The 144,179-nt window shown below is 42.5% G+C and overlaps 2 protein-coding genes across 3 annotated transcripts in view; one reads left to right on the plus strand and one right to left on the minus strand.

Annotated features, from left to right (window-relative positions):
- Positions 1–29,866: 29,866 nt before the first annotated feature.
- Positions 29,867–76,136, minus strand: LOC145402215 (uncharacterized). Its single transcript, XM_080274332.1, has 18 exons — positions 75,910–76,136; positions 75,129–75,314; positions 74,417–74,567; positions 72,682–72,810; positions 67,010–67,133; positions 59,561–59,686; positions 58,305–58,436; positions 54,328–54,474; positions 53,131–53,306; positions 41,645–41,773; positions 38,079–38,323; positions 37,243–37,354; positions 36,526–36,656; positions 33,305–33,411; positions 32,668–32,770; positions 32,279–32,412; positions 31,407–31,584; positions 29,867–30,685 (listed from the first exon to the last, which is right to left on the minus strand). The coding sequence occupies exons 1-18, from the start codon at positions 76,114–76,116 to the stop codon at positions 30,560–30,562; spliced, it is 2,643 nt and encodes an 880-aa protein (XP_080130458.1). The 5' UTR covers positions 76,117–76,136; the 3' UTR covers positions 29,867–30,559.
- Positions 76,137–94,323: 18,187 nt separating this feature from the next.
- Positions 94,324–144,179, plus strand: part of sxc (O-linked N-acetylglucosamine (GlcNAc) transferase sxc) — a 97,460-nt gene continuing 47,604 nt past the window's right edge. The window contains exons 1-6 of one of the 2 annotated variants that reach the window (XM_080274170.1): positions 94,324–94,536; positions 113,950–114,100; positions 118,479–118,578; positions 121,200–121,343; positions 122,742–122,810; positions 125,690–125,886. In XM_080274170.1, the coding sequence (XP_080130296.1) occupies positions 94,434–94,536; positions 113,950–114,100; positions 118,479–118,578; positions 121,200–121,343; positions 122,742–122,810; positions 125,690–125,886 (764 nt within the window). In that variant the 5' untranslated portion in view covers positions 94,324–94,433. Of the gene's footprint in view, positions 94,537–95,036; positions 95,174–113,949; positions 114,101–118,478; positions 118,579–121,199; positions 121,344–122,741; positions 122,811–125,689; positions 125,887–144,179 lie in introns of those variants that run through there. The other variant, XM_080274171.1, reaches the window with a different exon arrangement.

The raw sequence follows: 144,179 nt of genomic DNA on the forward strand, positions 1-144,179 counted from the left end.
TTGGGGTTTATTGCCCACGTACTGCCACTCAGGGATGGATGAGGCTGGTCACTCTCATCTTAAATGTCAGGACCAACTTGCCTAGCCCTGGGCTTCTACACTCCCCATGGGGCACATAGGATTGGATGATGAATGAATGAATGAATGTAATTTTTCCACAACTACTGCAGGGGTGGGTGCAGCTATCAAATATGTTTGCCATGTCTGTTTGCATCTTGTGGAATGGCAGGTGCACAAAGTCAGCATGGCAAGGGTCTGTTTATCTGTTTATCTATAACCATCTCATTGGTGGGTTTAGTGCATAATGGAGGCCATTCCATGCCAGATCCAGGCATCCTCTTCCAAAAAATGAAAATAGTAAAGCTTGTATAAGGAATGCCGGAAGGTCAAGTCTTGTTAACATCATTGTTTTGTCACAGGCGTGTGGAAGAGCGAGAGTTCTTTGAGAGAGTGAACCGAGGACAGCTGCTGCCAGAGGAAGTCAGCAAGGACCTCTACTCCAAAGTCAAGTCACGCAGAGCTGTCAGTCAGGTGAGACTGGGGTTTAATACCACTCATTTTTCCAGCAAGTAAATGGTCGGCCTCACATGAAATATTTGGACTGAGTAGCCTATCCCCACTGCCCTATGCTGCTAAATGGGCAGTGAAGTAATCAATAGAGTTGGAAGAAATCTCCCAATAGCTCAAGAATGTATGTTATGATTCATTCTGGTTGACCACAGCTTTGGAAAGACTGCTTAAAGGGTTTAAAATAGTTCATTCACTGTGATTGTTTCTCATATTAAAATTGTCTAATGATAGCAAGAATAAAAGCTAAATGTCAGCTGATCCTTAGGTAAGGGGGGATTTTCACTCCTTCACAGTAATAGGTTTTTCCTATGCTGATTAAATTGTCTGGCACTTCATGTGAAAGATATTATTGAAGGGATTAACACTCATGCTCATTTAACTTATACAGTATACTCATTGCTGAATAAAGCTGATGTTGGCTGGAATAGAATGCTAGATTTGTTCTGACAATGAGAAAGTTAATAGTATCATTATCATCATCATCATCATCATCATCATCTAATCTTGTGTTACCTCATGAGGAGTGTAGGAGCTCAAGGCTAGGCAAGTTGGTCGTGACATTTAAGATGAGAATGACTAGCCTCACTCATTCCTGAGTGGCATTACGTGAGCAGTAAACCCCAACCACCCCTTGGATAGAAACTTGCACAGGCTCAGTCCAATTGGAGCACCTTAATTACCCACTAAACCACCAGACACCATAATTTGGTTATATGGTTACCATCCAGCATAGCAAATGGTTTCCTGGTGTACAGGAAACCATTTGGCTAGTCACTTAGTATAGAGTCACCCATAGGCAGAAGGAAGAAGAAAGAAATAAGGAAAGAAAGACAGAAGAGGGAGTGTAAAGTTAGCCGTAGGCAGAAGGAAGATGAAAGAAAGAAGGAAAGACAGAAGAGGGCGTGTAAAGTCACCCATAAGCAGAAGGAAGAGGAAACAATGAATAAAGACAGAAGAGGAAGGAAGAGAGGAAAGGACAGTCACCTGAGAGCAGCGCTACATTGAATGAGTGGATGGTGAGCGCCCCCTCCTACCACACAGTAGTATCAACACTTAGATCGCTAAGACTCATTCTTAACCAAAAGTTATCAGGCATTAGCTAAATTATAGTACTAGAATTATCCTGTTTTACATTGCATAATGGTATAAAAAGTAATGTACTGTGGCTCTATATCCTTTGTTTAACACATCTCAGTGACAAGCAGAATAATCTTAATCTGTTGCAGTACCATTCAAGATACAGAGGGAGCAATTTTAGACCAGGTTCAAGTAAAAAGAGTATGGTATCCACATACTTCTTCAGATTTCATACACAGTTTTTTCTTTTCTTAGGGTGGCAGTACAGGATCACCCTCATACTCCAGTACCTCATCATCACTTCATGAGGCTGCGTTTGGCGATGCTTCTTTCACGTAAGGTTTGATGTTTTGTGTGTGTGTGAGTGTGCGTGTGCGTACTTCATGAGGCTGTGTATGGCAATGCTTCTTTCACATAAGGTTTGATGTTTTGTGTGTTCTTACCTAATTGTTCTTACCTAATTGTATCTTTACAGGAATGAGTCAAGCTTGTACTGTCCTGTGTCTTAGACCATATTTATCGTACATATCCTTAAATTTGTGAATTGTTTTGGCACACACTATTTCATTCGGTAGTGCATTCCATTGATCAATTGCTCTGTTTGGGAAACTGAATTTCCTTACGTCTTTATCACCTCTCTTCTTATGCAGTTTTTTGCAGTGTCCTCTTGCTGATGCTTCTCCGTATGTTAAGTTTGTTGGTAGATTCAGTTTATTTAGTCTTTCTTCATAGCTTAGGTCCCTTAAGCTTGGTATCCATCTTGTAGCGGCCCTTTGAACTTTTTCAATCTTGTCTATATGCTTTTTGAGATGAGGACTCCAGACTATTGATGCATATTCCAGGGTTGGTCTAATGAATGATGTTATTATCCTTCTTAGAATGTCTTCATTTATGTATGTGAATGCTATTCTCATATTTGCAAGCAGTGTATACATGTTCCGTACCTTCTCGCTGATGTGGTCAGCCAGAGATAGTCTGTTATTGATAATCACACCTAGGTCTTTCTCTCTTTCTGATGTGTATAGGGTTTTATTTCCTAACTTATAATCCCAATCAGGTCTTTTTCCACTTTTACCAAACTTGATTACATGACACTTGTCCACATTGAATTCCATTTTCCATGTACTATTCCATTCATGAAGTTTATTTCTTCTTGTAGCTCCCTACAAGAGTCTATGCTAGTAATTCTCCTTTGTATTTTTGCATCATCTGCAAACATATTCAGATAGCTCTCTTTTCCAGTGTTACTGTTTATATCATTTATGTACACTAAAAACATGATTGATGCCAGCACCGAACCCTGTGGTACTCCACTAGTCACTTCTTTCCATGATGAGTAGTTTCCTCTTAGTACTGTCCTCATTTCTCTTTTTATGAGAAAGTCTTGCATCCAACAAAACAGTTTGCCTCGAATTCCTCCTTGATGGTACAGCTTCCATAAAAGTCTTTGGTGTGGTACTGTGTCAAAAGCTTTCTTGAAATCTAAATAGATACTGTCCACCCATCCTTCCCTTTCCTGTATTGTGTTTGTTACTCTGTCATAGTAGCTCAACAGATTAGTAACACCTGATTTTCCTTTTCTTAAACCAAACTGTCTTTCTGTTATCATACTGTGTTCTTCTAGATGATTTACCCAAGCTTTTCTTATAAGTTTTTCTAATACCTTGCTTACAACACTGGTCAGTGATACTGGTCAGTAGTTGAGAGGATTTTGTCTATTTCCTTTCTTGAATAAGGGGACTATATTTGCTTTTTTCCAAATATCAGGTAGTTTCCTTTGACTCAAGGATTTCTTGAAAATTAAAAATAATGGTTTACTTAACTCATTTGCACATTCTCGTAACACCCAACATGAAATTTCATCAGGACCACTTGCTTTTCCTCTGTCTAATCTACTTAACTCCTCCTGTATTACTTTTTCTGCTATTTGTATATCTGGTAGTATGTGTGGACATGCGTGTTCCACATAGTCCCTCTCAAAATTTTTTTCTTCTGTAAAAACTAATTGGAAATTCTTATTTAGTGCTTCACAAATGTCTTTCTCTTATGTATAAGTGGTTCCCTCGTCCGTAATGGATTGTATTATATCTTTTACTTTGGTTTTGCTTCTGATATAGCTGTAAAACAGCTTTGGTTGATCACTACTTTTATTTATTATATCCTCCTCAAACTGTTTTTGGGCTTCCCTCCTTATTCTTGTATAGTCGTTTCTTGCCTGTTTGTAATTATTATACGCCCTTTCACTATTGTGTCTTCTGTATCTATTCCACAACAAATCTCTTCTTTCTTTTGATTTTTTACATTTTGTATTGAACCATTTCTGTATTTTCTTATCTGCTTCTTTGTGCTGTGGGATGTACTCCTGGACTCCTATTTCATAAAATTCACAAAAATTTTTATATACAGCATTTAAATCTTGTCCTCTAAGCTCATTTTCCCAATCAACTTCTAAGAAATACTTCTTTAGGTCTTGATAATTTCCCTTTTTATAGTTTAGGATCTTTTTGTAACTGTCATTGCTGTTTACTATGTCATATGCTATCCTGAAGTTATAATTTAGTACTGCATGATCGCTTTTGCCGAGTGGAGGGTGATATATTAAACTGTCAATGTCATTTTCTTGCCTAGTAAATATTAGATCTAGCACTGAAGGTACATCAAGTCCTCTTTTTCTAGTGGTTTCCCTCACATGTTGCGTTAAGAAAAACTCTTGTATGAGATCCAGGAGCTTTTGGTCCCAGCAGCTTTCTTGGCTATTTATATCTAGAGTATTCCAATTTATATTTGTATTGAAATCCCCAGTTAGTATAATTCTTTCCGATTTCTCTTCCATTTATGTAGCAAGGATCTTATACTCTGAATTGTACTCTCTGCTAGGTCCTCATATTCGTCTCTTTCCCATGTGTTTGATTTGGGTGGCATGTACAAATTGGCTACAATTACTTTACCTTCAGATGTGTCGATCTCTACTGCAATCAGTTCTACTTGTGATGGTATTTCTAGGTTTATTTCCTTGACTTTTAGATTTTTCTTAGTTAATATTATAATTCCTCCTCCTTTTTTTAAATTTCTGTCTCTTCTCCATATATTGTATTCCTCTAAGTTTAGTATGTCATTGGATATCCTTGGTGTTAATTTTGTCTCAGTTAGGCATATTATTTGTGGTTCATTTTCTCTGATATAATCATTCATCTCTAGTAATTTAGATACCATTCCATCCACATTTGAGTACATCAACTTTATCATTTTGTTTATATACTTGTCATGACATGGTTCTACTAACTTCCTCCTTTTTCTTCCATCCTGTTTGTGTACCACTTTCGTACCTGCAATCCTATTACTTTGTAAAAAAATTTCTTCTTGTCCTCTTCTGATCTTCCCTCATTTTTTGTTTTTGCTTCCTCCCTTTTCTCTTTCAGTAATTCCAGTTCCTCTTGTGTTAGACATCTTTTTATCCATACATTTTTGAACTCCTCTTTTTCCATAAGATTCTTTGCATTTTTTAGTATCTCTTCCACAGTGTTTACACTCTGGAAAGTCACCTTTAGAGGTCTTGTCTTGCTTTTCTTGTATTTCCCTAACCTTTTGTGTTCCTCTATGTCTTTACTACAGATTTCCTCTGATACTTCTTTCAGTAAGTTCATTACATTTGACATCTCCTTTTTGTCTCTAGTGATTTTGTTTTTAATTTCTTCCTCTTCTATACCAGTGATTACTATTGATTTATTTATTTCTACTGAATCTCTGACTAACTTTGGATTGTTTTGGATTATTCTTTTCACTTCCTTTTTAATGCTTTTTTCCTCCACCCTTGTTTCCAAGTCTTTCTTTACTTTCACCATTTCAGCATACGTGATTTCTACGTCATTTTTGTAGCTTTGCACAGCTTCATTCACCTGTGTTATCTTCTCCTCAATATCACTGCTCTGGTCCATTAAGACTGCTTGCTTGTCTAATTGTCTCTGTGTCATTTTTTAACTCTTCCATAACACTCTCGTGATTGACTATTGTACTTCCCATTTCACTCACTTTCTTCCTAAGCGTATTCAATTCCACTGTTAGTTCACTGATGGTTGTGTGTGTGTATGTGTGTGTGTATGTGTGTGTGTGTGTGTGTGTTCTTACCTTACCTAATTGTTCTTACCTAATTGTATCTTTACAGGAATGAGTCAAGCTCGTATTGTCCCGTGTCTTAGACCATATTTTTCGTACATATCCTTAAATTTGTGAATTGTTTTGGCACACACTATTTCATTCGGTAGTGCATTCCATTGATCAATTGCTCTGTTTGGGAAACTGAATTTCCTTACGTCTTTATCACCTCTCTTCTTATGCAGTTTTTTGCAGTGTCCTCTTGCTGATGCTTCTCCATATGTTAAGTAATCATTTATGTCTATTTTCTCCTTTCCTGATATGCACTTATATAGCATTATCATGTCACCTCTTTTCCTTCTCTCCTGTAGTGTTGGTAGATTCAGTTTATTTAGTCTTTCTTCATAGCTTAGGTCCCTTAAGCTTGGTATCCATCTTGTAGCAGCCCTTTGAACTTTTTCAATCTTGTCTATATGCTTTTTGAGATGAGGACTCCAGACTACTGATGCATATTCCAGGGTTGGTCTGATGAATGATGTTATTATCCTTTTTAGCATGTCTTCATTTATGTATGTGAATGCTATTCTCATATTTGCAAGCAGTGTATACATGTTCCGTACCTTCTCGCTGATGTGGTCAGCCGGAGATAGTCTGTTATTGATAATCACACCTAGGTCTTTCTCTCTTTCTGATGTGTATAGGGTTTTATTTCCTAACTTATAATCCCAATCAGGTCTTTTTCCACTTTTACCAAACTTGATTACATGACACTTGTCCACATTGAATTCCATTTGCCATGTACTACTCCATTCATGAAGTTTATTTAATTCTTCTTGTAGCTCCCTACAAGAGTCTGTGCTAGTAATTCTCCTTTGTATTTTTGCATCATCTGCAAACATATTCAGATAGCTCTCATTTCCAGTGTTACTGTTTATATCATTTATGTACACTAAAAACATGATTGATGCCAGCACCGAACCCTGTGGTACTCCACTAGTCACTTCTTTCCATGATGAGTAGTTTCCTCTTAGTACTGTCCTCATTTCTCTTTTTATGAGAAAGTCTTGCATCCAACAGAACAGTTTGCCTCGAATTCCTCCTTGATGGTACAGCTTCCATAAAAGTCTTTGGTGTGGTACTGTGTCAAAAGCTTTCTTGAAATCTAAATAGATACTGTCCACCCATCCTTCCCTTTCCTGTATTGTGTTTGTTACTCTGTCATAGTAACTCAACAGATTAGTAACACATGATTTTCCTTTTCTTAAACCAAACTGTCTTTCTGTTATCATACTGTGTTTTTCTAGATGATTTACCCAAGCTTTTCTTATAAGTTTTTCTAATACCTTGCTTACAACACTAGTCAGTGATACTGGTCGGTAGTTGAGAGGATTTTGTCTATTTCCTTTCTTGAATAAGGGGACTATATTTGCTTTTTTCCAAATATCAGGTAGTTTCCCTTGACTCAAAGATTTCTTGAAAATTAAAAATAATGGTTTACTTAACTCATTTGCACATTCTCGTAACACCCAACATGAAATTTCATCAGGACCACTTGCTTTTCCTCTGTCTAATCTACTTAACTCCTCTTGTATTACTTTTTCTGCTATTTGTATATCTGGTAGTATGTGTGGACATGCGTGTTCCACATAGTCTCTCTCAAAATTTTTTTCTTCTGTAAAAACTAATTGGAAATTCTTATTTAGTGCTTCACAAATATCTTTCTCTTGTGTATAAGTGATTCCCTCGTCCATGATGGATTGTATTATATCTTTTACTTTGGTTTTTCTTCTGATATAGCTGTAAAACAGCTTTGGTTGATCACTACTTTTATTTATTATATCCTCCTCAAACTGTTTTTGGGCTTCCCTCCTTATTCTTGTATAGTCGTTTCTTGCCTGTTTGTATTTATTATATGCCCTTTCACTATTGTGTCTTCTGTATCTATTCCACAACAAATCTCTTCTTTCTTTAGATTTTTTACATTCTGTATTGAACCATTTCTGTATTTTCTTATCTGCTTCTTTGTGCTGTGGGATGTAATTCTGGACTCCTATTTCATAAAATTCACAAAATTTTTTATATACAGCATTTAAATCTTGTCCTCTAAGCTCATTTTCCCAATCAACTTCTAAGAAATACTTCTTTAGGTCTTGATAATTTCCCTTTTTATAGTTTAGGATCTTTTTGTAACTGTCATTGCTGTTTACTATGTCATATGCTATCCTGAAGTTATAATTTAGTACTGCATGATCGCTTTTGCCGAGTGGAGGGTGATATATTAAACTGTCAATGTCATTTTCTTGCCTAGTAAATATTAGATCTAGCACTGAAGGTACATCAAGTCCTCTTTTTCTAGTGGTTTCCCTCACATGTTGCGTTAAGAAAAACTCTTGTATGAGATCCAGGAGCTTTTGGTCCCAGCAGCTTTCTTGGCTATTTATATCTAGAGTATTCCAATTTATATTTGTATTGAAATCCCCAGTTAGTATAATTCTTTCCGATTTCTCTTCCATTTATGTAGCAAGGATCTTATACTCTGAATTGTACTCTCTGCTAGGTCCTCATATTCGTCTCTTTCCCATGTGTTTGATTTGGGTGGCATGTACAAATTGGCTACAATTACTTTACCTTCAGATGTGTCGATCTCTACTGCAATCAGTTCTACTTGTGATGGTATTTCTAGGTTTATTTCCTTGACTTTTAGATTTTTCTTAGTTAATATTATAATTCCTCCTCCTTTTTTTAAATTTCTGTCTCTTCTCCATATATTGTATTCCTCTAAGTTTAGTATGTCATTGGATATCCTTGGTGTTAATTTTGTCTCAGTTAGGCATATTATTTGTGGTTCATTTTCTCTGATATAATCATTCATCTCTAGTAATTTAGATACCATTCCATCCACATTTGAGTACATCAACTTTATCATTTTGTTTATATGCTTGTCATGACATGGTTCTACTAACTTCCTCCTTTTTCTTCCATCCTGTTTGTGTACCACTTTCGTACCTGCAATCCTATTACTTTGTAAAAAAATTTCTTCTTGTCCTCTTCTGATCTTCCCTCATTTTTTGTTTTTGCTTCCTCCCTTTTCTCTTTCAGTAATTCCAGTTCCTCTTGTGTTAGACATCTTTTTATCCATACATTTTTGAACTCCTCTTTTTCCATAAGATTCTTTGCATTTTTTAGTATCTCTTCCACAGTGTTTACACTCTGGAAAGTCACCTTTAGAGGTCTTGTCTTGCTTTTCTTGTATTTCCCTAACCTTTTGTGTTCCTCTATGTCTTTACTACAGATTTCCTCTGATACTTCTTTCAGTAAGTTCATTACATTTGACATCTCCTTTTTGTCTCTAGTGATTTTGTTTTTAATTTCTTCCTGTTCTATACCAGTGATTACTATTGATTTATTTATTTCTACTGAATCTCTGACTAACTTTGGATTGTTTTGGATTATTCTTTTCACTTCCTTTTTAATGCTTTTTTCCTCCACCCTTGTTTCCAAGTCTTTCTTTACTTTCACCATTTCAGCATACGTGATTTCTACATCATTTTTGTAGCTTTGCACAGCTTCATTCACCTGTGTTATCTTCTCCTCAATATCACTGCTCTGGTCCATAAGACTGCTTGCTTGTCTAATTGTCTCTGTGTCATTTTTTAACTCTTCCATAACACTCTCGTGATTAAATACTGTACTTCCCATTTCACTCACTTTCTTCCTAAGGGTATTCAATTCCACTGTTAGTTCACTGATGGTTGTGTCTTTCTTATTGGCCTCCTTTCCCAGTTTATCTATCTCTTCCTTTTGCAAGTGCATTTGCTTCTTTATTTCATCAATTTCATTATTGAAAGCCATTTCTAGATTGTGTACACGTTCAACCAGTCTTTTGTGAGTCTCCACTTCAACTAGTTCTTGGTAGAAATCGTCATTTTGCTTTTTACTTTTATCCCTTTTCTTTTCCAAATTTGTTTTACTGAAGTATGTATCCATTTTGTAATACTAAATGAACAGAGTATGTACTTACAGTGTGCACGCTTTCCCGGTCTTTCTGTAGTATAAACAAACCCAGCTGACTCAACGCATTGTGGTTCTTTGTTGTTTCAACCAGTCTTATTTAAACTTATTATTTCTTTTCCTTTTAATAATGAAAAATCATTTAGTCTAACCTGGTACAGAGCTTGACTCATTCAAAGATACTTATTTAGGTAATGCCTCTGGCCGTGTGTGTGTGTGTGTGTGTGTGTCTGTGTGTGTGTGTCTGTGTGTGTGTGTGTGTGTGTGTGTGTGTGTGAGAGAGAGAGAGAGTGATTGAATGATTAGTCAGTGAATAAGTAAATATCATTGTAAAAAAGTCAGAGAGATGAAAGAGAGAAAAAGTAAGGGAGAATGAACGAATAATTACAGTATATGACCCTAAAGGATGTAAGGCTTGTAAAGTTATGTTCATAATGTGATGAAATGCAAGAATCTCTCCTGCTTATTGTCTCACACATGGCTATAAAGGGGACAAAGAATAGTTGAGATATAGTACTTACAGTTTTAATTCCTTCTTGTTCAGAAATATTTTTTGTTGATTTGATTGTATTCTTGCTGCTGTTGAGAGGTGCCAAGATGAGCATTGCACTATGGAAGTAATGTTAGTTGTTTGTTCTTTGATTTATCAATGCCCCTTGTGTATAAGCTATGCCTGAGGTTGTTTCTCATATCATTACATTCCACAAATGTATCCTCATTCTCAGGGGCACACCCAGGAATTTTCTAAGGGGGGGCCCCATTTGCCAGTTTTTCATGTTTTGCTGTTATTGAATTAAATATATATATACATTTTTAAAGAACCCTGTGAGCTAAGAGGGGGGGCCCAGGCCTGGTGGCCTCCTCCCTGGGTGCACCCCTGCTCATTCTGATGTGAGCTATACAAGAAGATATTTTAGAGAGTTGTATATTACCCTTTCTGTGTATCATATTATTTCTGAAGTACTGATGAGTTTACCAGTGCAGAGAACTTTGTCATTTGTTAATAGTTTCAGTCATCTGTATTTCATAATTTATATAACTTAAGTGGACTTCCATCTTGATGAATAATGTTTCCATGAATATTCCATCTGTCCCTGGACAGACTGGTTAATTGAGGTAAATATAAGGATTGGGAGAGGGACATGTTGCTGCCTACTTCTTCCTTAGCCATTGTCATTCTTTTTCTGTGTCTGCCCTCCTGTCTTCCTATTTCTCCCATCTTTCCTGTTATTTCTTATTGCTTTTCCTTCCTTTACAGGTGGCTTTACATTGAGTGACAAGCCAAATGGTTTCCTGTAAGCCAAGAAACCATTTACAACGCTGGGTGGTAACCATATAACCAAATCATAAGTGCTCCCTACGTGTCAACAAGTGGGTTGGTGGAGGGTTAGTTCCCCTCCCCATAAAACAAATAGCTCAAAGTCAAATGGCCACCTCTTATGGGATTATGGCATCTGGCAATAGATAGATAGATAGATAGACATGTTAATAGATGCAGAGAGAGGGAGTGACAGGAAAATAAACTAGTTGTTTGCTGATGATACAACATTGATCACAAACATGGGGTTCAAGGGTGAAACTGAGAATGGATGTAAGAAAAAGCAAGGTGATGAGATATTAAGGAAGGCTTGCTGTAGGGTAGTTCCTGTTTGGGACAGATTTGGTGGAAGTGGACTGTTTTAGATACTTGGAGGTGAACGTGGCAGAAGGTAGAATTCAAGGACCTGAAACAAACTGTGATAGGAAAGAGGGGGGAAGTATCAGGGGTCCTGAAATACTTGTGTAAGGAGAGACCTGTATCTGTTCAAGGAAAGATGAATTTGTAAGAAGGTAGAGTGGTACTGATTGCTGTATGGTTGTGAGGATTTTTCCTAAGTACTGTACTAGGAACCAGAAGAGGGTTGACATATTGAAAACAACGTACCATGGGTGTGTACAGGTATAATACAGGTATGTGGATTGGAGTGGGATGGTTTGACAAAGTGAGATGAAATAATGAGTTCATCATTCACTGATCATCTAATCCAGTGTTGCCTCATGAGGAGTGTAGGAGCCCGGGGCTAGGCAAGTTGGTCCTGACATTTAAGATGAGAGTAACCAGGCTCACTCATCCTTGAGTTACATTACATGAGCAGTATACCCCAACCACCTCTTGGATATAAACCTGCACTGGCTTAGTTCGTTTGGAGTGCCTTAAGTACCTACTAAACCACCAGGTGCCATAATTTGGTTATATGGTTACCACCCAGTGTAATAAATGGTGTCCTGGTGTACAGGAAACCATTTGGTTTGTCACTCAGTGCAGAGTCACCTGTAGACAGAAGGAAGGGAAAAGAATGAAGGAAAGAAAGACAGAAGAGGAAGGAAGGAAGGAAGAGAGGAAAGGGCAGGCACCCAAGAGCAGCACTACATCGAGTGGATGGTGAGCCCCTCCACCTACCACTTTGATACTTGTGGAAATTGGTGCGTGATGGAAAGAACTTACCAGAACATGTTCAAGTGGTATGGCAGTATGAAGAGTGGGTGATGAAAAATTGATTAGTACTAGTTTATACATATTGGAAGTGGAAGGAGGGGGAGGTTATGGAGGAGATGGAAAGATTATGTGAAATAGATTTTGAATTATAGAGGTATAAGTCTCCAAGAGGATTAGAAGTATGAATGGACCAGAGAAAATTTGAATGAAGTAGTTCATGGGGAGTTGAATTACTGTTGGTGATCTGGTCAAAAAGTGATGCAGTTAGGGTACACTGTAGTTTTCAGTGGAAGTTTCAGATTTGCCTTGGTGAACTGTAGACCATTGTATATGAATATATAGAAACTGTATGACATTTTTTCCTACTGCATTTGAGTATCATCTCTTGGAATGAGCAACAGACTTATGAACAGAAAATACTCAGTATGGGTTAGGTGTCATATAGTACAGATTTAGGAGCTGGGACTTTGGGTATTTGATGATTATATAAAGTATCGCATATTCCAGAGATGATGACTCGGACCCAAATCTACCAAAGAGGATCAAGCGAAGCAGAGGCAGAGTAAGTATTGTATTGGTTAAGTACTGTACTGCCATATACAGAGTGGAGATCAGATTGGTCAGGAATAAAACAGGCCCCTTAAATTAGAACACTAAGAGACTTCCATGAAACTCTCACTTTAGTTGGCGAGTTTCTACTTATGGAACTGGACCTCTCCCATAACTCAAATACGTTACATTGCAGCACATTTAAAGACCATGGACCATGCTGCATGTGAAGGTATTTTCACTTGATAGGATCTCCATGAGCTTGCTATTTCCTCATTCAGTCCCATGTCCCAGAGATCTCCGTGCAAGACCTCATCCGGCTTGTTTCCAATCCTGTCTCTAAGCTTACTTTCTTCTACATTTGTCTCCATCCCTCCTCAACCAGTCACCCTCACCCTTCCTCCCATTATATGCAGACCATCATAATTGTTTGCATCACTTCCTCAGTGCCTAATGCCAAATCACTCTTAATATGTGATCGTTATTTTCAGTTCTGTTATTCAGGGATCATTCTCATCCATCTCAACAAACTCATTTCTGTATGTTCAAACCAGCTTATATCCTCTTGTTGTACTGGCCAAGTCATTGTGCCTAAATATCAGCATTTTTAAAAAATACTATGTGCCCCACATTTCATTTCTGTTAATTAGAATTACTTATGATGGATAAGAAAAGATGTACTGTATAGTTTGCTCTTGAAATATGGTTGCTATGTTTTATATACTGTACCTGTCTATCTATTTACCTATTGCCAGACGCCTAAATCCCGCACGGGGTGGCCACAAACAAATCACCTCCACGTTGCCCTGTCCCCTGCCATTTCACTGCCCTGCTCCCAACTCACACCCCCCTCTCTCATATACCTCTCCACTCCATCCCTCCATCTCATCCTTGGCCTTCCCCTCCCTCTCCTCCCCTCTACCTCACTCCCATACACTCTCTTTGTCAGTCTTTCAACCTTCCAAAATCTCAACATGGCCAAACCACAGTGTATTCATCCTAAAGCTTTCTATCACATCCACATCCACACCACAATGCTCCTTTATATCCTCATTTGTCAGCCTGTCTCTCCATATGACTCCACAGGCTCCTCGTAAATAACTCATTTCTCTCACTCTTGACTTGTGTCCTTCCAACAACGTCCAAGCTTCACATCCATACGTTAGAGTTGGTGTCACAATACAGTCATGTAGTAACTTTTTGACTTCCATGCTCACTTTCTTGTTTCTTATCACTGCTTTCAAGGAACCAGCAACCTTTCTTCCTTGTTGTGCCCTTTCAAGCACATCACCCTCCAAACTTCCATCCTTACTCATCACTCCCCAAGTACTTAAATGTACTCACATTTTCCATTTCCTAACCATCCAACCTCGCTGTACATTCACTGACTTCACCTCTCTCAAAGACCATCACTTTACTCTTCCCTACATTCATCTTTAGATTCCATTTCTTACACACTCTCCCAAACTCTTCCACCAAGCCTTGCAGCTACCCTTCGTCTTCATTTAACAACACAGTATCATCTGCAAACAACAGTAGAGGGAGTTTCCAAACACTACCCTCTCTTACCAGGGCCACTCCAACATCTACTGCCCTACCTTGTATTTCATTTATTACCCCATCCATGTACAGATTGAACAGCCATGGAGACATAATACACCACTGATTCAACCCAGCCTTCAAAGAGAAAAACTCACTCAGTTCACCATCCACACGCACTGCAGCCTTAGCACCATCATACATACTCTTCCCAGCATTCAACAACTTCCCATCTACTCCATATATTCTTAATACTTTCCACAATCCTTGTCTATCCACCCTGTCATATACTTTCTCCAAGTCCATGAAAGCCGCATACAACTTCTTTCTCTTCTCTAGAAACTTTTCCACTAAAGATCTAAGAATGAATATCTGGTCTACACAATCTCTTCCCTTCCTAAAGCCTCCCTGTTCTTCTCCAACTAATTCCTCTGTTCTTTCTCTAACTCTGTCAATAAGTATCCTACCATACACTTTTCCTATTATACTAAGAAGACAAATGCCCCTATGATTACCACACACTTCTTGTCAATAAGTATCCTACCATACACTTTTCCTATTATACTAAGAAGACAAATGCCCCTATGATTACCACACACTTCTTTTTCCCTTTTCCTTTGTACAAGGGAATAATTATACCTGACTTCCAATCCTCTGGGACTCTACCTTCCTCCCAGGCCAGTCTGCACATTTTCCACATCCATTCTACTAATATCTCTCCCCCATGCTTCAGCATTTTACCACACACTCCATCAATTCCTGGGGCTTTCCCCAATTTAACTTTCTTCGTTGCTTCCACAACTTCTATCCTACTGATTTCTTCCTGTCTTCTCACCTCCCTCCTTCTCCCAGCCATTTCCCAGCCACTTATTCTCGCATTACTTCCAATCTCTGTGTTCAACAATTCCTTAAAGTGTTCTCTCCATCTGCTCACTTTTTCTCCCTTCTCCACTAGCAATCTACCATTTTTATCTTTCACTCCTCTACTGACTTCACTGTCCCCCTGTCTTAGTCTCTTCACCTCTTTCCAGAACATTTTCTTACAGTCCCTCCACTTTACACTCAAATACCTTTCAAATTCCTCATCCACTTTATTCTTACTCTCTCTTACTAATCTCACTTCTCTCTTCCTTTCTACATATAACTCTCTCTTCTGCCTCTCAACTGTATACTGTACCTTCTGTAGATATTTAGTCCTGCCTTCAACTTATACTGACATGTTTATTTTTAGAGTTGTAGCATTTGAAATGTGGACCCAATAATCATTTGTGTAGAAGATAGACTAATCACACTGCATGAACTTAACATCTTGTGGATCTAGTTCCTATGATCCACGTTATAAAGTATGGTACCCTATATAAGAGAACCCTCACAATCACTGTGCTATTCCTGCAGCGCCACAGTACAAGGGACAGCATTGGCAGTGGCACACCAGTCTCAGCGCATGATGAGAACAAACCTACCCCCCAAGATCTACCCATTCTGGCTGACTTTCCCAGATATGATAAACAGAAAGTACATAGTGAGCTATGCAAAATGGAGAAGGAGATCATCACATTAACACCAGCACAGTTTAGTCATGCTGTTATGCACAGTAAGCACCAGATTTATTTATTTATTTTTTTTTTTATTTTTTTTTTTAGACTAATGAAACTCCATGCTTATTTGAGTAAGTTAGCTATCTCAGAATATTAATATTTTAAATAAAATATGAGAGTACTGCTAAAAAAAAAATCCATTTCCATTTCTCTTATTCTTCAATACTATTATGGGTAAACAAATCTATAGAACAAGTGGGAGCATAGCATGATAAATGGTTTTGAAGTAGCCGAGTGGAATAATGGGAGGGAATAGTAAAGGGGCTTTATTGTATTAATTTGAATGACAAGCAAAGTGTTAGTTGCCAAGAGAGAGTGTAGCTCCCAGTGTATTGGGATGGTGAATGGTGAGACTTGAATTGGTGACGGACGGAAGTAGCCGAGTGCAGTGATAGAGAATAGAGAATAGGTTAATGTGCTAAGAATGTAGAAATTAGAGTTGCAAGGGGAAGGAAGGTGGCTGATCCCATGAATGCCTTGTGGCAGCTGTGAGAGGCTAGCCTGAAGTGTAGTGCCCACAATAACATATGGGTGTGACGGGGCTGTTCGGCCAGACTGCCTAGGGAACAACTACTACATATAGGTGTGAGACTTTGGCATCACATGGAAAGTCAAAAATAAGAGCAGTGGAAATGGGGTCATTGAGGGATTATATTTGAAGGATGAGGAGCGGATAGGATAAGGATTGATATGATATGTGAAAGATGTGGAGTAGGAAGTCTGGATATGTTAGTTAAAAAGTGTGTGCCTTGGCAGTATGGTCATGATGTTGGTTACTACTTTAATATGTATGTTTTGTATTTTGAACAGATGACTACTATACAGTGTTCACCAGCATGAAGAGTGAGGCAAAAGCTGGGGATGGACATCTGTCAAGTGTAGACTTCCCCCAGCTTTTCCTGAAAGCAACGCGGCGAGGGTGGCGGGACATGGCAGTGCTCCTGGCTGCCAGGGTCACTGACTTTTCAGTCAAAGACGAGTGGGGTGAAACTGCTCTTACCATGGCTGCTAAGAGGGTATGCAATCAGTAACTTTTCTATACTGTCTCAAAACCATGGTAAATCCCGATGAGATTTTGCTAAACCAGGGAGTAGTAATCAAATAAGTTTCAAATAAAGAGTCATGTTTCATTAGTTTGTAACCCAGATGTGTAGACTGACTCTTGACTTTGTACAATATTCAGAGCTGCAGTAGTGAAATATGTCAGACAGATATTAATTCCATCACTATCTCTTACCGTTTTCGTACTTCCGGATGTTTTTAGCTCTTAGTATGTTTGGTAAAATGATGCAAGATTGTATGCTGCAATAGTGAATTTTGTCAAACAGCACCATGAAATTAACCCCTCCGTGGCCGCTGGCGTCAAATGACATTTTACTGTAGTGTGGCTGCCGGTGTCATTTTGAGCACTGCTTATAAAAAATGGCAAAAATTTTTAGGAAGTGAACAATCATTTTGAACGTTTTGAGACTGACTGACACTACCCTCCCATACACCCCATCAGTCAGTTCAGAGCCTGCTGCCGTGGATGAGTTGATTTTCAATTTTTTTGCTCGTGGCCATGCCTAAACATGCACAACTACACCCATTATCTCAATGCAGATGAAAATATCATCCTTCTCCTCCCATGCGAAACACACACAACCACCCTGTTTACGATTCATTTTGTTTCGTTTTTAAAGGCTCCAACATGCTTGCATGTGTCAGCCTTGGTCACCTAATGGTGGCCCTCCACATTGCATGATCCATTGCAGCCTCCCTGTTCAGTCCCTTAACCCTGAGGTCACACTTAATGACCTCGTCCCATGTCTTTCTCGGTCTACTCCTCATAACCTCACCCCCAGTATTAACACTTCTCACCTTCCTCATCCAATTATCATCCCCCATCCTCTCCACATGTCCAAACCATCTCAATCTACCTCTCCTCATCACAACACCAATTATGAATAAATATAGGCATAAACAAAAAAGACATGATAATAAGAGAAAATCACATTTTTAATTTGGTATCTTTACCTGTTAGCTCAGGATTGTTGTACTGGTTTGGATCATTCGATGCAGTGCGACTTGTAGAAAACTTTGAAAACTTTTGGGAAGTGAATGAACATCTTGAACTTGAGACTGACCTTCACTTCACGTTCTCATACCTCATTTGTCAGTTCACCAGCTGCTGCCTTGATGAGTGGATGTATGATTTTTATGCTTGTGGCCATCCCTAAACACACAGACACCCATTGTCTCGACCCAGAAAGAAAATATCATCTTTCTCCTCCCGTGTGAAACTCACAACCACCCTGTTTACAATTATAAATAAATACAGGCATAAACAACAAAGACATGAAAGTAAAAGAGAAATACATTTTTGTTTGGTATCTTCACCTATTTTCTCAGGATTGTTGACTGTTTTGGATCATTTTACGTATTCTTTGCCTTTCACATTTCAACCCTCACTCTCCAGCTTATACACTCAAGGGATGATGTTTATCTTGTTTTGGCCTGAAAATAGAAACTCGCCCCCTTTTTCCAGCAAACTTCACTACCCAGACTATAAAATAAGTCCATGCTACCATAAACACAATAAACACCGAAGAATGCAAAATAAATTCATAATATATTTTTCTCAGTTCAACCCCACATATTATGTACTGAAAAACTTCAAAATAATCATATCTCGTTATTTCACACCATTTCAGCACCATTGACAATGTTTTGTGGTAAAAAAATAAAAAAATAAATGTTGCATCACTACAATGTGACCAGGTGTGACCACTATCAGTTGCCTAAATTTATGCAACTTCACGTTTGATTGCACACCACGGGATGGGTCTAGGAAGCTGAAATTTGCACTGGCCTGTGCATCTGAACTTCCTCTTCAATATGGCAAGAAAAAAAATTTATTTTTGGAACTTTGAAAAATGGCTGCAGGGTTGGCCTGTGGGGCCCGACAAATTCCACATGGTTGGCCACAGAGGGGTTAAGACACAAATGCAAAATGCTGGTTGCTTAAAGATACATAACTCTGATATCGTGTTAAGCAGAAATTTGGTAGAGGTACTGTATTGTGGTGCTGTGACATAAGACTGAGATCTTAGTTCTAACTGAGCATATCTCATTACAAGCATAGGGACCTTTGACTGGGCTCCCTCATAAAAACATTTAAGGCAAGAGTGGCCAACCATTCACTTGTCCCAGGATGGCATTATGTTAGCAGTAAACCCCAACCATCTCTTGGATGTACATCTTCATGGGTTCATCCAGATGGAGCATCCAAATCCACTCACCAGATGGAGAGAACACTTTAAGGAATTGTTGAACATAGAGGATGGAAGTAATGCGAGTATAAGTGGCTGGGAAATGGCTGGGAGAAGGAGGGAGGTGAGAAGACGGGAAGAAATCAGTAGGATAGAAGTTGTGGAAGCAACGAAGAAAGTTAAATTGGAGAAGGCCCCAGGAATTGATGGAGTGTGTGGTGAAATGCTGAAGCATGGGGGAAAGATAGTAGTAGAATGAATGTGGAAAATGTGCAGATTGGCCTGGGAGGTAGGTAGAGTCCCGGAGGAGTGAAAGTTAGGTATAATTATTCCCTTGTACAAAGGAAAAGGGGAAAAAGAAGTGTGTGATCCACAGGTATACATGGCGAGTGATGAGAAGGGTGGGTGGTGCACTGAATGAAAGGAAGGCAATGATTGATTATGTGTGTGTGGATGAAAGGATGCCAAGATGTGTAATGGATGCAAGAGCTTATAGAGGCTGGGGGAGTGGACTTTCTGACCACCACTTGGTGGTGGCCAGAGTCAAGATCCAATTAGGATGGAGAAATAGAAGAAGGGAAGGACGGGAAGAAGGAGTATTTGTAAGGAGAGTGGAAAGGTTACAAGAGGATGAGAAAAAGGCTGAGTATAAGAGAGAAGTGGAGGAACGATTGAGCAAATATGAATTGGAGCAGATGAGGGACGTGGAAGGTGTGTGCAGGATATTTACAGAAGAAATATGTACAGCATGTGATGTGGTGTGTGGGATGAAGAGAAGACGGAGGGGTGTGCAATGAACAGCATGTGGAATGAAGAGGTGAGACAGGCTGTGGCACAAAAGAAGAAAGCATACAATGAATGGATGAGAAATAAGGCGTGGAAGAAGTTGAGAGGCGGAAGAGAGAGTTATATGTAGAAAGAAAGAGAGGTAAAAAGATTAGTAAGAGAGAGTAAGATGGGAGCGGATGAGGAATTTGGAAGGAACTTGGGTGTAAAGTGGAGGGACTGCAAGAAAATGTTCTGGAAAGAGGTGAAAAGAGTAAGACAGGGTGGAAGTGAAGTTAGCAGGGGCGTGAAAGATAAAAATGGTGGATTACTAGTGGAGAAGGGAGAAAATGTGAGCAGATGGAGAGAACACTTTAAGGAATTGTTGACCATAGAGGATGGAAGTAATGCGAGTATAAGTGGCTGGGAAATGGCTGGGAGAAGGAGGGAGGTGAGAAGACTGGAAGAAATCAGTAGGACAGAAGTTGTGGAAGCAATGAAGAAAGTTAAATTGGGGAAAGCCCCAGGAATTGATGGAGTGTGTGGTGAAATGCTGAAGTATGGGGGAGAGATAATGGTAGAATGGATGTGGAAAATGTGCAGATTGGCCTGGGAGGAAGGTAGAGTCCCTGAGGATTGGAAGTCAAGTATAATTATTCCCTTGTACAAAGGAAAAGGGAAAAAAGAAGTTTGTGGTAATCATAGGGGCATTTGTCTTAGTATAATAGGAAAAGTGTATGGTAGGATACTTATTGACAGAGGTAGAGAAAGAACAGAGGAATTAGTTGGAGAAGAACAGGGAGGCTTTAGGAAGGGAAGAGGTTGTGTAGATCAGATATTCATTCTTAGATCTTTAGTGGAAAAGTTTCTAGAGAAAGGAAAGTTGTATGCGGCTTTCATGGATTTGGAGAAAGCATATGACAGGGTGGATAGACAAGGATTGTGGAAAGTATTAAGAATATATGGAGTAGATGGGAAGTTGTTGAGTGCTGTGAAGAGCATGTATGATGATGCTAAGGCTGCAGTGTGTGTGGATGGCGAACAGAGTGAATTTTTCTCTTTGAAGGTTGGGTTGAAACAAGGATGTGTCATGTCTCCATGGTTGTTCAATCTGTACGTGGATGGGGTAATAAAAGAGGTGCGCAAGGTAGGGTAGTGGATGTTGGAGTGGCCCTGGTGAGAGAGGGTAGTGTTTGGAAACTCCCTGTTCTGTTGTTTGCGGATGATACTGTGTTGTTGAGTGAAGACGAAGGAGGCCTGCAAGGCTTGGTGGATGAGTTTGGGAGTGTGTGTAAGAAACGGAATCTAAAGGTGAATGTAGGGAAGAGTAAAGTGATGGTCTTTGAGAGAGGTGAAGTCAGTGAATGTACAGCGAGGTTGGATGGTGATGAATTGGAAAATGTGAGTACGTTTAAGTACTTGGGTAGTGTGATGAGTAAGGATGGAGGTTTGGAGGGTGAAGTGCTTGAAAGGGTACAGCACGGAAGAAAGGTTGCTGGTTCCTTGAAAGCAGTGATAAGAAGCAGGGAAGTGAGAATGGAAGTGAAAAAGTTACTACATGACAGTATTGTGATACCAACTGTAACGTATGGAAGTGAAGCATGGACGTTGCTGGAAGGACACAAGTCAAGAGTGAGAGCAGTGGAAATGAGTTATTTAAGAGGAGCCTGTGGAGTCACATGGAGAGACAGGCTGACAAATGAGGATATAAAGGATCGTTGTGGTGTGGATGTGGATGTGATAGGAAGCTTTAGGAGGAATACACTGAGGTGGTTTGGCCATGTTGAGATTTTGGAAGGTTGAAAGACTGACAAAGAGAGTGTATGTGAGTGAGGTGGAGGGGGGAAGAGGGAGGGGGAGGCCGAGGATGAGATGGAGGGACGGGGTGGAGAGGTATATGAGAGAGGGGGGTGTGAGTTGGGAGCAGGGCAGTGAAATGGCGAGGGACAGGTCGACGTGGAGGCGATTTGTTTGTGGCCACTCTGAACAGGATTGAGGCGTCTGGCAGTAGATAGATAGATAGATTACCACCCAGCATAGTAAATGGCTTCTTAACCCCTACACGCCAGGGTTTTCCGATGTTGCACGCTCCTCCCTACGGGGGATATTCGTGACGGAAAAATATACCCTTACTTTAAACAGTAATATTTGCCAAACTGTAGCAGCTAGAGAAAGAATTAAAAATACATAAGAATCAACAACTCTTCCTCTTTCAAATGAAAGTATCCCCATGTCCCCAGGTGGTTCCATCGATGAGTAAGGATAAGTTAAAGTTCAAAGGGTGGCAGGAAGATGCTTGCGGCTATACACGTCAACCAGTGTTGCTCCGCGTCCAAAATCACGAATGCTGTACATGTCAGCCAGCAGTTAGGTGTTAACCCCTTATGGGCGAGCGACACGACTGTGTGGGACAGCATATTTTTAGAAAAATAAAGCATCAAGGAATAAGCTTAAACATGAATAAATTGATGAAAATGGATGAAAAACAGAGGTAAGAGGTGTTACGTGGTAATACATTTCTGCTGGCTGTAGGAGGAGCGCAAGCAGGCAGCTTATCACCAGGCGCAAGGCTAGTGGACTCTTCACTCATTTTCTTTTTCTTCTTCACTGAACACTAAATTTATCATTTACTGTATGCATTCTCTACATTGTTCAGTATGTTCAAAATCTTATGTAAGTGTTTTCTGTTTTACTTGAACACTTATAACAGTAAAACTTACATACTTATACAGTATTCTATATTACTTGAACAGTTAGAACACTATAACTTATATATGAATATTCTGTTTTACTTGTTTCAAGGCTTAGGTGAATAGAGGGCAGGACAGTAGGTGACTATCTATCTATCTATCTATTGCCAGACACCTCAATCCTGTTTGGGGTGGCCACAAACAAATCGCCTCCAAGTCGCCCTGTCCCCCGCCATTTCACTGCCCTGCTCCCAACTCACACCCCCCTCTCTCATATACCTCTCCACCCCATCCCTCCATCTCATCCTCGGCCTCCCCCTCCCTCTTCCCCCCTCCACCTCACTCACATACACTCTCTTCGTCAGTCTTTCACCCTCCATCCTCTCCACATGGCCAAACCACCTCAGTGTGTTCCTCATAACGCTTCCTATCACATCCACATCCACACCACAACGCTCCTTTATATCCTCATTCGTCAGCCTGTCTCTCCATGTGACTCCACAGGCTCCTCTTAAATAACTCATTTCCACTGCTCTCACTCTTGACTTGTGTCCTTCCAACAATGTCCAAGCTTCACTACCGTACGTTAGAGTTGGTATCACAATACTGTCATGTAGTAACTTTTTCACTTCCATGCTCACTTCCCTGTTTCTTATCACTGCTTTCAAAGAAACAAGGATGCTATATTGCCCAATTTCACCAATAAATTAGGACAGAAAATGGCCGGAGTTTATGTAACAATGTCCACCTATAAGTTACGGACGTTATGTAATGTTGCCTGCATGTTAGGGGGTGCGAGTTGGGAGCAGGGGAATGAAATGGCGGGGGACAGGGTGACATGGAGGCGATTTGTTTATGGCCACCCCTTACGTGATTAAGGCGTCTGGCAATAGATAGATAGACACCCCCCTGCTCCCCGTGCCGACCAATTTTTAAATTTTTTGTTTATAGCCTAGATAGGTTAGGTTTGATATAAAACTCATAAAAACATCCAAATTGGTACTCATAGAAGCCAGGAAGGCCATTTTGGGGCCCCAATTGAGTGAAATACGCAAGTAAACCACGTAGACTTCTTTCACTCCATAGGGGACCAGGTGGATTTCTTTGGTGTTTGGCCATGATATACTGAAGTAAATGCCGTGGTGAAGCCCCCAATGTGTCCTAGGAGCATGTGGGCACTGTTCTTGGGCATAATGATATGCAAGGGTCGCAAGTGACACACAGACACGTGAGTGAGAGGCACATTCTTTGCGTCTGTTATCGCACAGAAGCACACTTATATGCTAACACTGTCATTGAATTATGACCATGTACAGTCACCCCAAGAAGTGATAGCAGAGTTTCAGATTGGTTCAATCACTCTGCACTGCCACACGTTCAGTGAAAACTTAGTGAATATAAGCTAAAAATTCTGTGCTTTCATCACGTCATATCAAATAAAATATATACTATATCGCATTGACAGTTATGTAAAATGAATAACATGAAGCACTGATATATTAGAAGTTAACACTTAGATACGTTTCCCGATTTGAATGCATGCATAATGTATTACTCCGCACACGGCATGTAGTATGACCCTGTGTTCCTGATGTATTTGTTCCCCAGGATTTCAAATACAAATGCTCTAGTTTCAGAGACCAGTTAAGGAAAATTCTTGTGACTGCAATTCACTATCCTATTTTCAATTGCTATGGTGATGATATAGTAAAAATAAGGATGCCACAACAATGAAATCATTCGTAGTAATACCAGTAATAACTTACCTGCGGTAGCAGCAAGACCATTCTGCCTTTACTCCTTGTCTTCTCGCTTTATAATAATTACAATTAGCTACTTTATTCCCCGTGATGCAAACTTATTTTCAGTTGTAAGGAGATATGGCAGATTTTACCCTTTTCTCTTACATTAGGCAATAAAGATGACGAAAACATGAGCTTACGAATATAAACTCTTACATTGCTAAAGCACATACTTACTACTCTATCTTTTAATCTGTAACATCTTTCATTTTAAAGAAACCGCTATATCCTGGTTAACTGCAAATGCTGATTCTGAAGTTTTGACCTCAGTGAATTTGTTTATGAACCTCTTCATTTGATTACTCTTGCACTGAAGATTCTCCAAGGAGCTCTGACTCTTGGCAAATTTCCGAGGTTCTTTATATCTCATTTGCTGGCATATATTAATTCTTCCAGAAATTTTTCTTAATGGAAAACTGGCCAAATACAGTATAACTGCATGTCTTTGAGTAAAAGCTTTCTCCTTTCATGTTTATTGATCGAATCATTTAAAACAGACGTTCTGTAGCTGCTGTTGTGGACGGCCACCATACTTCTCGTAGATCTATCAACAGTGGTGTTCCTCAGGGCTCTGTCCTATCACCAACTCTCTTCCTTTTATTCATCAATGACCTTCTAAGCTGTACATCTAACCCTATCCACTCATACGCTGGTGACTCCACCCTTCACCTTTCCATTTGGTTCCCGCAGCGCCCATCTCAGCAGTTACTTCAACAAACAAGGGATGAGGCTATGGCACACCTAATGTCTGACTTGGCTCGTATCTCTGACTGGGGTAAAAATAATCTTGTTGTTTTTAATGCATCTAAGACTCAGTTCTTACACCTGTCAACCCAACAAAATCTTCCACAGGTATACCCACTAATGTTTAATAATATTCAGCTTAATCCTGCATCATCCTTGAACATGCTTGGGGTTTCATTTACTCGGGACTTATCTTGGAAAGATCATGTTACATCTCTTGTAAAATCTGCTTCCAAGAGATTAGGTGTGCTAAGCCGACTCCGTTCTTTCTTTACCTCTGCACAATTGTTGACTCTATACAGGAGTTTTATCTGCCCCTGTGTGGAGTACAACTCTCATGTGTGGGGAGGCTCCCCACATACAGCTCTTCTCATTAGGGTGGAGTCAAAGGCTTTTTGTCTCATTATCTCTCCTCTTACTGACTCTCTTCAACCTCTCTCTCTCTTCGCCACACTGTTGCATCTTTATCTCTTTTCTATCGCTACTTTAATGGTCACTGCTTCTCTGAACTGTCTGCATGCATTCCTCCACCTTTGCAACAGGCGCGTAGCACTTGTCTAGCAGCAAACTCTCATTCCTTTTCTGTCCAACTCTCTAATGCAAGAGTTAACCATTACTCCCAGTTCTTCATTTATGCAACAGGTCAACTCTGGAACTGTCTCCCTCTGTCTGTATTTCCTGCTGCCTATGATCTCCAGTCTTTCAAACACAGTGTGTCCAGGCATCTCGAAATGAATGGATCTTGAATTTGGCTATTGTATTTTGTTTTTTTCTTGGAGGGAACTGTTATTGCGGGCTCATGGCCTTTGGTTCCTTCTTCATCCATCCATCCATCCATCATCCAATCCTACATTGCCCCACGAGGAGCCCAGAAGCCCGGGGCCTGGCAGTTGGTCCCGACATTTAAGATGAGAGTGACCAGCCTCATTCATCCCTGAGTGGCATTACACAAGCAATCAACCCCAACCACCCTTTGGATATAAACCTTCACTGGCTCAATCTGATTGGAGTGCAAAAATTACCCACTAAACCACCAGGCGCCAAAATTTGGTTATATGGTTACCACCCAGCGTAGTAAATAGTTTCCTGGTGCACAGGAAACCATTTGGCTTGTCACTCAGTGTAGAGTCACCCACAGGCTGAAGGAAGGGGAAAGAATGAAGGAAAGAAAGACAGAAGAGGGAGTGTAAAGTCACTTGTAGGCAGAAGGACAAGGAAAGAATAAAGGAAAGAAAGACAGAAAAGAATGGAAGGAAAAAAGGATGGAGAGGAAAGGGCAGACACCCAAGAGCAGCACTACATCGAGTGAGTGGATGGTGAGCGCATAAAAAAAAATAATAATAACATAGGCTGCTTTCCCGTTTTCTGTTGTCGACCATGGAGAAAACAGAAATGGAAATAAAATACTTTGAATTATTCCAAAGTATTGTAAGCCAAATTGTTTTATAAATAATAATGGCTGATTTTATATCTTTGTTGAATCTCTTTTTTTCAGTTTTATGCTAAAAATTATTGCGTGTTACCATACTTGGTATGAACCCCGCAAATTATTCCTGACTGTCCTTGAGCGATAGTTCTGAAATTTCAGTTCGTTTTGTTTAGAATTTCCTATTACCATAACAAATGCACTACTTCCTAAAATTTTGAAATATACTGGTATTTTGACATTTACTTATTTTCTGTAAAAATTTTACACAATAGGTTTCACCTCGTAAAGATGTGAGCAGGAGTATGTGCATCATCACTCACTGATAACTTCTGGATACTCTGCTGTCACTTCTTAGGGCAACTGTACACACACAGGCATTTATTTTCTCACTTGCCACATATGTATAGCGTCACTTTGCACCCATTGTAATTTATGAGGCATCTTTTTTTGCTACATCACTGACTTATATACTAACATTGTCTTTGAATTATGACTATGTACACACATTTTGGTCAAGTTGATCTGATGCAAGGGCAGGGAGCACGTGCAGCATGCACTATGGGTGACTCATAGGGGTCTCCCATGATGCGGCACTTTCAAAACTGAATGTCTGGTAAATATTTCCCGCCTATCTAAGTATTACGATTTTTGCCAATTTTTAAAATCCTAGGCCGTTTAGGAACGGCTCTGGCACTGCCAGCGGGCACGTGCACAGACGTTTATGAACAGCTCTGGCAGAGGGGGGGGTTAAGCTGCAAGAATTCATTTGGCATCTCATTCAGTGGAGTCACCTGAATATAGTACTACATCCAGTTAGTGGATGATGGGTGCTCCCATCTACTGTACTGCCTAATAGAAGTAAACTGCTGAAAGTGTTCTTTGCTTTACATCCAAAGATGTTCTTCACCATACTGTACTTATAGTGTACTGTTGGCTAACTTCTAGTCCTATATTTCAGGGTGATGTGTGCTTTTGTCAAGATTTGCTGGATCTAGGGGTTCCAGTCGAAGAACAAAATGATGTTGGTCAGACACCAGTGGACATAGCTTGTCAGTTTGGCCAAAAGCATGCATTTGCATTCCTGTGGAAGTACAAGAAAACTGTTTGTGCCCGCTGACTTTCAGAATAACAGGCAGCTTTAATATTTTCACAGAGTGAGGTACAAGTTGGAGCTGAAGTTTTCTTAATTCTTACTGTGCAGTATTGGTGGACACCAATGCAGAAAAATACTGATTTCAGTGGAATCAGTGCATATTTTATTTTGGCAGCAGAATTTATTTTACTTGTCAAAGAGTTGTAGTAGTTTAAGTTGTTTGCTATTTACCTCCCAGTTAATAGGAGGAAGACTCAGCTGTTTTTTAGCCTGGTAGGATAAGTAAAGTAAGGTGCTCTAGAGGGGAGCCCATTTTGCTCAATCAAGTTCAGCACTTGTATAAGAATGGTTGAGATTTTAATCATATTAAATATTTGTTATTTAGTTATGCTGTAATATTGTATGGCAGTTAGAGCCACAAATAGTACAGTGCATGGTCAGTTGCTGCAAGATAGGTTATTAAAAGCTTGCTATTGGCAAGAAAACTCCTTGTAGAAAAATAAGTATTTGTATTTTTTCAACAATTATAAATTATAAATCTTTTAAATGTACTTAACACAGTACTGAGTGTAAAGTATGTATTTACATAATACTGTATTCCTTGACAGTCTGCATTTGTCAGGCTGTGAAAAACAAGGTCAGCTGTGATATTGAGAAATTCATGATTATGTTACTATGAGACTGATAACTGTCAATACGTAAGGAAATGCTGTTAATGAATACAGCATCATATACAAAGTGCAATTGTCTTTTCAGTAGTCCAGTCTTCTAAAATGTGTCTCTGAATTAAAAATATTGTATTAGAATTTCTGTAAGTAATCATCATCATCATCCAGAACTCCTTTCCCACTCTAGGGCAGGGTTGGGGGTAGCAGTGTCCAGACAGCCCAAGTTTGCCCAGTCCAATGGGCCATGCTTCCATTCACTCATCATTCAAGCCCCTGGAATCCTAGCTTTATCAGATACACCAAAAACTTTCACCACATTCAGTAGCTTCACATAAACATATTCAATAGAGTCAGTCCAAATGCTGTCATGTAAAAAACGGGTACCAAATCCCTGATCATGCATTTCTTCTCACAACATTCACCCAGCCAGCTCGATATCTTGTCAGTCCCTTAGCTTCATGGACTTCCATATGTCTTCCTTACACTCATCCACCATATCCTTCCACCTTCTTGTCCTATCTTGCCTCCTCCCTCCTTCAAATTCACTCAGATATACCTTTTTCACCACACTGTTTCCATCCATTTTCCTCACATGACCATACCATTTCAGTACACTGTCTTCGATTCTGGTGTCCACAGACTTCCTCACTCCGTATCTCTCATGAATCACATTTTGTATTTTGTATCCTATCCACTCTCTTTACTCCACATACATTCCTCAGCAGTCCCATCTCCACTGCTCTCACTCTCGACTATTCATTTTCATGCTACACTATTCTCACATCCATATGTTAAAGTTGGCACTAACACTTCTCCATGTAGCCTAAGCCTCATGCAGCTGCAACACTTAAGCCTGTGTTTCTTATCAAGGCCAAGCACCAGCTACTTTCCTTCCTTGTGTCACTCTATCCACTTCTTTTGCACATTTTCCTCTCTTTCTGTCACTGTGCCCAGGTATTTGAACTTTCTCACCAATTCCAGTCTCTCTCCATTCATTGTAACATCACACTGGGAGTCATCTTCTCTCTTGATTACCATCACTTGACTCTTTTCTAGATATACTCTTAAGGCATGATGCTCACAGACTTCAGCAAAACTCTGCATTAGTCTAACATGTTCTTGTCCGGTATTTGCAAGCAGCACTGCATCAGTAATCTATCTATATACCTAGGCTGCTTCCCCCATGGAAAGGGAGGTAGCCAAGACAGGACGACACACTCCCCATTTACTCGTCCATTCAAACACACTCATTCGCATCTTAGCCCCAAAGGGGAGAAGGGACAGATCCTCACCGCACCACACCACACATGGGTCAACTGCGCAGTGCAATCAGTGACATCCGCAGCAGGGCCCGACAGCAGAGCTGGTTTACCCCTGCAACATCATAATAGACCCATCCCCTTACTCGCACCTGACCTGACTAGCTAATTAGACCAAATGCGGGAGAATATCCCCTCAGGGCTGCATCATCATTTATTCATTCACAATTTCTCTCAGTAATAATGTCTTCTATTTAAAGTTTACAAGTACAGCAACTCTAAGCAGATCTGCTCAGGTTTCAAACGTGTATGAATGGAAATTCTTTGAGAAAACTTCAGCATTTTGTGAATTTGAACAGTATTTAACAAAATTAAAGCATCACATTAAGTAATGCTTTGATTTTTGGTGTTTGAAAAGTTGAAACTCAAGTTTAATTCTTGCTATAAAGTAAAAACTAAGTCCATCAGAAGTAAAATTATAAAGATATTTGGCACCTTGCATAGTGAACATGGGAAATATATACAATAAGTGCATGCTATAAAAACTAAAATGCAGACAGATAAATACAGCAGACTAGATAGTACATCAGAGAATATGAGGTATGGGCATAATTCAATAACAAGGTAAGAGAAAATGTCCTTAATCTCACAAAGTTCAAGACTAATATTTGAGTAAGCATTTTTGTAATTATAGGCTACAGCTTGCAAGTACTGTGTTTGTATTACAGTTAGGTATAAATGATGACTACTTATTTCAATTAAAATAAATCCTGATTATCAAGGACATTGCTGATGTGTGTAAACAATACTGAACTATACCAAACCAGCAAGACTAAGTTATGGTGTGATAATGTGTTGTAAAAACAGGAATTTGTATGCAAATGGCCGAATCAGAAATATTCCACTTTATGTTGATGCACAGAATTATGCTAAAGTAATGCAGTGTTTAAGAAGTGTCAATCCTGATGACCCGTATCTGGTAGTTATGGAGAAGAATACATGCAGCCTCATTACTCCCACCACAGTAGTGTGAAGATGAGAACACTGTCATCAGTTGCCCTCCTTGTTGGATCTGGGGGGGGGGGATGAGTATGAGTAAAACAAAAACCAACCATAATTTAGTTTTATGAACTAAAAACCACAACTGTGAGATTTTATGGTTTCCTCCTACATTTTGGAGGACTGTACCTAACAAGTAGCAAATATAAGAAGATAATGGCCAAGCAGACCCATCAACATGTATGCAACTACTGCTGTGGGAACATCCTACACCATGTGGGGATACAGCTCTCCCTTGTGGTATACCACATCACCAGGGTTGAACCAGGGTCCCCCCCATGGCAGAAGCAGGCAATATACTGCATCACCAGGGTTGAACCAGGGTCCCCCACATGGCAGGAGCAGGCAAATATAGGAAGGTTTGGCTCCCAGGTGAATGGTACAGCTGAAGCTGATTCACCTAGAGTGAACAGCACCATATGTATGCTCCTCAGCCTATTGACGAGTAAGAAATTGGTACACTACTGCTAATTCTCTAATCACTGGGGCTCTTTAACCACGTAACCATCGGGCACCTCTGCAGCAGCAAATATTTATACTCCTGTGCAGTGATCAGGATTGATATATTGTTCAGATTAAATTTTAAAGGAGCCAAAAGTTGCCTGTATGTACAGTACTAAAACAAATGTGTTCTACCTCAAACCCTCCCAGTTTGACTTCATGTTAATCAAGGATTGAATTTTAAGGAAACTGAAATTTGCCATTATGTCCATGAATATATCAGTGAGTCATACCTCAAACCCTGCCTGTTTGACCTCATGTGCTCGAACAACATGAGTGAGTCCAAACTGCTTGAGGAAGTTGTCAAATGCTGCTCGGTTGAAAAGAAGAGCTGTTTGTCTCTTGTAGTTGTAAGCAAATCCTTTGTTTTCCTCCAGCTCCTTTTCAGTTCCATCATGAAAGTCCTCGGCCCTGGTAAATAATGATATGGTAATGGTACATAAATCTATCCATCCATAATCTCACAACCTACAGTAGTGCCCAAGTTACTGTGATTAGCTTACCATTTAAATCGCCAACAAATTTGTGTTTTTTCCCGTTATATTTATGAATAATCATATATTATTGGTTTTTCTTTTAGTTATTGCATGGATAATAATATCTTAAATGTCACGGCCAACTTGCCTAGCCCCGGCCTCCTACACTTCTCATGGGGCAACGTAGGATTGGATGATGGATGGATAGATGGAAAAAAAAACATTAATTCAGAATGTTTTTTAGGTAATTGTTATATTAATCAAAATAACTTAAAAATCAGAATAACTGAAGATTTACCTAATGATTACTGCCCTGGATTAAAAATGGGAACTGCAGTTAGGATGGAGATAATCTTGATATTTAACTCAGAGCAAATGGTTGCCAGTTAGAGCTATCTTAAATAATACTGTGCCTCAAACCATCATTTCAGACATAGTACTTCTTTACCTGAAAAACATACCTCTGGCTTATAACTGAAAGGATATAGTTCCCAAAACATTATTCGGTATTCAAAACAACTTTATTGAATCACAGACTTTCAACAGATATGGGCAGAACAACTTAAAGAAAAGCCTGTACCACAAGTTCTGGAATTAAACAATATAACATGGTGATCTGCAGAACATACGCAATAGGGTCATTCCACATCATCTGCCACGCAGTATAACTCTCAGACTCGGGGTGGACCAGAGGGCAGGGGATTTTCTCTAACTCACTAAGACTACCTTCTAACTTTGGGATGCCACCATGGATGCAAAATATCTGAGGACAAGAATCAGTTACAAACACCATTCGTTATAGCACTGTAAAGTAGTCAGAGCACAAATAACTTCTAGCCTTTGATTTGCAACATAACAGCAACTACTGCTTCTTATCTCATTTATATTGATGCAGACTACCTTTTCTATAAACTACTGGATAAATTAAATTGTTAAATTCAGCTAATATGTACAGCTGATTGGGTTACATAAACATCAGTACCAGAATCTACAGAGAAGACTTTACAACAGACTCTACCCTCTTGTCCACAATGGCTGCTAGTGGCATACAGTCGAATGCACTGTTGACTGCTTCCCAAACACTCTGCCCTAGACGTTCACCAAATTTTTGCAGACACTCGCTGTGAAAACAAAACTCTTCTTCATTACTGTAAAAGAAAATTAAAATTGTACAGTACATTATACTTACCATTAACCTGCATCTTAGCTGAACATAGTTCACTTGCATCTTGTTAAACATAGTTCTTGTTACATTCTGAGATCATGAGGATATGGTTAATTAAGGTACTAATAGTGAAGGTTCAGTCACATGTTTCACAAACTGCACAGGTCCAATTAATATAGTGTGTACTGTACATTTAGCTCCCATTTCATCATTATCGTAATGACTTTTTTTCCCACCTAATGATAGGATGAGGTAGGATTAAGAACCAAATCTTTCTTGATGTTTGCCATGTAAAGAGTACAATGGGGGATCCTATATTTACACCACCCTCTTCCTTTTCACATCATTATTACAGGGGCAATAATCTTTCTCACTGACCTCATGAATTATGCTGGGTGGCAACCCAGCATAACAAATGGTTTCTTGCATTGCAGGAAATCATCTGATTTGTATATCATCAGACTTGCTCTGTATGTACCTTAACACCTACCTGTGGAAAGTGAATGCCTGCTGAATCTCCCTGACTTCATGGTTGCCACGGAGGAGGAAAAATTTGTTGGAGGCTTGAAGCTTAAGGGCAAACAGATAGGCCACCACCTGTGAAAATGATGATCTCTTGTCACGTGTCTGACTATCTACAGTAAAGCCTTACTATAACAGACTAATTGGGTCCCAAGCCACTCCAAAAAATGCAAAATTCAAATAAACGTGACACCTGGATTTCCCCTGCTAAGCTAGACTTTTTCCGATATACAGTATTAGACATTGGTCTGGATCGCACCAACTGTTTTTAAACTGTTTTCACTACCATTGCAGTACTGTACTGTACTATATATTCACTACAATAATCAAATGGTATAATAGTGCATATATATAATAATACTGTACTGTACTCTGATAAACATGTCTTTTATTTACCTTATTGTGGTAAACATAGCTGAAGTTGTCAGGAAGCCCAGCCTGTTTCTGGCTTTATCAGACTTTTTCCGATATACAGTAGTCCCTCATTTATCTGGATGTGTTCGTTATCCAGATGCTGGACCTTGGGTCTATCAAACCATTATCTGAATTTACTTGCTATTATCTGGACATAAAAGTCCCCGAGAACTTCGGCTGGCCAGTTGACATTCGAACATTTGGTATCGTGGCCTCTGGGCTCATGCCGTGTATGGGAAGCAGGCCGTAACCCAAAACCAGGGTACTGAATGGTCAAAGCTGCGTACTCATCTGATCACTCCCAACAAACCTCCAGCACCTGAGTAACATGACTGTAACCAGCAAGCAGTGTCAAAACGTCCATACGCATCCACACCCAATGTCCGAAGTCGCAAGGCCACCGGACTAAGTCTTTCCTAACTGCCACTGAGATTGTAACAGACCACAAACCACGAGTACATGTTCGGTGACAGTGGCAGTCTGCCTCTCTTCCAAATGTTGGAAGTCCCCCAGTCTTGGTAAGTTGTGTTTCTGCATGGCCACTCGGCATCTAACAGACCGCAAACCACGAGTAAATGTACGGTAAAAGCGCCTGTCCACTATGTGACAGAAGAGGGAGAATCCTGCCCTCACCTCACTTCTCCCCTCCCTCCTCCATACCCTCCCAGCTCCCCCCTCAACCCCTACCCTCCTCTGTGGTGATAACAATGACTCGTGAGTTTTTAAATTTTTTTTGCAATTTATTCGACAACTATTGGTCATATTGAAATTCCACAAAATCGACGAGAAGGCTCATGAAATTCTTCATCTAGACATATGCTTAACTCTTGGAAGATGCTGGCAAAATTTTGCATTAGGATGGTGCGAAGTTATATGAAGGTAAGTTTTACTCCTGAACACTTTATTCTCACTGCATTGCTCTACTTTTACTTATCAGTTTTATGTGTTTTTATTAGCTTATCTTATAGTATAAACACCACTGAAGATGATGGTCTAACATTTATACCAATATAATCAATTTCCGGCGGCATATTGGCCGTGGAATTTTTTATGAGCCCCGGGTGCAATCACTCGTCACAGATAAGTGATTTTCAAACCGTTTTCAGGTTTTCTGTGGATTTTTGTGGTTTATGCATTGTTTTCTTGAAGTTTAGCATTAATATTGATAATCCTATGTGTGTTTTGATTTAGCATTAATATAGATAATCCTATGTGTGTTTTGATGTCTAAATATGGTAGACTGACCTGAAAACAGTGCTGTAAAGGTTTTCAGTTTTTTTTTTTTTTTTTTTTTTTTCATGGTTTTCTTGGTGTTGAAAATTATTATGGATAATCCTATGTATGTTTTGATGTCAAAATATGCCAGAATGACCAGAAAACACTACCAAAATAAGGTGGGGTACTGTACATGTTGCAGTGTATACGTAGGGTGTTTTTTTGGTTTTCAGTGGTTTTTCTGCATGGTTTTCTTGGTGTTTAGCATTACTAGGGATATTCTTATGAGTGTTTTGATGTCTAAATATGCCTGAATGACCAGAAAACACTGCCAAATTAAGCACAGGTACTGTACAAATAGGTATAGGCTGGGTCTAGGTATGGTAGGGGAATAGTGTTCATTATCTGTATGTTGCCATTACCTGGACATGCCTCTGGCTCTATTATGTCCAGATAAATGAGGGATTACTGTACTGTATAACAATTTTGTGCGGTAGCTCCTCGATTCTGATTAAAGCAAATTCTGGTCTGCTGAAGTCCGTTACATCAAGGTTTTACTGTATATCCATATCTGTGTATCCCAGAGGGGATGAGTGCTTCAGATTACCTATCAGCTGGGATCAATCTCACATCACCAGGTAAAAACAGGGGTGCTAAACCCTTATCATGCACTTCTCCACACATAGTTCTTTCAACCAGCTCAGTTCCATAACCTCATCATCTCTACACCTCACTTCCTCACATGCTCATTTAGTGTACGGTATTTATCCATCTTCTTACCCAACCATACCTAGTCTCACTTTCACTCAAGCACTCTTTTCACCACCATATCTACATCCATTCCCTCCATGTTGCAGTACTATCTAATCACTTTCTTCAGCCCTAGTATCCACATACTGTACTTCCTTACCCCACATATTTCATGAATCTTATCCTTTCTGTGCACTGACACACTCATTCATCAGTAATCCTGTTTCTGCTGCTCATCCTCCTCCTGACTTTTCTTTTTTGTGCCACACAAAAGTCCCATACTCACACATTAAATGAGGGCAGTGAAACTCTCACTTGCAGAGAAAAAAAAAATGAATTAAAAAATAAAAATAAATAAAATGAGGCTATTTCACTCCTTCATCGGGAAGGTCTTTCTGAAGTCCAGTAAAATACACTAATGAAAGTGCCACATCTAAAACTTTGCCCCTTCTTCATCTGCCTTCCTCCATTTCCCCAGCTTCCCTCCTTTCCCATTTTCCCTCCTTCCCATCATTCCTCTCTTCCTGCCCCTCTGCATCTTCCCTCCTATCCTTTCCCATGTTTCCTCCTTAGTTCTCTCTTACCCATTCCCATCCATTCCATCTTACCCTTCCCCATCTTCCCTCTTACCCATTCCCATCTTTCTCCCTTATCTCCCTCCTACCCCTTCTGCCTCCCCTCCCCATATTTTTACACATTTTCCTCCAACCCCACCATCTTCTTTCCTGTTTCCCTCCTACCCCTCCCAGTCTTCCCCCATCTCTCCTATCCTTCCCACCTCCTCAACTCCCTGCCACCATCCTGCCCCACCTCAATGCCATAGGCGCCTCTGTCAACGTAGTCTCCGAGGAAAAGGAAGTTCGCCGGTGTAAGTTGGGGTCCCACTCGCCACAAACCCTTCTCAAAACACACCAGGTCACGAAAGTTTCCATGGAGGTCACCTAGAGCAGAGTTAGATCATTATTTATTGTTTTCATCATCATTTCATATTTTGTCTTTTCCATGTACAGTAACTGCAGTGTAGGTCAGACAGGTTCACCTGACAGTACTCCACGTTGCTCTGTTCTGCAAAACTTTTACAAGAACAGGGGGCATAACATTATATATTCAGGAAACTTCACTGCTCAGTTATATAAATGTCCCTCAGCTCCCTCCTTATCCCCTGAAGGGAGCATGGTAAACTGTAGGTGATGGGCAACTTCAGCCTGCAGTCCACCAGACTTCTATAAACATGAACCTGGGGCCATTACGACAACAGCAATAGGTATACCTCGTTATGATTCAAAGATGTGTTCCAAAATACAGTTATCATAATTGTCCTTACAGCCCATACTGTAAACTGGGAGAAACTAGTAAATTAATTTCAAAGTTAGAAATTAAAAGGAATTTTTCTATAACTTACTGTGCACTAAGTAGCAAAAAAGAATATCAGTAAAGAAGATGTACAGCGAGTACCACTATACTGCACTGCCCATGAATAATACATCTGGACAATCTTGGTAAAATAAAACAAGGAAGAAGACTAACCAAGGATATAGCAGGGTGTGGAGAGCCGCAGCAGCCGTGGCTCATTCTCAAACTTCTCCCTCACTGCATTGCACAAGCTGATTATGTATTGACCCAGCTTCACCATATCCACCTAAGGAGAAGATCACATGCCTCATCCATACTCTCACTTGTGTATTTTAACTCTGCTCTACTTGAATTCATTTGCTGCACATTTTCCCTAATCATTTTCATCACCATCACTGTCGTCAACTTGTCCCTATTTTCCACTACATGATTTGCTTCACAATTTTCCAAGTACTGCATTATCATTACTGACCTATCCATCCATCCATCCATTGCCAGACGCCATAATCCCAACCAGGGTGGCCAAGGGCTTAGAATTATTTGTTTTACAGGGAGGGGCACTAATCCTCCACCAACCCACGTGATACGTAGGGAGAGCCATTACCTGTATTATTATATATTTCTACTTTTATTGTATTATCATCCTAACCCCATTTCCCATAAAATATGAAGTGGAGAAATTTCCTTCTTATGTGGCAACATTTGTTCTTTTCATTCATCATCATTCATTGCCAGACACCATGTATCCCACACGGGGTGGCCAAGGGCTTAGAGTTAATTGTTTTACAGGGAGGGGCACTAATCCTCCACCAACCCCACTTGACACGTAGGGATGCCAACAGCATCTAGTTGTTCTTTTCACTTATTACAAATTAAATTTCTACACTAAAAGCATATGGTATGAAAAGGATGAAACCCAGATCAATACTTGTGGACCCAGCATTCTATAGCACAAAAGTTCTCTCTCCTTGTCTCCTGCACACACACATAGCCTACATACATACACACACCTCTCCCCAGTGCAGAGCTGGCTTGTTTTTCTTCTGATGCTCAAAGAACCTCAGTGCAGCCACCATCTCATTGGACAAGGACTTTGTGTCAAACGCTTCATACGACTGAAACCGGTTGATGAGTCTGTGTCTGGCTGTCGGGATTTTCATGCACTGCTGGACGAGCTCTTTGGGACTTTTGGGATCAGGTGAGTGGTCACTGGCTTCGTCCGTATCAAGGCCTGTGTCGCTCACCTCTCCAGCACCTGAGGCAGAGTTAGCTACAGACAACTTTACAATTAATAAGGGTGTCTCTGGGTTGCCTAGCCTGTGGTTTTACTGCTAGACATACACTCTGCTCACTTTAACTTGGCTTAAAATTGCTATCTTTCTATCATGAATGCCATGCTGTATTGAGATTAAAATATGGTGTTAGTCATGAAGATGTGTTCTGGAAAAGTTGCTGAACCATGATACGGTCTTGTTTTGACACTGACTTGAGGGAAATAAGCTACAAACGGATGAAAATCACCACCAGGTTTAGTGAATGAATAAAAAGTCATATATTCAATAAGCAAAAGCTATTTATGGATCACAGCCATGTGTTAGCAGTTTTAGCTTATTTCTAAGCATTTTTTTTTTTTTTTTTTTTTTTTTTTTTAAACAACTGACCTCTTTGGCTCTGATTTAGCAACTATGGTCTTGGCCTTCATGCTGTCCTCATTTAAAGTTGCCTCACTTAAAAATATTTCATTACTAAGGTGCAGCAACAAACAAGAAAGGTACGGCATGATGGGATGAAGAGGTTAAGGGAGCAGTGGCGGAAAGGAGGAAGTGGCTAGAGTGTATACAGGACAGGGGTTCAGTTGAAATAAGAAATGAATATATTGAGAGCAAGAAGCATGTAAAGAGCAGGGTTGGGTCCAAGTACAGTACTTGTACTTAGTACTTGGACTTAAGTACAGTTTTTCATGTACTTGTACTTGGAGTTTAAAATTTTGGTTGTACTTGTACTTAGACCTTATGTACTTGGTTGAAAAAATACCAAGTACTTTCAAGTACAATCAAGAACATTATATTTAACAAAAATTTATATATTCTATTGGACTTTATAATGGTATTATTAAGTAGACTTAATATTCTGTCATGGAAGAAATGGTCTGATTAATAAAGTATACTTATATTCTAATATGCTACTTTCTACCTTTATAATTTAACCTTTAGAATACGACGATCGCTTAATTTTCTTCTTCGAAACAGGAGAACTTTTGTATGGTATAAAGTACTAGTACATGTACTTAAGTACAATGACATGTACTTGGACTTCGACTTAAGTAAACTGGAAAAAGGCTGTACTTGTACCTGAAAAATTTCTGGGTACAGTAGCCTGTACTTGGACACAACCCTGGTAAAGAGACGAGTGAAAAGGAAATGAAGGAGGTAAATGATGATCTACAAAGAAAAATGAATCCAAATTACTCTGAAAACAGGAAGTTATACTCGAAAGAGGTGCAGAAGTGTGGAGGTGAAAGTGGAAAGAAATGTGAGTGTGAAGGATGTAAGTGGTAGACTATTAACCCATGGGGATGAACTAAAGACCAGGTGGAAAGAATATTTTGAAAGTCTGATGAATGAGAATGGAGAGAATAAAGTGACTGCTAACAAGATTGGTTTTGGAGGTGTACAGAGAAGGAATGCTGTGCCAGGTAACATGATACTTGGGGAGGTATAAAATGCTGTGAAGCGGCTGAAAAATGGGAAAGCAGCTGGGGTTGGTGAGGTGTATGTAGAGATGATTAACTGTAGTGGAGAGAGCAGAATGAAGTGCTTGTTTGAGATATGTAAGAAGGCATGGATGAGTGAAACTGTGCCAGCAGAATGGAAAAGGGCAGTGATTGTACCCCTGTACAAAAATAAAGGTGAGCAAAGTGAGTGCAAGAATTATTGTGGCATAAGTCTACTGAGTGTTGTAGGGAAGGTATATGGAAGAATTATTATAGAGAAAGTAAGACAGATATCATAAGTCCCAGTGAGTGACAAACAGGGTGGCTTTAGGAGTGGCAGAGGATGTGTGACCAAATATTTGCAGTGAGACAGATAATGGAGAAGGCCTGTGAGAAGGACTATAAGGTGTTTATGGCATTTATGGATCTGGAAAAACCATGTGATAAAACAGTGAAGGATTGTATAAGGTTTTGTGCATGTATGGTGTGGAGGGTAAGCTGCTAGATGCCATCAAGAGTTTTTATGATGGTAGTGACACATGTGCAAGGGTGAATGGGCATCTAAGTGAATGGTTCACGATCAAAGTGGGCGTGCAACAAGGTTGTGCAATATATATATGCTCAATATATGTATGGATGGGGTGATGAGAGAAGTAAAAACACGAGTTATGAAGAGAGGGATGGTGTTAGTAGTGAATGGAGGTGGATGGAACATCTCAAATTTATTGTATGCCTATGATGCAGTGCTACCTGCAAATATCAAACAAGAGCTTGGTAAACTAGTGCAGAGTTTTGTAGATGTCTGTGAGCATTGTGCCTTGAGAGTAAATGTAGAAAAGAGCAAAGTGATGGTTACTGAGAGAAGGTGACTCCCAGTGTAATGTTACAGTGAATGGAGTGAGACTGAATTGTTGAGAGAGTTCAAATACCTGGGTGCAGTGACAGAAAAGAGAGGAAAATGCGCAAAGAACTGGAAAGTAGAGTGGCACAAGGAAGGAAAGTAGCTCGTGCTATGAAGGCCTTGATAAGAAACAGAGGCTTGAGTGCTGCAGCTACACAAGGTTTACATGAAGGAGTGTTAGTGCCACCTTTAACATGGATGTGAGAATATGGTAGGGCATGAAAATGAAAAGCCAAGAGTAAGAGCAGAGGAGGTTGGACTGCTAAGAAATGTATGTGGAGTACAGAGAGTGGACAGGATACAGAATAATGTGATTCATGAAAGATGTGGTGTGAGGAAGGACACCAGAATCGAAAGGAGTGTACTGAGATGGTATGGTCATGTGGGGAGAATGGATGGAAACAGAGTGGTGAAAAAGGTATATCTGAGTGAATCTGATAGAGGGAGGAGGTAAGGTAGGCCAAGAAGGTGGAGGGATATGGTGGATGAGTGTGTGGGGAAGAGATATGGAAGTTGGTAAGGCTAAGGAACTGACAAGAGATCAAGCTGGCTGGATGAATTTTGTGCAGAGAAGTGCATGACCAAGGATTTTGCACCCCTTTTAACATGACGGCATTCAGATTGGCTCCATCAGATAGGTATATGTGAAGCTACAGAATGTGGTGAAATTTGTTCGGCCTATACAATGGAGCCAGGATTTTGAGGGCTTGAATGATGAGAGAATGGAAGCATGGTCCACTGAATTTGACAAACCTTGACTGTCTGGTGGGAAAGGAAGTCAGGTTGATGATGACAAGTAAGCTGCTGATGAATTTACACTTTGTTTTCACTTAAAGTTGCTCTCTATTGTCCATAACACTGTACTGATTAAAAAAAAAAAAAAAAGTCAAAATCATGCCTCACAAAAACTGGGATGAGTAGCTAGCACTGGTAAACACTACAGGTGCTCCCTGCCAACTTACGCTCCATATCCAGAAGGCGATGAATATCAGTTATCTGTCCTGATCGCCTGACTTTGACAGTGTGTTGCGCCAGACTGTATTTTTGCCCATCCTGGCTCTGGAATGCTCCCTCACTCAGGGGGATGGAGGCTGGAAAAAAAAAAAAAAAAAGTACAGCACATTGAATCTCATTTTTATTTTGTTGTTTCATTACTAAGCTACTGAAGGATTAATCATCTGCACATATTTTAGGACTGTGAGATTAAACCTGGACTCCATGGGTTTGAATAGTGAGTGAAATAGTGTCTGGGTCATTTAACTGGGCATGCTATTATACCGTAGTTCTCCCTTAAGTATGCTTTCTCTTTCATTACGGTCTGGAACTTCTCTTTCCTCATGCTTTGGTGTGAAAAGAGGTCAGGACAATGATGAATTAACACTTTTTAACTTAATATATCTAGTAATTAATTTTAACATTGTTTTACAATCATATGTTAACTCGTCAATCATGAAACATGAGTACAACATGTCTCACTTGAAATAACATTTTGCCTAGATGCATCCTTGACTTTTATATGAGAAATGGCTACATGTAAAGTTGGAAGAAATTATCCTTCACTGAATTTTATGCAACCCTGACATAGTAATCAAGTTGTGTGTATGAACAAGTTCCAGTGGATGAAAACAAACCTACTACCATACACTGGGGCAACTGAGAACACCAAGGGGTAATTGAGAGCAGACTACAATGCAATACTATTACTAAGACTAAGATATAATGTTCAGTGTGAGCACCAATGGCGTGTATACTTGCAATAACACCTAAACTTGATTTCGTTAAATGTCTATCAATCTATGTATCTATTACCAGATGCCTTAATCCCACAAGGGGTGGCCACAAACAAATTGCCTCCATGTTGCCCTGTCCCCTGCCATTTCACTGCCTTGCTCCCAGCTCACACTCGTCTCTCTCATATACCTCTCCATTCCATCCCTCTATCTCCTCCTTGGCCTCCCCCTCCCTCTCCCCCTCTCCACCTCACACATACATTCCCTCACTCTCTCACTCTCCATCCTCTTCACATGGCCAAACAACCTCAGTATGTTTCTCCTAATGCTTCCTATCACATCCACACCACAATGCTTCTTCACTTCCTCATTTGTTAGTCTGTCTCTCCATGTGACTCCACATGCTCCTCTCAAATAACTCATCTCCACCACTCTCACTCTTGACTGGTGTCCCTCCAACAGGGCCCAAGCTTCATTCCACACATTAGAGTTGGTATCACAATACTGTCATGCAGTAATTTTTTCATTTCCATGGTCACTTCCCTGTTTCTTATCACTGCTTTCAAAGAACCAGCAACACTTCTTCCATGTGGTACCCTTTCAGGAACTTCATCCTCTAAACTACCATCCTTACACATCACACTACCCAAATACTTAAATGCACTCACATTTTCTATTTCCTCCTCATCCAACCTCACTACACATTCAGTGACTTCATATCTCTCAAAGACAACAACGTAACTCTTCCCTACATTCACCTTTAGATTCCGTTTCTTACACACTCTCCCAAACTCATTCACCAAGCCTTGCAGCTCCCCTCTGTCCTCACTTAACAACTTGGTATCATCTGTAAACAACAGTACAGGGAGTTTCCACACACTGCCCTCTCTCGTTAGGGCTGCTCCAACATCCACCGCCCTACCTTGTATCTCTAACCTCATCTATATACAGATTGAACAACCATGGAGACATGACACATCCCTGTTTCAATCCACCTTCAAACAGAAAAATCTTTTAGTTTACTGTCCACACCCACTGCAGCCTTAGCACCCTCATACATACTCTTCACAGCATTCAACAACTTCCCATTTACTCCATATATTTTTAATACTTTCCACAATCCATATCTGTCCAGCCTGTCATATGCTTTCTCCAAATCCCTGAAGGTCGCATACAGCTCCTTTCCCTTCTCTAGAAACTTCTCCACTAACGACCTAAGAAAGAATACCTGATCTACACAACCTCTTCCCTTCCCTAAAACTCCCTGTTCTTCTCCAACTAATTCATCTATTACTTCCCTAACTCTGCCAAAAAGTATCCTATCATATACTTTTCCTTTTACACTAAGAAGACAAATGCCCCTATGATTACCATACACTTCTTTTTCCCCTTTTCCTTTGTACATGGGAATAATTATACCCGATTTTCAATCCTCTGGGATTTTACCTTCCTCCCAGGCCAATCAGCATATCTTCCACATCCATTCTATTACTACCTCTTCCCCATGCTTCAGCATTTCACCACACACTCCATCAATTCCTAGGGTTTCCCCATTTTGACCTTCGTCATTAATTCCACAACTTCCACCCTACTGATTTCCTCCTCTCTTCTCACATCCCTCCATCTCCTGGCCATTCCCCAGCCACTTATACTCGCATTATTTTCATTCTCTATGTTCAACAATTCCTGAAAGTGTTCTCTCCATGTACTAAATTTTTCTCCCTTCTCCACTAGTATTCTACCCTTTTTATCTTTCACTCTTCGACTAACTCCTTCAACACCCTGTCTAACTCTCTTTACCTCTTTCCAGAGCATTTTCTTACATTCCCTCCACTTTACACTCAAATTCCTTCCCAATTCCTCATCCACTCTCTTCTTAATCACTCTTACTAAACTTTTCACCTCTCTCATCCTCTCTACATATAACTCTCTCTTCTGTCCTTCAAATTTCTCCACATCCCTGTTTCTCATCCACTCACTATATGCTTTCTTCTTTTGTGCCATTGCCTGTCTCACCTCTTCATTCCACCATGCTGTTCCTTGCACCCTCTTTCATCTTCTCTTCATCCCACACACCAGCTCACGTGCTGCACAGATTTCTTCTGTGAACATATTGCACACACCTTCCACGTCCCCCCCCATCTGCTCCAAATCATATTTACCCAATCGCTCCTTCACTTCTCTCTTTTATTCTGCTGTTTTTCAATCCTCTTGTGACCTTTCCACCCTCCTTGTAAGAACTACTTCCTTCTGTCCTTCCCTTCTTTTATTCCTCCATTTCATTTCAACCTTGTCTTTTCACCACCAGCAAGTGGTGGTCAGACAGTCCACTCCCCAAACCTCTATATGCTCTTTCATCCATTACACACCTTCTCATTCTATCATCCACACACACATAACCAATCATTGCCTTCCATTCATTCAGTTCACCACCCACCCTTCTCATCACTTGCCACGTATACCTGTGGATCATTTTGTGTCTGAAGAGGGTATTGGCTATCACCAACCCCCTCCCAGTACAAATGTCCACTAGAGCACTGTCATTCTCATCTACTTCTGCAGGCACACCCCACTCGCCAACTACTCCATCCACCTTCACATTCCACACTTTTCCATTTATTTCTCCAATCAAAAACACTCTCTCACTCCTTCCAGACTTTTCCATGCACACTTCCACATTTGTCCAGAACTCTTCTTTCACTCTGCTTGCACAATCTTGCATTGGTGCACACACACACACACAATCCTCAACATATGTAGTCCAACTTTCAATCTTACCCACGCAATTCTTGAGCAAATTGATCCATCTCTCATATTCTCCTTCCATCTCTTGCACACAACAATACACACTTCTTTTGCCCTCTCATTCTCACCCACTCCCGCACATATACCCCATCCATACTCCCATTCTCTCACACTCTCACATCTCCATTTAGTTTCAGTTAATCCAAATACATCCACTTTTGCATGGACAATCTCTCTCTCTCTTGCATCTCATCATTTGCACTCCTTATATTCCATGTTGCAATCCATACCATGTCCTGTGTTCGGTCCTTAGTTGTCACCTGTTGGCCAGTCCTATTCCAAGGCTTGTTCGTGTTTTTAGTTAGTTGTTTTCCGGGAAGGAGCACTAACCCTCTGCTAACCCACTTCTTGTCACGTCAACCCATTTCTTGTCACGTAAGAAACATGTGTTGATTAGTTATAAGGTTACCACTAGCATTGTAAATTATTTTCTGGTTTACAGGAAATCATTCAGCTTGCCACTCAATGTTCAGATACCCTAAAAACAGAGTACCACTACACTAAGTGTATGGATGATGGGTGCCCCTACCTACCAAAAATGAAATGTAGGTACATCATCATCATCCAGACCTCCTTTCCCACCTAGGGCAAGGTAAAAAGTAGCAATGTCCAGACAGTCCAAATTTGCCCACTCCAATGGGCCATGCTTCCAGTCACTCATCCAAGCCCAAGGAATCCTGGTTCTATCTGATGCACCAAAAACATTCACCACATTCTGTAGCTTCACATAAACGTAACTGATAGTCAATCCAGAAATTGTTGCATTAAAAGGGGTGCCAAATCCCTGATCATGTGCTTCTTCTCGCAATATTCATCCAGCCAGCTCGATCTCTTGTCAGTCCCCTAGCCTCACCGACTTCCAAACCTCACTTCCTCACACACTCATCCACCATATCCCTCCACCTTCTCCTTGGCCTACCTTGCCTCCTCCCTCCTTCAAAATCGTTCAGATATACCTTTTTCACCATTCTATTGTTATCCATTCTCTTCACATGGCCATACCATCTCAGTACACTCTCTTCGATTCTGGTGTCCACATACTTCCCCACTCCACATCTTTCACGAATCACATTATTTCGTATCCTATCCACTTTCTGTACACCACATACATTCCTCAGCAGTCCTATCTCCACTGCTCTCACTCTTGACTTTTCATCTGCATGCTCCATATGTTAAAACTGGCATTATCATTTCTTCATGTAAGTCTCGTGCAGCTGCAACACTCAAGCCTCTGTTTCTTATCAAGGCCTTCATTGCATCAGCTACTTTTCTTTCTTGTGTCACTCTACCTTCCACTTCTTTTGCACATTTCCTCTCTTTTCTGTCACTGTACCCAGGTATTTGAACTCTCTCACCAATTCTAGTCTCTCTCCATTCACTGTATCATCACACTGAGAGTCACCTTCTCTCTCAATAACCATCACTTTACTCTTTTCTACATTTACTCTCAAGGCACAACACTCACAGACATCAGCAATACATCTGCACTAGTCTACCAAGTTCTTGTCCAGTATTAGCAAGTAGTACTGAATCACCAGCATACAACAAATTTGAGATATTCCATCCATCACCATTCATTACCAACGCCATCCCCCTCTCCATTACTCGTGTTTTTACTCCTCTCATCACCCCATCCATACATATTGTGAACAACCATGGTGACACCATACAACCTTGTCGCACGCCCATACTGATCGTGAACCATTCACTTAGATGCCCATTAACCCTTACACATGCTTCACTACCATCCTAAAAACTCTTGACAGCACCTAGCAGCTTACTATTTACACTGTACATGCACAAAACCTTCCACAATCCTTCTCCGTCTACTTTGTTGTATACTTTTTCCAGATCCATGAATGGCATAAACACCTTATAGTCCTTCTCACAAGCCTTCTCCACTATCTGTCTCACTGCAAATATTTGATCCACACATCCTCTGACACTCCTAAAGCCACCCTGTTCATCACTCACTACGACTTCTGATATCTCTCTTAATTTCTTTATAATTATTCTTCCATATACTTTCCCTACCACACTCAATAAACTTATGCCACGATAATTCTTGCACTCACATCGTTTCGTTTCGTTTTTAAAGGCTCCAACATGCTTCCATGTGTCAGCCTTGGTTACCTAATGACGGCTCTCCACGACGATCTATTGCAGCCTCCCTGTTCAGACCCTTAACCCTAAGGTCACACTTAATAACCTCATCCCATGTCTTTCTCGGTCTACCCCTCATAACCCCACCCCCGATTTAACACTTCTCACCTTCCTCACCCAATTATCATCCCCCATCCTCTCCACATGTCCAAACCACCTCAATCTACCTCTCCCCATCACACCACCAATACACTCCAGTCCCATCCTACCTCTCAACTCTTCCATTGTAAACCCAGCCCCTCCAGGCCTTGGACGCAGGGACGCACCGCACATCCACCTAATCATTGTCATTTCTGTACGTCTGAGCCGGCGAATATTTTCCTCCTTCACTGCCCAGGTCTCACTACCATACAGCATTACACTTCTAACACATGCTGCATACAAAGACCCCTTAGCACGTAGGGAGAGCCCTCTCAATGTCAGGAGAGGCAAGAGCTCCCTCAACTTCTTCCAACCACTTCTCACCCTAACCACAGAGCTAGCTCCAGCCCCACCTCCAGCACACAACATGTCTCCCAAATAACAAAACTCCTCCACACACTCAAGAGATTCACCAGGAAGTACAATCCTTTCACGTCTGACAATCTCCACCTGTTCACCCCGGCATGCCGTACACATAAAATCAGCATTATCTCGCAGTCTACCTCTGATACCACTACATCTCTTATGCACCCATTTATCACACACACCACACAAGATGGAATTACTTCCAACGCTCTTGTGGCAAACTGCACATGGCCACTCTCCTTCGTCTTTGACGGTACTGCCACCAACCCTAGATATCATCACTTTTGTTTTATCTGCATTTACCCTTAAACCCTTTTGCCCCATACCATCTCTCCACTTCCTAAACCTTTCCTCCGCCTCCCTTTCATTCTCTGCAATCAACACCAAATCATCAGCATACAACAACTCCCACGGGAGTCTGTTTCTAAAGTCACGTGAAAGGGCTTCAAGTACCATGATAAACAACATGGGACTCAAGACTGACCCCTGATGCACACCAACATTCACGGAAAACTCATCACTCAAATCTCCATTCACTCTCACATGGGTGTGAGCACCCACATACATGGCCATAACCACCCTAACCAGCTACTCCTCCAAGCCAAGCTTTCTCATTGCCCACTTCACCACCTCTCTAGGGACTCTGTCAAAGGCCTTTTCCAAATCAACAAAAACAAAATAAAGATCCCTTCTCCTACCAATATATTTTTCCTGAAGCTGTTGAACAACGAATATGGCATCCGTGGTCCCCCTACCTGGCATAAACCCAAACTGCATCTCATCAATATTCACTCTTTCTCTAATCATACCTTCTAAAACTCTCTCCATTACCTTCATTATCTGATCTAAAAGCTTTATACCTCTATAATTTCCTCTTTCCAGGGCATCAACCTTCCCTTTATACACATTTACAATTACACTCTTCAGCCAATCATCTGGGACAACACACTCATAAATAATCCTATTTATCAGGTCAGTGACTAAACTCACCCCTATATCGCCTGAGGCCTTCAACATTTCGGCAGTCAACCCAGACACACCTGCTGCCTTCCCCACCCTCATCCTGCCTATTGCCTCACTCACAGTTTCAGTATCAATCAAAGGCCAAGGGCCAGACACTGGATCTGCTGGCTCCAAACCTTCCCTGTTCCAGTCAAACTCCTCATTCAACAACCAGTTATAATGCTCTCTCCATGCATCTTTAATATCCTCACTGTTCACCACTACCCTTCCTTCATCATTCTTCACACATTGCTCACCTATAATATCCCAATTATCCCTCTTCATCTGACCTGCCACCCTAAATATATTTTTCCTTTCCCCATGATTTAGGTTATCAAGTAATTGTCTCTGTGACTCAGACTTTGCCCTGTATACCTCTCTTCTAGCCCTACACTTGGCAGCCAAATATTCCTCTTTGCTACCACCCTTCTGCCATTCCCGCAAAAGCCTTCTTTTCTCCTTAACTGCAGCTTCTACACCCTCATCCCACCACCAAGTTACTTTGTGTCTTGGTGGTCCTCTTGTCCAACCACATGTTACATCAGTAACTCTCAAGAAATTGATCTTGAGGGCTCTGTACTGTTCATTAACGCCTCTGTCTACAGCTCCCTGTTCAGCCACCACTCTCCTCAACTTGCTATAGAAGGCATCCCTTACTACTTGGTTTTTCAGCTTCCATATTTTCCTCCTAGGTACATAAATCCTCTTTTTCATCACTTGTTCTTTAAGCACCATATCACAAATCAATAGTTTGTGCTGCTGCACACACTCCTCACTTCCTATAACTTTAACATCCCTCACTAACCTCCTATCGGCCCTCCTAGCCAGAAAATAATCTATCTGACTGATATTTCCCCCAGACTCATATGTAATTAACCTACTGTCTCTTTTCCTAAAATATGTGTTGCACACAATCATGTCCGTTGCCTCCCCAAACTCGAGTATCCTTTCCCCTTCTGCATTCCTTAGACCATATGCACATCCCCCATGCACTCCTTCATAACCTTGTGCTGCTTCACCTACACGACCATTTAAGTCCCCTCCCAAAATCACTATCTCATCATCCCGCATACCACCCACTACACGTATTAAATCATCCCAAAATCTATCTTTCTCTGATTCATCCAATCCTGCCTGTGGAGCATATGCCGATATAATCGCAGCTATCTTTCTTCTCAACAGAATTTTCACTACCAATATCCTATCGCTTACTCTCAAAACATTCATAACATATTCCACACCCATTTCTCCACAACCATCACACCAACACCTCCATATCCGTCTGTCCCCCCCTGCCAAAACAACTTATAACAACAGTCCTTCCCAACAATCTTTCTGGCTGATCCACCCCTGTAACGGACTTCCTGCAAACACGCCACATCCACCCACCTCCTACTGAATGCCTCAACGACTTCCCCCCGCTCTTCCCCTCAAACTTCCCACATTCCATGAACCCACCCTCATCCCCATGGGTGATTTACTGTCCTCAGGCTTGCTTTGAAACTTATTTTGTTTTGTCATCTTCAGTATTAATAAAGGGGGACAGACACAGCACAGGTCCCACTCACTGCACAGTCCCAGGTCCAGGCAATGGATCTGGGACCCCTAGCCCACCAGCTTACCAGTGGCTGTGGTAGTGGCCTCGGGGCACCCTGCCAGGACAGCTGCAAGGACACCCTCCAAGTGCGTCTTGGCACTGCAACTATCCCGCCATTATACACCCACTGATAGGGCAGCCTCCTGGGGCGCTACTCCCAGGTTCGGGCCCCTCTCTATTGGGCAGAAGTGGCAGCCTGGGAACCGCAATGCCCTGTACCCTCTAGCACAGGCCCGAGCCCCATCTTGCCCTGGACCCACGATCTATGCCGGCGGAACCCCAGCCACGCCTCCCCCCAGAAGTCCGCCACTAGGTAGCAGGGGCAAAGTTTTCTGGCCGCATGCCCTTGCTGGCGCCAACCCTTGTAACGTAGTGGGATACGCTGTGTGAAATGTAAAGTGCATGTGGTGTAGTGCATAGATGGTTAGAGGAAATGTTTGGGAGAGTATACTGGTCTACTCTCCATGTTACTGTCACACTGAAAAGGTCAGCAAAGGGGGATGGTTAGATAGCTAGTGAAACAGGAGCTCCAGCTCTCCCTATCACCAGCATTCCCATTCCCCTCGGGAGTACTACCCAGTTCGGCCCGTGCTACGGCCTCCTCCTAACATCACTCACTTTTATTTTTGTACAGGGATAGTGTCACAGCCTTTTTCCACTCTGCTGGCACAGTTTCACTCATCCATCCCATCTTGCATATCTCCAACAAGCACTTCATTCTGCTTTCTCCACTATACTTAATCATCTCTGCATACACCTCATCAACCCCAGCTGCTTTCCCATTTTTCAGCCGCTTCACAGTGTTCTTCACCTGTGTGACTGTCATGTTTCCTGGGATTGCATTCCTTCTCTGCACACCCCCAAAACCAATCATGTTTACAGTGGCTCTGCTCTCTCTATTCCCATTCATCAGGCTTTCAAAGTACTCTTTCCATCTTGTCCTTACTTCAACCCCATTGGTTAATAATTTATCACTTACATCCATCACACCTTCACATTTCTTTCTTTCCACTTTCACTTCTACATTTCTGCACCACTTTCCAGAATTACTTCCTATTTTCAGAGCAGTTTTCATTCATTTTTCTTCCTAGACCATCATTTACCTCCTCCTTTTTTCCTCTTCACTAGTCTCTTTATGTGCTTCTTGCTCTCAATATATTCAGTTCCTATTTCAACTGAATCCCTGTCCCGTAACCACTCGGCCATTTCTTCCTCTTTTTCTCCACTACTCTCTTAACCTCATCATCCCACCATGCCATACCTTTCTTCTTTGTTGTTACTCTTGCCACACCACACACCACTTTAGCTTTTCTAACTAAACAATCCTTATATGCACTCCACAGGCTGTCCAAATCCGTTTCATTCCAATTCACTGATTCTAACTCCTCCCATACTTTGGTCCAGTATTCATCTGCCATTTCTTTGATCCTCAGCTTCTTGACTGTAATGTAAGTGCATTATATTAAATTACGTGTTTTGTTTTTTGCTGGTACTCTGCAGTACTAATTGTTAAGGTTTATTGTTATGTAACTACTTACAAGACCAAACTGTGCATCTGATACTGGGTTCCAAACTTCTTCTGCAAACCTGAGTAACTTTCACGCAGCATGTAAGTTTATTTGTTTTCAAATGGTTAACAAATTACCAGAGGGGGGCAATTGAGAACACCAGGTGGGGCAACTGAGAACATCCATTATTTGTGCTATGTGATTAGAACATCTTTTGCCACTTCAAGATCTGGAAGAAAGTGGACCATTAGGCACTTGTACCACTAGCACAGAGTGAAGTGACCACTCCGGTTGCTGGCTCATCTTCTTCAGATGAGAGTGACAATGAACAGAGTCACTCCTGATTGAAACCCAGTGTTGTCTAAGCCAGTATCCATGGAGGATGAAGCCACATTTGCAAAGGGTCTGTAAGTCGGTGACTATGTCCTTGCTAAGTTTGTGTCACTGAAACATTTTTGTTTTCATTTTTATAGGCTCCATGCTTGCATGCGTCAACCTTGGTCACTGATACCGATACATTATGTTGGAGGAGTCTTGTCAAAGGAAGGCACCAGGTGGAAGGTATCCTATTACAGGAAGGCTGATGTTTCACATGACCAAGACTCTACTAGAGTAGTAGCATTTAAAGAACCTTCTAATTCAGATGTGCTGGCCACCAGTGAAGTGGACACTGTGATGCAGCTGAGGCCAAAGGAGAAATGCAAAACAGTCATTCTGCTCAGCAATGTCTTTGCAGGAAAGCTCATTAGGTAGGGCATCATTGTAACTAGAAGGAGTATGCTTCACAGCTAATTTTATGTTCAATGATATCTCTGGAAGGAAACTCATTCAGTAAGATACCATTATTTAAAGCATCAAGTTACATGTTCTCAAATGCCCCAAGGTAGATGTCAGTGAACACTTTTTTTTTTAAAGAGACTAAAATTCATTTTCTGTATGCACTGTGATAAATTTGAATTGGTTGATATGTGCATTAATAACTAGTATGTAATGCCTTCTCAAATACATATTCATACAAATAAAAGTTTGTTTGCCATTTACCTTTGCATCTCAATAATTGCTTATATTTGTTCTCTATTGCCCCAATGTACAGTATAAATATAAAAGCTTGTGTGGGAATCAAAACACTACCAAACCTTCTGAGTTACTGCTCAGGACCATGGGCAGTTCCTGGTCCACCAAGTCCCTTCCCACCAGCATCTTCACTGCCTCAAGTTCATTGTCAGTTGTCCCATCAAGACCAGTGTCAGAACCTACTTTTTGAATTTTCAGGTCATTTTCAGAACAATCAGAGGATACTGACCGTTTCCTGCTGTGTGGGAAAACAAATGGGTATGAAAATTAAAGATAATTTGAGTGAAGAAGGGCAGAACAAAGTGGAAGAAGAGATAACAGAAAAGAGGCGCAAATATATGGATACAACGATGTAACGAAGCAAACAGGAATGTCCCCAAAATTTTCACTGGAGACTTGTACAGACATGTATGAAGAGGACCAATACTGTAAAATGGCTAATAAAAATCACATTTTCTACAGACATGTAAGATTACCAGCATTGTAATATGGCTAATTAACAGTTATGGACAATGACAATGTTCCACTTTATAGTTGAACAATAATAAGACTATCATAATATTCTGAAAAGTCTGCTAAGCTCCAAAAATTGCCCTCCTGGGTGCTGACACTCACTCCTGTCTCATTACTTAATAAAATGTAGTGAATCAGTATCTATGCCTGCAACTGCACATTAAATAAGGTGCTACTTAATACACTACTAAATCACCATCACTTTTAAACAATGATAAAAATAGGCTTAGAAATCTTCAGCACAGATAACAGGAAAATGGAAAGATATAAGGACAACTTTACTGTCTGCTAAGGAGAGACAATTGATCTCTTGACGGAAAGGAGCATGGAAAGTTTAAAGTTATGAAAAAGATATTCAAAGGTAACTCATTTTTTCTATCTGTCTAAGTAGCTAGACATCTAAATCCCAAAAGGGGTGGTCACAAACGAATCACCTCTAAGCAGACAGGAGCAGAGAGATGAGCAAAGAGAGAGAGAAACTGGGAAACAGTACAGTTACAGTACATAAAACAAGGAGGAAACAGTGTCAGAATAAAAGGCAAGCAAATTATGAAAATATGAGTAGGCAGCTAATGAAAAAATGAAAACATTAAAATAAAGCAGTTGTTTACATTAAAATAGAGAGTATTATGTATAAAACAAAATACCTGAACAAACATAATGATACTGTACTCTGATGATAATTATGACGATGACTATGATGATGATGAGGATGACGATGATGATGATGATGACACTGAGCTCACCTAGGATGTCTATGAGTAGAGGTGAGGTGCATTATGGGGGAAACAAGGGCTCGCAGCAAAACTGATGTCCCTCTAAACTTTAAATTTCCCACAGCTGACAAAAAGCTGCTTAGAGAGAGAGGCACCTGATCCACTACACCAAAGATCCTGAAAAATTGATACAAAGAAAAGTGAAGAATGGAAACAAAGGAGGTGAAGGAATTAGAGCCACTTTGTAAGTGACTTTGGGGACTAACACCTTTTTCTTAGTGACTTAGTATTTTGCTCATTTTCATACATCTCCATAATGTGTTGTATGCTACTGATGCAAATATGTCACAACTGATATGGCATAAATAACGTGGAAAAGAGTGTCAATATGTAGTATACAAAACAAATCACATGGGAAGTGGTGTTAAGAAGCCTCTTATGACACCACAATCACAATAACAGAAGAAACTCTGGCAGTAAACTAAATTAACAACACTATTTTAAATAACATTAATTTTGTATTAATAAAAGGGCAAAAAGAAGCCAGAAAAAGAAAAAGAAAACACAAAAGTATGAAAATCTATTAACCAAGTTCATGGTGAAATATGTTATACATCCATTCAACTGGAGGACCTCTCAGAATGAAAAGATTAAAGATAACAAAACATTCAAATAAATATAAGATTCAAGTAAAAACTGTACACTCGTCTCGTATTGTTTTGTTTTTGAAGGCTCCAATATGCTTGCATGTGTCAGCCTTGGTCACCTGATAGTGGTTCTCCATGCTGCTCGATCTCTGGCAGCTTCCTTATTCAGTCCCTTATCCCTGAGGTCACACTCAATGACCTCGTCCCAAGTCTTTTTCGGTCTACCTCTCGCAGCCCTACTACCCCTAACATTAACACTTCTCCCTTCCTGCACCCAATTATTATCCCCAATCCTCTCCACATGCCCGAACCACCTCAATCTACCTCTCCTCATCACAACACCAATACAATCCAGTCCCATCCTACTCCTCAACTCTTCCATCATACACCTAGCCCCCTAAGGCCTTGCACTCAGGGACACATTGCAAACCCACGTAATCATTGTCATTTCTGTGCATCTGAGCCTGCAAATATCCTCTTCCTTTACTGCCCAAGTCTCACTACCATACAGCATTACATTCCTAACACATGCAGCATACAAAGATTCCTTAGCATGGAAGGAGAGCCCTCTCAATGTCAGGAGAAGCAACAGCTCCCTGAACTTCTTCCAACCAATCCTCACTCTAGCCACAGAGCTAGCTCCAGCCCCACATCCAGCAAATAACATGTCTCCCAAATAACAAAGCTCTTCCACATGCTTAAGCGACCCACCAGCAAGTACAATCCTTTAATGCCTGGCAGTCTCCATCTGCTCTCCCCGACACACTGCACACATGAAATCGGCATTATCTTGCAGTCTACATTTAATACCACTACATCTCCTATGCACCCACTTATCACAAACACTGCACGAGATGGAATTACTGTACATCCCATACACTTGTGGCAAATTGCACATGGCACTCTTCCTCTTCTCTGACAGTACTGCCACCACTCCTAGATACCATTACAGGTATTTTTGTTTTATCTGCAAATCCATCCTAGACAATTTACCTACCAACAAAGCTCCAGGCCCAGATGGAATTCCACCAATTGTTTTGAAAAAGTGTTCCCCTGAACTTGCCTCTGTCCTAGCTAAATTATTCAGACTATGCATATGTACTACTTTATTCCCAAATTCATGGAAAGAAGCCAATATCCACCCAGTTCCGAAGAAAGGAAGTTCGTCTGACCCCTCCAATTACAGACCAATAGCTGTCACATCTTCTCTTGGTAAGGTATTTGAAACTTTAATTAATAAGCATATTGTTAAACATCTTGAATCCAACAACTTAATTAGTGATAGACAATATGGTTTTCGCCACAAAAGATCCGCCATTGACATACTCAATCTCTTAACTCATACCATCCATCAATCAATTGATCTTTTCGGAGAAACTCATGCAGTAGCTCTTGATATCTCTAAAGCTTTCGACAGAGTATGGCACCGTTCCCTGCTGTCCAAACTCCCTTGCTATGGACTAACGTCTTTTGTTCCTTTGATTTCTTCTTATCTTAGTGACAGGAAAATAAGAGTAAAAGTAGATGATGTATATTCGAATTTCCATTCAATTAACGCCGGCGTGCCGCAGGGATCAGTTCTGGCGCCAACCCTATTTCTGGTTCATATTAATGATCTCTTATCTGTCACTCACAATCCCATTCACTCATATGCAGATGACTCAACACTACATAGTTCATTCACACTCAGACATCCATTTACAAAGTCTAATATCTCTACCTCTCAACTCAGTACAGCCATCTCCATAAATCAAGATCTATCTACAATCAGTGAATGGGGACAAAACAACCTTTCTCTTTTAATGCTAGTAAAACTAGATATATACAGTTTACTAATAGACAGATATTGCCAGATTCGTACATTACCTTCAGTGCTACTAATATTCCCATCTCTAAAAGTATTGAAATTCTTGGTGTCTCACTTAACAGTGCCCTCAGCTGGACCTCTCATGTAAGATCACTTGCTAAAACCGCCTCAAAGAAACTTGGATTATTGTACAGAGTCCGTAACTTCTTCGCCGATGAGCAGTTAGCTATAATTTATAAGAGTCATGTGCGCTCTCAGCTTGAATATTGCTCACCCTTGTGGAATGGTTGTGGAGAGGTTGCATTAAGACAACTAGACAAAATTCAGAATAAAGCTGTTAGAATCATTAACAACCCTGCCATTACATATAAACTACCTCCCCTGCAAGTAAGAAGGAATGTTGCCTCCCTTGCATTATTTTACAGATATTTTTTGCCAAATGCTCAGACAAAGTTGCGTCCATGGTGCCACCTCTCCATGCCTTCCCTCATGCTACACGGGCATCTGGTAGCGATCATGACTGGAATGTCACTCAACCATATTGCAGAACTTCTGCCTACCAGAATTCTTTCATTCCCCGAACTGCATCTCTCTGGAACACGCTTCCCCAGAGTTGTTTTCCTCCAAATTTCAACCCACAACTGTTCAAGTCTAACTGTTACAGATATTTTATGAACAGAGGACACCAGTAATCTGGTGTATGGATTATTTTTTTTTTACCCATTTGTTTTTCCTTCCTCCGTTCTGTTATTTATTAAAAAAAAAAAAAAAAATTACTCATAAGCCCTTGTGCCCCACACCATCTCTCCACTTCTTAAATCTTTCCTCCGCCTCCTTTTCATTCTCTGCAGTCAACACCGAATCATCCTCATACAACATTTCCCACGGGAGTCCATTTCTGAAGTCAGGTGAGAGGGCTTCAAGCACCATGATAAAGAAAATGAGGCTCAAAACTGACCCATGGTCCACACCAACATTCACGGAAAACTTATCACTCAAATCTCCACCCTTACCTGGGTGTAAGTACCCACATACATGGCCATAACCACCTTACCCAGCCACTCCTCAATCCCAAGCTTTCTCATTGCCCACTTCACCATCTCTCAAGGGACTCTGTCAAAGGCCTTCTCCAAATCAACAAAAACAATGTACAGTTCCCTGTACTTTCCTATATATTTTTCCGGAAGCTGTCGAACAATGAATATGGTATCAGTGGTCCCTTTGCCTGGCATAAACCCAAACTGCATCTCATCAATATTCACTCTTTCTCTCATCATACCTTCTAGAACTCTCTCCAGTACCTTCATTATCTGGTCTAAAAGCTTTATGCCTCTATAATTTCCTCCTTTCAGGGCACCACCCTTCCCCTTGTACACATTTACAATTACACCCTTCAGCCAATCATCTGAAACAACACACTCATATATAATCGTATTTATCAAGTTAGTGACTAACTCCATTCCTATATCTCCTGAGGCTTTCAAGATTTCAGCACTACATTATATTATTCAGCACTCGAGACAGGATAAAAAAAAAAGTACAATTAATCTTACTGTAGTGCCTCCTTGGTCTTGGCAGTGATGGTCTGTTGTGATGTGTCGCGGCCGTGCAGCGCCTCAATATCTCGCACCATGGCCTCCACCTCGCTTATCTCAAGGCGGTCGTCCTCGTTAGTGTCGTAGTATCTGGACGCACAAGCCTCATTACCAGCTAGACCAGCAACTTTAACAGCACTCTAAGGCCTTACTTAAAAGTCTAGCATGTACACTGCCAAGTCCCATTTTGACCCTTTCAGAGTACAGGTATAGGGGCCCATGGCTAGGCTACCACTGTCCAGAACATTTTAAGTTAGACCACTCAATGCTCCTGGTATAATTTACATAATAGAAAACCCTCTGGTCATCTCTTGGATGTGAACCACAGCATGTTCTGACTGAGCACTCCCAATTGCACCATCTGGCATCCAGGATGTACTGTATGGTGTATAATGTCATTTATGGGGACTCCAACATGCTTGCATGCGTCGACCTTGGTCACATAATGGCAGGTCCCCATGCTGCTCGATCTCTGGCGACTCCCTATTCAGTGCTGGCAAAATGCTACTTTACCCACTTCGCTCAGATGGCATCTTTCTTTCCATATTCCTGCTACTTCCCGATGTCTTTGCTCACTGTAGGGGACTTTTCAAACTAGGGGTCTTAGATATAGCCTTCATTAACTCATTAACTCCTACATTCAGCAAAATGGTCTACAAGTAGCAAGAATAGGATAAAACAGTATGTCCTTAGGCTGAAAGTGTTTTTGTTGTTGTTACCTAAGGCTCATCTGGACAAGAATGGGTTAATTAGGTCTGATGAGTCTTCAAGATAACAGGGCCTCAACTTGATCCCCACTCCACTGCCAAAACAAAACAACTCACACACAGTCCATTATGCCCTCACTCTCATGCAGTTCCCAACAGAACACAGCCTCATGCACCTAATTTTATAGAACAAACAAACCTTCCCCAAAACCTCCACACAAAATCTCTGGAAGCACCTGTTTAAAGTGGTTTGTTTTCCTGTAGTCCACCAGCTTCACATCCACATATGCCTGGGAACACAACAAACACTACTGTATTCCTGTACTTTCATCTTTATAGCACTAACCTAAATATACAGCAGCATATATGGTACTGTATTCCTGTATTTCCACCCTCCAACACTGATCTAAGTATACATCAGCATCTGTTTTTCCACCCTTCCAGCACTGACCTAAATATACAGCAGCATCTCCTGTATTCCTGTATATCCACCCTTCCATCACTGACCTAAATATACAGCGGCATCTCACTTCCGCTGGTCCCTGCCCGTGGTTTGTTTTGGTATCGATGGCGGCCATTCCATAGAAAAACTCTTCCAGGCTAAGCTCCCCAGTCTTCTCCTTGTCAAATGCTCTGTAAGTGAATTATAAGGTACCGCAGTTATCAAACCATGCAGTAATAGTAGCCTCTTCTATTCTATGACTTCTTTTTTTCTTTGCTCCCTTCATGTGATTTTATTTAGCATATGAGACATCTAGCAGCGCAGAGCTTAATATATGACTCTATTCAAACCTTCTATCCATCCACCCATCATCCAGTCCTATGCTGCCCCATGAAGAGCATAGGAGCCTGGGGCTAGGCAAGTTGGTCCTGACATTAAAGATGAGAGTGACCAGTCTCATTCATCTCCTGAGTGGTATTATGTGAGCTGTAAACCCCAACCACCATTTGGATATAAACCTGTGCCGGCTCAATCTGACTGAAACGGCTTAATTACTCACTAAACCACTAAATGCCATAATATGGTAATAAAAGAAATCTATAACCTGAATCACATAGCCTGGAGATAGTGTGATTAGTCTACAAAAGACTGTACTGTAGAGCAGATCACAGGACTGAAGGGGTTAAGTCCATACTGTACATGAATTCATCTATAGATAATGACATACTGTAACATTTATTGAGCATGTATAAACCCCCAAACAATAACATACATTAACTCTCATCTTAAATGTCGGGACCAACTGCCTAGCCCCGGGCTCCTACACCCCTCATGGGGCAATGTAGGATTGGATGATGGATGGATGGATGGATGGACCATTTACTAAAATGGAATATACTATGATAATGCAGGAAACACTTATTTACAATACAGTAAGACCTCACTATAACGGACTAATTGGAGCCCAAAGCAAAATTAGGAAAAAAACGATATCCAGACTTCTCCCTGCTAACCCGGACTTCTTCCAATACATCAGACATTAGTCCGGATTGCACCAACGGTTTTTAAACTGTTTTCACTACCAGTGCAATATTGTACTGTATTACACCTTTACTACAATAACCAAATGGTATAATATATGTAATAATACTGTACTATACACTGATAAACATGTCTTTTATATACTTAGTTGTGGTGAACATAGCTGCAGTGGTCAGGCAGTCTGGACTGCTTCTGGCTTTACTGGACTTTTCCCGATATATAAGAATTTAGTCCGGTAGGCTCCTTGAGTCCGATAAAAGCGAATTCCGGTATACTGAAGCCTGTTATATTGAGGTTTTACTGTATACTGAAATTATTACTAATATAATGACAATATTTATTAGTTACAACTGTTTCCTGGATGTTCTGATTTCTTAGTTTCTGCTTACAACTCAACAAAATAATTATTATATTTTCTCTAAGTTAAACTGTAACATGGGTAGAGTACAAAAGACAAATAATAATACTGTATATGTTAGTGAGGCATTTCAAAATACAGTGTCAAAATTTAGTCGTATGAGGCGACTAAAAGGGTTGGCGGAGGGTTAGTGCCCCTCACCGAAAAAAAGCTAACTAAAATGACGAACAAGAAGCCTCGGACAAGGACTGACCAAAAGATGACGACCAAGGACCGGACAAAGGACATCGTACGGATCGCGATGTGGAATGTAAGGGGTGCGAATGATGTGGTGAAAGAGAGAGAGATTGTCCAGGTGCTTGTGGGTGCGAAAGTGGATGTATGTGGAGTAACTGAAACTAAATGGAGAGGAGAGAGTGTGAGAGAATGGGAGCATGGATGGGGTATATGTGCAGGACTAGGTGAAAATGAGAGAGCAGAAGAAGGAGTGTGTATTGTTGTGAGTAAAAGCTGGAAGAAGAATATAAGACAGAATGGATCAGCTGGCTCAAGGATTGTGTGAATAAGATTGAAAATTAGAATACAAATGTGGGCAATTGTGTGCGTGTATGCGCCAATGCAAGATCATGCAAGCAAAGTGAGAGAAGAGTTCTGGACAAATGTGGAAGTGTGCATAGAAAAGTTTGGAAGGAATGAGAGAATGTTTTTGATTGGTGATGTGAATGGTAAAATAGGGAATGTGAAGGTAGATGGAATACTTGGTGAGTGGGATGTGTCTGCTGAGATAGATGAGAATGGCGGTGCGTTAGTGGACATTTGTGCTGGGAGGGGGTTGGTGATAGCCAATACCCTCTTCAGGCACAAAATGATCCACAGGTATATGCGGCGAGTGATGACAAGGGTGGGTGGTGAACTGAATGAAAGAAAGGCAATAACTGACTATGTGTGTGTGGATGAAAGGATGCGAAGATGTGTAATGGATACAAGAGCTTACAGAGGTTGGGGGAGTGGACTTTCTGACCACTACTTGGTGGTGGCCAGAAGCAAGATCCAAGTAAGATGGAGAAATAGAAGATGGGAAGGACTAGAGGAAGGAGTAGTTGTGAGAGGAGTGGAAAGGTTACAAGAGGATGAGAAAAAGGCAGAATATTAGAGAGAAGCGGAGGAACGATTGGGTAAATATGAATTGGAGCAGATGGGGGACGTGGAAGGTGTGTGCAAGATATTCACAGAAGAAAAATGTGCAGCATGTGATGTAATGTGTGGGGTGAAAAGAAGATGGAAGGGAGTGCAAGGAACAGCATGGTGGAATGAAGAGGTGAGACAGGCTGTGGCACAAAAGAAGAAAGCATACAATGAATGGATGAGAAATAGGGGCATGGAAGAAGTTGAGACGTGGAAGAGAAAGTTATACGTGGAAAGGAAGAGAGAGGTGAGAAGATTAGTAAGAGAGAGTAAGAAGAGAGTGGATGAGGAATTTGGAAGGAATTTGAGTGTAAAGTGGAGGGACTGTAAGAATATGTTTTGGGAAGAGGTGAAGAGAGTTAAGACAGGGTGGAAGTGAAGTTAGTAGGGGAGTGAAAGATAAAAATGGTAGATTACTAGTGGAGAAGGGAGAAAAAGTGAGCAGATGGAGAGAACACTTTAAGGAATTGCTGAACATAGAGACTGGAAGTAATGCGAGTATAAGTGGCTGGGGAATGGCTGGAAGAAAGAGGGAGGTCAGAAGACAGGAAAAAATCAGTAGGATAGAAGTTGTGGAAGCAATGAAGAAAGTCAAATTGGGAAATGCCCCAGGAACTGATGAAGTGTGTGGTGAAATGCTGAAGCATGGGGGAGAGATAGTAGTAGAATGGATGTGGAAGATGTGCAGATTGGCCTGGGAGGAAGGTAGAGTCCCGGAGGATTGGAAGTCAGGTACCGTATAATTATTCCCTTGTACAGTACAAAGGAAAAGGGGAAAAAGAAGTATGTGGTAATCACAGGGGCATTTGTCTTCTTAGTGTAATAGGAAAAGTGTCTGGTAGGATACTTATTGACAGAGTTAGGGAAATAACAATGGAATTGGTTGGAGAAGAACAGGGAGGCTTTAGGAAGGGAAGAGGCTGTGTAGATCAGATATTCATTCTTAGATCTTTAGTGGAAAAGTTTCTTGAGAAGGGAAAGAAGTTGTATGCAGCCTTCATGGATTTGGAGAAAGCATATGACAGGGTGGATAGACAAGGACTGTGGAAAGTATTAAGAATATATGGAATAGATGGGAAGTTGTTGAATGCTGTGAAGAGTATGCATGATGGTGCTAAGGCTGCAGTGCATGGGGATGGTGAACTGAGTGAATTTTTCTCTTTGAAGTTTGGGTTGAAATAGGGATGTGTCATGTATCCATGGTTGTTCAATCTGTATACAGATTGGGTAATAAACGAGATACAAGGTAGGGCACTGGATGTTGGAGTGGCCCTAGTGAGAGAGGGTAGTGTTTGGAAACTCCCTGTACTGTTGTTTGCAGATGATACTGTGTTGTTGAGTGAAGACGAAGGGGAGCTGCAAGGCTTGGTGGATGAGTTTGAGAGAGTGTGTAAGAAACAGAATCTAAAGGTGAATGTAGGGAAAAGTAAAATGATGATCTTTGAGAGAGGTGAAGTCAGTGAATGTACAGTAAGGTTGGATGGTGAGGAAATGGAAAATGTGAGTATGTTTAAGTACTTTTTTTTTTTTTATGCAAGGAAGAAGGAACCAAAGGCCATGAGCCCGCAATAAGAGTTCCCTCCGAGAGACAAACAAAATACAAGAGAGAGCCAAATTCAAGATCCATTCATTTCGAGATGCCTGGACACACTGCGTTTGAAAGACTGGAGATCATAGGCAGCAGGAAATACAGACAGAGGGAGACAGTTCCAGAGATGACCTGTTGCATAAATGAAGGACTGGGAGTAATGGTTAACTCTTGCATTAGAGAGTTGGACAGAAAAGGGATGAGAGTTTGCTGCTAGACAGGTGTTACGCGCCCGTCATAGAGGTGGAGGAATGCATGCAGACTTGGGGAGTGTGATGAGTAAGGATGGAAGTTTGGAGGGTGAAGTGCTTGAAAGGGTACAGCAAGGAAGAAAGGTTGCTGGTTCCTTAAAAGCAGTGATAAGAAACAGGGAAGTGAGCATGGAAGTGAAAAAGTTACTACATGACAGTATTGTGATACTAACTCTAACGTATAGAAGTGAAGCTTGGGCGTTGTTGGAAGGGCACAAGTCGAGAGTGAGAGCAGTGGAAACGAGTTATTTAAGAGGAGCCTGTGGAGTCACCTGGAGAGACAGGCTGACAAATGAGGATATAAAGGAGCGTTGTGGTGTGGATGTGGATGTGATAGGAAGTGTTATGAGGAACATACTGAGGTGGTTTGGCCATGTGGAGAGGATGAAGGGTGAGAGACTGATGAGCAAAGCGTATGTGAATGAGGTAGAGTGAGGGAGAGGGAGGGGGAGGCCAAGGATGAGATGGAGGGGTGAAGTGGAGAGGTATATGAGAGAGGGGTGTGTGAGTTGGGAGCAGGGCAGTGAAATGGAGGGGGACAGGGCAACGTGGAGGTGATTTGTTTGTGGGCACCCCATGTGGGATTAAGGTGTCTGGCAACAGATAGATAGATAGACAATTTTTCTCATACAACTGTACTGCATATTAGGGGAAACTGGACTCTCAGCTTGAGCATTAACACTGGAACTTTAACTTCTCTGTAAAGTACTTGGGACATTGTACCAAAAAAGAATGTCGAAATAAGGCCACAGATGATAAATAAGGATTTTATGTGCCTAAAAAGATGTATAAATATACTAAAACCTACATATGAGTCAGAAACAATTAAACTGGGTATATCCAGTATCCCCAGTCTTATAAGTAAACCTATCTATCTATCTATTGCCAGACGCCTCAATCCCGCTCGGGGTGGCCACAAACAAATCACCTTCACGTCGCCTTGTTCCCCGCCATTTCACTGCCCTGCTCCCAACTCACACACCCCCTCTCGCATATACTTCTCCACCCCATCCATCCATCTCATCCTCGGCCTCCCCCTCCCTCCCCCCCCCCTCCACCTCACTCACATACACTCTCTTCGTCAGTCTTTCACCCTCCATCCTCTCCACATGGCCAAACCACCTCAGTGTATTCCTCCTAACGCTTCCTATCACATCCACATCCACACCACAATGCTCCTTTATATCCTCATTTGTCAGCCTCTCTCTCCATGTGACTCCACAGGCTCCTTTTAAATAACTCATTTCCACTGCTCTCACTCTTGACTTGTGCCCTTCCAACAACGTCCAAGCTTCACTTCCATATGTTAGAGTTGGTATCACAATACTGTCATGTAGTACCTTTTTCACTTCCATGCTCACTTCCCTGTTTTTTATCACTGCTTTCAAGGAACCAGCAACCTTTCTTCCCTGCTGTACCCTTTCAAGCACTTCACCCTCCAAACCTCCATCCTTACTCATCACACTCTCCAAGTACTTAAATGTACTCACATTTTCCAATTCCTCACCATCCAACCTCGCTGTACATTCACTGACTTCACCTCTCTCAAACACCATCACTTTACTCTTCCCTACATTCACCTTTAGATTCCATTTCTTATACACTCTCCCAAACTCATCCACCAAGCCTTGCAGCTCCCCTTCGTCTTCACTCAACAACACAGTATCATCTGCACACAACAGTACAGGGAGTTTCCAAACACTACCCTCTCTCACCAGGGCCACTCCAACATCCACTACCCTACCTTGTACCTTTTTTATTACCCCATCCATGCACAGATTGAACAATCATGGAGACATGACACATCCCTGTTTCAACCCAACCTTCAAAGAGAAAAATTCACTCAGTTCACCATCCACACGCACTGCAGCCTTAGCACCATCATACATACTCTTCATAGCATTCAACAACTTCCCATCTACTCCATATACCGGTATTCTTAATATTTTCCACAATCCTTGTCTATCCACCCTGTCATATGCTTTCTCCAAATCCATGAAAGCCGCATGCAACTTCTTTCCCTTCTCTAGAAACTTTTCCACTAAAGCTCTAAGAATGAATATCTGATCTACACAACCTCTTCCCTTCCTAAAGCCTCCCTGTTCTTCTCCAACTAATTCCTCTGTTATTTCCCTAACTCTGTCAATAAGTATTCTACCATACACTTTTCCTATTATACTAAGAAGACAAATGCCCCTATGATTACCACACACTTCTTTTTCCCCTTTTCCTTTCTACAAGGGAATAATTATACCTGACTTCCAATCCTCCGGAACTCTACCTTCCTCCCAGGCTGATCTGCACATCTTCCACATCCATTCTACTACTATCTCTCCCCCATGCATCAACAGTTCACCACACACTCCATCAATTCCTAGGGCAATCCCCAATTTAACTTTCTTCATTGCTTCCACAACTTCTATCCTACTGATTTCTTCCTGTCTTCTCACCTCCCTCCTTCTCCCAGCCATTCCCCAGCCACTTATACTCGCATCACTTTCATCCTCTATGTTCAACAATTCCTTAAAGTGTTCTCTCCATCTGCTCACTTTTTTTCCCTTCTCCACTAGTAATCCACCATTTTTATCTTTCACTCCCCTGCTAACTTCACTTCCACTCTGTCTTACTCTCTTCACTTCTTTCCAGAACATTTTCTTACAGTTCCTCCACTTTACACTCAAATTCCTTCCAAATTCCTCATCCACTCTCTTCTTACTCTCTCTTGCTAATCTTTTTACCTCTCTCTTTCTTTCTACATAAAACTCTCTCTTCCGCCTCTCAACTTCTTCCACGCCCCTATTTCTCATCCATTCATTGTATGCTTTCTTCTTTTGTGCCACAGCCTGTCTCACCTCTTCATTTCACCATGCTGTTCCTTGCACCCCCCTCCGTCTTCTCTTCATCCTACATACCACATCACATGCTTCACATATTTCTTCTATGAATATCCTGAACACACCTTCCACGTCCCCTATCTGCTTCAATTCATGTTTACCCAATCGTTCCTCCACTTCTCTCTTATATTCTGCCTTTTTCTCATAAGTAAACCACTACAAATATATCAACACCAAGAACTAGAAATTCTACTTACCGGAAGACACTTTCCTCCTTGTCTTTCCATCCGAGGTGTGACAGGAGTTCTTTGATGTCATTCAGGCAGACTGTGGTGTGCGGGTAACTGCTGCGAATGAACTCCTCATACAGGACACTCACACCTGGTTAAAAATATCATGCATGTGCAGTAAGGATAATCAGGATATCTGTGGAAGAAAATAAGACTTAGAAAAATTATCATCATGACTACCATCTTTAACTTCCAATTAAGAAAAGAGCTGTGGCAAAATTCCCACACAAAGACAAAGCACAAGGAGCAGTGGTGGATCTAGGATGCTTTAAGGGCTGGGAAGGAGAAGAAGCATGAACAAAATGGCAAGTCTGAGAAAGGGATGATGCAAATTGGACTGTCTCCCCCCCCACCCCTTCCTTACTTTTTTTAAACAGTCAAAACCCAGTATGTATTCTTTCACCTGTTAAATACAGAGTCCATAACTAGTGAGGTAATTATATAAGTACTCATTTCAAACATTTTCCTCATCTTGGATTAGGGTCAATTTGCCACTATGGAAGAGTTATTTGTCACAAAATCTGATCATACCACTGAGGATATTCCTTCATTTGTTTGTTCATCTTTAAAGGCTCCAACATGCTTGAATGCATCAGCCTTGGTCACCTGATGGCAGCTCTCCATGCCGCTCGATCTCTGGCAGCTTCCCTATTTAGTCCCTTATCCCTGAGGTCACACTCAATGACCTCATCCCAAGTCTTTTTCGGTCTACCTCTCGCAACCCTAATCCTAACATTGACACTTCTCATTTTCTGCACCCAATTATCATCCCCCATTCTCTCCACATGCCCAAACCACCTCAAGCTACCTCTCCTCAACACAACACCAATAACTCTAGTCCCATCCTACCCTTCACCTCTTCCGTCATAAACCTAGCCCCCCCAGGCCTCACACTCAGGGACACTCCGAACATCCACGTAATGATTGTCATTTCCGTAAGTTTGAGCCTGAGAATATCCTCTTCCTTTACTGCCCAAGTCTCACTGCCATACAGCATTACACTCCTAACACATCTATCTATCTATCTATTGCCAGACGCCTCAATCCCGTTTGGGGTGGCCACAAACAAATCGCCTCCAAGTCGCCCTGTCCCCCGCCATTTCACTCCCCTGCTCCCAACTCACACCCCCCTCTCTCATATACCTCTCCACCCCATCTCTCCATCTCATCCTCGGCCTCCCCCTCCCTCTTTCCCCCTCCACCTCACTCACATACACTCTCTTCGTCAGTCTTTCACCCTCCATCCTCTCCACATGGCCAAACCACCTCAGTGTGTTCCTCATAACGCTTCCTATCACATCCACATGCTGAATACAAAGATCCCTTAGCACAGAGGAAGAGCCCTCTCAATGTCAGGAGAGGCAAGAGCTCCCTGAACTTCTTCCAACCAATCCTCACTCTAGCCACAAAGCTAGCTCCAGCCCTATTTCCAGCACATAACATGTCTCCCAAATAACAAAACTCTTCCACACACTCAAGAGTCTCACCAGCACATTCAATCCTTTCATGCCTGACAATCTCCACCTGCTCTCTCTGACACACCGCACAAATGAAATCAGCATTATCTCGCAATCTACCTCTAATACCACTACATTTCTTATGCACCCACTTATCACAGACACTGCACAAGATGGAATTACTTCCCACGCCCTTGTGGCAAATCGCATATTACCACTCCCCCTCTTCTTTGACAGTATTGCCACCACTCCTAGACACCATCACTTTCATCTGTATTTACTCTTAAGCCTTTGTGTTCCATACCATCTCTCCACTTCCTAAATCTTTCCCCCACCTTCTTTTTATTCTCTGCAATCAACACCAAATCATCAGCATACAATATCTCCCACCCAAGTCCATTTCTGAAGTCACGTGAGAGGACTTCAAGTACCATTATAAACAACAAAGGGCTTAAAACTGACCCATGGTGCACATCAACACTCAAGGAAAACTCTTTGCTCAAATCTCCATTCACCTTTACCTGGGTGCGAGCACCCACATACACGGCCATAACCACCCTAACCAGCCACTCCTTGTCCACTTCGCCACCTCTCTAGGGACTCTGTCAAAGGCCTTCTCCAAATCAACAAAAACAAACTACAAACTATTGAGGCTTTATGCCTCTATAATTTCCTCTTTCCAGGGCATCACCCTTCCCCTTGAACACATTTACAATAACACTCTTCAGCCAATCATTAGGAACAACACACTCATATATCATCATCATCATCTAATCCTGTGTTGCCCTATGAGTAGTAGAAGAGCCCGGAGCTAGGCAAGTTGGTCCTGACATTTAAGATGAGTGTGACCAGCCTCACTCATCCCTGAGTGGCATTATGTGAGCATTTAACCCCAACTACCCCTTTGATATAAAGCTGCACAGGCTCAATCCGACTGGAGCACCTTAATTATTCACTAAATCACCAAGTGCCATAATTTGGTTATATGGTTGCCACCCAGCATAGTAAATGGTTTCCTGGTGTACAGGAAACCATTTGGCTTGTCACTCAATGTAGAGTCACCCATAGGCAGAAGGAAGAGGAAAGAATGAAGGAAAGAAGAGGATGGATATATAATCATGTTTATCAGGTCAGTAACTAATCTCATTCCTATATCTCCTGAGGTTTTCAACATCTCAGAAGTCAACCCAGACACACCTCCTGCCTTCCCCATCTGCATCCTGCATATTGCCCCACTCACAGGAGCAGCATCAATCAAAGGCCAAGGCCAAACATTGGATCTGCAGGCTCCAAGCCTTCTCTCTCCTAATCAAACTCCTCATTCAACAACTGGCTGTAATGCTCTCTCCATACATCTTTAATATCCTCACTGTCCACCACTACCCTTCTTTCATCATTCTTCAGTTCACACACTGCTCACTTATGATATCCCTGTTCTCCCTCTTCATCTGATTTGCCACTTTAAATATCATACTTTTCCTTTCCACACAATTTAGGTTATCAAGTAAAAGTCTCTGTGACTCAGACTTTGCCCTGTAAACCTCTTTTCTAGCCCTACGCTTGGCAGCCAAGTATTCCTCTCTGTTACCACCCTTCTTCTATTCCAGGAAAAGTTTTCTTTTCTCCTTGACTGGAGCTTCTACACCCTCATCCCACCACCATAAGTAACTTTATGTCCTGGTGGCCTCTTGCCCATCCACATACTGAATCAGAAACTCTCAAGAGGTTGTTCTTGAGGGCTCTGTACTGTTAATTAACACTTCTGTCAACATCTCCCTGTTCAGCCATCACTCTGCTCGTCTCCCTGTAGAAGGTATCCCTTACTGCTTGGTTTTTCAGATTCCATATTTTCCTCCTAGGTGCATAGGTCCTCTTTTTCATCACCCACTCCTTAAGCACCATGTCACATATCAATAACTTCTGTTGCTGCACACACTCCTCGGTCCATATAACTTTAACATCTCTCACTAACCTCCTACCAGCCCTCCAGACCAGGAAATAGTCTATCTGGTTGCTATTTCCCCCAGACTCGTATGTAATTAACCTACTCTCTCCCTTCCTAAAATGTGTGTTGCACACACCCATGTTCACTGCCTCTCCAAACTGAAGTATCCTTTCCCCTTCCTCATTTCCTGTACCATACTCACATCCCCCAAGTATTCCTTCATATCCTTAAGCCGCTTCACCTACACGACCAATTAAGTCCCCTCCCAAAACTACAATCTTATCATCCCCCATACCACTTACTACACATATTATGTCATCCCAAAATCTATCCTTCTCTAGCTCATCCAAGCCTGCCTGTGGAGCATACCCCAATATAAATGTAACCATTTTCCCACCAAACAAAATTTTCATTACTATTATCCTATCACTTACTCTCATAACATTCATGACATATTCCACCCATTTCTCCCCAACCAACACAACCACACCACCATACCCATCTGGCCTACCCTGCCAAAAACAACTTATAATAACAATCCCTCCCAGCACTCTTTCTGGCTGATCCACCCCTATACTGGACTTCTTGCACACATCCCATATCCACTCGCTTCCTACTCAGTGTCTCAGCCACTTTCCCTGCTCTACTCCTCAAGCTTTCCACATTCCATGATGCCACTGGGTGATTAGTGACCTCCAGCTTGCTTTGAATTTCATTCTTAAACTTGGTCATAATGTGGTCGGTGGGGGCGCTCACCATTCACTCACTCGATGTAGTGCTGCTTTTGGGTGTCTGACCTTTCCTCTACTCCATCCTTCTTTCCTTCCATCCTCTTCTGTCTTTCTTGCCTTCAGTCTTTCATCTCTCTGCCTACGGGTGACTTTTACACTCCCTCTTCTGTCTTTCTTTCCTCCTCCTTCTGCCTGTGGGTGACTCTACACTGAGTGACAAGCCAAATGGTTTCCTGTGCACCAGGAAACCATTTACTATGCTGGGTGGTAATCATATACCCAAATTTTGGCACCTGGTGGTTTAGTGGGTAATTATTACGCTCCAATCAGATTGAGCTGGTGAAGGTTTATATCCAAGGGGTGGTTGGGGTTTATTGCTCACGTAATGCCACTCAGGGATGAGTGAGGCTGGTCACTCTCATCTTAAATGTCAGGACCAACTGCCTAGCTCCGGGCTCCTACGTTCCTCATGGGGCAATGTAGGATTGGATGATGGATGGAACTTGGTCATAATCAGTAAGGATAATAACGGGGAGAGACACGCCATAGGCCTCATCCACTGCAAAGCCCCAGGTCCAGGCAATGGATCTGAGACCCTTAGCCCACCAGTCTTGACTAGTGACTGTGGTAGTGGCTTCAGGGAACCCTGCCAGCACAGCTACAGTGACACCCTCCATGCATTTCTTGGCACTGTAACTGTCCCACCATTATACAACACTGATGGGACAGCCTCCTGGGGTGCTACTCCCAGGGTCGGGCCCCTCTCTATTGGGCGGACGCAGCAGCCTGGGAACTGCAATGCCCTGTACCCTCTAGCACAGGTTCGAGCCTAATCTCACTCCATCCGTATGATCTATGCAGATGAGCCCTCGTCACGCCTCCCTTCAAAAGGTCCGCCACTGGGTAGCGGAGGCAAAGGTTTCTGGCAGTATGCCCTTGTTGGTGTCAACCCCTGCAATGTAGTGGGGTACGTTGTGTGACATATAATGCGCATGTGGTGTAGCGTATGAGACAGTTAGATGAAGTGTTTGGGAAAGCATGCTGGTCTACTCTCCATGTTAGTGTCACACTGAAAAGTTCAGCAAAGGGGGATGGTTAGGTAGCTAGTGAAACAGGAGCTCCAGCTCACTATCACCAGCATTCCCATTCCCCTCAGAAGTACCACCCTGACTGGCTGGTGCTACAGCCTCTTCAATGTAGGAAGAGATGTAACAAATCCCCAAAGCAAATGAAGATATGGTTCAGAGAGTTAATCCACTCAATCTAATGATAAATCTTTCTAGTTTATAAATGCTATCTCCAAATTGGTTAATTTCAACTTTGGAAAGACATATATAGTATAGTACAAGCTGGATAATTTAGATACAATACAGTCATCATTACCCCCTTCATTACCAGAGCTCTCATGCTGAATAAAACCATAGGGAAAAAAAAAAAAAAAAAAAAAAAATGTTGGACTGAACAGGTTAAGTACATGTCAACCCATCAAGACCACAGCCAACTCACTGTCATGGTTGTAACCGGGAGCCCTGAGCAGCGCCTGGTATGATGACATCTGCCCATCCTCCTGACCCTCCCACAGCCACCCCACACCAACCTCCCTTACCAACGCTCCAAAGGTGTCACTCTTCCCTGCTGAGGAATGGTTCACGAATTAGACCAATATACAGGTATACCTCAACATGCAATACTCCTAGATGCAATACCTCAGCTGAAAGATGGTGGTAGAAATACCACCATACCCTGCCTAACGATGACCAAACCCTGGTTTAACGACGGGTTTTGATTTTTTTGTACTGATTTTGATGATGTTTTAGACCAAAACTGTGTGTTTAGATTGATTTATAAACTGTTTTTAGACTTAGATTAATGTGTTTTAGCCATAGGTAGGGCGAACATTGTCATTTTGGGGTACAGTTTACTAAGCTTGGTTTTTTCCAGATATATTTGACGATTTTCAGATTTTATTTGTTGGTTTTAGTGAGTTATTTACAGGTGTTACGCGTAGGTTAGCTTCTTTTACAGCTGTTAGGCCATTTAGATTGACTTTAAACTTGTTTTTGGCCTCATTTGGGTGGGTTTAGGACTTGGCTGAGGGGAAACCCAAGGCTCAAAAATGCATCCCTATGCTTTACATGTTAAATCTACCCCGAGATACGATGTCCCACCTAATGATGGGTTTTTACTTAACCAACTGCATCATTAAACTGGGGTATACCTGCTTTATGCCATGGAAGCATTAAAAAAATATTTTTTTTCACACAACTGGTACTGCAAATTGGCAGATACTGGTAAATTAGCTTTATACACAGCAGTGGAACTTTAACAGACAATCATTTCACAGTTTATTATGAACTTAATTACAAAACAGAACAAAAAAAGGGCAACACTATTATGAGAACTTACTATACCTATACTGTTACAGTGTTTACAGACATCATAATGGGTAAACTAGCAACAGTCATTCCCTTATTATCCCTGTGGAGTGCATGTGCCCAAGGCTAGAATGCTAGGAGACTCACTTATGCCCTATGCAGCATCTTACATGACTGGCAAACTTCCAGAATATCAAAACCACACTACGTAAGGCAAGGCTACAACTCCTACTGGTGTATTCTACTGCTAGACCACTGAACATCTTAACCTACAATCTACTGTTAGTATTCCCTGCTCTAACCCACAGAGTGTTTCTGGCTCATGCTAATTAGACCTGCATGATCTATCCTATTCTAATCTTACACAATCTACCCAATAAAACTCTTCATCCTACCAAACCTACTTATGATATAATAAAGTTTATTATGAAAACACATTATGAGGGCAAGCCCCTCTGAATTCCTTGCAGAATCAGTATGATGTAACCAATTCAAACTCTAAAATCAACCAATCCAAACTCTGCTCAGTTTAACCTACTTCAGCCAAATATATACAAACTATCCCAATTCAGTTCAGCCTAACCAAACCTAACCCATCTCCAACTGGACCTGAACCTATCTAAGATAATGCAACCAAGCTAGCCCTAGCTCTGACCTGTTCTACTCCAACACATCTGACACAATATGATCTGACCAAATCCAATCAAGCTCAACACAACCCAACACTCTGAATGCAACCTAACTGAACCAGATCCAACCCAGCCTTGACTAACCAAACCAAACCTTACCTAAACTAATTTAACTTGACCAATTCAGTCAAACAAACCCAATCAAATCGAAGCATACCCATTCAAGCTTAGTCTAACCTGACTTGCTCTGCATCAACCTACAGAGAGCATGACTGACGTGCTCTGCAAGGGTAATAATATCCCGTCGTTCCAGCTGCCCACGCTTCAAGTTATATAGCTCAGCCAGGGTCAATGCTCGTCTGTGGTCACTTGGGGGTTTGGCAAGCAGCTGAGAATCAAAGAGTATTTTTTTAGTTAACCCTTAAATATCATGCATGGCCACATTCTTACAGGCTTTTTTCCACATGAATATTTGAACAAGGATGTATGCAAGCAAAATGCTACTACAAGTAAAGCAAAGTTCAAGTAATGTCCATACAGCTGCTGACAAAAATATCAATCCACTCATTACAGTAGTCAAATAATTATGAACCTCTTATATACTACTACAATATTCTAAAATGTCTGCTAGACTCCTATGATTACAGCATTGGATTTAAAATGTCACTCCTCAGTGTTTTTTGTCAATGGAAAGTGGATCGATATTAATTACCCCAACTGAATATGCTTAAGAGTAGTGTGAAAAAAACAAAAAACAAAAAAAACAACCACTTCAATGATAAAATAGGTTTATTCACTGAGCAGTTCAAATAAAAAAAAATTTAAACAAGGAGAGTCTCTATGAATTCTACTTGAGCAATAAACTACTTTTCACTGCTTAAAAACAAAAAACTCATGAACTCTGGAAATACTGTGCTATTACAGTATTCCCTCTCTCTCTCTGCCTCACCTGTGTTGAAAATTTCTCCTCAGCCTGGACACAGAAAACCAAATGCTGATAGTGTCCCTCAAGGTCCGATATAAAGACTCGGGTCAACTGGACCAGCTGTGGGGCAGTGGAGAATTGTCCGGACATCCCCTCCATTGTCCGGACTGCAATGTCTCGTGCAATCTTGTCATAGGATACATCTCGGCGCTTGACGGAGACAAAATTATAGCATAGTGACACCAAGACTGAAAGAGTATGTATGTGACTGTGTGTGGTCATGAATTACTGAACCTTTGCATTTTGTTTCTGACTGGGTCAGTATTCAACAAAACAGTGATAACTGCACAAAATAATAATAAATATACTGTATAAATAAATATAATTCTTTGTTGAATAAAACTTTCATATGGTGGCTAAAATAAAATCTAAGCACGTCTATGCCTTTTGGGGAGATTACCCTGTAAGTAGCATATTTTTACTGGCCAAAGACTAATCAAGCTGAATTTTTCTGTTTACCTTCCTCTTTCCCTCAATGTAATTAGAACTACTGGATCAGACTACCTACGGTAGACAAAAACAGAACCTGTGGTCAAAACAGAAGTGTTAAGTTTATACCACACTAATACATAATCATTCAAATCATGACAATGAAAAATTGTTCTAAAAATCTAATGTGTGAGTGACTGAGAAAAATTCAACTATTAACTGAAATAAAGTGGCTGTGCTAATCACTGCCTTAAGAATCTCAAGTCCTCTTCACGACATTAAGACACGCAACGTAAAAATTAGAAATTCAACTAACCCAGTGCTCAGGTGAGGGTGTGGTGTCTCCTACCCGTCTGCACCTCTCTTTCATTTTCACCTCCTCCCACGGTAGATATAAGCTCCCGCCCAACTCACAAAACAGAAACCTCAATTCATGCTTTCCCTTGGTCTTAAAGTACACCAGCACCGAGACAACATCGTGTAATTTGCCGTTTCCCTGCATTTGTGACATTTTGGCACTCATCTCCGCCGCTCTGTTGTTGTCGCCTGAGTCCGAAGGCTGTGATGGCTGTCTTCGTCAAACAAATTTAACGACTTTATTATTTGGAAAAAAAAAATCCACTTGTATGGTTATATATATTGTTTCACTGATAAAATTGAAGATAAGACTGTATGCGTGATTTCATGTGATTTATAAAGAGTTGTAACAATTAACTTGGTTTTTATCTTTTAGCCAGGCTAATGAACAGCTGGTCTTGGTGTCCGATTTTGCTTTAAAAGGTATTAAGCTGTGAAAGTTACACGGAATACACTGAGGTATATTGATTCTCTTTTATTCTTCATACTTTGTAGATAACAATATAAAGGTATATCATTTCCTTAGCGAGATCTTTTGAAAATTTGTAGGAAAAAATATCCTTTTAATTTCCTCCTGTGCCTTACATCATCCGAACACTTTGTGTACAGGATGACAGTTTGTTATCATGGAATGACCGACAATGATATTGTCACAAAGATTCACAATACTAAACACAATACAATGTACAGATTAAATACACTCTCTGGGACACAGAGGACCCGGACTGGGCTACCGGTGACTGTGCAGCCACAGGTGTTGTCCAGGTGTGGGAGGGGTCCCATTAGTTGCGCTCTCCCGCAGGAGACACGGGACCACCGTTAGGGGCCGGGTTGTCCGATGTGGGCTGCTGGGCTGTGTAGAGGGAGGCCTTTCCCTGGTGGGGCCTCGGTAGGTAGGTCGACCCTCATGACGGGCCGAACAGGGCGAGCAGGCGAGCTTCCTTGCGCCTGTTCCTGGGGGAGGACTGCCCGGTGGTGGGGCTGGGAAGGTCTCGGCCGGGAATCCTGGGCATGCCCCTGTGTGCCTGGGGCTGCAGCCTCACTTGGGTCGAGAGGCTATCAGGGGCTTCCTGCAGCTTCTCTTCCTCCGTGAGCATGACAGCGAGGGGCGACATAGGGGCGCTGGCTGCAGAGAGCGTATCCCCAGATTCACTATGGGGCAGCTTCAGATCCTCTCCAGCTGCAACTCCACTAGGGGGCTAGCTCTGTGGGGAGAGTGAAAGGGATGTCGCACTCAGCCTCTAGAGGGGTGAGGCGAGCGAGGGACGTTACTCTCGAGAGACGTCACATGGGTGACAGACGGTGGCCGTTCCCTCCCTGACAGGCACAGGGGGCACCGCCGCGGTTCTGCTTGACCCTGGGTCAACACGGGGGAGAAGGATGGTGGCCTTTCTCTCCTCGGTGTGGGCAGTGGCCATCACAGCGGTCCTGCTCCCTGCGGAGGCGGACGATGAGGGACAGACGGTGGCCATTCCCTCCCCGGTGCAGACGGTGGCCATCGCCGCAGTTCTGCCTTGTCCTGGGACAGCAGATGAGACAAGGACAGTGGCCGTTCTCTCACCGGCGTGGATGGTGGCCGTCACCACGGTTCTGCAGGCGAGGGAAGGACGGTAGCCATTACCTCCCTGGTGCGGATGGTGGCCGTCACCGCGGTCCTGCAAGGGGTGGTAGACGAGAAGTGTATGGTGGGCATCTTCTCCCTGACGCGGATGGTTGCCGTCATCGCGGTCCTACTTGGGACTATCAAGGAGCAAGTCCCTCCCCCTGATCCTGGTAAGTGCTGGTCTGGCCTGAGAGTAGTGCAGTGGGATGTCATACTTCCCACGGGCTCCGTTGAGGGGAAGAGGGGCGTCTGGTGGTAGAGGACGTATGCCTGTTTGGCAAGGGCCCTTTCTGCGCCTCCCTGTGGGTTTCTCTTTGTGCTGGTCATCCTGGTGCTGGAATTTCACCACCGTCATGGTCAGAAAAGTCACGTCCCCGTGGCTGGAGGTGGTAGGTGTCAGAGGTTTGGTGGGTCGGTATGAGGTGGTGTAGGAGGGCAGTCCAGTGGTGGGTAGGTAGGTTTAGTTCTTGGTGTGGGTCATAGGCTATGTGGAGAGTGCTGGAGGTCTGCAGGGTCCTTTACAGGAGGCGGAGGAGGTGAGGTGTCCCCTGGAGATGGTGGTGCTTCCCCTGGGCAGGGGTCCAGGTCACCCGTCAGATCTTCATCTCTGGAGGTGGTGAGTGGACGGTGATTCCCGGCTGATGCTGGAGACAGGTGAGGCGACCTTAGTTTTATGAGGTCACTGGAGACGGGTGCTAATCCTCGCCCTGGTGGGCCTGGCCACTGGAATTTTCCACTGCGCCTGATGTATCCTTAGGGTTATGCGGGATGTGTTGAGAGTAGAGGAGGTGGAGGTGGGTGGTTCAGGGGGTGTTGGGGATGTTGGGGGTGTGGGTGAGGGTGTGGATGCTTATCTAGCTGGTGGGCAAGAGAGCCGGCCGGATCTGGTCGTGGTGGTGGTGAGGACACGTGTGGTTGGTGAGGAGCTGGGACCACGTGGTGAGGTGGCTGGGTGGAGGTGGGTGTTTTTTTTGTTTGGGTGGTGGAGTTCTGGTGTTAGGAGGTGGGGTCGTGGTGGTGGTAGAGGATGAGGAGCTGGTGTAGGACGTGGGTGTGGAACGAGGAGTGTTTGAGGGAGGGGAATGTGTGGGTGTCATGGTGGCAGGGGTCAGGGTAGGTGTAGGTGGCGTGGAACATCGGTCATGCGGCGGGGAGGCCAGGGGTGGGTGGGGGGTCTCCCTGTTGGGTGGCGTGGCCTTTATGTCATGTGGTGGTGGTGTGATGGCGGGTGGTGAGGTGGGAGGTAAGGTTGCCAGGGGTGTGGCAGGGGTCTGTGGGGAGGGTGTGGAATGGGTGGAGGGTGAGGTGGACATGATTGTGGAAGGGGGAGTGTATGAGGGCGAGGAGTGAGAGGGCATGATGTAGTAGATGTATGAGTCAGATGTGCGGTCAGGGGTAGCAGGTGGTGGTGTGGCATGCTGGGTGGGGGAGTGAATGCAGCATGGTTGGGAGGTGGCTGGTGGGGGGGCGGAAAAGCCACACGTGGCGGTTGCAGTAGGTATGCGGGGTGTCATGATAGTGGATGGTATACTTGGTGGGGGTTGGGGACATTGATAATGGTAGATGGTCCTACGAACCGTGGTGAGAGCTTGCTCGGGACCAGTAGTTTGGCTTCCACAACTGAGTCCCCTGGCTTGTAGGGACTGGAGTGGGTGATGTCGGGTTGAAGGTCTCGGTGTTTTTGTAGGTGATACGGTCGGCTCTTCAGGTGGTAAAGGGGGTCAGACGTGGGGGACATGGAGGGGGGGGTTGTAGGTTTGCCGGAGGGGTAGGAGGAGGAGGGTTTCTCCGAACACTCGTTTGTGGGGAGTAACGCCGTCTTCACGCGGGCAGGTGATCATTCCCCCATTTTTTACGTGTGCTGGGCAGTCCCCATTTCTTGTTTCTTCTATCCTGGCTCACACCTGGTTGAGGAGGGTGCTATGGCTTCTCTTGCATATCCTGTTCCCTTGGGGCCAGTAGGGAGAGGAGTGGGAGAGCTGGTATCCAAAGATGGTGGCAAGTTCCTTCCATATTTTGCTGGTAAATTCTGGGGCATTGTCTGAGTGAAGGGCTTGGGGAATGCCGAAGTAGGGGAAGATGTAGCGGATGAGGGCTTTGGCCACGGCCATGGAGTGGTGTTCTTTGGCCAGGCAGGTGATGAGGAATTCTGAATATGTGTCCATGAAGGCAATGATGTAGCCAGCTTTAAGTAGTAATGGGCCGACACTGTCTACAGACAACAATCATCATGGTTTGTGGGAGGTAATGTTTCCAGAGGGGCCAGGCATTTGTGTGATATCCTTGCCTAGCGTGCAGGCCCGGCAGCCCTGAATGACTTGTTTGGCCATGTTGGAGGGGCCGGGTGTCCAGTAAATGTCATTAAACACCTGTAGTAGTTTTTTGGTGCCGAGATGAATGTCATTATCCGAGTGTAAGTGGGTTATTGTGTCAAGGGCAGTGTCAGGGTCGAGAATTGTGTGTCCGGACTGGGTGAACAGGTGGTCGCCATGCTGGTGGAACTTAGAAAATACCTGGGGCAGTATCCAGCTGGGGTGATCCTTGTTTCACCACTGGTGTAGGAGGCTGGTGGCGGCACTGATGGAGTTGATGGGCAGTCAGGACAAGGTGTCGGCATTTGTGTATAATTTGCCGGGCCAGTATGCATTCTCAAAGTTGAACTCTTCAAGAGTTTCTCTCCACCTGATAAGCTGGGTGTTGTGGGTCTAGGACTGGCATAGCCACTGCAGGGACTTGTGGTCAGTTATGAAGGTGACATGAATGCCCAAGAAGTAGGCTTGGAAGTACTCTAATGCCCATATAGGCATTCTCGTTTGGTGGTGGCATAGTTTTTCTCTGCCTGGTTGAGGGTATGACTGGCGCAGGCAATTATGTGCTCTCACCGCTCTTGGACCTGGGTAAGGACAGCGCCGATTGCCACCAGGGATACGTCAGTGTATAGGCGAAAGGGCAGGGTGTAGTTGGGGAATGTGATGATCGGAGCGGTGATGAGCTTGGTCTTGAGGGTGTGAAACACTTTAATGCGGTCGTCTGTCCAGGTGAAAGGTTCGCCCTTTTTCGTCATGTTGTGGAGGGGCTTCATGGTGTTTACGAACCCTTTCATGAAGCATTGGTAGTAGGACATGAGCCCGATAAAGGTGTGGACTTTGTGGACATCTCGTGGCAGGGGGAGGTCTGCGATAGCATGCAGTTTGCGATAGTCAGGGTCGGGTGCTATACCTTCCTTAGAGATGACATGTCCTAGGAAGGAGATGGACTGTTCAGCCAGGATGCATTTTGACGGCCTGAGCTTCAGTCCAGCCTGTCGAATGTGAAGGAAGACTTGCTTGAGGTGCTGGAGGTGGTCGGCCCATGTCCGGCTGAAAATGATGACGTTGTCCAGGTACGCCAGGCAGATTTCCCAGGCAAGACCACTGAGAACAGACTCCATGAGCCGGGAATGTAGCGGGGACATTGCAAAGTCCAAAGGGTAGGACGCTGAATTCATAGTGCTTCCTGTTGCTGGTCGAGAAAGCTGTTTTCCCCCTGTCCTCCAGGTGCACAGGGACTTGCCAGAAATCCTGATTGGAGATCCGAGGTGGAAAACCAGGACGCTTCATACAGGAGTCGAGGGAGTCGTCTATCCTGGGTAGGTGGGTGGTGTCTTTTATAGTCACGTCGTTTAGTCGTCGGTAATCTACACAGAAATGCATGGTGCCATCCTTCTTTTTAACTAGGATGACTGGAGAGGACCAAGGGCTGGTGGATGGAGATATGACGCTGGCATCGAGTATTTCCTGGACCTGCCGGTCTTCCTCGGCCCATTGCTTGGGGCATTTCCACCGTGATGGTTGATGAATGGATGGTCCTGTGGTGTGGATTTTGTGCGCCAGGTATGTGGTGTGGCTGATGTCCACCGGTCCTGATGAGAAGAGGTCTTGGAAGTTCGAGGAGATATTGGAGGCTGTCGGCCTGGTGTGGTGAGATATGTTCTGGTAAAGGGGGTAGGGTGGCAGGAGAGGAGTGGGGGTGCACACGGTTCAGCTTCTTTCATTTCACCAACCACTTATCCTATGGGGAGGGTGAGGGGGGTGGTGATGTTGGCGATGCGTACCGCCCTGAGTTGGGAGGGGGGAAGAAGGTAGGGGACAGCAGACAGGAGATGGTTTCAGAAGGCAGGTTAGGAGAGAATGGGATGGAGGTTCCGGTGGGCCTGTTCAGGTGAAGCCAGGCCTCGTGCTGAGGGAGAATAGTAAGGGAGGAGGCTATGGTAGCATTGAAAGTGGAGTGTGGAGGAGCAGGAGGGGTAGGGGGGATAGGGGACAAGGTAGAGGACATGGAGGTGGGGGAAACAGGGCGAGGGAGAAGGTGGAGGTGTGCACGTGTGAAATGGCTGGGAGGACGGGTCTGGAGGCTTCTGGAAGTGGAGACGTCTTTTGTGACAGTCAGAGTTGGTACATAACCTCTGCAGGAGGTCCAGCCCTCAGTAGCCATTGTAGGCACAGCAGGTCAAGTCAAAGATGATGAATATGTGCTGGGTTGATACTTTCTGGTGGGTATCGGCATGCAGGGCCCAAATTTCCTCACGTATCAGGAGGGGGTCATCCCCTGCATCTACGGGGTGAACTGCAGTGGGGAGAAGTGGGCCAAAAGCTGAGGCATGGCGAGAGTAGAAGTAACTGTAGAGGCAGGATCTGGCCGCTCCCATGTTGACCAGTTGCCTTGCTTTTACCCCATTCAGTCTCATCTTGTTGTTGACTGGGGGATGGTATTTTTGTGAGGTGGCCCCTGCCACCATGAGGAGGTGTAGGGGCGGTTCTAAAAATCCATCTGTTGTGGGTCGTTTTCTTCTTCGGGCTCCACTTCCCCGGGATCGGCGTAGCCGGCGGGTGAGGCGTAGTCCTCTGCGCCCTCATCGTCTAGGGAGGAGACTTTGCGGCACCCTTAGGTGGTTGGACTGTGCTGGGCAACTTTTAGCTGTTCACCTATGTCATAAATAGGGCATCAGTGACTACAGACAGAGAATTCCCATGGGAAATTTCTTGACAGAAATAAGGTCAGTATTTTCCTTTGGGGCGGGGCATCTTTTGGTAGGATATGCCCTGGGTATAGTGGGTGTTGCTGAAGGGCTTGAGTGGGTGGGGGGCGTCCGTGGTTTGGGGTGTGATGCCCTCTGTGTTGAGAATTTGCTGACTGCGCCAATGTGCTGTAGGGTGGTGTGAGCGACTAGAAGGCGTCTGACCAGCCGGACAGCTTTGTTGAGGTCTCCCACTGGGTCACAGATTGTGAAATGTTCCCTTATGGCACTGGGGAGGATCCTCAACAGGGTATTGAAAATATATTGTTCCCAGGTGGCCGTGTCGGTCTCCAGGTAAGTGGCAGTGATGGGTCGCCTGGCCTGGATGACTGTGTGAGTGTGTTGTCCAGGCTGCCGTCATAGGTGAGGGTGTCAAGCTGAAATAAGGAGACGACTTTCCCTAGGGATGGCGTGACTGCCTGGGTCATGATTTGCATGAACTTCACCCGTGTCAGCTCTGGGACGATCTTCATGGCGATGCTTAACACTGCTTTTCCCAAGTGTGGTAGAGTGACTGCTATTTTCTCCCTGTTGTTGTTGAATCCAATGTCCAGTAGTGGTTTAATCATGCACATGTATATATTTTATGTCACACTGAGGTCGAATTTTGGCAATTGTACATGCGGTTTGACTGCCATTTTGTTAGACTTTCCCTTTCGTTCCTTGTTGCTCTATGACCGGATCAAGAACCACCACTGGCCACCAGTGTTATGCTACGTGTCCAGAGCTCAACTCTTTTCTCTCTGTACATGAGCGACTGGTCTGGGGTTCCATTCAAGACCGGGTCTAGAGCATGCAACTAGAGGAACAAGGCATAAAAACTCGGGTTAACCAACCTTACATGTATATTATCACAAAGATACACAATACTAAACACAATACAATGTACAGATTATATACACTCTCTGGGACACAGAGGACCCGGATTGGGATACTGGTGACTGGGCAGCCACAGGTGTTGTCCAAGTGTGGGAGGGGTCCTGTCAGTCGTGCTCTCCTGCAGAAGACACAGGACCACCTTCAGGGGCCAGGTCATCCGAGGTGGGCTGCTGGGCGGTGTAGGGGGAGGCCTTTCCCTGGTGGGGACTAGGTGGGTCGGTCGACCCTCAGGACTTGGGCTGAACATAGAGAGCAAGTGCGGTTCCTTGCGCCTGTTCCTGGGAGAGGACTGCCCAGTGGTGGGTCTGGGAAGGTCTCGACTGGGAGTCCTGGGGATGCTCCTGTGTGGCTGGGGGCTGTGGCCTCGCTTGGGTCAAGAGGCCGTCAGGGGCTGCCTGCGGCGTCTCTTCCTCCAGGACTCCGACAGCAAGGGGTGACGTAGGGGCACTGGCTGCAGGGAGTCTATCCCCAGACTTACTATGGGGCTGCTCCAGATCCTCTCCAGCTGCAACTCCGCTAGGGGGCTAGATCTGTGGGGAGAGTAAGAGGGGTGTCCCATTCGGCCTCTAGAGGGGTGAGGCAAGCAAGGAACGTTACACTCGAGGGGCATCACAGGGGTGGCAGATGAGGGACGGATGGTGGCCGTTCCCTCACCAACAGGCACAGGGGGCACCGCCGCAGTTCCACTTGACCCTGGGACAGCAGGTGAGAGAAGGACGGTGGCCCTTCCCTCCCAGGCATGGTTGCTGGCCATTGCCGTGGTTCTGCTCCCAGCGGAGGCCGCAGGTGAGGGACAGACAGTGGCTGTTCCCTCCCCAGCGTGAACAGCGGCCTTTGCTGCAGTCATCCAGGGGTTGGTAGATGAGATGCGTACAGTGCTCGTCTTCTCCCTGATGCGGACGGTGGCCGTCGTCGCAGTTGTACCTGGGACTGTCAAGGAGCAGGTCCCACCCCGAGCCTGGTGAGTGCTGGTCTGGCCCAGGAGTAGTGTGGCAGGGTGGTGTACTTCCCACGGGCTCTATTGAAAGAAAGAGGGACATCTGGTGGTAGGGGACATATGCCCGTTTGGTTCGGGCCCTTTCCGCGCCTCCCTGTCGGTTCCCCTTGGTTCTGGTCCTTACCCAGTGCTGGTATTTCACATGGTAACTAAACCAAGCTGACTGACATGTGCAATATTTCAAACAGGGAGTGGTAGGCGTCTGTGACTCCTTTCCAACTCTCACCCTCGTGCCTAAACGATAAAGCTCAGTGGCCAAAACCCACACACTCCGGGCGTATCGTCCTACTGGTGTCTATTAAACGAAAAATTGCAATCTATCTTAACTGTAGAGTAGCAGTATCATTCTGCCACTGAGCAACGGGAAATAGGCTGCAAAAGCACAAACACCTCCACCAAGTTCGTTGCTGTGTATCTTAGGACTGTGAAGATTTAACAGCATATCAAGCGTGTTGGTATTGCAACCTCGTAGCTCTGATAACAAAGGATGGAAACGACCCTATATATGACTGACCTCACGAATGGAAACTGTTATACTAGAATTTTCCTAGTCCATGGGGTTCTAAACAGGAAGGAACACCAAAGCAGAGCTCGATACACCTTAAGAGTACAGGGTAAACACAGAAACTCCAGGTACCAAGGCGACAGATTTATTGTTTCAATAGCCTTTATACACAGCTTTGCATCCGAGATCCTGAAATCTATCTGTAGGAAATGGTCAACTGGAACGAAGAGGAAATGGGTTAGGGGAAATATGGAGAGAGATGTCCCGGATATGAACACTTGCCGGCGGGTTATTCTCTGGAAAAAGAAGGGGTCCGGGGTCTTAATTCTGCGTCTGAATGGGTGTTGTAGCATAATGAATTAGTGGCGGTAAGCCTAAGGGGGAGATCATCTACGACCGTAACTCCAGAAGAGTGGAGACCTGATGTCTGGCTCTTTCTTCCTCTTAGTCTGGCAATAGAGTTGTGTGGTTTGTGCCCAGAGTGGGTCTAGCAATGACGTTTGAACCCGAGACAGTCGGGACAACAAGTTTATATTACCAAGCCTGGGTTTCCTTTTCCACGGCTAGGAGGGCACTCTACATGTGGAAGGGGATGTGTGTGTGTGGGGAGGGTGCTTGCTCCAGCTTCAGCGTCACGCTGGGGAAGCCTGTCAGGCTCCGTCGTGGTCAGGAACTCCTGTGGTGCCAAGCCACCTCTAGCAAGCTTGGGGGTGCTGCATCCAGCAAGCACACTGGAACACTGGAACTCCTTCTGCATTGCCAAGCCGCCTCTACCAAGCTCGGGGGTGTCGCATCTAGTGAGCACACTGGAACATTGGAACTCCTTCTATGTTGCCAAGCCGCATCTAGCAAGCCCAGTTGTGCTACCTCTAGCAAGCACTAAGCTGATGAGCCCTTGTCGCTGCTGGTACTGGTGGCTCGATCGGTGATAGGGGCGGTGTGGCGGTTTTGGGCTAGAGGGACTTCGGGCCACTGGGTGCACCAGTTCCCTGTGTCCTTCTTAGGCGGATACTCGTATCCTCACAATTCAGGGGTGGCTTCTCAGAGCACACGTATTTTCTCCTGCCCCCTTTTGAGCCAGAACTGCAGTAGATCTTTAGACCTGTCGTGTTAGGGCCCCGGGTTTAAAAATAATGTATCTAGGATGTATTTACATTGTATTTCAATACGTTCCAAAAACAGTGTATTAACTTCCAGAAATGTATTTAGGACAAATATATAGTGGAGTAAGTATTAATGTTTGATTACATTCTAGACTCCGTAAAAAGGTATTGGACAGTCTCATTCTAGCAAGAAAATGGTAGTAGGCCTACCAGCTCTCTTCACCAGGTGAACATCTCAGAATACTTGAGTAACATATGGCCAAAGAGGCGGACTTTATGATTTTATGAAAGTAAGACCTGGTTATACATATTATGAGTTCACTACAGATGACACCGCTCCTTTGGACAATTTGTGGTGCGCTGGAATGTTCTCTTGATGCAAAATAGGAATCCTGCACAACTTAATATGCTGACTGAACAAATTTTGTGGTTACTCACTCAGAAAATGTTAAATTCTGTACTCCGTGAGCATCCTAGATTTGCACCAAGGTTCAAGAAAGCCTTCTATGCATTACCCATTAAAATACCTGAGGTTCCAGCACGACAGGTCGAAGGATCTACCACAATTCTGGCCAAAAGGGTGCAGGAGATGATGTGTGCAGTCACAACTGAATCGCGGAGGTACGAGTGTCTGCTCAAGAAGGACACAGGGAGCCGGCGCACCCTGCAACCCGAAATCCCTCTAGCCCGGGCCCACACCGCCCATATTCCAGATCAAGCCACCAGTAGTAGCAGCGACGAGGGCTCGTCAACTTAGTGCTTGCTAGAGGCAGCACAACCGGGCTTGCTAGAGGTGGCTTGGCCATGCAGGAGTTTCAGTGTTCCAGTGTGCTTGGTAGACGCGGCACCCCCGAGCTTGCTAGAGGCGGTTTGGCCAAGCAGAAGGAGTTCCAGTGTTCCCGTGTATGCTAGATGCGGCCCCCCTGAGCCTGCTAGAGGCGGCTTGGCAACTTAGAAGGAATTCCTGTGTTTCAGTGTGCTTGCTAGATGCAGCTTCCCAGAGCTTGCTAAAGGTGGGTTGGCAACGCAGGAGTTCCAGAACACACACTCCCCAGAGTCCGGCAGGCTTCGCCAATAGAAAGCTGAAGCTGGAGCCAGTCCTGCCCACACCACACACCTCTCCTCCCTCAGGTAGAGAGTGCCTTTCTACCACTGGAAAAGGAATCCCGGGACTGGTGACATGAACTTGTTGTCTCAACTATCTCGGGTCTTCATTGCTAGATCCACCCTGGGCACAAATCACACAACCCTATTGCCAAACTAATGGGGAGAAAAAGCCACGTCGGGCCTCCAGTTTTTCGGAGCCAGGGTCGTAGCCTATCTCTCCCTTAGCCTTATCACCACTAACTCACCACACTCCAACACTTGTACAGACGTAGAGTTAAACCCCGGCCCCTATCCTTTTCCAAAGAGTACCCCGGCGGCAAGTGTGTCATATCCGGGACATCTCGCTCCAGATTTCCCTTTCCCTAATTCCCCTTCGTCCCAGTTGGCCAATTCCTCCAGATAGATTTAATGATTTCAGACATAAATATGTGAAACCTAGTATCATAATAAATCTTTCGCCTTGCCATCTAGAGCGTCTGTGTTTATCCTGTACTCTCAAGGTGTATCGAGTCCTGCCTTGGTGTTCCTCCCTGTTTTGAAGAACCCCACAGGACTAGGAAAATACTAATATAACACCTATCTAAAAAAAAAAAAATGATCAGAATCAGGGGGTTAAGCTAGGATAATCTGAATCAAGGGATTAATCTAGGAAAAATCCACTGGGCGTGGAGGTGCACCGATAACTTCAGCCGTTTGTTCCGAAAAATATTTGTTAATTATGGAGGTCTGTCTCATGAAAGTGATGCGGTTGTCAGAGCCAGCATCGCATTGATAGCATGGTGGAATGCAAGTTGTATTTTGTGTTGGCACTGCAGTTAAGAGTGGTAGCAGGGTGAAATATACAGTAATGAGACCGTAGATTCACGAGTTCACTTGCATAAAAAGTTCATTGTCCATTGTGAATTTGTGATAATTTATTAAATGTATCTCCTGTAGTTAGTCCTTTTATTCACCTAACAGCGCATTTTTTCCGATGCTAGTTATATGCATTTGAGTCAACGTCTCTCTCTCTCTCTCTCTATGTGTGTGTGTGTGTGTGTGTGTGTGTGTGTGTGTGTGTGTTATGCTACATACTCATAGTTCAACTTCTTGCTTCCTGAGTACGAGGAACTGATTTGGGTTCTTCACCGGGTCTAGAGCATGCAACCAGAGGAACAGGGTTCAGAAGCACAGGCTAACCAGTCTTAACACGTATATTACCATAAAAAAATACAGTAGCCGAGCAAAATACAATGTGGCAGATTATACACACTATGGTGGATACAAGGACTAGAGTTGTGGTAAAGATGACAGGGTAGCTGCAGGTATCGCCCATGTGTGGGAGGGGTCCCGTCAGGTGTGCGCTCTCTGAAGGGGTGCAGGACCACAGTCATAGGCCGGATCATCAGGTGTGGGCTGTGGGGTAGTGCAGAGAGAGGCCTTTCTCTGGAGGGTCCTCCATGAGTGTGTCGGTCCTCGGGACTGGGGCCAAATAGGGCAAGTAGGCGCACTGCCTTGTGCCTGCCCTTGGTGGAGGACGGCTTGCCAGCTGATCTGGGGAGGTCTTGGCTGGGAGTTCTGGGGGCGTCCCTCAGCGACCAGGAGCTGCGGCCTCGCCCTTGTCGAGAAGCCATCAGGGGCTGCCCGCAGCATCTCTTCCTCTGGGAGTCCAGCAGCAAATGGTGACGTAGGGGAGCTGACTGCATTGAGCGTACCCCCAGGCTCACTATGGGGCCACTCCAGACCCTCTCCAGCAGCAACTCCACTAGGGAGCTAGCTCCGCCCCTTGGGGTGTGGGGAGAGTGAGAGGGACATCCCGCTCAGCCTCTGGACGAGTGAGGCGAGCAAGGGACGTTACCCTCAGTGGATGCCACAGGGGTGGCAGACGAGGGAAGCACGGTGGGTGTTCCCCCTCCGGCAAGCATGGTGGGCGCCACTGCAGTTCCACTAGACCCTGGGACTGCAGGTGAGAGGAGCACAGTGGGTGTCCTCTCCCTGGTGAGCACGGTGGGTGTTGCTGCAGTCCTGCTTCCAGTGGGGGAAGCACGGAGGGTGTTCCTTCCCCAACAGGCACAGTGGGCACTACCACGGTTCTGCCTTGCCCTAGGATTGCAGGTGAGAGGAGCATGGTTGGCGTCCTTTCCCCAGCGAGCATGATAGACGTTGCTGTGGTCCTGCTTGAGATTGTAGGTGAGGGAAGCATGGTGGGCATTCCCTCCCCGACGAGCACGGTGGGCGTCGTTGCAATCCTTCTTGAGATTGTAGGTGAGGGAAGCACGATAGGCATTCCTTCCCTGATGAGCACGGTAGGTGTCGTTGCTTTCCTACAGGGGACAGTAGGCGAAAGGAGCATGGTGAGTGTCCTTTTCCTGACGAGCATGATGGGTGTCAATGCGGTCCTACATGGGACTGTGGTTACACAAGTCCCACCCCGATCCTGGCGAGTGCTGGTCTGGGTAATGAGTAATGCAGCGGGGTGGCGTACCTCCCACGGGCTCCGTTGGGGGGAAGAAGGGCGCACGATCGTAGGGGACGTATGCCCGTCTTGCTTGGGCCCTTTCTGCGCCTCCCTGTGGTCTCCCCTTGGTGTTGGTATTTCAATATATATATATATATATATATATATATATATATATATATATATTGTATACACACACACACACACACGTTTCTATAGATAATTTTTGTCCATTTTCAGAACTGGGTCCTCATGAGCAAGTGTTACTTACCTAGGACCACAAATGAATGACATATAGCTGTTGCTATATGTCATTTACCTGTGGTCCCTGTCCTGTCAACCCATCCTCCTCAAAAAAAAAAAAAAAAAAGTTCTGACCACAGCAGTTCCAAATTATTTCACATTGTGTAGTTGTTATGCTGGGTGTTTTTAGGTCGACCTCTTGTCGTAAGAACACCAGCTACTGAGCGGGGTTCTCCTTGGAGACCAGAACTAGAATACACTGCAATAGGAATAGGGCATAAAAACTCGGCAGACCAATCTTACACATACATTGCCTTAATTCTTATCTTTCACAATATACAATAAAAAATACCGTACATGTAAGTATGAACACAGTCAGGCTTCAATATACTGTACACAATAATATATGGCCAGATAGATATGGACTCTGTCAGGCCTTGCTATACACAATAATATATGGCCAGGTAACTATGGGCCCTGTCAGGTTTCACCATACAACATAACACACAATATAGGGATACACACTGTCAGGTTCTTTTTGGGCTGCTGGGCCTGGGCGGATTACAGGTGGTGCCCAGGCGTGGAAGGCAGGTCATCAGGCATGCCCTCCCTCAGGGGACACGGAACTGCTGCCAGGGGTGAGGTCGTCCGGGTGGGGCTGCAGGTTGGCATACATGGAGGCCCTTTCCTGGTGGGGCCATGACCTGCGATGTGGCCCCCTGGGTCATCTGCAGGTGGGGCTCGGGAGGTCCTGTCCCAGGGTCCTGGGGGTGCACCTGGATGACTGAGGGCTGCGGTCTCCACCGGGTCAGACTGCTGTCAGAAGCTGCCTGCAGCATCCCTTCCTATAGTGGTGTCTATCAGTGGTGGGCGCTGCCCAGGGGCAGCCTGTAGTGCATGGATCCTCAGGTCCGGGAGAGGGCCTCGCCACAACTCCTCGAGCTGCAACTCCTTTGGGGGGCTGCATCTGTGAGGAGAGAGAGAGGGACGTCCCACTTGGCCTCCAGATGGGTAATGGGTCAAGCCAGGGACTTCCTCTGAAGGGGCAGTCTCCGGGGCTGTGGATGAAGGGCATACAGTGGCTGTCACCACGGTGCTGTTCCCTAAGGAGTAGGTGGATGAAGGGTGTACAGTGGCCGTCCCTTCCCCGGTGCATACAGTGGCCATCACCATGGTTCTGCCTCTGCCTGGCTTACCAGCCAACGTGCATGCAGTGGCCATCACACCCTGCCCGGTGGGTAGTGGCCGTCACCATGGGGCTGGTCCCAGAGGTGGCTGCAGCCAACGTGCGTACAGTGGCAGTCACGTCCTGCCTGGTGTGTACAGTGGCAGTCACAGCGGGGCTGCAGGGGGCAACAGCTGAAGGGCGTACAGTGGCCGTCCCTTCCCCGGTGCATACAGTGGCCATCACCGCAGTGCTGCTTGGGACTGTCTGGAGACAAGTTCCACCCTGATCCTGGCGAGGGCTAGCCCGGCTGGGATGTCGTTGGCCGGGACTGCTCTCCTGCTGGCGGCCATGTTGAGTGGAAGAAGGGCGTAGGTCCGTGGGCCACTTAGGCCCCTCTCACATGGGCCCGGCCCTCTCTCCATATGTCCCTCCGTGGTCTCCTCCTTGGGTGGGTGTTACAACACCCTTCCCTGGGTTTCTCGTGGGGGCAGGCATTTCAGTAGTTATGATTTGCATTCTGCAGCATATGCATTAGTCAATAAATTTTTATTTATAATATATCAATATATATATATATATATGAAATACAGCATAGTGCCCCCTGGAATATTCAGCCACCTCCGCGAGGAATACAGCATAGTGCCTCTGTGAACTCCCAGACACCCCCACAAGGAGCCCACGGAGGAGCAGCAGCAGCGCACCAAGACTCGGTGCGACAACGGCCTAAGTCAGCCAGGGCTGCACGCCCCTATGACCCAGAACCTGCCCGCCGTCACCATAGCAGGAATACTGCACTACCTTCTGGGCGAGCCTCCACCAACCAGCTTAGGGGTGGAGCTGTCTGTCCAGCTCCTGCCAGCACCCCAAAGGAGTTGGTCTGTAGCCGCTCCCGCCTTCGTCAGGAGATGGCCCGGTAGCCTCTCTGAAGGTGTCTTCCTCTTTGAGACGGCCTGCAGCCGCTTGCCCCTCGCTAAGGAAATGGCCTGTAGCCATCCTGAGGGTAATCAGGAGACAGCCGGTAGCCACTCCAAACTCCCTCCTAAAGGAGTTGGCCTGTAGCCACTCCCGCCTTCATCAGATGGCCGGTAGCCGCTCTGAAGGTGTTTCCCCTGAGTCGGCCTGTAGCCGCTTCACACCCCTCCTGCAGGAGTCAGCCTGTAGCCACTCCTGCCTTCGTCAGACAGCCGGTATAGCTGCTCCAAAATTGTTTCCTCTGAGTCGGCCTGTAGCCGCTCCTGCCTTCATCAGACGGCCGGTAGCTGCTCCAAAGGTGTTCCCCTTGAGTCGGCCTGTAGCCGCTCTACATTCCTCCTGAAGGAGTCGGCCTGTAGCCGCTCCCACCTTCTTCAGAAGGCTGTTAGCCGCTCCAAAGGTGTTGCCCTTGAGTCGGCCTGTAGCTTCTCCACACCCCTCCTGCCGGAGTCTGCCTGTAGCCGCTCTCGCCTTTGTCAGATGGCCAGTAGCCGCTCCAAAGGTGCCCCTGGGTGTGCTGGCAGTTACTCACCCTCTCAGGCCACAGCCAGTAGCCGCGCCCCTGGAAAGCCACGGCCAGTAGCCGGGCCCCACACCTGGAAGCGGCAGAGAGACATCCCAGCTTGACACCAGTTGCCCGACCCCTGACCCAGAGGGCGTAGAGGAGTATTGGAGAGGTCCTATAGCTTCCCCCGGCTTCTGCTCCCTACAACTGGGTCTGGAGGAGACCCACCTGACGGACCCCGACGCAGACGGGTGCCACAGCCCCTCCCTGTCGGAGCCGCCCATCCCTGGGGACCGCAGCCCTTGGGAACCCCAGACCCTCTCTAGAACGCTCGGGCGGGAACTCCCTACGCCTAAACGGCGGAGGACCTCCACGTCTGTCAGAAGCCTGAACGAACGGTTCAGGCAGTTGTTCGGCCCCAGTCCTGAGGACCACACTCCTGTCCCCAGCCCGGAGAATACGGGCCCCTTCGCCACCTGCAGCCCCGGACGAGAGCAGACGCCTCTGCGCGTGATCCCGTGCCCCCTTGGTACTACCTCCCCTGGCGGTGCCCCAGCCCCGGCAGAAGTAAAGCTGTGTTGCCCCTCGCTCTGCCGCACCCTTGACGCCCCACGACCCATAGTGACAGTGACTGTGCCATTATAGTAGTAAAACAGTGACGAGGCAGAACAGTGAATTAATAGTAATAAACCCAAGAGTTAGTAAGCAGAATCGACACAGTGGAATGATAATGGTCTAACAGTGACGAGGCGGAGCAGTGAATTGTTAAGCACGAACCTAAGTGCTAGTAAGAGAGACCGACGCAGTGTAACCATCATACAGAGATCAGAGAAACGTCCAAGCCGTGGAGTTTGTAATAATAATTAACCAAAAGTCCCTTGCAAGTAGAAAATAACGAAGTGAACACGCTACCAGTAAACTCCGCCTCATACTACCATAATCACAATTAGACCCCAGTGCCTTACACCCTCCCGTAGTGAGAATCATCTCTAAACTCTCCACGCGCTTAGAAACCTTGGACTCCGCCTCGAGTGTTATTTCCCTGTTTTCTCTAACAGTATCCTGCGAGATACTATTTACATTATCTAGATATAAGTGTTTATAATCGCACAGTATATTGTGTTTGTAACATCTGCTGTTTCCCCTGTCTGACTGAGTAATACACGTGTAAGGTTATTGCCTGGAGTTTTTGTGTCCTGCCTGTCTTATTTGTCCTAAGCCCCGGTCTCGAAAGAGAACCCCGCTACACGTTAAGCGTTTAAGGAACGGGAAGCCGAACCTAAAACACCTAGCATTACAATATACAGTATATATATATATATATATATATATATATATATATATATATATATATATATATATATATATATATATATATATGCTAGGAACGACGGCAGTGATCTTTCGTTGTAGGTAATATAGGGAAAATTAAAAAAAACAAACAAACTGATGTATTGTTTAGTGAACAATGGCATCTGCATCTCAGCCTCTGCGCAAGCTCCCCGTGAGGTATCTGGAATTTTCCACCAAAATATGAGATAACAGATATCATAATCATTAGTATTCAAACGTGCATACGCATACAAAACGCAACTAACTGACAAATATGCATATAACAAGAGGAGATACTTTAATTCTGCCATAGCCAAGTGATGTGAAATAATTTGCAAGGAATAAAGGCTTTAATGCCAAGAAGCATAAGGATAAAAATCCAATGCCGTCAGGGTCCTGCGCAGGACTCCACCCCTCAGGCTTTCCCATCGATTTTTACACAAGCTATCTGCTGGCCTTTGTCGCATCCCACAACCACTCTGAGTCTCGCCATTACGTCCAGGACACGCCTTTCCAGGGCTCGAGCACTGAAGGAAAGCTGTTCTATTCTGTTTGAGAAGACCATATTCCAAAGAGATGTCTCAGAACAGCCAGCAAGTCTCGTCCTCTGACACTGTAAAGATGGTTGTGAAATCAAACCAAGCCGCTAATGGGAACGTCCATCATATCGCAACGATTGGTATGTATTGTCTAATTTATTTCCTGCAATGCCAGTCAAGGATGTAAGTAAATAATCTGCTTTTATTTTTATTTTTTACCCAGTGTTCGCGCCAGACGTAAAGGTTGGTGCGAGGCTAGGCGGTGGTGCCACGTCAATTATTTACGTGTAGTGGATGAAAGCCTAATTTACTTATTTATTGGCTTATTTCAGAACGAAAATGTAGTTGGATCGAGAAGTAGTACATTTCGTGATGGGTGATGGTCATTTGAGTGATTTTTGGAAAAAGTGTCCATTTCAAAAATTAGTACGTGGCACAGTGCAAAGTACGCCCTGAATTACCATTGCCTATAATTACTAGTTTTATACCTGTTATATTTGATATTAACGTCTGCTGAATTCCACTGAAGTGTTTTAAATCATTTCAAAATAGTCATAATAAGGTGGCATATTAAACAGAGGGACAGCCAGCTGTCCTTGGCGGCCCCGTCTGTGACGTCACAGAGCGCGTGGTTGGCAGAGCAAAGAAATCTCCGTCACTTTTGCCGTTTGCCCTTGGTTTTGGAGTAGCTTTCTGTCCATATTCTGTGATGCTTGATGCCTAGTGTGATGAAGATGAGTGGGGTGCCCCAGTCCACCGTGCAATACAGTTACCAAGGTGAGGGACGTGTGAAATAAGGGTAAAATGGCTCCACTTGGACTGGGCTTGCTCATTGACGGTACGTGGGGCATAATTATGGAATTTAGCGTGTTGATTTTTCATTGATTTTCTCAGCAGGAACCAAACATGCCCATGTATTTTGTTGTCACACTTCGTTGAAAAGCTAATACGTTACAAGCTTGGGATGAGTATTAACCACGGTTGTGAGCGTACGGGTTATCCTATGAAAACGATTAAACATTGGATATCTTTATTGTCATTGTCGTGGATCCTTTGTGATTCAAGGCAAATGATGGTGCATGAAAGTAACTGGTACTTTGATTTCCTCATATTGTAATCCTAAGTAGCTGCTCTTAGGTTAATGAATTTATAATTAGGCCTACCGTAACAAGCCTGCCAAATGGTGTCTGCTAACAGAAGCTTCTGGCAGAAGCAGGTGCAGATGAACATTGAATATTGTATTTATATTTAGAGTAGATAATATTTCCCTATGATGTTTTTGTTTAGGATTGGTTTTAAATACTGATACTTAAGAAAAACAAGTATAATTTGTTAACATACGTAAACCGAGGTGAATTCGGACGATTTTTTTTTTTTTTTTTTTTTGTGCCATGTAATCTAGATTTTAATTCAGTCCAAGATCTTAAGTATTGTATGTGGGGCTGGTCCACGAGGGTATCGAATCATAGCAGTAAAAATTTTTAAATGTTTCATATATAATTATAGCAAATATAGTAATGGGTGTCCGAATTTGTACTCAAACTTTGGTGACTTCGGACACAATATAAATTCGTACATAAGTAGAAAATGAATGCATATGACTACCCTGGGTTCCCAGTTTAGTCTCGGTTGTATGTGGGGCCATTTCGGACGTTCTGGGGCTTTTAAAAAAATGTTCTTCCAGTACAAAAATAATGCCACTCCCTTACAAAATAAGCTAATGACTATAATGAGATAAGAACACGACAGCTACAGCTGTTTTTTTTCCCTTGGTTTAAATAAAACATATTGGAACACATGTAGATAATATAAATCTAGCTACAAACCTTAGTAAATACTTAAGTCATTTCATGACTAATAATTTCGTTTTTGGAAGACTAATGGAAAATTCGGACCTTGATCTCCACCAGTTCTTTTCTTAAATGTTCGAGTCATTGGGTGACCTTGCTTAACAGGTAGTATCATAAAAGCTCAAGAGTATACCTGGAAATGACATAAATGAACCCAGTTACACACAAGATCCACATCTGGCAAATTATAGGCAGTTGTACGTTATAAAAAGTGTTATTTTTTCGTTCATACTCCCCCTGTCCGAATTCACCCTAGTGTCTGAATTGACTCCAATTTGCATTACAATTTTAAAAATTTCGTTAAATGCCCAGTTAAGAGATTAATTGAGAAGATAACGCCAATTACTTACTTTGCACTTTCACACTACGCATGAAAGTACATCTGGGCACCGAAGATTTTCCTGCATCTATTCATTACCATTTTTGCCAAAGAAAGTTTGCCAATGTTATGAATTTTATTCTTTTTACATATGTTTGCTTTTCAGTACCGTATATATTTGGTATGTGTCACGTGATATATTAAATATCTTTATACACAAAAGTACATTAAAGAATTACAAACAACTGGGTGCAAACAGATTTCTAATATGTTTATTTAGGAAGGGAAGAGGTTGTGTAGATCAGATATTCATTCTTAGATCTTTAGTGGAAAAGTTTCTAGAGAAGGGAAAGAAATTGTATGCGGCTTCCATGGATTTGAAGAAAGCGTATGACAGGGTGGATAGACAAGGATTGTGGAAAGTATTAAGAATATATGGAGTAGATGGAAAGTTGTTGAATGCTGTGAAGAGTATGTATGATGGTGCTAAGGCTGCAGTGTGTGTGGATGGTGAACTAAGTGAATTTTTCTCTTTGGAGGTTGGGTTGAAACAGGGATGTGTCATGTCTCCATGGTTGTTCAATCTGATCATGGATGGGGTAATAAAAGAGGTACAAGGTAGGGTAGTGAATGTTGGAGTGGCCCTGGTGAGAGAGGATAGTGTTTGGAAAATCCCTGTACTGTTGTTTGCACATGATACTGTGTTGTTGAGTGAAGACGAAGGGGAGCTGCAAGGCTTGGTGGGTGAGTTTAGGAGAGTGTAAGAAACGGAATCTAAAGGTGAATGTAGGGAAGAGTAAAGTGATGGTCTTTGAGAGAGGTGAAGTCAGTGAATGTACAGCGAGGTTGGATGGTGAGGAATTGGAGAATGTGAGTACGTTTAAGTACTTGGGTAGTGTGATGAGTAAGCATGGAGGTTTGGAGGGTGAAGTGCTTGAAAGGGTACAGCAGGGAAGAAAGGTTGCTGGTTCTTTGAAAGCAGTGATAAGAAACAGGGAAGTGAGCATGGAAGTGAAAAAGTTACTACGTGACAGTATTGTGATACCAACTCTAACGTATGGAGGTGAAGCTTGGACGTTGTTGGAAGGACGCAAGTCAAGAGTGAGAGCAGTGGAAATGAGTTATTTAAGAGGAGCCTGTGGAGTCACCTGGAGAGACAGGCTGATGAATGAGGATATAAAGGAGCGTTGTGGTGTGGATGTGGATGTGATAGGAAGTGTTATGAGGAACACACTGAGGTGGTTTGGCCATGTGGAGAGGATGGAGGGTGAAAGACTGATGAAGAGAGTGTATGTGAGTGAGGTGGAGGGGGGAAGAGGGAAGGGGAGGCCGAGGATGAGATGGAGGGATGGGGTGGAGAGGTATATGAGAGAAGGGGGTGTGAGTTGGGAGCAGGGCAGTGAAATGGCGGGGAACAGGACGACGTGGAGGCTATTTGTTTGTGGTCACCCCAAACGGGATTGAGACGTTTGGCAATAGATAGATTAATTAATTTAAATAACTTTTTACTGCAATAATGTCCGAATTCTCCTCAGAGTACGGGTGCCTTAAGCAGAGAAGCAGCTGACCAAGTCAGTTGTACATCGTGACAGTTTTGATATTTTCTCGTTATTTTTAGGGTGGTAAATGAATATTCTACATTATTTCCATGTTGTTTTCGGCCATATTTCTTCCACTGTATCAACTGTAGAGTGTAATGGCAGACACTTCCAACATACATCCCAGTTACCTTTTAGTAGCTCTCCTAATTGTACATTCTTACCTAATCATACCTAGCAATTTATCCTAAGTGCATCAGTAAATTTTCAGAAATACACCAACTACAGGACACTGATATGCTCATTGGTGAATTTAGGCAAGTCTAAGCATTTTCTTATAAACATGAACTGACCTTATTAAAGAGGTTAGAGCTGACCATATTAAATGCTGGAAGATATTTCATAACCAGACCTCAATTGCACCAAATGAACTTTATTCTCTTCCTTCATTAACTCACCCTAAGGGCCATAAATTCAGGGTAGCCAAGCCCCGCACTTCAGATGAGTGTAGACGCAGGTTTTTCAGTATCAGATGAATAGACCCCGGGAACTCTGTCAGATGATGCTGTTAGCATTGACTCAGTTGTATCATTTAAAAAGTCCCTCCTCTCAACTAGGTCACATCTTGTCCAGTTACATTGAATGACTACAATTCCTAGTTTGAAGTCCTTCTAGCAGTGTAACTACCCTGCATATGACACAAAACCTAGCCCCTACTCTATTGTCTGTTCTGATGTGTATAGGAAATGGGGCTGGCATGCCAACTGGTATGGGTTGCCCTGATTCTTGAAAAGTTGAATCCTACCAATCCATACTGTTAAGTTGTAGTGGGGTAGCCAACCAAGTGAGTAAATAATCGTCTCAAATGCATTTCTTCATATATAAAAAAAGATGGGGGGGGAGGCGAGTCTCCAGCTCCTATCTCTGACTTTCGTTGCATCTGCCAACCTACCCTAACCTAATTTAATCTACTGTAGTCTGGTTGTAGGTTCCATAGCTGATGGAGTCATGAGCTGAACCCCCCAATTCCACTCTTATTTACTTAGTGCTAAAAAGTGCATTTGCAATGGCTGTATACAGTGTAGAAAAATTGATTATAATTGCATAAGCTGAATGATGAGCATGTGAATGTCACTGTACTGGGTATGTTAGTTGGGTGTATTTCCGAAATAATAGCTACCACTTAATCTAGCAATTTAACCTAAATTAACCAAAATTCAAGTAAGTTTTAGTAAGGGTGCCATCACAAACATCAGTGAGGCATGTGGAACCTGATAACAAGGTCAGCAGAAAACAGTTGTTTTGCCCTCATGGAAATAGTCAGACAAATGAATTGGTAAAGTCCTTTTGCTGCTTAACCCCTAAAGTACGCAATTTGCTCAGCAGGTCTGTCCCTCCAGCCGCAAAACAGGGTTGATTTTTCGTCTTTCACAAAGGTAAAAATTTTTCTTCCACATTTCAAGAGACTGAATTTACACACCTGAAAATGTAAGTTTCAGCCAGAATGACCAAATAGTTATTGCACAATCACCCGTCAAAAATGCAAAAAGTTACCAATCCCCCATGGGTGAAAATAGAAAATGTACAGAAAATGCATTATTTATGGTAAATAATTATAAATACATAACTAATGTCAATGTGAAGTGTTCCCTAGGCATGAAATGTCAGTCAGGCATACACCGATAGCAACAAAACAAGCCAGGCGAAAAGTGGAGGTTGAGTGTGTGTGTGGCTGGAGGGGGGGAGGAGGATGGAGGGAGAGGGGAGAAGGGTTGCTATGCACGCACTGGTTTAGGGGGTATGTTGGGGTATGGTTGGTTGGGAGGGGACAATGTGATGATGCAATGGGGCTGGGAGGAGGCAAAGTGACGGTGGTGAGGGGGAGTTCCTTCTCCCCCACCTTAGGGGGCCAATCACGCCATATCACCCCAGACACACTAGCTCCCATTGGTCTGATCCCATATATGTCACCAAAGGGGTGGAGTTACCCTCCCCCAGTTTTTTCTGTGTCCTTATCGATTGTGCGGTATAGGCTGGTGTATCAAATTACACAAAGGCATGATCGTACAGCACAGGTCTTTAGGGGTTAACCCGCCTCGTCCTGGCAGATTTTTCACCAGTGACCACCTCCCCAAAGCCCAGCAGATCCCCCCCCCCCCAAACCTCCACTTTTTATGAGAAACATTGAAAATTCAGAAAGTGCCCACCTGAGCGTAGAAGTGACCTGTACAGTATAGGTGACCCAACCTTCACCTGGTACGGTGTTCTGTGGAGCTGTGCTCCAGAGATGTTTTCTGTGGGAGGGGCAACAATTCCAGACCACTCAGAATAGGTAGATATTTATTTATTTGGCATGAATTTATATGTAGTACGACTATATTGGTTTTCACTCAGTAATATAGGTGATAAAAGCGTTGTTTCACTCACCAAACATCAACATACTGCCCCTTCCTTGGTGACACTACCTCCTCCTCATTTCTGATCGTTTCTTCCTCTGGCGCCACGTAAACTTTGTCCTCCACGTTGTCATTGATTGGGGAATCACTCTAACCTTGAATTTCATACCGTGGCATGACATGCCTTTACTGGCCAGGTTACTGGAGAGATAGGCTGACGAATGAGGATATAAAGGAACGTTGTGGTGTTGATGTGGATGTGATAGGAAGCGTTATGAGGAACACACTGAGGTGGTTTGGCCATGTGGAGAGGATGGAGGGTGAAAGACTGATGAAGAGAGTGTATGTGAGTGAGGTGGAGGGGGGAAGAGGGAGGGGGAGGCTGAGGATGAGATGGAGGGATGGGGTGGAGAGGTATATGAGAGAGGGGGGTGTGAGTTGGGAGCAGGGCAGTGAAATGGCGGGGGACAGGGCGACTTGGAGGCGATTTGTTTGTGGCCACCCCAAACGGGATTGAGGCATCTGGCAATAGATAGATAGATAGTTACTGGTAAAAGGTGAGACACTGCCGAGACTCGCATGCTGTGGGGTGGGGGGTCGCGCGGGGTGAGGCATTGTCTCCGTGTGGCTTGGGTAGAGGAAGGTGTCCCCCGTATACATACCAAAAATCACACCTGAAATTTGAAAAATGTGCAAATGACAGACCTTGCAATTGCAGAGCGTTTATAAATGTCAGCAGGAGTCACAGTGACAGAACTTTTGGGCACATATGTATGTCAGTGGGATGGGGCGGGTTAAAGTAAAATGTACCTTTACCAAAAATTTGTTTGCAGTTATTTATTTTTTTTTATGCTCTGTATTTTGATCAGTTCTGAAACAGGAATGTGCCGTGTCTCCATGGTTGTTCACTGTATTATTTATATGAATGGAGTTATACAAGGTAGGGCAGAGGATGTTGGAGCAGCCGTAATGAGAGAGGGCAGCGTTTGGAAAATTCCTGTTCTGTTGTTTGCAGGTGATATTGTATTGTTAAGTGAAGACAAAGGGGAACTGCAAGGCTTGGTGAATGTTCAGGAGAATGAGTAACGGAATGTAAAGGTAACTGTAGGGAAGAGTAAAGTTGTGGTCTTCGAGAGAAATGAAGTCACTGAATGCACAGTGAGGCTGGATGGCGAGGAAGTGGAAAGTGTGAGTGCATATTAATATTTGGGTAGTGCGATGAGTACGGATGGAAGTTTAGAGGATGACGTGCTTGATGGGGTACAGGGAAGAAGGCTACTTTGATAGGGCCCTTTATGACTTTATAGGGTCCCACACAAAAGGCTAGTTAGAAAGGTTCACATGGTGTAGATGGCGATGTCTTAAAATGGGTAGAATGCTGGCTGAAGGGATGAAAACAGAGAGTTTTGATAAATGGAACTAAGTCAGATTGGGTATTAGTAACTAGTGGTGTATCACAGAGTTCAGTAATCGGTCCCTTCTTTTAATACATATACCATATATATATGAATGATCTAGACTTAGGAATCATTAGCAGTATTAGCAAATTTGCTGATGAGAAAAAAATAAGGTGTATCATTAACTTGACTGACGATTGCCTTAACTTACAGAAGGACCTTGCTATACTGTCCAAATGGCCTAAAAATGAACTAGTTGATGGTTGATTTTAAACAATTTATTTGGATGATAAATGTGCTGAATTATCCTATGATATGGGTAATTTGACAAAGCAAAGTAAAAATCTGGCTATACAGCAAGCTTGCCTCAAACGCATGGGTTTCGTTTCAACCGTGGCTCTTTCGGCATGAAACCGCATAAGTTAAAACTACTCCTTATTTTGCTCCCTAGGCCCCCTAAATGTGGTATTTTGCTGTTATCTGTCATTGGTAATCAACATAAAGCACATAAAGTGGTTAGAAGGTTTATTTAATGTTATAACTTGCCAATACTGTACTGTACAGCAAAACTTCAACATCTGTCTATCTATCTATTGCCAAACGCCTCAATCCTGTTTGGAGTGGCCACAAACAAATTGCTTCCATGTCATCCTGTCCCCTGCCATTTCACTGCCCTGCTCCCAACTCACACCCCCCTCTCTCATATACCTCTCCACCTCATCCCTCCATCTCATCCTCGGCCTCCCCTTCCCTCTTCCCCCCTCCACCTCACTCACATACACTCTCTTCGTCAGTCTTTCACCCTCCATCCTCTCCACATGGCCAAACCACCTCAGTGTGTTCCTCATAACGCTTCCTATCACATCCACATCCACACTACAATGCTCCTTTATATCCTTATTCGTCAGCCTGTCTCTCCATGTGACTCCACAGGCTCCTCTTAAATAACTCATTTCCACTGCTCTCACTCTTGACTTGCGTCCTTCCAACAACGTCCAAGCTTCACTTCCATACGTTAGAGTTGGTATCACAATACTGTCATGTAGTAACTTTTTCACTTCCATGCTTACTTCCCTGTTTCTTATCACTACCTTCAAGGAACCGGCAACCTTTCTTCCCTGCTGTACCCTTTCAAGCACTTCACCCTCCAAACCTCCATCCTTACTCATCACACTACCCAAGTACTTAAACATACTCACATTTTCCAATTCCTCACCATCCAACCTCTCTGTACATTCACTGACTTCACCTCTCTCTAAGACCATCACTTTACTTTTCCTTACATTCACCTTTAGATTCAGTTTCTTACACACTCTCAACTTCAGCATACAAATCCATAAACACAAGGCAACACTCCGACGCCAAACGGTTTTGGGACAATTTGCCGTCAAGTCAATTTGCTGTCACAACAATAACAAAACGATTTGCTGTCATTAATGAAGACAGCTATGGGTGATGCTAGAATATAATTCAAAGGTGACTACAGCGAGGAAGAAACAAGTTAATTATTGACTAAAGGTGCAACTAATGAATAATATCCAAAACCAGCATTATTGGACATAGGCTTTGATGGATCCCCCTGAAATATAGTTATTAAAGTATTGATAATTAATAATAAGCATATTTATCGAATGATGGGGAATCGTCCATTGTGCAAATTGTCCTGACGGGGAATTGTCCATGTTTTGACAGCGAATTGTCTCAAAACCCGCCGATCATGGGTAATCATATTAATCAGGTTAACTGGTTACTAGGCTTTATTTAATGCCTTAATTTTATTTAAGTGCTTTAACTTACAATACTCCCCCAGTATCCCTGCTTGTTGTATGAGGCGACTAAAAGGGTTGGTGGTGGGTTAGTGCCCCACACCGTTAAACGAACTAACTAAAGAAGTGAATGAAGCGCCTCGGCCCAGGACGGACCATACATTGACAGCTAAGGAACGGACAAAGGACATTCTCAGGGTGGGGACATGGAATGTGAGAGGAGTGATTGATTAAGTGAAAGAGAGATTGTTCAGGTGCTTGAGGAAGCAAGAGTGGATGTATGTGGATTGACTGAAACTAAATTGAAAGGTGAAAGGATGAGAGAATGGGAATACAGTTTAGGAATATTTGTGGGAGTAAATGAGAATGAGAGGGCAAGAGAGAGAGTATGTCTGATGATAAGCAAGTAGTGGAAGGAGAATATAAGAGAGTATGGAACAGTGGGTGCAAGGACTGTATGGGTGAGGGTGAAGGTAGGTATACAAGCTTGGGCAATTGTATGTGTGTATGCCCCGACAGATGACCCTGTGGCTAGAGTGAAAGATGAGTTTTTGGCAAGTGTAGAAGCATGTATGGATAAGTTTGAGAGGAGCAGGACAGTGTTTCTGATTGGAGACATGAATGGCAAAGTTGGGAATGTACGAGTGGATCGAGTGGTTGGTCAGTGGGGTGTGCCAGCTGAAGTAGATGGGAATGGTAGTGCTTTGGTGGATATGTGTGCTGGTAAGGGGTTGGCAATAACCAACACCTTTTTCCGGCATGAGATGATCCACAGGTATATGTGGAGAGTCAGTTGGAGGATGGACGGTGAACTTGTTGAATGAAAGGCAATGATAGATTACGTGTGTGTGGTTCAGTGAATGAGAAGACAAGTGTTGGATGCAAGAGTGTGTTGAGGGTGAGGGAATGGAATCTCGGACAATCACTTTGTGATGGCAGAGGTAAGGCTTCAAAGAAAATGGGTGAAGAGACGAAGGGGAAGACAGGAGGAAACAGCTCCTGTGAGAAGAGTGGAGAAGTTGCAAGATAGTGAGGAAATGGCAGAGTATGAGAGCATAGTTAGTAGAAGAAAGATTGGGAAGGTAAGAGTTAGAGCAGATGGAAGGGGTGGAAGATATTCACGGAAGAGATAGGTGCAGCATGTGAGGTGGTTTGTGGGGTGAGGAGGAGATGCAGGGGTGTGCAAGGGACAGTATGATGGAATGATGTTGTGAAACAAGCTGTGGAACAAAGAAGAAGGCATATAGTAAATGGCTAGCGTGTAGAGATAGGGAAGAAGATGAGAGAGAGAAGAGAGAGGTATATGTGAGCAGGAGAAGGGAGGTGAAGAGGTTGGTGAAGGAGAGTAAGAAGAAAGTGGATAAAGAGTTTGGGAAGAATCTGAGTGCAAAATGGAGGGAGAGTAAGAAATTATTTTGGAAGGAGGTAAAGAAAGTAAGGCAGTGTGAAAGGGGAAATAGTAGGGAGTAAAAGATGGGAATAATAGATTGCTGGTGGAGAAGAGAGAGAAATTGAGGAGATGGAAGGAGCACTTTGAGGATTTGTTGAATGTAGAGGGTGAGAGCAGTGTGAGCACAAGTGGTTGGGGAATGGCTGGGAGAAGAGTTGAGAGGAGGGAGGAAGAGATCAGTAGGGTGGAAGTAGTGGAAGGAATGAAGAAGATCAAGATGGGAAAGGCCTCAGGAATTGATGGAGTGTGTGGTGAATTGCTGAAGTATGGAGGTGAGATTGTTGAGGAGCGGATATGGAAGTTGTGTAGATTGGCTTGGGGAGAGGGAAGTGTTCCAGATGACTGGATATCATGTATAATTGTTCGTGTATACAAAGAAAAAGGGGAGAGAGAAGTATGTTGTAACCGTAGGGGTATTTGCCTTCTTAGTGTGACTGGAAAATTATATGGTAGAATACTCATTGATAAGGTTAGGCATATAACAGAGGAGCTAGTTGGAGGAGAACAAGGGGGATTTAGGAAGGGAAAAGTGTGTGTAGATCAGATATTTGTTCTAAGATGTTTAGTGGAGAAGTATCTAGAGAAGGGAATGACAGTGTATGCTGCCTTCATGGACTTGGGGAAAGCTTATGACAGAATAGTTAGGCAAGGTATGTGGAAGGTATTAAGAATATATGGAGTGGAGGGGGAATTGTTGAGTGCTGTGAAGAGTATGTACGAAGGAGCTAGGGCTACGGTGCAAGTGGATGGTGAGTTGAGTTAGCTCTTTGATCTAAATTTGGGACTGAAACTGATGTATGATGTCTCCATGGCTGTTTAATATATACATGGATGGGGTTGTAAAGGAGGTGCAAGGTAGGGAGGGTGGCTTTAATGAATGAGGGCGAGATGTGCAAGATTCCGTTGTTGCTGTTTGCTGATGATAAAGTATTGTTGAGTGACGATGAATCGGAGTTGCAAGGTTTGGTGAATGAATTTGGGACATTGTGTAGGAAGAGGAATCTGAAAGTTAATGTAAACATGAATAAGGTTATGGTGTTTGAGAGAAATAAAGTCACAGAATGCACAGTGAGGTTGGATGGTGAGGATATGGAGAATGTGAGTGCATTCAAGTACTTGGGTAGTGTGATGAGTAAGGATGGAACTTTTGGGGATGAAGTGCTTGAAAGGGTACAACAGGAAAGGAAGGTTGTTGATTCACTGAAAGTAGTGATGAGAAATAGGGAGGTGAGTATGGAAGTTAAGAAATCACTTCATGATAGTGTTGTGATCCCTACCCTGACGTATGGAAGCTAGGCATGGACCTTGCTAGAGGGAAACAAGTCAAGAGTGAGAACAGTGGAAATGAGTTACTTGAAAGGAGCATGTGGAGTGACATGGAGGGACAGGTTGACAAATGAAGATGTGAAGGAATGTTGTGGGGTGAATGTGGATGTGGTTGAGAAAATTAGGAGAAATACACTGAGTTGGTTTGGACATGTGGAGAGAATGAAAGACTGACTAAGAGGGTGTGTATGTAGGTGCAGTGGAGAGAGGGAGAGGGAGGGGAAGACCAAGGATGAGGTGGAGGGATGGAGTTGAGTGGTATATGAGGGAGGGGGGAGTGAGTTGGGGGGAGGGCAGTCTTACGGTGGGTGACAGAGCGATTTGGAGGTGTTTTGTATGCGGCCACCTTTTCCAGGATTAGGGCATCAGGCTGTAGATACTGTAGATAGATAGAACTTACAAGTACATAACAGGACAGTAAATATTTTACTTATAAATACAGTACTGTGGAGAAGCAGTACAGCAAATCTTTAACAAACAAATAAAAAAGGCAATATTCCAACGCCTGTCAGGTAAACTGGTTATGACTTCATTTCTTGCTTTAATGTTTTTTATTAATACTTTAAATTGTGCATAAACTTACCAGAAAAGTAATGTATATGTTACAGTACTGTGGTAAAGCAGTAGAGCAAATCACGTGATCAAAACAAACCATGCACGCTGCGCTGACATGTGAGGGTTTGGCCTTTCAAAGCTTCTCGCGTAAATTTATAGTTTTCATAATGGTTCTTTAATCTTACGTTGTCTTATACTTATCCCAGCACTTACCGTGTATAATAGCGAGCGCGTTCAGCGAGAATGCATTCAGGACAGGCTTACTGTATAAGCCTTCAAAGTTGCACAAAAAGAGGCTGATGGCAGTGTGAGTCTCGAGTGGCCGTGACGTCACAAACCCACTAAGACCGGAGACAAAACAAGACTGTGATCACAGCTAAGTTGTGTGATTGTGGTTCTGCTGATTGGGCATGCTTTGTGTTGTCATGACCAAGTCAGCAAATAGCCACCATTGGTGCTTTATTCCACTTTGCAAGGACACAAGTAGAATTACACCAGAAAAAAAGATTCATCTCTGTTCCAAGAGCAGAAAGCTGTGGTGAGGAGCAGTGTGTCGGGAGTACCCCACCACAAAGGGCAGCTCCTTCTGTTTTGAAGTGGTGCGAGGAGGTACTGAATCGGCACTTCTAAATCGAAGGTATAATTTTTATCACCATGTAGGTTCATGCACAAAGAAATCCAGTCAAAAATTTGTGTGTACTGTCATATGACTTAATAAAAAATCAGGTGTTAGAGCTAAAAATTGCTGAAGTTAGCAGATATTTATCCTATAGATTGTCAGCATGCATTGGCAAACTTCCATTTTGCATGAATAGTGATTTGAAGCACAGATAAATGTATTTTCATTGTAAAACAAAATTTACATGAAACAGAAGTCTGTCAAGGTGAACTGTCAAGCTAGAGATGAAACACTGCTAGTAATGTTAGCAAATTTTTGCTCAGAATCCTGGTTTTTTATTAATAGTCAAATTAAACACACATTTTTGACCGGTTTTCCGACAATTAAGTGTGTATGAACCTATGTGGTGATAAAAATTATTATAGCGTAGCATATACAGCTTAACCTAACAGTTACCTGTCAAGCAAAACTAATCCTAACTTTGGCTTAAGTCATTGGTAGGGATGTGAATATTTTATGCTCCAGAACAAACTGGCCATTACTAAAAAGATGTTCAAACATTACCAGAACATAAGACCAAGAAATCAGGTAACCAGATACTCCACAGAGGTCTAGCCGTCCACAGTCAGGCCTATCTTGGAGGAAAAAACGTTGAAATAGTTTGGTCTTTTGGTGGTGACCATCATCCACTCACTTGATGTAGTCAATCAATCAATCAATTGCCAGACGCCATAATTCCGTAAGGGGTGGCCATTGACTTTGAGGTATTTGTTTTACAGGGAGGGGCACTAACCCTCCACCAACCCACTTGTTGACACGTAGGGAGCACGTATGGTTTGGTTATATGGTTACCACCCAGTGTTGTAAATGGTTTCTTGGCTTACAGGAAACCATTTGGCTTGTCACTTAATGTAAAGCCACCTGTAAAGGAAAGAAAAGCAATAAGAAGAGACAGGAAAGATGGGAGAAATAGGAAGAGAGAAGGGTGCTGCCTACTTCCTTAGCCTTTATCATTCTTTTTTGTGCCTGCCCTCCTCTCTTCCTATTTCTCCCATCTTTCCTGTCACTTCTTATTGCTTTTCTTTCCTTTACAGGTGGTTTTACATTGAGTCACAAGCCAAATGGCTTCCTGTAAGCCAAGAAACCATTTACAACAATGGGTGGTAACCATATAGTCAAACCATACGTACTTCCTGCGTGACAACAAGTGGGTTGGTGGAGGGTTAGTGCCCCTTCCTTTAAAACAAATAACTCAAAGTCAAATGGTCACCCCTTATGGGATTATGGCGTCTGGCAATAGATAGATAAATAGTTTTACTGCCTTATTTCAGGGCTGTATGCCCGTGGAGTCAGGACCTAGCAATTCTTATCCTGAGTCAGTTCATAAGTCACTTCAATACAAAGACTAACAAATCTAATCTTTGTGCCACCGAGCTTTCCTACGGGTACCTTATCGCAAGGTTCGCCATCACCACTATACGGGTAGTGCTAGCCAGAGTCTCTTGTGCCTCGCCACCTACTAATGCCCCGCCCTCTTCCAGCTGTAATTATTGCTGATTGGCTGATATAATTATTCTCATTGACGGAATAATGAGCTTTACCACGAACTAGTATCGTATCATTTACTTTGAATTCATTTCTGTATGACAAAGGAATCACTAAAATTTGCTAACTGAATCAAAATCAGTTTGAAAGAAAAAAAAAAAAAAACTCCTCCTCCTCCCGTGACTGCAGCTGAGTTTTGGCGCCAAGAAAGTTCGGAGCTTGGCATTAACACATCGCAGCTGTGCTGCTATTACCGTTAAACATATAAGGTCATCTATCTGTCATGTCTGGTAAGTTACCACAGTATCATAAACATGTAATTTTCCTTACTTATTTCCTTCATTAATTTCCTGAAAAGTAGTGAGAGCGCCTGAGATGTTTACCCGACGCTGGCATGGCAAGACCGGCCCACTTACTCATCGGCCCTAACTGCGTCAACATTTAGTGTCTTCACATGTCATAAGATCCGAATTTTCTTGACCAAAGACCATCAGTTCATTACAAACATTGGGTGCAAAGTTTTTTTTTTTTTTTTTTTTTTTTTTTTTTTTTTTTTTTCTAAAGGCAAAAACATGAATTTTACTGCACCTTCATCATTAACTTCTTTTCCTTAAGACACCCAAGACAGCATGTTTAGATACTATCTCACCGACTGGACACTTCAGTGCATACTACATTTTAACCAAACCTAACCGATTAGTTTTGCCCCCTAATACTCTCCATAAAAAATTTTATCACCAAGGATTGCCACAAAGCCTCTTGCAAGTCCTTATTACCAATCAAGCAAAAAACTTTTGACTTAAACAACACATGAATAATGGCTGCCTAGCATCAGGCATATTTTGCCAAGAATCACTTTTGGCTCCCATTTTTAAAAATCCATCCATCCATCCATTGCCAGACGCCATGTATCCCAAACGGGGTGGTCAAGGGCTCAGAGTTAATTGTTTTACAGGGAGGGGCACTAATCCTCCACCAACCCCACTTGACACGTAGGGATGCCAACAGCATCTGGTGTTCCCAGGCGGTCACCCATCCAAGTACTAACCAGATTAAAAATGCAGTGTGAAATTATTTTTGAAAGCCATTAGTCATCGACAATAAAGGAAAAAATGCTAAAAAGAAGTTGTCAGCGTGGAATGATTGCATATTTCTTACTTCAGATTTACGTGAATGCAGTAATCGTGAAAAATAAGCAAGTCACCCAAGCTGTATAATTTGTATGACAGTAAATTCATGAGAACCGAACTCACATAGTTATCTTACCTTACTATGTATGTCAACATGTAGTGTCTTCACTGATTGTAAGATACGAATTTTCTTGACCAAAGACCATCAGTTCATTACAAACATCGGGCACAAAGGCCCCCCCCCCCCTTTTTATTTATTTACTTTTTTTTTTTTTTTTTCATGTTGCACTGAAGGCAAAAACATGAATTTTACTGCTCCTTCATCATTAACTTTTTTTTCCAACTAAGAAAACTATCCACATTGTAAACACACCTGACTCATGTGTGTCTGATCGTTTGCATTTAAGCTCTCACGCCACACACCACTTCGTCCGACAGTTTTACATTTTCACTTAGAATAAATGCTTTTCTTGTGTTCGTAGCACTTTCAGGATGTTTAGGCATAACTAAAGTTACTTTGGAACCACATGCTCAGAGTTCTGAGAGGAAATGAGGAGCAAGGAAATAAGCAAATAAACTTCTCATCACAGCGACCATCTACACAACACTGTGGCTGGTGGTATGGGACATGGGTCATGTGGGTTGGGTTGGGTTGAGGAAGCGAATCAGTGCCTGACAAAAGCATAACACACGAGTTGTATCTGGAAATCCAATACAAGTACCTAAACACGCCCTTTCCCACAGTTTCTCTCACGCAGTTGAGTGGTATTGCCGTGCTATTAAGTAATTATGGGAGAAATTAAATGCCCATATTATTGTAAGACCGTTGTTTCGTTTTGTCATATCATAACTCTACTGTACCACCATACCCTGCCTAATGATGGCCAGGTCCCGGTATAATTTTGTTCTTACCGATTTTGATATTTTAGACTTAAATTTTGTGTTTAGGTTGATTTGTAAACTGTTTTTAGACTAAAACACTTTCATTTGGGTTACGGATTCTCTGCCATCAGACGAGCTACAAAACAGTGTGGATAACTGCTCAATCGGTAGAGAGTTGGCCTGCAGTCCTGACGGACCCGGGTTCAAATCCCGCTGAGGCAGGGCACAGTTTAAGGATTTGAATTTCATAAAAATCAGACTTTACTGATCTACCAGAAGGCCCGCCGACATGTTGTAAAAATACCCCCGCTAATACCAATACACCAGTCCTGTATGAGACAGCCCTAGCATGTATTCAAAATGGACGGTGGGTGTTAGCGCCGAAGTGGTGACATGTAGAGGTGTGCGGTACGTAGGAGGACTACTGGACCTTGAAAGCAGGCTGTGAAGCCTATGCCCAGAGTCGGTCACATAAAAAAAAAAAAAAAAAAAAAAAAAAAAACTAGGTGACTTAACAAAGAATATTTTGTGTTCTCCCATTGAACATCTAATCTTTCATGGAGTACATGATAATAATTTAAAATAAATATTGATAATTATGAAAGCCTTAAAGAGCCAGTATTTCCTGCATTGATTAAAATTGTAACATCAATAAATCATCTGTTTACATTCGGGCTGTTCAAGGGAAAACACTTCGAATATACAAAGGAATTTCTAAATAAATGTTGGAAGATAAGGGAGAAGAAAATAAAGGAGCTCAGCAACCAGAACAGTAACTAAAACGACATAAAGAGGGGCAGTTGAAAAGGCTATCCCTCGACATCAACACATTCCCCGTCAAGACAATTCCCTGTCACAACAATTCACACCATCGACAATTCTCCGATATTCATACTTTATTATGCATAATAGATGTTTATTTCATTGTCCCGGGACCGTCTGATGGTGGGATTGTTTACTGTACAATGGTGCTGCTGCTTCTCTACGGAGTTTGAATATGAATTGGTGATTTCATTCTCCAGTGACCTTGACTGGGTACAAGCAAGACAGCTACTGGTTAGGATTAGGTTAGCTTCTTTTACAGCTGTTAGGTCATTTAGATTGCCTGTAAACTTGTAAAAACTCTTTTGGGTGAGTTTAGAACATGGCTGGGGAGGAGTGTCAAGGCTTAAAAATGCATCCCGATACACGTTAAATCAGCCCTGATATACGATACCCCGCCCATTGATGCATCCCATCATTAAACTGGGGTTTGCTCTGTATATATATACTGTATTGTATGAAGGCTACAGCATGCTTTCATGCATCAGCCTTGGTCACCTATTTGTGGCTGTCCATGCTGCTCGGTCTTTGGCAGCCTCCATATTCAGTACCATATCCCTCAGGTCACCCTCTATGACCTTGTTCCAGGTATTTATTTGGTGTGCCTGTTGGCTGCTCTCCATGCTGCTCGATCTTTGGCAGCCACCTTATTCAGCCACTTATCCCTTAGGTCATACTATATGACCTCATTTCAGGTCTTTATTTGGTCTGCTTCTTGGAACCCTACCCCCAATGTTCACACTTCTTATCTCCACACCAGTTGTCATATTCCATCCTCTCAACATACCCAAGTCATCTCAGTCTACCCTTCCTCAGGACAACAACAGTGTACTCAAATGCCATCCTTTCTCTCAACTCTTCAGTTGCAGTCGTAGCCCCCCCCCCTCCCTCAGGTCTCACATTCAGGGACACACTACACATCTATTTAATTGTCATTTCTGTATGCTTGAGCCTTCATATATCTTCATTTACTGCCCAAGTCCACTACCATACAGCATTACACTCCTAACATCTTCAGGCACAATTTCTAGCCAGTGTTCTGTGCATATTGAGCCCATGTATACGGATGGGTCTATGTACCTGACTTTCTTGGAGACATTTTTTGGTGTTTTATACAGTTTTGGTCAACAATACCCTACAACTTTTTAGTGAAAATAGTGAAACGCACAATATTCTGTTTGTTCGGTATTTAAGATCACATCACTGGGTATTTAAAGTCATTGCTCCTATTATTTATCGCAAGGAAGGAGATCCATTTTGGTGTCTGTATCAGTGCATAATGAATCAAGCATAGTTTTTCCTCCTTAGATAGTTACGTCACATTGTGTTCACTGCATCCTCATGAATTCATTTGCTTACAGCCATCACTATAATCCTGTATCACTCCCCATATGTTTTGTTCTCCATGAGTTACTCTTTAATTGGTATATGAGTACACTCACAAGGTAAAGTTTCTGCCCACTCCTGCTTGGAGAAAAGTTGAAGTCCAGATTGAATAAAACCTCACAGGTAGGCAGTGTTCTTCCCCATGGCTTTTTTATATAGCTTAGTTGACTGGTAATACAAAAGGCCTAGGCTCTGTTTTCACTCCACTCAATGGTGGGCAGCAACAGCGATGTTTGAGTGTGCCTGGCATGCAGGTATGTTAATGATTGGCTCATATAGACCAGTTATACATACAAGGTGGCTGATACTCTTGGAGCAGTCTGGTTACTCATGACCATGGATTTCTCACACAAGTTGCTTCACTGGAGAAGTCCCATATGACCCTGCATCTACCTAGGATTGTAGGATATCAGTACAGTATACAGAACTTTATGTAAATAGCTGGTACTTGAATAGTGATTTTTTTTTTTTTTTTTTTTTTTTTTTTTTTTTTTTTTAAATAGCTTGGAAATGACCAGCTGGCATAAAGAGCCCAGTGTTACTGGTAATTATCTTCTTTGCTTGGTATCCAGGTCTGGCAGAGTTGGCTCATCGTGAATACCAGACTGGTGACTACGAGAATGCTGAGAAGCACTGCATGCAGCTATGGCGGCAGGACCCTTCCAACACAGCGGTCCTGCTGCTGCTTTCATCCATTCATTTCCAGTGTCGTCGCCTTGACAAGTGAGTGGCATCCAAAAATATATTGTTTTTGTAGCCTGTCATTTGACTTTAGCTACGAAGATATGATTTTGTAGTCTGTTCTTGCAGCTACCGGGAAATTTTATTCAGTTTAGGAGAATTATCTAATAATGAAGGCTGTATAACACCTCAAAGAAAAAAAAAGGCAAATAAAGATACCCAGAAATAGCAAGAACATAGTGAAAAATGCATCACTGTATTGAAAGAGTTTTCTCTGCCATGAATGCACTTTGGTAGCTATAGTAAATTCTCAATTGTCTGTCGTTGCAGTATCCAGTGCTGCTGGCTCAGCTCTGTTAAAGCAACATCCAGTGAAATTATGGAATATCCGGTGCCAAAACCTGATGTAACCAGCGGGTCTGTGCAAAATCTTGTGTTCAGGTGTAACAACTGGCCTGTAAACAGTAGCCAGCTGGCACTGTAATACTGTACTATACTGCATCATTATGTTATTGTATTTTATGCTTAATTTTCATCTTTTACTCATTTACTCGTGGGAAAGTTTTTAGGATAAAGGTTCGAAATGGATAGTAAAGGGGTATCACACGGTACCTGAAATCATGGTGTGCCGAAGAAATCGTGGTAACTGCCCACGAAACCGTGGTAGCCGTCGAGGATTTCTTGGGCAAAACTGGATTTGGTTCACATCCATTCCTGCCGAGGATTTCCAGTACAAAACATTTTCTTTGATACCAGAGCGAGCTGAATGAAGAACTTGGAGGCTATACTGCAGTATTTTGTTTATTTTTTAAAAGTTGTAATTCCCTCTTAGAGTGCCTATTACTTTCCATTATATATATTATTAATTATGAAAGCTTAAATAACCTTTTATATCGTGCACAGGTGAAATAACGATGTCCATAATTGTTGTTTACACTGGGGAACGGATACAGCACACCACACTGGGTGAGGAGTATTGTATGTATCTTGCCGTTCATTCAACTCTGCAGATATGATGGCTTCTGGGCAGATAGTATGGAAAAGGGCTACTGAAATCACCCTCATTGAAAAACTAAGGTCATTCCCTTGTCATGAGAAAGCGGCTCCGCAGCCGCCTCCTCGTGGCTTTGACTGCCGCCACTTCTTTTCAAGTGTGACCACTGCAAGAGCCAATGCAGCAATCACTCTCCTGTCAGCAAATTCAAGAAAAACCGTGTTGCATCTGATACGTGTGACTCGTCTGAGACGGTGGGACAGACTCCGGTGTGCTTTGTTTACATTTTTGCCGACCGTTGGCAGTGTTCGTGGAACGTGTGTGATAGGGTTTGTGCCTGGTTCCAGCAAACCAGGAACGCGTTCCATCGGCAAACCATGATTTCAGGTACTGTGTGATACCTCCTTAATGCAGTATCAAGCTTGACGCTGAATATTGGGCGGATTGGGGCACTATGCAATATCTGGCGTTTTCAGCCTAGGGCTTGGCTGAATTGCATCGGATAATTGAGAGTTTACTATACAGCAAGCTCGCCCCTAACGCGAGGTTTGGTTCCAACCAGGGCGCGTTCGGCGCGAAACCGCATAAGTTTTAACTACTCCTTATTTGCCTCCCTAGACCCCCTAAATGTGGTGTTTTGCTGTTATCTGCCATTGGTAATCAATATGAAGCACTTTAAGTAGTTAGAAGTTTATTTAAAGTTATAACTTACAAATACAATACTGCACAGCAAAACTTCAACACACAAATACGTAAACAAAAGGCAACATTCCGATGCCAATTGGTTTCGTGACAATTCGTCGTCGTCAGTTCGCCATCGCAACAATAACAAGACAGTTCGCTATCATTAATGAAGACAGCTGTGGGTGATGCTAAAATATAATTCAAAAGCGAAATAAGTATATTTATAGAATGACGGGGAATCATTCAGGGTGCGAATTGTCCTGACGGGGAATCGTTCAGGGTGCGAATTGTCCTGACAGGGAATCATCCATGTTTTGATGGGGAATTGTCTTACGGCGAATTGACTTGACGGAGAATTGTCTCGGAACCTGCTGATCATGGGTAATCATATACATCAGGTTAACTAGTTACAAGGCTTTATTTAACGCTTTAAGTGCTTTAACTTACATACCAGAACAGTAAATATTTAGCTTACAAATACTGTACAGTACCGTGGAAAATCAGTGCAGCAAATCTTTAACAAACAAATTAAAAAGGCAGTATTCCGACGCCTATCAGGTAAACTGGTTGTAAGGCTTTATTTCTTTGCTTTAATGTTTTTTAAAAGTATTTTAACTTGTACATAAACTTACCAGAACAGTAATGTAAATATTTAACTTACAAATACAGTACAGTGGGGCACCAATTTTCGCGCCTAATTGGGCCCAAAAATAATGCGCGAAAGTGGAATTAGTGAAAGTTGGGGCATTGTCTTTATGGCAAAAAGGCTAATTGGTTCCCGGTTATCCTAAAGTAACATCAGATTTTCATTTTCACTTGCAATACAGTACATCAAATCACTATTGTACATTGCATTGTGAGATACAAACAATAAAAACTCAACTATCTTCCTTTTTATTTCATTATTATACTGCCGTTTCTTCACGCCAACACGATACTCTCTTTTAGCCTCGGCCTTTCCTCCCGACTTTGAATGTCCCGGCCACTTTTTATCACCACCACTGCCTCCCGGCCCTCCCCCCACACCACCAGGCTCTCCCCCCACACCACCAGGCCCTTTCCCCACACTACCAGGTATAGTAGAGGCCATTGAACCGTGAGAATCCAACACAATGGAGCTAGCACGTTCGTACACAATGGCGGGAATGGGTGGACAGAGTGTTGACATGACGTCATTCAAGATGGCGGTGGGTTGCGGGCGGGCGGTGCAGGAAATTCAAAGTTCAAAATATTGTCCCAAACCCAAAATTTGTGCGCGAAAATCGATTTTTTTTTTTCAAGCGAAAGTGGAAGTTAGGGAATATTTGGTGCATGCCGCGAATCCTGCTGTAGCGAAAGTTGGTGCCCCACTGTACTGTGGAAAAGCAGGACACGATCATGTGATCAAAACAAACCGTGCTCGGTGATGCGCTGATGTTCGAGGATTTGGCCTTTCAAAGGCTGCCTCGCGCGCAAATTTATAGTTTTCATAATGGTTCTTTAATCCTACGTTGTCTTATACGTATCCCAGCACTAACCGCGCATACTTGCGAGCGCATTTGGCGAGAACATGTTCGCGGTGAACTTACTGTACTTTATTCACGTCAAATTTGAACTATGTTTTTCAGGTGAGGGGAATTCAGCTCAGGAAGGGATAACCGAGACAGTTTGAACCTTGATGTCTAGTATTTCCCTTATCTGAGCAAAATTGTGTGATAACCTGAATAAAATAACAGTTATGTATCTGTAGATGGGAGAGAGCTTACATCTCTCAACATATTATGTATAAACCCAGTTGAGTTTAACCATATTAAGCTTAACATGATAGAGCATAGAGATACTTAAGTGCTGAGTGAAATTTTTTGTTCTAGCCATCCTCAGTTATTGTAACTGTAATGTTTTAATAAACCATACATGTCTGGGTAACAAATATCAGTGGTAATTATCTTCTTTGAGTATGTGTATGTATATGGTTTATGCTTCCTGTCACCAGACAGTTTATTTAATATGAGAGATTCTTAAAACAATGGGCAGGTGGTTAAATACAGCCTTCATTAACCCTTTAACTACAAGAGATCCCCCTGATCTGAATAAAATCACCTGGCAACACAAAGAATAGATTATAAGAATAATGTCCTTAGGTTGAAGGGGTTATGGAATACGGGTCGTCCCCGCTATAACGATGAGATGCGTTTGGGAAATCACATCATTGAGCTGGGGTATTGTTAAACAGGGACTTTATAACATAGAAAGTATAGGGATGCGTTTGGAAGCCTTGGGATTCCCCCCCCCCCAACCAAGTCCAAACCCACCCAAATAAGTCCAAAAACAAGTTTCTAGCTCACCTATACCCCCAAATAGCTTTAATACAAGCTAGACTAAGCCTTAAAGCAGTTTATAGCTCACCTAAACCCAAAAATAAAATCTGAAAATCATAAAAAATGTCTGAAAAAACAAACAAACAGTAAACTATACCCAAAAATGACAGTGTTCACCCCACCTATGACTAAAACACATTAATCGAAGTCTAGAAACAGTTTTTAAATCAAGCTAAATGCAAAATTTAAGTAAAATATCATCAGAATCGGTAAAAGAAAAAATCGCACAACTGGGGACTGGCCACTGTTAGGCGGGGAAGGGTAATAATGCAGTATTAACATTGCAAAAACAAGGTATTGCATAAAGGGGGGATCGTATAGCAGGGTATATCTGTATGGGTATAAATTTGCTTCAACTACTCTTTTTGTTTTATTTGTATTTCAGATCAGCCCATTTCTCAATGTTGGCTATAAAGCAGAATCCAATGTTGGCGGAAGCGTACAGTAACCTCGGCAATGTTTACAAGGAGCGTGGCCAGCTCACGGTAAGTACTTGGGAATGCGGATAAAATGATAGAATTGGGTGAATGGTAGGTTATGTATTGGTGCATAAGGATAGTATGATTAAATTTGATGTATGGTAGTATGACCTGAATGGGGATTGTGTGTAAACTGATGTGAAGGATGCACTGTGATGGATGTAGTGTTGAAAGGAGGTGAAAGTGCAGGATAAAGATAAAGAGTAAGAGTAGACTGTATGTACTTTATGGTTCTGGTTATTGGGAATGAATGTAGAAATATACAATATCGGGAATGGTGCTGTAAAGTGGATTTGTTGGATGAACTTGAGTAGATGAAATGGATGTTGTGTAGTATGCAAAATATATATATATATATATATATATCAGAAGGAAGGTTGTGATAGGAAAGTTTCTTTAAAATATTTCTGATAAGAATAGTCTCAAAAACTTGTTAGACACAGGATGTTAAAGCAATTGGGCGATGGAGGGTTGGGAATGGTCACCCTTCTTTGGGACTGGCTGAATGAGACCAAACTTCCAGCAAGAAGGAAAGATATAAGTTGATGGACAATGGCAAAAGAGTTTACCTAGGCAGGGTGTAAGCACAGAAGCACAGTTCTTGAGGACAACACGTGGGACCCCATCAGGCCCATATGCCTTGTTGGTATTGAGGTCAGTGATGGCAGAAAATACATCAATTGACGAAATTTTAATGTCAGCCATAAGTCAGAGTGGGAAAGTGATGTAGGAACAGAACTGGAATCATCTATGGTGAAATTGGAGGAGAAAGTCTGAATGAAGAGCTCTGCTTTATCAGTAGAAGAAATAGTTACAGAGCCATCAGAGTAGAAGAGAGGAGGGAAGGATGATGAGGTAAAGTTGCCAGAAAGGTTTTTGTCATGGTGCCAGAAGGAGCGTGAAGAATTCGAGTTGGAGAGTTGAGAGCATTTAGTTCATTCATTCATCCAATCCTACGTTGCCCCATGAGGAGTTTAGGAGCCTGGGGCTAGGCAAGTTGGTCCTGACATTTAAGATGAGAGTGACCAGCCTCACTCATCCCTGAGTGGCAGTACATGAGCAATAAACCCCAGCCACCCCTTGGATATAAACCTTCACTGGCTCAGTCTGATTGGAGCACCATAATTACCCACTAAACCACTAGGTGCCAAAATTTGGTGATACAGTTATCAACCAGCATAGTAAATGGTTTCCTGGTGTGCAGGAAACCATTTGGCTTGTCACTCAGTGTAGAGTCACCCACAGGCAGGAGGAGGAGGAAAGAATGAAGGAAAGAAAGACAGAGGAGGGAGTGTAAAGTGACCTGTAGGCAGAAGGACGAGGAAAGAAAGACAAAAAAGAATGGAGGGAAAGAAGAGTGAAGGCGAGGGAAGGGCAGATGCCCGAGGGCAGCACTGTATCGAGTCAGTGGATGGTATGAATGAAATTATTTTTAGCAGAGCGAAAAACAGACTTGTACGATTCTGGGCAGAAACATAAAAAAGGCCCACAAACGGTTTTCCCAGAGCCAAACAAAATTGCTTGGGTGTTACAAGAATAAATTTATAAAGCATGTCACAAGACTGAAGGGGTTAATATTGGGAGAACTAGCAGGCAGGCAATGCACAGATGCATTTTAGGTGCACCAGAACCAGATTGCTTGCTGTCCTGGCCACCCAATGTGGTTAGATCAAACTTGTGCACTTGAGTCATCGTCATAGTCATACTGGTGCATATGGTAGTGTTATGTGAACAGTTTTCCTCACAGCATTTCCCAGATAATGTGGTCAAGGTGGTGACTTTTTGGTATCGGTTGAAATTTTCCTGTCAGCTGCAAAAGGCCATGGTACAGTATTCCTTTAAAGCTTGCCAGGAGTGTTTCACCAAGATAGTTGCCTTAAAAGTTACTTATGTAACCCTGTTTTGGTTTGTAGGTTTTTATAGGTGAAAGTTAGGAAGCTCTGGTTCTTAAGTGAATTTTCTGTGTATTATTCATTACTATAATTTTCTTTTCCAGGGTCATTGCTACAAGTAAGTTATTTATGGTTTCATGGTGTGTCATTACCATTGTGGTTTACACGAGGGTGAGTCTTCTTTGTAAGAAGACTGTCTAGAGTCTTGGGGAGTGGACTGACATTTATGCTCCAAATGGTCACGCAACTAAAATGGGATGGGAGTTGGGACCATTCCCTTTTTGTGCTATTGCCTGGAGCTACTAAAGGATTTGCCTGTTATTAATGATTTTATCAAGACATTAAATGCTTCAGTCAGATACAGAACCTCCCAATCTGCTACAGAAGCTTACTCATCTAAGTTGCTCTGAAGTCAGGATGATATTACTTTCAAACTGCACCTTGGTAACATTTAACTTTGCTGCAACTGGAACCCCACCACCCAGTTTCAGTATCATTCTGGCCCAGTTTTGCATTGTTATGAAGGCTGGATGAACCAATGGACTGCTGGCTCAAGTTTTCCTTTTGCATTTTACCGTCCTCCATTTGGAGGATAGGGAAATGGTTAAGAGATGTTTATATAACCAGGTAGTTGAGCCATCTGTTTATGTCAGTATCATCACATGAAGACATCCCCCTCCAGACCATGAGTTGTAGGCAAAGCAGTTAATTGTTACATTTTTTCCATAACCATAGGAGGCATTGGAGAACTACCGTCATGCTGTGAGACTGAAGCCGGACTTCATCGATGGGTACATAAACCTGGCAGCAGCTCTGGTGGCTGCCAACGACATGGAGCAGGCTGTCCAGGCTTATGTATCGGCACTTCAATACAACCCTGTCAGTATTAGTATTTGTATAGTTATATCCTTTGATATACAAGTAGTTCATGCTTAGAGGTGTTTCCATTATATGGAGTGATGTGATTCATGAAAGTTACGGAATGAGGAAGTCTGTGGACACCAGAATCGAAGAGAATGTACAGTACTTAAATGGTGTGGTCATGTGGAGAGACTGGATGACAATAATAGAGTGGTGAAAAAGGTATATCTAAGCAAATTTGAACAAGGGAGGAGGCGAGGTAGGCCAAGAAGAAGATGGAGGGATATGATGGATGAGTGTGTGAGGAAGAGAGGTATGGAAGTTGGCGAGGCTAAGGGACTGACAAGAGACCAAGCTGGCTGGATGAATTTTGTGCAGAGAAGCACATGATCTGGGATTTGACGCCCATTTTTAATGTGAACGTTTGAATTAACTGTTATCAGATAGGTTAGGTACTGTATATGTGAAGCTATAGAATGTGGTGAAATTTTTTGTGGCCTATCTGATGGAGCCAGGATTCTGTGGACTTGAATGATGAGTGAATGGAAGCATGGCCAATTGAACTGGGTAAACTTTGGCTGTCTGGATGTTGCTACTCCTCACCCTGCCCTAGGGTGGGAAAGGAGGTCCAGATGATGATGATGATGATTCATTATAAAGTAGCTGATGAATTAACACCTTTTTTTTTTTTTCCACATCAAATTACTCATAATTAGTGATTTACTTGAAGTAAAAAATGGTTTGTGTGCGTAGTAATGAACCAGAGACTTGTCTCACTTCAAGTTGTTAGACATAAAATACCATTTTGCCTATGCACAACCAAGCCTTAAGGGGGGATTAACTATACTGTACATCCTGTACCCAGTCTACATTAATTTGACAAAAAATTGTTCTTTCAATATTGGATGAAGAGATGTAACAAGAGATTAACACTGGAAATTGTGCTCACCACAAAGTAGTGCTATGGAAAGAGAGCCATAGTATTGTCTTAATCTACCTTCAGGCACTGGGAAATTAGCTGCAGAATTACAAAAAACTCTGCCAAGTTATCATAGAGAGCTATTGTCTGTATTTTCAATTTTTCATCATCAGACAGATCAGTATCACTGTTTACAACCACGATGTTAGCATTAGTTTTAGGCCCATATTCCTTGATAATTTTGGTGCTTTCATAACTTTTCTTCTTTAGTGAATTATTTTGCTCATTATATCTTTGTACTTTCTTCTTGTTATTGATGCAAATTTCGTTGATATCAAAATGCTATAAACAGCTAAAAGAGAATGCTGAGGTGTAATATGCAAAATGAATTCTATGGGAAGAGGTGTTACAAAGCCTCCCATGCCACCTAGATGTGGCCTTTAGTGGGGTCATCAAGCCTCTGTTATTGCAGTCACTAACAAGAGTCTCAATTTCAGGATCTCTACTGTGTACGAAGTGACCTAGGAAACTTATTGAAGGCCCTAGGCAGATTGGATGAAGCCAAGGTATGTGCTGTGTGAAAGTGTGAGGTCTTGTTCAGGATTATGCCTTGCCCCTTACTGCTGTCTGCCAAGAGAGAAAAAGAGAGGAAAAAGAAAAATACTCTTCCTGCCCATCCTTCTTTTCATTCTCCCTCATTGGGTTTTAGGTTATTTTTCTCTGTCCTTCCAGTTCGTTGCCTTGTTCTCCTCTGTTGTTCCTCTGCTGTTCTGCTCCATACTACCATTATGCATTCCCATCTTGTTCATAGTGACAGGAATAGTTTGACTTGTTTCCTTCCCATCCTCTGCCTCATGTTATAATCAAGCTTGATAAAAGTAAAGCCTTGTAGAGTTTAGTAGATGGCACTGCCCCCCTCTAGTAACTCTTTTGAAGCAAATTCTAATACATGGTGATCTGGGATACACATTATTCAAGATGACTGTAAAATTGAAGGCTTATTCACTCCTGTCGTGAATCAGTAGCCTTCAACTGGAACTGATTTTGAGCATGAATATTTGCAGTTATTGATTACTAGTAAAGGTAAATGAAAGTACCTATCACTAGCCAATAGAGCCTTCCTCCTTTCATATCCTATGGATGGGAATTTTTGCTAGCAACTCAAACTGTCTTCAGCTGGCCACCTTAAGGAACTAGTATGTAAACAACTCATGGGAGGTTGTCACTGTCAAGTGAGCCTTTCTTGGAACTGCTAAGTTGGAGAGTTAATTGCCAATTGGGTGATATCCTGCATAATTGTGAGTGTTGGCATCTGTGGAGACATGATTTACTTTGAATTATTTAACTTGAGTTTTGCCCCAAGATTATTTAAGCCTGTACTTATGGCTGCATGTTAACAGTTCATAAAGTCCAAGGTGTATCCCTTCACAGATGTTTACTCTCGGCGCCTGCGTACCGCTCGTCACAACCGCGTTCGTATAATGGTGGGTCTGCACCTCCCACCTTGTTGTGAAAAGTGGAGGGTTTCTCAAAAAGGTCTGCGCTTTAGACCTCCGAGGCTCCACACCTGCATTGACCCAGGTTTGGACTTGTGGACAAATCTGGCTCAATCCCACAGCTGCGCAAGAATAAATATTCAATCCTTAGGGAATGGTAGAGGAAAGAGTATGTATTTAGTTTTGATGTAAGATTTCTGATTGCCAAGTAATTACCTTGTGGATTTTACTTGTCTGTCAGATTCATTGCATGATCAGGGCACTTTTCCCTGAGGATTGGATTATAGCGTCATATACATTTACTTTCTAGCATTCCAGCTCCTTTTTTTTTTTTTGATTGATTATTATTTGTCACTAATTGGCTGTAACCTCCCTCAGTTCCATAGAAATGGCATTCTTTATCTTGCACTTGTCTTAACTGCTACTGTGCTCTGAATATTTAGCACAGAAGTTCCTCAAGGTCTCTTGTTTTTCTTATATATTTATATATATTTATATAATTCCATATCATTTCCTCTCAGACTTTTGTCAATAGTCCCCTATTAAACCGTGAAATAGAGATGCAGTATTGTATCTTGAGTTTCTGATCTGTGAAGAAAAGGGACCTTGATGCTTGGGCTTTCATTGAGGTAATGAATGCGCACTTCAGCACGTAAGGATTTCCTAATGCATTTTTCCGAGTAATTTTGCCATGTGTGTATTTGTATTGTGTTTGTTTTTGCACTGTATTTTTTTTTTTTTTTTTTTTTAAGTAAATTAGTCCACTGCACGTTTAATCAGCAATTGTAGGGTAAATTATTGACTGCTGGCATTAATGCTATGGTTGGAAAGTGTCTGCAATGTGTTATGCAGACTGGAGAAACCCCAGACATCCTGGTCTCTTAACTAAAAAGAAAACCGTGACAAAAAGTTGCAGTTAACTACAAAGCCTTGACTAATCAGATTTGTTTTTACTTTTCTTCCCTTGGTGGTATTAGATGTTGAGACAAGGCTGTTGAGCCCTACCCTTCAGAGGCCGACTCAGAAGAAGATCACCCTCGTTAAACCTGGAGAGCACTTAAGATGTAGGTGGACGGCACGGGCGCTCGCACTTAAGGGTTTGTATTCTCACGAGAGAGGCTGGACAAGGGTTTATTAGAGTGTATGGGGCTTACACGCGTCTCACTCTCAGGTAGGATAACCATGTAAGATTGAAGTCTACACACAAACACAGAGAAAGATTGTCAGGCCAAAAATGTCCTTGTAGCTCCATAGTTGCCCACTTCAAAAGTTAGCCTCCGGAACAGATTCATGGGGATTAACTCACCCTCAGGATGATTATAAAAATTTGCTTGGGAAGATCAACTTTTTTTTTTTTTTTTTTTTTTTATCATTACATGTCAGAAATGGGAATAAAGATTTTGGTTTTGTCACTAACCTGTTGGAGGCTGACATAAAAGTTCAATATTGACACAATAATAAAGGGCAAGCGCATGCGTAGGCTAGGGCGAAGCGCGGGTACGCATTAGGGCGGACTCTCCGTGGGCTGGTGCTTGTGTGCATGCATGGAGGAGCAAGCAGCTAATTACATTTCAGAGTTAAATTCAAGATGATAAAGTTGAAAGATAGACCATTTCATGATAAGTTGTGTTTGGTTGGCAAGACTGAACTATTTTAAAGCATTTTCATTAAAAAGGATCTTGTTATGGCTTTGCTTTTGAATTATATTTTACAGTAAGCATTACTATGATACATGGAGCCAATTTTCCATGTGATTTTGCCAACCATCCATCCAGCTAATTGATATGGAAGGGTCTATTGTGAATTGACCATGCAGCCACAGCATCCAGCGGGAAAGTCGAGTCGCAAGCGAGCGTTTAGCAAGCGGCGCATTAGGCACGCGCATAGGGCGAATCACACTAAAAGCATCACCCTTGTCTAATCTCTCCCTCCCTTTACTGCCGCTCCAGGCTTGTTATCTCAAGGCTATAGAGACACGACCTGACTTTGCTGTGGCTTGGAGCAACCTGGGTTGTGTCTTCAATGCCCAGGGTGAGATCTGGCTGGCCATTCACCACTTTGAGAAAGCTGTTGCCCTTGATCCGAATTTCCTTGATGCCTACATCAACCTTGGCAACGTTCTGAAGGAGGCACGCATATTTGACAGGTAAAGTTACTGTTCTTTTATTTATTTACTTTTTCTAATCCTGTCTTTTTAGTGTATGATTTTAGTTTGATATCTAATTGTGTGTGTTAATTAAGGTTCTCAGTTTTTATATTTTTTTATGTTTAGTTTATTGGTGCAAATTCTGCTCGTTAGCCTGAGGAAGACTACTTACTTAGTTTATTTTTTAAATAGCTATAGTAAGTTGCCCCTTTCTTAGAAAGAGAATTAGCATGGATAGTGGTGTTACTGTAGCCTCTGTTTAGGGAATGGGCATGGGTAGGAAATGTTGGCATGGCTCCTACTGGCTTCCAGTAGGAAATGTTGGCATTGCTCATGTTACCACTTAGTTTGCTGTCATTTTTTTAGGCAGATAGGATAGTCATCGTTCAGTGAATTTCAGTGTAACAGATAGGTAGTTGAGATTGGGAATGGCAGCTTCATTGTTGCATGTGCTTATTTCTGCTGTACATACATATATGTAGCACTTGAAGCTTCCGTTAAGCATTCCAGGTGAGTACTGTAGGTGGAACATTGGAATACATTCCCGGATTGGGAGAAGAATAACAACGTAATGAAGAGTAAGTGTAGTAAGAGTTCCCCTACTTATACAGAATAATTAAGCTCATGAATTCAGGTGACTTCATTTTTGGTGAAGATTTGCTGACACTAGACTACTTTATTTAATGTCGGTCATAGAGTGTGACCTCATGGTTAAATGACAGTAGATAGAGGTTGCTGGAGATAAAGCAGTATGGAAAGCTGCCATGAGATGACCAAGGCCGACACATGCAAGCATGTTTGGGCCTTTATAAATGAATGGTGAAAAGCATACTGAAGGGGTTTATTAAAGTTGTTTCTAATCCCACATGTTTGAAAAGTCTATCCTAAGTAGAATAAAGTCAGATGGCAAGAATATAATGAAAAAGTTGTCTCTGGGTTAAAGGGAGTCCAGTTTGGGAAGTTCTGAAAATCAGGGTGCACTGGACATAGCTGAGTGTTTGTGGATGCTTTGCACTAGAATGGGAGGTGCATACTTCAAAAGAGAAAAACCATAATAACACGCTTTGCATGAACGTAATGAAGTACCAAGGACAGTGTGGTGAAAACAACCCACTACACAATTTTCCTGAAGTGTATGTGTGGAGGAGGAGCAAGTTATTTTTAGGCAGTGGCAAAAGTGGAAAGATATGAATATTGAGTTGCAGAATTTAAGTATTTCAGTGTAATTGATTAATATGTGCACTTTTTGATTGAAAGTACAAATTGACATTCAGTAAGATTTTCCATACTGGGGTCTTGGTGGATTTTTCAGACTGGGTTTTGGATGAGTGGAAATTTTCTTTATATATTCAACTTGTCGGTGTGGTATTGCATAATACCAAAGCAGGAGGCTCTGTAGATAACACTGACAAATGGAGGCGTGTCTGAAATGTTCTGATCTGTCAGCGTAGCAACAAGTAGTTTCTAGGGGTTCCAACTGCTGTGGGTACTGTACACTATTTGAATTAATATTTGAATCATAAAACTTGGTTATTATGCATACATTGTTAAGTGAGGATAGCAATATTGGTTCAGAGGGTACATAGTTGATTTGCTTGTGTAGCAGGAATGGAAAGTGTAGTAGAAGATAAAAATTAATTTGGAAGATAATTTATAATGGTTTATATGTTTATTATTACACATACTATAGAAATACTTAATCCATCGACACTGGGGTTACTTTGACATGTCAGTGATACCAACCAGGGATATATGGGCTGTATTCTAAAAATCTTTATCTTGTGAGCTGTTTGTACAGTCTTACGAAATTTGATACTGTTCATGGTAGGTGGCGGCGCTTACCATCCACTCCTTCAGTGTAGTGCTGCTCTCAGGTGTCTGCCCTTTCCTCTCCTCCCTCCTTTCCTTCCTTCCTCTTCTGTCTTCTTACTTCATTCTTTGCTCGCCCTTCTGCCTGCGGGTGACTTTACACTCCCTCTTTTGTCTTTCTTTCCTTCATTCTACACTGAATGACAAGCCAAATGGTTTTCTGTACACCAGGAAACCATTTACTCGCTGGGTGGTAACCATATAACCAAATTGTGGCACCTGGTGGTTTAGTGGGTAATTGTGGCGCTCCAATCGGGTTGAGTCGGTGAAGGTTTATATCCAAGGGATTGTTGGGGTTATTGCTCATGTAATGCCACTCAGGGATGAGTGAGGCTGGTCACTCTCATCTTAAATGTGAGGACCAACATGCCTACCCCCGGGCTCCTACGCTCCTCGTGAGGCAAGGTAGGATCGGATGATGGATGGATGGACCAACAAAGTGTTAACTTTTAGATTCAGGTTGCTATTAATTGTAGGTTGCTATAATGATTAGCAGAAAAGCCAGGGCATATTGAATGTAATACTTTTTTTTTTTTTTTTTTTTTGAATAGTAACAAACTGCAACAGAGCATAGGCATGAGCTCCATCTGGGCCTTCTTCCCAAGCTCTGCACCTTACCACTACCACCACATGCTTAACCACTGACTTCTGCTGACACTTGAGGTCACTGGTCATCAATATTTCATTTACAGTAAACTTCTGACTATCCAGCGTAATAGCACCAAAGACGTCCCGGATATTGTCAGAATGCCAGATTATGCAAAAGTGCCCCCTAGGGGTACCTAACCCCCCCCCAATCCTATAACACTTATCCACTGTCTAACTCCTACAAAATCCTTTAAAACATCAAAAGTGCAGCCAATAGATGTTCTTAATGAACTTTTATGTATACCGTAATATTATGTACAGAAGCTATTTCATTTTAACAATAGGGATAATATCAAAATCCCCCCAGCCAGGAGACCCATTTTCTTTCTCCCAGCAGTGCTATACAAACATATGTATTGTGAAACCCTTACAAAACACATGTCTTGCATAATACAGCACTAAGGTAAGATTACTGATTTCCATACCATGCCATTACAGTAATAATGTTTTGGAAAAGTCAGACTGCAATGTAGGCTCGTTTTGATATCAGCACCATAGCGGTGGAGGAAGATAATGGTGAGAGAGAACATCCGCCTACCTGCTGCCAGCCAATGAAAAATCCTCATTTGAATTCTCCCCTGCCTTAGCCAAGGAAAACTCTTCTACTCCCTACCATTGCATCTCCCCTCCCTACCCACCGCCAACATCGTGTGAGCTGCAAGGCCCACCAACCGTCAACCTTTCCTCCTTCCCTCAACACCCCACTTTCATATTACAGTACAGTATAACTACATTCTTTTTGTGTATTTCTGTCTTTACTTTTCTCTTTTTGAGATTATGATTGGATGATTGGTAACTGCTGTCTTATGCTGAATAATAATGTACTTTTAGCCAGAAGAAAGGGTCCTTCATGTTGGATGATGTCAGATTTTATGCTTACTGCCAGGTACCATTTTAATTTAGCCATTGGCTATGCCGGATAGTTGGGAGTTTACTGTACACTACAGTAAAAGATTAGCGAACACTGTCATCACTATATACAGTACTCCCGCATTTTTTGCGGATTTTTTGTCTACGGTTTTGCCCTCTCGCGGATTTTCTTAGCATTAATAAGTTCAACTAAAATATCCTTGAATATACAGAAAACAAAAAATTTGAAATTCCCGCAGCTTCCAATCGTAGCGCGGTAAACTCACGCCACCCTCTGTAGTCTGTCCCTTTCCCGCGGCCCCTCTGCCAGTGTTACCATATCTAGCATAATTTTATTCTTTTAGCATAATTTTGATCAAATATTCGAGTCTGGAATATTTTTTAGCATATTAGAAGTTTTAGAATCATTCTAGCATAATATAGAATGGAATGGAATATTTTTGGAATAATTTTATAAAAGCTACAAATCAGAGAGAGAGAGAGAGAGAGAGAGGGAGAGACGAATAAGGTAAGAAGATGTTTGAATAGTTGGTTACTTTCAGTTTGGGCTTGGTTGGGTTGGATTAGGTTAGGTTAGGTTAGGTTGGATTAGGTTAGGTTAGGTTTTAGGTTCGGTTCGGTTTGGTTCAGTTAGGTTAGGTTAGGATAAGTTTGAGCTTTGTACTTTACCCATGAAACCTAGGTTTTTCCGATGGATTTTGGTATGATTCATTCGATTTTCAGCTTCATTTCAGTCGGAAATGACCATTTTCTGTGTTTCCCCCCCTCCCTATAACCTCCGATTCCCCAAAGATCCCCCATTATTGCAGGGAGATGGGGGGTCATATCTCAAAATCTGGTTATTTCTGACGGAAATGATGCTCAAAATCGAATGAATCACATCAAAATCCATCAGAAAAACGTAAGTTTCGTGGGAAAAAGCAGTATGGGCAGAAAACCGATATTTATCCTCTTACTGTATGTAGGTTCATTTTAATATTTTCATAGTAAACAATACATAATTGATATGTTGCACGAATATGTATAGAATTTTATCATTTAGCTTCAAGTTAGTAATTCATTTTTTACTTGGAACAAATTTGCTCAATCTAGCATAATTTTTTCATTGCCCTAGCATAATTTCGTTGTTTGGATATGGTAACACTGCTCTCTGCCCCGCATTCATCACTCCACGCCTGACTGCCTCATGTGTATGTTGTACATGTAACCGCAGCCTCTTGCCTCCCACTTGCTTTCCACATGGCCCCAGGACGTAAGCCAGCCTCACCAAAGGCTAATAATACAATTAGTAAGAACTCCAAAGTGACAAAACGATCAAGAAAAGTTATGACCTTAGCAGAGAAAATTGTGTTACTGGACAAGCTAAGAAACGACCGTGCGAGTGTTTGCTATCACCAGTTAATGCATCTTTTTATTTTGTACTGTTTTGTGAATAAATGTGTAGATAATTGTGTATTACAGTACGGTGTTTACGTTTTTCCTTCATAATGGAGTATGTGCTTTCAATCTTGTAAGAAGGTATTTCGGGATGAGTATGGAGGTTTCGGGACAATTCGCAGTCAAAACAAACACAAAACAATTCGCCTTCATTAATGAAGATAGCTATGGGTGACGCTAGAATATAATTCAAAGGCAACTACAGCGAGGAAGAAACAAGTTAATTATTGACTAAAGGAGCAACTAATAAATAATATCCAGAACCTACGCTACTGAACATAGACTTTGCTGGATCCCCCTGAAATATAGTTATTAAAATATTGATTAATTAATAAGTACAGTATATTGATAAAAGTATTGATTAGTATATTTATAGAATGGCGGGGAATCGTCCAGGGTGCGAATTGTCATGAAGGGGAATCGTCCATGTTTTGACGGGGAATTGTCTGACGGCGAATTGTCTCGCAATCAGTATGGACATGGACTGTGTGATGGACAGCATGGTGGACACAAGTGTAAGATTCAATTGTTAATAGAGTATTCGCGGAATTGACTTTTCGCGGGGGTTACAAGAACGTAACTACTGCGAAATATACGGGATTACTGTATATTATTACAGATATGTTTGGAGTGAGTACTGTACTCTCTCCAAACACAAAATAAGTCAGAAAAATACATAAACTGGAGGAATATGAATCGGTAAGGCCTTTCGGATGAAAGTTAAATGTACATGTAACGCTTTTTCATTTGCTAGTTTTTGTGTGTTTGTGAGAGAGAGAGTATTGATGCAAACAGTAATGTATTCCATTAACCCCTTAATAACCCCCGGCAATGAGCAACTCTTTACAGTACCAGTGTCAGTGACATTGAGTAAGTGTGAGCTATAAAAAACTGAACAATTATGGGAAGGGAATGAAGGTCACTGGTATGTTTATACGACTCTACGCTACCTTTCCATGCAGTCAGGCAGTTGCTTAATCTCGGATGATTTGCCCATATGGTATATGCACCATAACTTTGTGAATTCTTCTGTGAGTCATAGTCAGTCATAGCATGGGTTTAGAAAGCTAAAAAAACACATTGCTAGGTGTGCCAGACATTTCTATTCACATCTTTAAGAAAATTAAATGGAAATTTAATCCATCTTTGAGTATGTAGAGTAAGTTTCTTCCATTCTTCTGAAATCAGTGTACTGTATTTTTCTTAAAGATGTGAAGAGAATCATCTAGAACACCTAGCAATGTGTTACTTAGCTTCCTAAACCCATGCTATGATTTGCTATGATTCACAGAAGAATTGGTAAAGTTACGGTGCATGTGCCATATGGATGAAAAGATCTGAGATAAAGTGACTGCTTGGAATGGTAGTGTAGAGCCGTGTAAACATACCGGTGACCTTCATTCCCTTCCTGTAATTGTTCATAGTTTTTTATAGCTCACACTATGGTGGTACCAATCTTAAGTGGCAGTTTAGGTGGGGCACGAACCTCTGTACAGTGTTGCCAATGTGTTCCATACCCGCTATGTGAACGGCTCTGATCTATGTAATAGGCATCACAATAAGATAAACATATGAGAATATATTGGTAACGTGTGTATTATAATATATGAAAGAACAGTACTCTGATTATGCGTAAAAAATTTATACGGCAATACAGAAACGTGGCATATTTATTTTACAGTGTTGCTTAAAAAAAAGTAGTCACTTTTATTGGCTGTTACCGTATTTCTAGGGTTGGTAATAATGTCACAATTATGATTATAAGATAATGTGCAGGAATATAAGCAGAAATATGCCAGTTTCTTAGTAAAAAAAAATATATACATTAAACCCTCGTGAGCGGCAACACTCACACACACCCAGTCTGACCTGGTCATCTGTGAGGGATAGAGGAATTGGCCTGTTTGGGGACACCTCTGAAAAAAAACGCGCCAAGACTTTAACCTCATGGGTGGTGTGGAAATAAAGTCAAATTTACAATATGTACATTATAACGTAAAAGAAAATAACCAAAATGTATCCTAAAATACCACAGACGAGAGAGAGAGGGGGAGGGGGAGGCAGACCAGGGGCAGTGTTGAGTGCAGCTTAGTGAGAGATGAAGGAAGGAGGGAGAGAGTGATTGAATGAAAACAAATCATGGCGCCACAACAACGAGGTCATCTGGCGCCATATGTAAAAAATAATATTTTTAAACATAATTAGATATAATAAAAACAAAATAAAGAAATGAAAGCACAAGTTTATAAGTCAGTGTTAAAAGAAACAAAATTCCCAAGGGTGACGCACATCTCCCCAAGGAGAGAGAGAGAGAGAGAGAGAGAGAGAGAAGGCAGGCAAGGGGCAGTGTTGAGTGCATTGTCAAGCTGAGGGAAAGATGAAGGGAGGGAAGGAAGGAGGGCGAGAATGATTGAATGAAAAGGCGCCGTAACACCGAGGTCATCTGGCGTCATATGTAAAACAATAATATAACAAAAAGCAAAATAAAGAAATGAAAGCACAAGTTTATAAGACATAAAAGAAACAAAATTCCCTAGGGTGATGCACATCCCCCCAGGAGAGAGAGAGAGGGGCATCGCGAGTATGGAAAACGTGGCAACACTGTACAGAGGTTCGTGCCCCACCCAAACTGCCACTTTAGAATGGTACGACCATAGCTTGACGTCACTGACATCAGTACTGTAAAGGGTTGTTCATCACTGGGGGTTATTAAGGGGTTAATGGAATACATAGCTGCATCAATACTCTCTTTCATGTATAAACAAAAATGAACATAAGAGTGAGTGCTAAATGTACGTTTAACTTTCATCAGAAAGACCATACCAGTTCATATTCCTCCAGTTTATTTTATGTATTTTTCCGACTTTAGGTTAGGTTAGGTTTGGTTAAATTATTAGGTACAGTTAAACTCGGTTAGGTTAGGTTTAGTTAAAGATTTAGGACGTTTAGTTAAAGATTTAGGACAGTCCCTTCCATCATTATGCTCTGGAATCAGACAAGAGCTGACACAGCCATGCAGCTAAAAGCAATGGGGAAAAAGATTTTAACAAGCAGCGTTTATTTACAGGTAATGCATTATAGTATCAGTGGTTCATGGGTTACGCAATGACCTGTAAATGTCATTTTCAGGAAGACCTCATGAATTAGCGAGGGGGCTTGCAATGTAACCCTTACTGATTTGGGGGGGGGGGGATTACTGTACTGTATGATGTATCTGTCTTGCCAGATGCCATAATCCTGTAAGGGGTGGCCATTTGACTTTGAGTTATTTGTTTTAAGGGGAGGGGAATTAACCCTCCACCAACCCACTTGTTGACACGTACAGAGCACGTATGGCTTGGTTATATAGTTACCACCCGGCGTCTTGGCTTACAGGAAACCATTTGGTTTGTCACTTAGTGTAAAGCCACCTGTAAATAAGAGGTGAGAGGAGAGATGGGAGAAATAGGAAGAGAGAAGAGCAGTCACAGAAAAAGAATGATAAAGGCTAAGGAAGAAGTAGGCAGCACTACATCAAGTGAGTGGATGATGGTGGCCACCACCTCTGTGCAATATTCTTATCAATATAGTACTGTACTTGAATTTGAAAATTATAGAAACTAGTGAACATATACAGTACAAATGTTATGAAACAGCAGACCTACAAGTCACAGATAACACTTCCTGGACTGCCGAGATTATTCCGAACATCTGCCGAACAATGAAAGACTTTTGCAAATGGGACTATTTCTCAAAACTGCCAAAATTTCGGCTTTAACGAAGAATCAGCTGCCGAATAGTTGGACTTTTACTGTATTTTGTTTTACACGTTACGTTTGACTAATTTTACATTACAGTTATTTACAGTGTAATTGTGTGCAGTATTGTACCATATAACCACTGCATGGATATCCTGGGACCTCTAGGGGTGCTGGCTCATTTATTTTCAGCCTTTGCTGGTCAGAGATGACATTAGGAGACAGTAACTTACGTTGGCAGTCTTGACATGATTTAAAAAAAAATCAAATTAGATCTGTATCTTGGGGGGACAGAGTCAGCCATGGCTGTCACCTAACATGTAGGGATTAAGCCCTTTATTCCAAAACTCCGTCCACTGATTTTTTCATTATTGGTCTGGAAGCTTGTATTGGGAAGATACTGGCTTGCATTTACAGTAGCCTTTATACTAAAAATGGAAAAGAATTATTCTGAATTATTGTTTGCACACCTTGTAATCATTGGGAAGAATCATAAGGTTCCTGTGGTGTGAGGCACTTGATGTAGTAGTTCATTTTATTTCTGATCATATGTGAGTCCTTGGATCAGCAGATTTTTTGACGTCAACCTTCAGTGCTCTTAGTTATCCTTATTTGTATCTTAGATTATCAAGATAAATTCCAAAGGTTTGTGTACAGTTATGAAGGTTGGTGCTGTATTTCAGTTGCAGCTAAAACTCAGTTATCCAGATTAACTGCTAGGAATCTTGAAGACATATATGTGTTGCTTCATATGAAACCACCATCAGATTGTAGTTGTCAGCATACATTTTAGCTTTGTGCAAATATGTTTTTTATCTTTCCCTCATTTCAGAAATGAGAAATTATGTGTGGGTAGTATGGGGAAGGAAGGGCATTACATATGTTTTAGTCCATAATATACTAATAAACGATCAGCTTTAAAGTAGTGTGCTAGGCATTTTTATTCATTGAAACCTAAAATTGATCTGGATAGTTGAGTTTTTAAAGGTTTCCTTAAAGGAATGAGAAAAAATTTAATGAATGGTGATGTCTTTGTGGTAGTCCAATCATTAGTAAGTGGTAGGGGAGGTATGATATTATAAAATGTAATTAGGTTTATGCACTTCTTATATTTTTAATGTTACCATCTACAGTATATCATTTATATTGGTTTCTTCAGCACTGAAGCACTGCAACATGCTTGGTTATTGTTGTCAGGCCCCCACCCATTTTGTTCATCCCTACTTATCTTCCACCTACCACCACTTTTGTCCATCCAGCTTCCTAAGCAGTTTTTAATTTTAGTTATGTTCTTAATTTGGATGTTTGGACTGTATTGCCCTTAAACTTATGATTATATGCTTAGTAATGCTGTGAAGGTTCATTTTAATCCATGAGATAATTAAAATTTCTTTTTATCATCAAGAAGAATGAGATTCTTTTGGTTTCCAAGATATTGGCTGCATTGTATGAAGAAGGAATTTTTTTTCTTCCCCATGTTACTTGTCATGGCGGCTGTATGCATTCCTTTAATAGCTAAACATGTCTTGTGCCTATTGTGTTTGACTTAACTACATTTAACTTCAGCATGGTGCCTGTTGCATAGCATTGATGATAAGTTTGTATGCTACTGTTGTGCTGTGATATAGGTGTGTCAAGGTGTAAAGTTAGGATTATATTGTTTATTTAGTAGTAAGTACTCCATCAGCATTTGGTACTGGTGTGAGGAATGTTTATTATTTGTGTGTGTGGGGAAAAAAATGAACCAATTGCTTGCAAAATTCATCCTCCCCCCTCCCCCCCCTCGAAAGAAGGATAAAAAAAAAAATATGGGAGCCAAATTCATAGGCAAGGGAGAGGATAACACCAGGAAGACCTGCCAGGTTGGTCAGTTGTCTAGTCAAGGACATAAGTTCTCTCAGTATTCAATAGTTTTGCTTATCATTGCTCTCTGATGGCAAAATTTCCTAAGAGGAGAGAGACATGGAATATTTCTTTGTCATTAGATGAATATGATGAGTCTGAGAAGAAAATGATGGTCATGATGTAAATGGTAGACCTTTCAGTCTGGTGATGGTTTTATTTTACACTTGCTTCTACCAGATAATTTGTATTCAGCCTAGGAGAGCACCCTGGCAGTGATGGGGTTAATGAGGGCTATATTTGACTCCTCCATTCTGCAGTCTGTCTTCAAAGCTGAGTAAAAGCATGTGGTGGTAACTATAAGATGAACAAGTTAACCTTTGAGATTCCGAGTGTCTTATTCATGTGTTATTTCAAATCCAACCTCAGAAATTCCGATGGCACGTTCACGGGTCATTTTAAGATACTTTTGTTATATACAGTAATCTGTTGATTATCTGACGTAGTAGAGCCAAAGGCATGTCCGGATAGTGGCTTCATCTGGATAGTGGACTTCTCCCCAGGCCCCTGTTTGTACATCCCCTAACTTTGAAATCCATTGTAAAGGGCCACTACGTTACATTGTCCTACACTTATTCCTGGTGTCTTACACTACTCTGTCTGGTCAAGCAGACCTTTAAAACACAGCCAAGCAATAACTTAGGTCCACCAGACCCATCAACCACAGCTGAGCAGTCACCACGGCCCTAAAAAACATGAAAAAAAATGGCCCAGCTGAGCAAAAATGTTCACGCTGCCTTACTTTCCACCTGGATACAAGCATTTTGTGTGGATAAAATGGAAAAATGTACGAATAATGGTTTTGAACAGCCAGATCACAGCATCCGGATAATGGATTGTCCAGATAATTGAGGGATTACTGTGTTCATCATAATTTGTGTTTGTGTTGTAAACTCAACTCGACATTTTGACTTTTTCTTTCCTTTTCTGGATGTACTGTTATAAAGTACAACTGTTCAGCTTTAAAATGACCAAAACCAGCATTCTGTCATGAAAAGTATATTTACACAGACCTGTCAAAGAAAAAGATCACTAAGCGAGTACAGATATACTCTGGTTTAATTATTTAATTTGTTAGGTAAAAAACCATCGTTAGGCGGGGTATCCTATATCAGGGTAAATTTAACATGTAGAGTAATGGGATGTGTTTTTCAGCCTTGGGTTTCCCTCCCAACCAAGTCCAAAATCCACACAAATGAGCCCAAAAACAAGTTTAAAGCCAATCAAAATGACCTAACAGCTGTAAAAGAAGCTAACCTATGCCTAACACCTGTAAATAACTCACTGTATCCAACAAATAAAATCTGAAAATCATCAAATATGTCTGGAAAAAATCAAGCTTAGTAAACTGTACCCCAAAATGACAATGTTCACTCACCTATGGCTAAAACACATTAATCTAAGTCTAAAAACAGTTTATAAATCAACCTAAACACACAATTTTAGTTTAAAATATCATCAAAATCGGTATAAAAAAAAAATCAAAACCCATCGTTAAACTGGGGTTTGGCCATCGTTAGGTGGGGTATGGTGATATCTCTACCCCCATCGTTAACCCCTAAATACCGCAATTCGATCTGTCTTGTCTGCCACTGGAGCTGCAATTAGGGGGTGTTTTTTTTTTTTACTTTCACCAATGGGAAAATCAGTATGTTCTGGCTAAAGAGGAAGGATTTACACACCTGACAGCGCAATCAGCACCCCCTTAGGCCTAATGGTTACCTCACAATCAAAGGTCAAAGTTAAAAAAAAAAAAAAAAGTTACCCCCAGAGTTTCGAAAGCCCCCATAGTTTTGATAACTAACTATTTTTATTGGTGAAATAGGTCATTGCAATATCATATGTCACACCAAGCCCAAGAACAGGTGTTTTGGGGTGTGGGGAGATTACTAGCTTTGGGGGAGATAAAGTACTCTGTGGGGAGAAGGTTTGTAGGTATGGAGGTTGGATAAAATCATCTTTTCTCATCAAAGTAGAGCACTTTAGTTTGTTCTTGACCAACTACTATGAAAACAGATGTGTACGTATGTGTGGGGAGATAAAATTCAATCGGGGAGAAGGCCCACAACGAGTACATTGAATCGTGGGAGATCATTTACGGTAACAACTAATTTGGCTAGTTGAAACAAACAAAAGCTATGTGATTTAGCATATCAACCATCCAAGCAGGTGTGTTTGCAGGTGTGGGGAGATAATTCACGTATGGGGAGTAATCCTGCGGTGTTTCATAGTATTTCAGAAACTTTCAGAAACACCAAATGTTTGTATTGCCGTGAAGGAAAATAGAATGTTGTTCAGTATTGTTGCAGATGCATGCAAGGGAAAAGGGAAAATGTAACTGTCTTTACCATATCGAGGTGGAGGGGGGGGGAGGGGGGGGCTCAGATGCCTGTGATTGCGTGTGTTTGCATGTATAGAATAGTATACAGAGAAGCATTTGTTATGTTCAGGTATGAAAAGGCACAGGGGAAAAAAAAAACATCGAGGCAATACATATAAAGCACGTGTACATGCGTTGGAGGTGGGGGAAGTGGTGGAGGGGAGGCGTGGGGAGGGAGAGCAAGCCAAGCTGCGTGCTCGCTATCACACGATGGATTACTGGGGGTAGGAGGGTAGTATGGGTCCGAAAGGGAGGGAGGGGGTAGGGTCGGTAGGGGTATACAAGGTAGGGGAGGAAGATGGAGGGGGATGGAATGGGCCTCGTGTTTGGGGGAGGGGTAAACTTCGACTAACAACGTCCTACTGGGGCGTACAGAGGGGTGGGAGGGTCTTCAGAGAGGGTTTTTATGTGACAGATGACGAAACATTCAGGCAATGGGTGGGCCGAGAGGGGGGGTGACCCCCCTACCCCCAGAGTGGCTGGATCACCCCACCTGAGGCCAGGGGGGGGGGAGGTTAGTTCTCACTGGCTTGAAGGGATATACGTCACAATCGGGACGGAGCAATGTGCAGGCAGATTTTTACAAGGCGCACTATATTGACGTGATTCAGCTGAGAGGGCTAAAGTGGTCAACACATATATTGACATGCTTCGGTATTTAGGGGTTAAGCAGGGGTATCGTATATCAAGGTATACCTGTATGCGGATGAGAATCATACAAATTTGTGCGTCTTATTTCTTTTGCTTTACTGCGCAATAACATGCATAAATAGCCATAATCTGTATATAACTGTAAAGGTCATTTGTCGTAGTTTTGCTTGGCTCAGTCTAGATTTATATATCTTTATTACTTTATTCTTAGTGAATATTTTTCAATAGCAAGGTATAAAATTTTTGGTTTTTACTTAACTCTTCATTTTGACTTTTTATTTTCTTTCGTTTTCCTTTTTTGAATATACTACGATAAACTGCAACTATTCAGCTTTAAAATGACACCAAAGCCAGCATTCTATCATGAAAAGTGTATTTACACAGACCGATCTAAGAAAAATATTTTGATGCAAAGATGCGGGTCAGTGCAAGAGCAGCTGACTTTAAGACAGACGTAATCTGACTGGGGCTGAAACCTGATAGGGTTAGAGAGCACTTGTTTGATGATTCATAGTTATCATCATGCTGCCTCTTTCCTACCCTCAGATGAGGTGAGGTATGAACCATAAAGCAAGGAAGAGTTACAGACTAGATGGTTATAGAATTAATCAGCTTACGGAGTGAAGTTTACCACACATTCATTCACTCACATTTTATGAATGGTATTTAATTGTAGTGTTCATTACTTTAGAGGGCAATAGCTGATGCCAGTTGAAGTTATTCAACTAGGGGAAACTTGTACCATTTAAAGGGTTAATCGTAAAGGCGTTGTAAAGACTGGCATAATTCCACTAGTATTATAATAGTGCTGATGGAGTGATTATATGTCAAAAAATTTCATAGCTTGGCTAATGTGCTGTATATGTGTGTGTGCCATTGGTTTTGTGGGAGGTAACAATAAAGGCTGTGTAGTAAGAGTGATGTGATTAGTTGGTATAGCATTCTCTTACTGAACTACCATTAGTGCATTAATTTTCTCAACAAAAATAATTAATACTTTTCTGAATTACTTGTCTGCCCTTCCACTTATCTACTCTGCTGAAGATAACAGACACCAAGAAGTGTCATTTTCCATTTCCATAAAATTTCCAGGTCCTTGCCATGTCTTATGGTCTCCCTCCTGGTTCCTTCCAAGAAATAGAATCTTGTTTACCATTTTGCTGGATTTGCCATTTCAGTCTTAACTATTTCTTGTGATTATTGCTTTCAGTGGTTTTATTTCATCACATTCGAGTACTTGTTTGACAGATTCATCACTTTTTTTATTTGTCTTTTGATGTACAGTTGTGTCTTGATTGCATTTGTTGCCTTTCTTTGATGTCTAAATTTGAATGTTCAACTGCCATTTCCCATCTCATGTTAAGCCTACCCTTATGTTTCCTTGATAGGATATTTCATCCGAGCTGTAAACCCCTTAGTTTTTTCATTGTATTGCTCAGAAAAGTTGAAAGCTGGCAGTACCGTGGAACAGTCTGTTGCAGAATACGGCAGATGCGCAGCACATTGCAGTCGCTCACAGTGGTGGTGTCACTTGACCACATTTCATATTTGAATATAGCAATATAGTTTGGTAAAACCCTTTCACGGAATTTAACTTGGGCGTCACGGCAGATATTTTCTAAGTCCATTTGAGAGTAATATGGGTGTTATATCTGATTGATATAAATTGAGTTTTCATGTAATTCATGTCATATTGTAATGCATCCTAGTGGGACGCAAGTTTCACAGAAGTAACAGTTATCAACACTGCTTCCTGGAGTGACAGGATAGACACCAGAACTTGATGACTCATGTGTCATGTTTTGCCTGATTTATTTATTTTTCCGTACAAATGAGTCTGGGGGAAATAGCAGTTAGATAGACTACTTCCTGGTCAGGAGGGCTGATAGGAGGTTAGTGAGGGATGTTCAAGTTATAGGGAGCGAGGAGTGTGTGCAACAGCACAAATTGCTGATATGTGGCATGGTGCCTAAGGAGTGGGTGATGAAAAAGAGGACCTCTGCACCTAGGAGGAAAATATGGATGTTGAAGAACCAAGCATTAAGGGATGCCTTCTATAAGGAGATACGGAGAGTGGTGGCTGAACAGAAGACGTTGACAGAAGTGTTAATGGACAGTACAGAGCCCTGAAGACCAACCTCTTGAGAGTTACTAATTCGGTATGTGGATGGACAAGAGGCCCACCAAGACATAAAGTGACTTGGTGGTGGGATTAGGGTGTGGAAGCTGCAGTTAAGGAGAAAAAGAAGGCTTTTCCAGGAATGGGAGAAATATGGTAACAAAGAGGAATACTTGGCTGCTATGTGTAGGACTAGAAAAGAGGTAGTGATTGTGTGTGTGTGTGTGTGTGTGTGTGTGTGTGTGTGTGACTCAGGGCAAAGGCTTCAGGGTCTATTTCTCGTGGGCATTTGCCTATCCTAAGGCCCAGTAGTCCTCCTACACCTCCACATGTCACCACTTCGGTGCTAACACCCACCGTCCATACTGAATACATGCTTGGGCTGTCTTATACAGGACTGGTGTACTGGTATTAGCGAGGGTACTTTTACGACATGTCGCCGGGTCTTCTGGTGGATCAGGAAAGTTTGCTTTTATGAAATTCAAATCCTTAAACTGTTCCCTGCCCCAGTCGGGATTCGAACCCGGGTCCACTGGGACTGCAGGCTGCCTCTCTACCGATTCAGCTGCAGTTAAGGAGAAAAGAAGGCTTTTCCAGGAATGGGAGGAAGGTGGTAACAAAGAGGAATACCTGGCTGCTAAGCGTAGGACTAGAAAAGAGGTTTACAGGGTGAAGTCTGAGTCACAGAGACTTCTACTTGATAACCTAAATCTTGTGGAAGGGAAGAATATGATTTTTAAGATGGCAAATCAGATGAAGAGGGAGAATAGGTATGTCATAGGTGAGCAGTGTGTGAAGAATGATGAAGGAAGGGTTGTGGTGAATAATGGGGATATTAAAGACGCATGGAGAGAACGTCATGGCTGGTTGTTAAAAGAGGACGTTGACTGGGACAGAGAAGGTTTGGGGCCTGCAGATCCAGTGTCTGGCCCTTGGCCTTTGATAGACACTGCTCCTGTGAGTGGGGCAGTGCGCAAGATGCAGGTGGGGAAGGTGGCAGGTGTGTCTGGGCTGACTGCTGAAATGTTGAAAGCCTCAGGAGATAGGGAAGTGGGGTTAGTCACAGACCTGATAAATACGATTATGTATGATTGTGTTGTCCCAGATGATTGAATGAAGAGTGTAATTGTAAATCTACAAGGGGAAGGGTAATGCCCAGGAAGGAAGTATAGAGGCATAAAGCTTTTGGACCAGATAATGAGAGAAATGGAGAGAGTTCCAGAAGGTATGATTTGAGAAATAGTGCATATTGATAAAATGCAGTTTGGGTTTATGCAAGGCAAAGGGACCACTGGTGTCATACTCATTGTTCAACAGCTTCAGGAAAAATATATAGAAAAGAAAAGGGAACTGTACTTTGTTTTTGATTTGGAGCAGGCCTTTGACAGAGTCCCTAGAAAGGTGGTGAGGTGGGCAGTGAGAAAGCTTGGGATCGAGGAGTGGGTGCTTAGGGTGGTTATGGCCATGTATGTGGGTGCTCACACCCAGGTAAGAGTGAATGGAGATTTGAGTGATGAGTTTTGTGTGAATGTTGGTGTGCACCATGGGTCAGTCTTGGGCCCCTTCTTGTTTATCATATACTTGAAGCCCTCGCACGTGACTTCAGAAATGGACTCCCATGGGAGACTTTGTATGTTGATGATTTGGTGTTGATTGCAGAGAATGAAAGGGAAGCAGAGGAAAGATTTAGGAAGTGGAGAGATGGTATGGGGCACAAGGGCTTAAGAGTAAATGCAGATAAAACAAGTGATGGTGTCTAGGGCTGGTGGTGGTACTGCCAAGGAAGAGACAAATGCATGGGAAGTAATTCCATCTTGTGCAGTGTTTGTAATAAGTGGGTGCATAAGAGACATAGTGGTATTAGAGGTAGACTATGAGAAAATGCTGATTTTGTGTGTGCTGTGTGTCGGGGAAATCATGTGGATATTGGCAGGTATGAAAGGATTGAACTTGCTGGTGAGTCTCGTGAGTGTGTGGAGGAGTTTTGTTATTGGGAGACATGGTATGTGCTGGAGGTTGGGTAGGAGCTAGCTCTGTGGTTAGATTGAGAAGCGAATGGAAGAAGTTCAGGGAGCTGTTGCCTCTCCTGACATTGAGAAGGCTCTCCCTCAGTGCAAAGGGATCTTTATTTATGGCATGTGTTAGGGGTGTAATGCTGTATGGTAGGGAGGCCTGGGCAGTAAAAGAGGATATTCGCCAGCTCAAACGTGCAGAAATGGGAATGATTAGGTGGATGTGCAGTGTGTCCTTGAGTGCAAGGCCTCGGGGGGGCTAGGTGTATGATGGAAAAGCCACTCAGTGTAGAGTCACCCATTGGCAGAAAAAAGAGGAAATAATGAAGGAAAGGCAGAAGAGGAAGTGCAAAGTCACCTGTAGGCAGAAGGAAGATGAAAGAATGAAGGAAATAAAGACAGGAAGGAAGAGAGGAAAGGGAAGTCATCCGAGAGCAGCACTATATTGAGTGAGTGGATGTTGAGTGCCCCTACCTACCCCAATATGTTAACTTCACTCAAAATAATTTTGGATGTGAATGTGAAAGGGTTAAATGGTTTGGAAACTACCTTTGTTACCTAGGATATTTATAAATACAGAAAGTAAATTATTATTTTTTATTGACATCCTTACAGTAAACTGCTTTGAAATCCATTTCATGGGGATACCTGGGTGCCACTCATTACAG

This window comes from Coenobita brevimanus, chromosome 57, assembly GCF_032717465.1.
Source record: "Coenobita brevimanus isolate Jiangsu-jjx chromosome 57, ASM3271746v2, whole genome shotgun sequence".
NCBI classification, from domain to species: domain Eukaryota; kingdom Metazoa; phylum Arthropoda; class Malacostraca; order Decapoda; family Coenobitidae; genus Coenobita; species Coenobita brevimanus.

What these genes read in the sequence shown, in the direction of transcription:
- LOC145402215 (XM_080274332.1), bottom strand. Translation starts at nt 76,116, where the DNA reads ATGAGTGCCAAAATGTCACAAATGCAGGGAAACGGCAAATTACACGAT. An exon ending in TCCCGGTTACAACCATGACA is followed by an intron (nt 67,134 to 72,681) that starts GTGAGTTGGCTG and finishes ATTTTTAACCAG; the next exon opens with GTGTGAGTGTCCTGTATGAG. An exon ending in TCGCCTTCTGGATATGGAGC is followed by an intron (nt 38,324 to 41,644) that starts GTAAGTTGGCAG and finishes ACTCTGCCTCAG; the next exon opens with GTGCTGGAGAGGTGAGCGAC.